This window comes from Dicentrarchus labrax, unplaced genomic scaffold (genome assembly GCF_905237075.1).
Source record: "Dicentrarchus labrax unplaced genomic scaffold, dlabrax2021, whole genome shotgun sequence".
In the NCBI taxonomy this organism is placed as follows: domain Eukaryota; kingdom Metazoa; phylum Chordata; class Actinopteri; family Moronidae; genus Dicentrarchus; species Dicentrarchus labrax.
In genome coordinates, this window is record NW_026136719.1 from 5,803,900 (window position 1) to 5,948,078 (window position 144,179).

The 144,179-nt window shown below is 39.7% G+C and overlaps 4 protein-coding genes and 1 long non-coding RNA gene across 16 annotated transcripts; 3 read left to right on the forward strand and 2 right to left on the reverse strand.

Moving 5' to 3' along the window:
• The first annotated feature begins 11,718 nt into the window (after positions 1–11,718).
• LOC127351488 (C-myc promoter-binding protein) lies at positions 11,719–81,652 on the forward strand. 11 transcript variants are annotated; one of them, XM_051379045.1, is made up of 35 exons: positions 11,719–12,083; positions 27,757–28,087; positions 32,575–32,821; positions 35,631–35,700; positions 38,302–38,471; positions 42,399–42,718; positions 43,989–44,055; positions 44,289–44,347; positions 44,767–44,911; positions 45,278–45,453; positions 45,883–45,983; positions 46,902–47,117; positions 51,280–51,425; positions 51,729–51,767; positions 57,405–57,538; positions 58,714–58,846; positions 59,622–59,828; positions 59,962–60,090; positions 63,561–63,702; positions 65,484–65,612; positions 65,927–66,019; positions 67,208–67,327; positions 67,605–67,754; positions 68,333–69,543; positions 70,236–70,461; positions 70,988–71,091; positions 71,303–71,478; positions 72,083–72,250; positions 73,340–73,520; positions 73,641–73,895; positions 74,448–74,565; positions 75,499–75,525; positions 76,601–76,763; positions 77,603–77,667; positions 78,233–81,652. In XM_051379045.1, the coding sequence occupies exons 2-35, from the start codon at positions 27,777–27,779 to the stop codon at positions 78,367–78,369; spliced, it is 6,135 nt and encodes a 2,044-aa protein (XP_051235005.1). In that variant the 5' UTR covers positions 11,719–12,083; positions 27,757–27,776; the 3' UTR covers positions 78,370–81,652. The 11 variants fall into 11 exon arrangements, with proteins under 11 accessions (XP_051235005.1, XP_051235006.1, XP_051235007.1 ...); XM_051379046.1 differs by having other exon boundaries at positions 11,719–11,894; XM_051379047.1 differs by lacking the exon at positions 75,499–75,525.
• A 1,055-nt stretch (positions 81,653–82,707) lies between these two features.
• LOC127351489 (sodium/potassium/calcium exchanger 1-like) lies at positions 82,708–101,284 on the reverse strand. Of its 2 annotated transcripts, XM_051379056.1 has the most exons (12): positions 101,008–101,284; positions 99,121–100,299; positions 95,495–95,650; positions 94,249–94,357; positions 91,762–91,815; positions 90,825–90,875; positions 90,108–90,185; positions 88,499–88,647; positions 87,183–87,494; positions 86,923–87,012; positions 85,568–85,734; positions 82,708–84,881 (listed from the first exon to the last, which is right to left on the reverse strand). In XM_051379056.1, the coding sequence occupies exons 2-12, from the start codon at positions 100,111–100,113 to the stop codon at positions 84,632–84,634; spliced, it is 2,409 nt and encodes an 802-aa protein (XP_051235016.1). In that variant the 5' UTR covers positions 100,114–100,299; positions 101,008–101,284; the 3' UTR covers positions 82,708–84,631. The 2 variants fall into 2 exon arrangements, with proteins under 2 accessions (XP_051235016.1, XP_051235017.1); XM_051379057.1 differs by lacking the exons at positions 90,108–90,185; positions 90,825–90,875; positions 91,762–91,815.
• A 1,900-nt stretch (positions 101,285–103,184) lies between these two features.
• Positions 103,185–114,075, reverse strand: LOC127351626 (very-long-chain (3R)-3-hydroxyacyl-CoA dehydratase). The gene is made up of 11 exons (XM_051379334.1): positions 113,862–114,075; positions 111,997–112,042; positions 111,772–111,845; positions 110,838–111,002; positions 110,186–110,234; positions 109,956–110,066; positions 108,130–108,257; positions 107,118–107,230; positions 106,939–107,045; positions 106,727–106,858; positions 103,185–106,084 (listed from the first exon to the last, which is right to left on the reverse strand). The coding sequence occupies exons 1-11, from the start codon at positions 113,964–113,966 to the stop codon at positions 106,008–106,010; spliced, it is 1,107 nt and encodes a 368-aa protein (XP_051235294.1). The 5' UTR covers positions 113,967–114,075; the 3' UTR covers positions 103,185–106,007.
• A 2,482-nt stretch (positions 114,076–116,557) lies between these two features.
• Positions 116,558–130,430, forward strand: slc22a18 (solute carrier family 22 member 18). Its single transcript, XM_051379333.1, has 10 exons — positions 116,558–117,225; positions 119,013–119,110; positions 119,231–119,376; positions 121,752–121,884; positions 122,733–122,845; positions 127,854–127,964; positions 128,551–128,651; positions 128,729–128,830; positions 129,050–129,170; positions 129,835–130,430. The coding sequence occupies exons 1-10, from the start codon at positions 117,064–117,066 to the stop codon at positions 130,020–130,022; spliced, it is 1,275 nt and encodes a 424-aa protein (XP_051235293.1). The 5' UTR covers positions 116,558–117,063; the 3' UTR covers positions 130,023–130,430.
• A 5,802-nt stretch (positions 130,431–136,232) lies between these two features.
• LOC127352163 (uncharacterized) lies at positions 136,233–138,122 on the forward strand. The gene is made up of 3 exons (XR_007881052.1): positions 136,233–136,330; positions 137,168–137,312; positions 138,044–138,122. It is a non-coding gene; the product is annotated as an uncharacterized LOC127352163 (long non-coding RNA).
• Positions 138,123–144,179: the final 6,057 nt, after the last annotated feature.

Consider the following 144,179-nt stretch of genomic DNA (forward strand, 5'->3'; position numbering starts at 1 on the left):
ACAGCAGTGCCTCTGAATCAATATTAAGAGGATAAAGAGGATGGAACTCCAACCAGATAACATAATTACTTCTTATTACTGCCGCATGTCGCTGAATCACTACACAAGAAAGCAGAAATCTGGTTACATCTCATTAAGATCACACTCCCTTCATATTAAAAACACAGCCTCGCCTTCAGACTCACACACTTTATTTTATGTGAATAAAATAAACGGTGGTTGGAACAAACTTATTTGTGTTTTTTGACTTCTTAATATAAAGGTTTTTACTGTCAGACACTATCACATATATTGCAGGTTGTTTCAGCTCTTTACTCAAGATTTATAATGTGTACACTGACTGAAATATTCAAATTAAAGGTGTCTTTTATAGCTTTATCATCCTTTAGAAACGCTGGGGTTTTCACTATAACTCTGTGGGTTTGAAAGCAGTTTGACTGTCTAGAATTAGCTTTTCATTCGTAACCTTTGGGCAGTTTTATTTAAGGAGGAAATTCTATATTTTAAAGGAAACTTAATGATAAGGGGTTACAGAGAAAACAGGACAGGTGAAATAGTACAATCTACAAATCTAGATAAGGCCTATACAATTCTGAAAGAGATTAGAAAGAAAATGATCTATCTATCTATCTATCTATCTATCTATCTATCTATCTATCTATCTATCTATCTATCTATCTATCTATCTATCTATCTATCTATCTATCTATCTATCAGAAGGGGGCGAGATGAAGTCACTGTTAGTCATCTGAAAACTGAAGCCCCTGAAACAGAAAATGAACTGCAATAAAAAACCTTCATACCTACACAGCATTAAAGCAAAATATTTCAGCTGACTCACGATCTGACAATTGATGAGATGCTTATATGAGTCATGATGTAATGTAATATCTGTTTGACTCTCTGACATTGATCCCAATACGTTCTGATATCTTCAGTAAAAACACGATCGTATTTCTGTGTGTTGAGCGTGCGGACAGAATAGGACAAGGTCTTCCACCTCCTTCAAAGTAAATCCTTTAATTCAGACTGACAAGTGTAATAATGGGACACTGTATTGATTCTAGAAAGGAAGTTCCTTTTCCTGTTACCCTTCCGGAGGGGGGGTCAGAGGTGAAGGTCAGAAACATAATGTAGCTGATCAGAACTCTCTTTTCTGGGAATAAGAACGGGCTGTGAAGTGTTGAGGAGCCATTGTTTGGTTTGTCTGTTCTGGACTACTGTAAAAATATGGCTTTTCAACATGGTGGACTCTATGGTGAAAGGCAACCCGACTCACGCCAGGTAACCAGGCTTCATTCAACTCACCTCAGCTACATCCACAGTCCACTCTTTGCCCATTTTTGGATGGAAAGCTCAGAAACGTATGTCTGGGTGCTCGGATAGAGCAGCTGGTAGAGCTGGGTCCCCATGTGCAGGGTCCCTTGGTTTGATCCTCAGCTGTCCTATCTAGTAAAGGGAAAAAGCCCCCTAAAAATATATATATATATAAAAAAAAACTTATGGGTGACGTCACAGAGATTACGTCCATTTTTAATTATGCAGTCTATGATTTGTACATACGTGGCAATGAAACTGGATGAACCTTTTAAAACAGTAGATGGACAATTCTGTATCATTTCAATGTTAGTACTCTATGTTAGTGCAAAGTTATGTGTTTTAATGTGTTTTAATGTTTTTCTATTAAATCTAATGTGACCATTTATCTTATTTTGTCTGAAAACTCAATCAAAAATCAAAAGTATTCCTTCAGCAACCTGACTTAGGAACTGGCTAAGGAGACATCACGCTGTATCTGGCACTCTTTTACTCATTACATATCAAAAACATAGTTCCTTCAAGTGAATAACCACAATAACCAGCAAATTTGTGTGACTTAAGCACACTTTACCAATAGAGGTACTCAAAATATCAATGGCCTACATGGAGGAGTGGTGGTCTGACTAGGTCTTCCATAATTATACTGTAGCCAACTACCATTACACTACAAACCAAAGGAGCAGCTCCTGTGTTGTGTTGCAGACCGCAGGCTCAGTATTGATTAACTGTGGATTTAATTGTGTACTTTTGGGAGCTCTTACTTGAAGCTGATGACATCATATCCTACGTGACTTCTGTTGCACCGATTTTAAATTCAGCGCTGCTGAAAAAACCCACGTCCAACAGCGAGATCACAGAGACAGAAGAGACAGAGAAGCTCGGGCAGTTTCTCCCCTGCACGCATTTTAATAGACAATGACAGACTGACCATCAGAGAATCCCCGACAGCCTTTCTGTCTCTCTGCAGCTTATCGTCCGGCTCACATCCTGCCTGTCTCCTGGCCTCTAATGCACGGAGGAGAGAGCAGGGAAGGGGATCATTTGGAAAAGCTTGTATGTCTCTTGCTAGTCGTGTAAACATTTGCAAACCCCACCGAAAATCAATAGCAGAGAGGAGAAATTCCAGTAACTCTGTGTCTGTACACGCAGCTTGTCTTACAGCGGAAGTGTGGGCCCCAGTGACACTAACACACTATAAAGAGCCACAAAACAGGGTCTGGTTGTACCCTGGGGGGTAACTAGTTGTCCTATGTCGGCCTAAATTTAGCTCTCCAAGTTAAATTCATGGTTAGCTTAGCACTTGTAAAGCTCCCCTAATCATTTTTACCCTAAAAAATGTATCAAATGACGACAAATAACAGGGTCTTTGGGTTTCCAGCAGCAACCTGCAGCTGTTTTAAACTCTGTAAATCCCAGAGAGTTGAGGCAATCTGTAGCATCAAAATACCCCAAGTTGATCCAGATAGCTGCTCCGTCACCACTGGTGTGTGAATGGGTGAATGTGAGGCCAAATGTAATGCACTTTGTCTGTTAAGTGCAGTCTATTTACAATCCACCACCCTGACCTCCACACATTTCACTAGTTCCTGCATTGAAATGCACTGTTGCTCATCACCTTGGTGGATTTTACCCAGAGATCAGCAGTTTTGTAAACTCAGAGCGACAATGTTCTCTCCTCGAGATTGTTCTGATCCCGCTCCATGACTTCACAACCAATAATGCAACTACATGTTGAAGCCAGACTTTGGCAACTCCTGGTGGCAGCATTATTTAAGTTTCCTACAAAAGATGCTCTGAATAAATATTCAACATAGCCTATAGGGGTCTTTAAGAAGCCTTCCCCACATTAAAACACTGTTAACATTAGGTTAGACTCTTTTATTTAATGAAAAAGATGCATTCACTTCTGGGTACAGAGAAAACATGACAAAGCAGAGTTCTTGTTGCAGGGCAGGAAAACTATTCATTATCACTGTTTCTAATGGTGACTCACCCTCGGCTCTTAGCAGCTGTTAGCGCAGCTTCACCATCGCTGCCGCTGCAGGAGCGAATGTCTGCTGCAATTTGTTGAGCTTGGAGAGGGATTATTTTAGCTTTTAGCAAACATGAGCAGATGCCAACAAAGCTTGAATTATCCTCTCTGTTTTTTAGGGTCAGGTATCGCTGCCCCATGGTGTGGTGGATCAGCCAGAATCAATCCTTTAATAAACAAATACTACTTCAGGTCATCCATCTATTGCTGTGCTACTACATCAAGATTAAATATATAAATACATTATCGGAACTTGAAGGGACCCTGTTAATGTTTGTCCACCAAACAAAAGAGGAGAACTTAATTGTAAGTGCTGAAATGAAATAATAAACCCTTTATTAAGTGTTAGAAGCCTTTAATAAGAACAGTGTTTGGGTTATTTATTCTTTCTATTATTAGGTAATAATGCAATTATAATACTCTAATAAACACTTATTGGTTTTTCACAGCCATCTAGTGAGGATTAATAAACAGGGTTTTTTTTAAATAATACATGAGGTCCAATGTTTGAAATATGAATTAACTGTAACAGGTTCAAAAATTCATTGTAGACATTTTCCTGAACAAATAAAAGACCAAATAAGTATCATTTTCACAGGAACTGCAGATGTAGCTTCATAAATGGCTTATTAATGATCTATAAGGCAATGAAAAAAAGCTATTCATTACAACTTACAATCGCATTATAAAGGGTGATTTATGAGAAGCAAAAATATAAAAGTTTCCAAAGTAAAGATTCAGCACATCCTAAAGATCATGTACCTTTACATTTAATCATAGTAATGATCATAAATGTCACTATGATATAGTACATTATGATATTTTGGGAATGTGAAACCATTCCTTGAGGATGGATACAGGCTGGTATCTGAAGCCCCTGCTGTGATACACACTGCAGTCATCAGTGTGTTTATGAACAGAGGCCACAAGCTGTTAATCACCACTAAAACCATTAACTACACTGTATTGTAACAGCAGGCTGTCATCTCCCATCTGTTACCTGAAGGCTGGTTGTAATCAGCAGGTTGAAGTTATACAGCTATAGAAGAGCAGAGATAATGATTACTGTCCCCAGGTGGCACGCTTTTACCTTAAAAAAATACTGTCAAGCAGTGGAAAGTAATGGGGGTGATAATTATGATTAACTTTTGGTCAAGCATGTGAGTTATTGAAGGTCCAGCATGCAATGTGGGCATCCCCTCTGGTTCTGCCTTTCTGGGGAGAGATAATCAAAAGAATGGAGGAGTGGTTATACTTGAATCAGTTCAGCTTTGCCTTTTGGGGGAACAGGTCGTGTTTATTCAAGACTTCCAAACCTTTCTCTGCTCTGGAACTAACAGGATTTATATCAGCTGCTACAGAGAGTGCAACCTGCACAACTGTAAACGATCATATTTGCAAGTCTGAACTCAGTTTTTGTTTTTTATTAAAAGAGAAATCATGTTGTTTAGTTAATATTCTGATTATTCAATGTATTAATATACAGGTGTTGTTGTCTTTTGTACCTGTTAATTTGTGTTGTTCCTTGAAAAAACAATGTGAGTTGTTCTGTTTTAATGTCTCAGTGAATTAAATAGTTATTTTCAGGAAACATCTGGTGCAATATTGGAATTTTTGGAATTTTAATAACGTGGAAAACCATTTTAAAGATTCAAAAACAACAGAAAATTTCAAAAAATGGACTGCTGGATCTTCATGTACCTTATAATCAACTTGTCATTTCTCAATATATTTTAAATGTTGTGCACTTGCATGCAGCAATGTGGGTTTAAAGGAACTGTGTTTGGCCGCAGTATGCAGTAGATGGCAGCAGTGAGACATGACTAATGCATTAAAACAGACTGAGAAACAATGATGTCAAATCTTTTTCCTGCTGACACAGTTTAATATGTGATTAACTGTGCACATGTCTCATTTATTTCTTTTGAAGATTGTTGTACAACTGCAGGACCACAAAATGTAACATTATAATAACCACACTACAAATGCGTTGTAACTATAATGTGTAATATTAAATAAAAAAGGAGTAAATTTTGCTTTGCATTCACGAGGGAACACAAACTTTAAATCTTAAATGCACCTTTTTCATATAGGATGACGGTTAAAGGGGCACAGGATAAACTACTTTAATCAATCAAACAATCTGCTCTGACATTATAATTAAGTATTAAATATCCAAATGTAAGGCTCATTAAAGGAACCTGTCCCCAGTCTTGCATGTTAAAATACATTTGAGGCATTAAATTATGAGATTTTCAACATGAATTATTAATAATTCATAAAGATTAAAATAATAAGCAGTTACAGAAAACTGTGACATCAAAAGGGGATAAACTGCGACAAAGACAAAAACAGTAATACAACAATTAAAATGATAATGTCCTTGTACTCTTAGCATATTGACGTCTTGACAGTTACTGAGAAAAAAAAATACACATTTGTGTTCATTTCTGAATAAAAGTACCACATTCGGTCATATACTGTAAATCTGAACACATTTCAATGAAGGAGACGTGCTCGGAGGCAGCGAGTAAAAATAAAAATAATCATTATGCAGCTTCATAATGCAGCTGCTGCTCTGCAATACAAAGCAAACAGCTTTAAATATCAGCTAGTAAGAGTGTAGAAGTATCAGATGTTGTGTAGGCAACCCTCCTCCAAAATACAGCCTCCGACTAAACTTCACACACACTTTCTGGCCACTTTAACTGCTTTACTCTGACTCTACTTGCATTTACAGCCTCTGAAAAACAAGAAAAATGTGTATGTTTTAAAACATTTCTGAGAGCTAATAGTTTGCCAGTTTACCTTTCTCAGTTTAACTGCTGAGAAAAAAAGGTAAAAATGTACATTTAAAGGAGTTGTGAGTCTGCATGACTGTGTGGGAATACTTTTAGCCAGCTTCCACCCCCACTAACACCAAACAAACCTCACACCTACTCACAGCCGAGCTGTTTCAACCAGTTTCATCATATATTCTGCCCTTCAACACAAAGTGAAGTTGAAACTGGATTTATTCATCTTGAAAAATGAGCAAGTAACCTATAAGTGAAGTGTCACTTACGATCAATAAAATAATTCATCACAGATCAGGACTTGGACGCTGTTAGGAGAATGTGTCAGCTTACATCATTCATTCATTAGTTTTTCATTCGTGCACAAGGAGCTGGAGCCGATCCCATCATGCACCGAGGGCAAGGCAGGAAAACCAGTTAATCACAGGGCAAATACATTACATGTCAACATCTTTACAATCTCCAGTCCACCTGCACTGTGAGGGTAAGAAGTGTGACAAGAAACTAAAACAAGGACGACAAACTGCCCACAGAAAGGACCACAGTTAACTCAGTGCTATGTCAAAAAGTGACGGCCGTAATTCATTTAAAAGCCAATAGAGCTCGAAAGCCTGTGTGAAGATTGTTCCGTTTCTAAGGAGAAAAGCATTGATAAAGCACATTTTTAATTTTGGGTCTAGCAGACTTTAAATACTGGTATTTTACATAATATAGTGATTTCCAACTAGGGGGTACTTCTGCAGTTGCCAGGGGGTACGTGAAAGGATTTTGGAGTAACTAAAGTAATTTGGAAAAATGCTGAAATTACAGTTTAATTTAAAATATGTTTAAAAACACTAGATAGTGTGCGAGCAGAGACATTTTAGTTTGAATTAATGGATAAATGGTTGAAAAAGCAACACAAAATGAATAAAGTGTAAAAAAAGTTTGCTAAAAGTGTAAACTTAATGGGAAAAAAATTATCTAAAATTGATCAATAAATGGTCGAAATAGCTAAAAGTGGCAGAAAAATGGCTAAAATACCAAAAAGTAATGGACAAATAATTAAAAAAGTTAGTTAAACATAGATAAATGTGAAACATTCAGCTTGTTCCACAAGTAGTAAGTAGTTGTAAATAAACCAAAACACTGACAATTAACTGTATGAATATATATATATGTATAAATATATATATATAACACATATTTATGATTGGTGGTGATGATTAAGGGGTGTTGAGTTTATCTGACAGGACTGCGGGGCTGAAAAACAAGCTGATAAATTCAACCTGATTCCATAAATAATGTTTAAAGTGTTGCCTCTGCAGTTGTGTTGAAGCTCAGTGTTACAGTCTGCTGGCAAACTACTTTTCAGGTACTGTCGGCCCTCTTTTAGACCTCTCTCCGATATTAAACACATAACTATGTGGGCAGTTCAGGTGCTTTTTGAGACTGTTTGGGTTTTTCCCTTTTCCGTTCATGTCCACAGGCAGCAGGCAGAGGGCACCGAGCACTTATTTCAAATGAGTCACATATTACTTTATTTCAATTATTGTAAAACACTTTGTAACTGAGAAGAGAAGAACTGTAGTTAATGCAAGAGTACATCATATGTTATTAAACGAGGCTCTAAAAAATAAATAGATTTTAAATCTATGGAGACCCAAAGCCTTTCGATATGAAATAAAAAATAATACACCTTGAAAGAAATGATCATATTAATAAATACAGACAAAATACGTCCTATACCACATTAAATTGTGATTAAGAATTCAATATATTCTTAAAACTCAGCTTTATATGAAATGTTTCCAGTTTTCTTTCACAGCAACATTATGGCATGTCACTTTTATTTAATTTTCTTCATGTTTTTTATTTTAATTTCACAGCAGGGTTTTTTTTTTTTTAAGCAGATTATATGAAAATCTAATGGTTATATTAAAGCTATTATTTAATATTGAGCACTTTGGGCCTCCATAGAATCTGCAAAAGCTGCAAAATAGTCCCTTTTTTTTACGCTCTGTCTTCTCTACGTATGGCCACACAATGATGAACCCACAGTGAATTATCACCAACTCTTTTTCAGCCTCTTTTAGTGGGCGAAAACAAAGCTCAGATAAACCCACTGCTGCTGCTGCTCAGCACCAAACAGCAGACACACACAGTCAGCGACTAGCTGGTGGCATTTAGCAGCTTAAGAAATATTTGATTTGGTGAGGACCAAAAACAGAGATAAATAGAAACTAGAATTAATTATTTCCATGCTCTTATATAAACTCTCCTTAAATACAGTCTTTAAACTGATGATAAACGTGCTCAGGCATCTTCGTCCCTCCCTCTCTCCCTCTGAGCACACACACCCACTCCTTCACTTTGTCTATATCATACCCATCAGGATTACTGTAAATTCTATTTCTTTCCTTTCTTGTGATTTATGTATTTCTCTCACTGCTGTTTGTCATTTTGATGTTTTTACTTCTATATTGTATTGAGAGGATTTTTCTAAGCCCCACAAGGTTCTCAACCCGAGATAGGTTTTCATATCCTTGCATTACTTGTTTCCAGTGTTTCTTTGTTTTTATCCTTTGCAAGAATTAGTTTAGCATCCTGAGAATAATAATAAGTCCTATTTTTTATTTATTCTAAAAGTTTTAGCATCATTTTATGTTATACAATTATGTAGAATTTGGTGCATCATTGGCTTTAATTGAAGCCTTTCAATGACTAAAACGTCATTATTTAAGAAGATTAGCACACAACGTCTCATACTTTCACACTGTATCACTAATAAAAACATTATTTTTGTATTTGTACTTTGAAACCCGTGTGAACTGAGCGTTTCAAGTCTCTCTGCCTCATGTCTCTAACACTAACACGCTGTTTCTAATGCTTTCTCTTACACACTCTGCTGATGGAAACGAGATCCGGCAGCTTGTTAAGATATTGTAACACAGGTCTCGTTCTACAGCTGAAACACCAGAGCCAACAAAAGAGGTGCTCAAATACATTTCCCACCATGGCACAAAGCTAGGTTATTTGAGTGGGAGTATTTGGATGCAGTCCTAAACCATACTTTTGCTTCCTGCAATTCACTCTTCACTAATGATCTCTTTGACATTCATTATTGACCTACATTGTCAGGTACAGAAGATATTTCAAACACATTCCCCTCTTTCAGCTTCATTTAATCCATTTTCAGGATAATCTATGCCACGAGGCTTTGGTGCAATGTGTTTCGTGCATCTACATGCTCCAGACTGTTTATCTGTAAAGGAATGTGCACACAAGTCTGAATTATACACACTTGTGCTCTAATTCTGACACATTATTTTTTAACTCTTTGCATAATGAAACAAAATACAGCTGCAGAGTCGTGTGAGGAGCTGACACAAGTTCACGTACAAAGAAACTTGACTGATTACTTGCTGATCCTGAACAGCAGTGAATATTGATGTTAATGCAAAGACGTGAGTGGATGCAAACTTGTCTGTAGTTAAAGCTGCAGATTTTATGTCACTTGGGGGCAGAAAACCCCCACAACAAGCTGGAAAACACAAACCTCTAAAACATTATAACCTTATAATTGTGTATAAAAACAAGCACACCACAGCACAATCTGCACACACGGTTGGTTTGTATGTTTCAGGCTGTGTAGTTATGGACCAAAAACACTTGCAGTTGGTCACACAACTAAAAATGTGCTTTGCAGGCAATCTGAATGCACCTTCAGAGGCATTGCGGCATCGGCGACACACCAGCTGTGCTCCATTTTGACATGCCAGCGTGCTGCTTGTTGGCGGCAAGGGGTGGAAACCAGCTTAAATATAGCACAGGCGGCGTATGAGGCAGCAGGTATAACGCTGAATCTCAATCAGCTGATAATCAAGTAGCAGCAGGTAGTGGTGATGCTTCTTAAGTTAATTTATTTTCACAGATTTTTAAGTGTTTGGCGTAGACAATGAATACAACATATTTTCCCTTTGGATTCAGCCACTACGAGCCTTGTGAAATATGCGTTTGTTATTCGGTATTTCTTTGTGAGGCTGCTGCTGCTCCACATTTTGTTTACTTGTCACTCTGAAGTCGTCAGTTCAAGTTGGCACAAGCTGCGTGAGCTGTTTTTGGTGCAAACCATGACAGGCTGACTGTGCCGGTCAGGATTTGGAGCTCATCCAGTGTGAAACAGTTTGATATAATGTCACTGGAATGAAGTCCACTTGTATTTTATTACTTTTTTTTATTATTATTTTTGACAAAAACAAACAAACAGACAGACAAGATCATCTTAGGTAAGATGAAATGCTCCAGATTGTATAGAAAAGGAAATAAAAAGAGGGTGGATTACGTTGAAGTGTAAAGGTCTGTGGGTCCTTTATTGAAAGCCAAGGTATTTTTATTCATTTATAACTCATTCAAATCCATTCTGTTGGCTTTAGTGGATAAAGAAACAGAACAAAGTTCACCAGACAAAGTAAGGAAATCATTTAAAATTTAACTTTTTTAGTGGCGTGTCTCAGGGAAAAAGTCAGAACTGCAACATTTCATGTTAAATTTGAATCATTAATTTCAGGTTATTAGTAACTAATCTGCAAAATAGTGACATGAAATAAATATCTATTGGTATAGGCCATATTAATTGTATCATTGGTGCACATGATTTATATATCTTCTGTTTTTATTTCATACGATTTTGGCCCTAATGGAACTCCATACAACAACAGAGGAGTTTATTTTAAGGGTAAAATTATGGAATTAAAAGCAAATTATACAAAAACAATAATGGCAATAAAAAGGTGTAATAATCTTGCTTGTTTATAATGTAATGACATAATTAGTCTAACAGTTTCTATTAGTAACTGCAACATAATGAAAATAAAATAAATATGTATTGATAGGCTTTATATATATTGATTGTATTAAACTGGTGCTGTTAATGTGCAGTGAGTCGATTAAGGTGCAAAACCCGGGTCACTTGATTATTATGTCATTCTTTATAACCAAAACTTCTTAAAACTCATTACTATTTATTAATTTCTGTCACCAATATATGTTTAAATTTACATTTACTTTGTATAAATGCTCTTATTATCTTATTATATCTTTTAGGCTCTTATTATATTTCTATTTTTCCATTTTATTTTTACTTTTTATGTATATATACACCTATATATTCATTTCTATTCCATTTATTGTGTTTAGATATTGTATATAAGTACTATTTCTTTAACGTTGTGTGAGTAGAACAATTGTAATGAATAAAGTATTTCTTAAATACATATATGAATACATTTTCTGTTGTTAAGTCATATGATTTTGGCCCTAAAGGGACTCCATACAACAACAAAAGGAGATTAGATCATTCTAAGGGGGAAAAAAAAAAATCTGAATTAAGTTTAATTAATTAAAGTATGAGGCATAAATGAGTATTGAGGTAATATAACCAGCATCAGGTAGATTATGTGAGGAGAGGGAGGGAGAGGCTGGCTGTGATGTGTAACTGCCACCCAGAGAGAGAGAGAGAGAGAGAGAGAGAGAGAGAGAGAGAGAGAGAGAGTGTGTGTGTGTGTGTGTGTGTGTGTGTGTGTGTGTGTGTGTGTGGATTCCCATCACAACCAAGATGGCGGCGGAGCGGACAGCCGGCTCTGCACAGTGACTGACAGACAGAAGAAAAGAGGCTTCGTCTCGGTTGGACAGCGAACGGATCGACTCCGAGAGAGAGGAAACAAATAATTCAAAATAAAAAAAAACAAACAAACAACCCAACTCAGGTCAACCTTTTTTTTTTTTTTTTTTTTTATGTTTATGTTTTTGTTTTTCTCTCCCCGGTTTACCGACAACGAGGCTGCAATGAACCGGTAGACGACACCGGTCGAAGTGTGTGTGTGTGTGTGTGTGCGTGTGTGTGCGTGTGTGCGTGCGTGTGCGTGAGGACTCATCTAACGTCCACAAGCAAGAGGGTAAGTACGATATGATGAACCGTTATAACGGATTTACCGGTAACAGCTGTTGTCATGCGGAGGCTCTTGTCTCACTCTGTTGTTTATGTGTTTACGTTGTTGTTGTTGTTGTTGTTGTTGTTTATGTTGTTTGTCTGTATCATATGTTGCGCCCTGCGTACCGTTCTCTATGTGACCCCTCGCTGGAAGCTAACACATGAGCCACAGGTTGTTTTGCAATCGGGGTTAAAATTGTGGAGGATATTTTTAATAACGTGCTAAAATAAACCCGGGTTATATTAATTGTGTCTGTTTGAGCGAGTATGTTAAGAAACTAAAAATAACCCCTCTCTCTCTCTCTCTCTCTCTCCACGTTGCCCTCTGCTTGTGCACCCTGTTGGTGTATTTGAGGTGGTTCAGTTTGTTACTTATTTAACTTAACCTTGCTGTAAACGGTAAGCAGTGACACTCAGTTCATAATCTTCTTTTATTTTGAAGCATTTGAAGTGAAGATTATAAAACTGTCTCATGATTTGATACAATTTTTGCAAGATTTTTTGAGTTTAAGGACAAATTATGACTGAAAACAAATTAAAGAATCCCCTTTTTATTTATGTGTTAGGATATAAACCATTAACTGTATGTATATATACATATATATATATATTTAAAGGACAGAAGTGTCTTCAACCTGCATTCTCTGTAATGGCCAGCAGGGGGCAGCTCCGACACCATTCATTCTTATGGAGAAGTGAGCCGACTTCTCTCTTGATTTATGAGCTCAGTGAACAATTTTCTAATGAGTTTATGGTCTCAATCTCTAGTTTCAAGTCTTCTTCCATACAGCATGATGTTCATTTAGTAAATTATGGTCCCATTTAGAGTAAAATAGACCATAAAGCGGGGCTAACTTATGTTTGACAGGTCATCAAACTCAGATCAAACTGTCAAACTAGACAGTGCTGATCAGATATGGATCCAGATTCTGTTACTGTGTTGACTATTTCTCTCCTAAAACCGCTTCATATTTATACATATATATAATATGTATAAATATATATTCATAATATATTTTAGTGAACTGTTTAGCTGGACTATGGGATTGTGTGTCACCAGGCGAGCCGCCATTGTTTCCTGCTTGAAACTAACAAACTGTGGTTTGGGGCAAAAGGGACAGCTCCATGTCGTTCTTAAGTTTTGCTATCCATAGTATTTCCACAGATTTTAGTTTTTTTTGTGGGGGATACAATGAGGAAGCTGGGCGTTAGCGAGCTAAACAGCTTTTTCAAGTTAAGCCATGTGAGGATATTCAAGAGTATCTCAATAATGGAAGTTAACGATTAACTTATGAGTGCTTTTATCCTGATACGTGATAATATCAAGTATCGTCCCATCCCTGATTCTTCCGATACCGTGTTATCAACGAGTATGCAATCCGGTACCACGTAATTTATTTACCCCCCATAATGGGACGCTGCTTACTTCCCAGCAGTGTCCTGTTTTTTTTTATTCCCAGGATAACAAAGTCATGACCCGGTTTAACCCGGCTTAGGCTTAGTAGTATACGCATGTTAAAATATAATAATATACAGCATATATATCTAATTTCTAACTCGCATGTATTGGATCGGTACTCATGTCGGCTGATCATCCCACTGATTTGAATCTTCGCATATTTCTATCGCAATTCAACTGTCTCGCAATATATCTTTTACATTCCTAGTCATTGGTTTTTATATGGATTTTGAAGCTGTTAGTTATAGCTATGTGTAAGTGTTTGGGGGAATATGTCAACTGATACTGCATCCCTGCGAATACGTCTGCCAGCGTAAGGCAAGGAAAAGCTGCAGAAGATACTGGGAGTCCAGTCTGAGTGGCCCTTCTCCTCTTATCTGACATCATAAGACATCAGGACAGGAGCGGTCGGACGGCAGGCATCAGGGATTCAAATTCTGAGGGTTTACTTCCCTGAAATTTCCCCTCTGCGTCGTTCAGTGGTGTTGCACATGGACAGGCAAGTCTGGTCAAATCATATATGTGACAGAAATACTCCCAAGCCTGTGATTTAGAAAAACCTCAGCTCCACATACCAGAAAGGTAACCTACACTGTGATCCCATAAATCCTCCGCCTGCGTCGTCCCTTCACGTATTATGGAACCTCACCAGATTACGTTGTTGTGCACATGATGGACGGGATGTTTTCCTTTCCGTCTTATTGCCTTGTCTGTTCATGCTCAGAGGGCAGAAAGGCGCCCTTTTGAAATGCCAGAGAGGAAAAAGGAGATGTACTTCAGATGAAGGCGCTCTCGAGAGCCAAATGGCACTGACCCGGCTGCACGGGTGAGCTTTGAGTAGCGGGGCCGTGTAGTCTTGTGCAGGTCCAAAGAGAAGATTTATGGTAGTGAGTAAAAGATCAAAGGACAGGCGGCTAGACGTGTCTGCTTAGCCTGATTGAAGACTTCAGGTAGACTCTAGTAACCCTGATTCCTCTTACCCTGACTCCAGCTTCAAGGTTAATGCCTGCTGTCCACCTATAATTGACACCAAATGTCCCCCCCCCTTGTAGTAGTGGTGGTTTTAATACCTCAGGCATAGGGTGCATGTTATTTCCCATCTTGCATAGTTCAGTTACCACAAACAGATTCGTCACATAGGAGTCCCACTTCATAGAGCTGTCAGCTAAAGAATGTGACCCCTCTCATGCTTGAGGTGTATTCTTGTGTTTGACTGTAACATTCAATTTAACTCGTCCTGCATAACGGTGCGTGCTAAAATGACTCAACTGGAGATTGTTATCAAGTTTCCTTGGCAGTGAGTGGATATCTGATGTCTGCTGTCGAGGGTTTGATTGTATTGTACCTGTATTTTGTAAATTTTTTAAGTTGTAATATTATTTATATATATATTATATATATATTATATATATATTCCATATATAGGAAACAACGTGGCGTTAGTAAGTAAAAAAATAAGCTTCTGACCATGTGAGAACATGTAAGGACGTGTAGTTAGTGTACTGTAATATATCTCCAAATACAAGTATTCCCTGCCTTTGGGAGTACATTGGGGGTTGAGAGTTGGATTTAATTTTGTGGAACATGAGCCAAAACTAAGATACTTTGCAGACTAAGTGGCGAAGGAACTTGGAGGATGGTTAAACAGCCACTTTCGACTCTGGGGAGATTCACTATAGGGGGAAACAAGGTCTGGTGTGACGGATTGTAAAGCAAAAATACTACCAAGTTCATAGCTACCCTGGAGTTATTTAGTGGTGAAGGTGTAACTGTTTGTACCCCCTTCCAGCGGTGATGCACACAGGTTGATGTGTTTTGATGTGGAAGCTGAAGGCTACAGGAGCTCACAGCCCTATTTTAGCTGTCATAATGATTAGGTCACACTATAGTCAAACTAATGAATGTTGTCACCTAATTTAACTTCTTCTTTCTTCTCCAAGGACGTAGGGCAACAGTTTTTACACCGATGCTTTACATTTTTCCATATTCCCGTTCAATGCCAACGTGTTGTATTCGGCTGTGTTGGAAGGAGTGATAGAGTTGCCGACAGCATAGAAGAGCGACAGAGCAAGAGATGTAGCTACTGAAAATGAGTGATAGTCACGCTTTTGGCATTCTGGTCTTCATCCTGCTTCTTGCGAGTGGTAAAATTGCTCTTTTTTGTTTCTGATGATTTCTTTTTGTCTTTTGAATTCTGTCTGATGCAACATGGTGGGTCTGTTGCTCTTCGGGTTCTGAGGGATGCCTACCATGCATACTGAAACAACAAAAATAGATCATCAGTTTCTTTTTAGGGTGCATATTTCCTTCAAGGATATCAATAATGAATTCATAACGAGGCCGTTGTGTTTCAAGCTTTGGTTGAGATTTGTTCACATAGAAATATTTATACTGAGATGTTAAAGCCCGCTAACAACTTGGATCCAGCTGACAGTATTTCAAAAGATCTTAAGGAAGATCTGGGTATCATTCTTTCTTTTTCTTTCTCCCAATATTGGTGTTATACTTGAATGCCCTTTGTTTCAGTAAAGCAAACAATACCCTTTTTCTGCTCTGATTAATGTAAGTTTTAAACACTATTTCTATAAAAACCATCAATAAGATAAGCCAAACTTCTCAAATGCTTCTGTTTGTTGTTGTTGCAACACTGACAGGTGTCCTGGAAACTATACAGAGGAAGAAGAAGAATTTGGTGCCAAGTGTTTTTGATTTGCTTGCTGCTGGAGACACAATTATGAGTGCCCACAAACAATATTGAGGCTGGAAACCCAGTCCTTTTGGCACTGCAGATTGTGCCACAAACCTAATATTTTAGGAACAAAGACTTGTTGGAAGCAGAACTGATATTTCAGTGATTGAGGATATTGTATCAGCCTGAAGGTCAAAGCACAGCATGGCTGCCGTTTTTATGCAATGTAGCCAAAAGGAGATATCTTACTTGAAAGAAAAAGCGGCTATAGATTTGCATGCAGACTGACTGAGACCAGGATTACATGTTCCCAGGGAATACCATCCACAAACACTAATTAGCTGTAAGCTCAGAGTATTGTCTGCGGGGAGAAAGGCAGGATGTGTCTTCAGTTGGTGGGTGGCATCTGCTGCTAGACAAGAAGAATTTGAGTGCCGGGCACTGATCTCATCATCTAAAGTGAGATTCATAACTCGTAGCAAAGTCATCTGTCAGAACACCGAAACACATTTCCCTCAAATCAACCGTCGCCGTTCTTTTTTTTTTTTGTCTGTGGGAAATTATGCAGCAGTCTGCAATATGTGTGAACTGAGTAAATAAAGTTTGGTTCAGTCGGAGTAGTTTTAATAATTGATTGACCCCTTTGAGAGCTGGACAGACTGGTTACCACTGTTTCTCATTTAGAAGAAAGCATTGACTACTTAATAGAGCTACAACAATTAGTTGACTTGTTGTCAACTATTAAATTAATCAACTATTTTGATAATCCATTAATCGTTTTGAGAAAGACATTCTCTGATTTCAGCTTCTCAAATGGGAATATTTTCTGTTCTCCTTAGTCCCGACTGAATATCTTCTGGGTTGCGGACAAAACAAGATATCTGAGGACTTTAGTTTGGGCTTTTAGAAACAGTCATCAACATTTTCTGACATTTTATGGACCAAACAATTAATAGACCAATCGAGAAAATGATCGACAGATTAATCGATGATGAAAATAATCGTTAGTGGCAGCTCTGGTAGTTAAGCAAGGAAACTGGCAGAAAGAGCAGTGGGGACATACAAGTGCATGACTTACTGAAACACTACAATGACAGTTATGAAGCAATTTACAGAAAATAACCAAGCAAACATCATTGTGAATATTTAATTAGAAAAAGCTGAGTGGGGATTTGGGAGCCTAGAGGTGTTTATTTAGCCAAAAAAATGACTCCTCTTTCGCTCCACTTTTCAAATGCCAAGTTCAGTAAATTCTCTCTTGCTGAATAAGAAAAATATATCTTTAAACCAATAACTAATGCCAGACAATTAAAATATCCTAATAAAACCCACATTGATCAAAATCTCTATCAGTTTTTGATGGAACCACATTCACACGCAGTGAAATAGACACACATTATATCTGGCTAAATTACATTAAAGTCTGATTTTCCGCTCTGTTCCACTTTGAGGAAACTTCTTGTTCAATAAATTTAAGTGAAACTCTCTTGGATGTAGGTTTACCACAGTCAGGGCTCCACTGGTGAAGGCTGTAATTGTCTGATTCTACACATTATTCTGCTGCTGCTGCTGCTGCTGCTGCTGCTGTGGTCTGCTGGGTTCACAAGGGTAAAAGATTATTCCCCAACCATCTTCCCTTTTCTTTTCATCATTCAGACAGAAATAGGCGCTTATCAGGAGAGACTAAAGACGTCACTATATACAAACTGCCAACCTCCAAAGTTAACAAGCTGCAAATAAAAAGAGGTCACACTGGAAATGAAATGTGTATGTTTGTACAAATCACTCTGTCTCTCTTGAAGGCAAAACACCAGCCTTAAGAGCAGTTTTCTGCCAACTAGGGAATTAAAAGATCAGGCTGGGAGAGGAGGCAGGTTGGTGAGATCAGGTTTCCTGGAGACATGGTATTAATTCCCAAAGGCCTCTGCATTAGCACTTCCCTCTGCTAATACTGTGCACATAACCGGGATGGTAACCTCTTGTACAGGGCTGAAGCCTGGGAATTGTGATGCCAGTATTTACCTTTTATATACTGAAATATGACCTTTTCAATGAGTTTTCATGCTGAAATGGTTACTCAAAGTTAGCATTAAGTGTCACTGACATGGAGTGCCTTTTGAGTGAAAGCAGGAGGCTTAACAAACGGCTTCATCTGATATCAAAGCCTCTGTTGCTAAAATCAGACTGCAGAGGAGCATTCAGCAGGTGGATTAGGAATCAACGTCCTACAACAATGCATACGTACAATGCATGCAATGCCTCAAACACAGGGCTCGAAATTAACTTTTCTCCTCAGTGTCCCGCAACTGTCCCAAATTCTACTTTCAGCTGTCCCAGATTTATCAACCACTGTTCCAGATTGAAGTTCTTTTTTCATTTTACATAATGAATATAGTTGTTTCAGTAATCTGTATCACTTATTGAATTACTCTGCTATAGATCGAAAAATCTAAATCACCTAATGTGTTTGGTTGTAATCAGTTTCTATTATTCTTTTAGTTACTGGTTAAGTGTCTTTTTCTTGTTTTAAGAAGAACTGTTTGATCAATAAATGCAAACCTCTTTCTGATTGGAAATTTACATAAACATTATAAACATTTAGCCAAATAATCACAAACTCACTACAGGGATATTGTATATTTGAAGTAAAGAATCTATCAAGGGAGGGAGAAGATCAAACAAATGATTTAATATTCACAAGCTATAGGAACCCTTTAATCCAGAGATTCAGAGAGATACAGAGTGAGAGAGAAGCTCAAACACACCATACTGACTTCCTGTGCACGGCACCGAGGATAGGAATGAGCACCATGCATAGGAATGAATTACAATATAATACATTTAAATTTGCCAATTGCCTTTTCCCTGATCATCTTAAGACGTTGCTGAATTTGTCACTAGCTCCATTAAGAAGTAAAGTCGCTAAGAGGGTCTGACAAGTTGTTAAATCGAGCAACAAAGCTGGCAACTCTCTCTCTATGATTGATTTGTGCTCATGCTGGTGCCACCTCACAGTTTTACAAATGTGCACACCTAACAATCAAAATGACACATATTCCATAATGCATAAACATAATAATAACAATACATTTCCCTTCTGTCCCAAAATTGTCCCAGACACTGTATCTCTGTGTCCCAGGTGCTATTTCATTGTTCCCAGGACAAAGGGACATCCTTCATTTTGAACGCTGCTCAAACCACCAAATACAACTGCACCAAAACCTCAGTGAAGTGGCTGCATGCAGCATAGTGTCGAGTCTTCACACCATCCGTCTGAATCTGTCAGGACCATTTATTTGCTCTTATTCGCTCATTGCAGGTTACTGTTATTGTTTTTACTTCGTTTTACTTCTTCTAGGTGTAATCAGATAGTGATGTTAATGGGATCAGTTGCTGGCAGGTAAAGTCTGTCACTGTTCACGCTGCTGCATCACCATCCATCGCGCTTTGTGCTTAATTATCCGTAAAACAAAAACACCTCGCAGTCTTCCACTCGTACCCAGAGAGGCAGAGCACCCTAGAGTTGAGTCGAAATTTCAAAACATCTTTTGAATTTTAGGTCAAGACCTTGTACAAGTTTTTCAAGGCACTTGGTATGCTCACCGATGCTTTTATACTGAAGCACCTCACAGGAACATTAGCATATTCATGTTCGTTATAAGTTCGTCCCTGCAGGGCACAAATTGCTAACCCTGACATTGTTATTTCCATTTTTTTACCCATTGATCCTCTTCTCTAACAGCAATATGATCTGCTACATTAGTATAATGCTCATTTAAAGGCAAGCAGTAAGTGTTAACGGATAAGACCTCCGTGCCCGACCCTGAGCATCCTCCTCCTGCTTTGACAAGTGCTTAACTTTGAAGATTTAATATGAAGTCAAGGACAGTTGTAACCTTGGTGCTTGTTTGGAAGTATGTTTTGTTTTGTTGTGCATTTTACAAAGCTGAGACACTTCAGAGGGCTTGTGTTACAGTAACAAGCAGAAAGTCCCATTTCCTCGTTTATTCAGGAGGCGTTTTGGTGGAATTAATGAGAGAAAAATACTATTTTAAGCTTCTGTGGTTTAATATACTTACTTCCCAAAGGCATTTTCTCATCTTTATATAGCTGTAAATGTAGTCAGTGTCAACACACATTGAGATGATGATTTGATAATCAGTACTGTCTTCATCTCACAGCATCAGTTCTGCCTTAATTTTCAGTAAAACTTTCACAAACTCTTACCGAAATGTATTTGAGCTGCTGTTATCAGTCCAAAAAAGTTTACAGATCGTAAACCGCTCGTGATTTACAGCTCCTATATCCTGACGCCCGGTGCTTAAAACTTCTTTAATTCCATCAGGTAGATTGTAAATTACAATGTCCAGTTCTGTTAGTGTTGCCAGGTGTACGATAATTATTGAATTTATATGATCATTTACGCCCTTTTTCTCTGTCTCAGCTATTATTATCTATTATTAATGAAAGCTTATGGAACAATCATCAACAATGTGTTGCAGAAAACACACTGTGTGCGCCGCAATCGGGATTTAAATGGACAATTCTTGAGTCTTTGTACAGTTATTTGTTTTTTTAGCACCTGGCTATCAAGCACCAACTAATTCATATGCTGCTTCTTTTTGCCTCGTGTTTGGCATTTTACACACTGCACCTTTGCACTGCTGCCTGGGTTTTGCCGAAATCTAAAATAATGATACACTTGTCAGCCCATTTTTATGTCTGACACTGATCGGCCCAAGGTGGGGCACAAAACAAGGTGGATATTGGTGACTGCGAGGGAGGGGGTTTACATAATTTGTGGGGAACACCGTGTTTGTTTTATTGTTACCTTGTTAGAAAATGGAACGGTGTCTAACTGATGGATGGTTGTAAGATAAGACTGACTTTGTTAGTCCCCGAGGGGATATTTGTTTTGGACCATGAAATAAGCACTTCTGCTTAAGAATGCAAACAAACACACTGACAGCAGCAAATAGTCACATACCTAATTAAAAGTACAATGTCTGTCGGCAAAGGTTAATGCATCCTAACTATCTCCTATGAATACTGTCCCCTTGGTACGCACACATATTCACTCCATCTAAGAGCAATTAAAGTGCACATTTAGTGCTAGTTGTTGTGTAATTAAACTGACAGTGTGTTATCTGCCACAGGGGCTGGTAGTGAACATTAAATATGGGAACTTTTCTCACACAAAGCTGGCAAAGTCTAAATCTTGTTGCCCATTCCTCTAGGGATATTTAGCTTCATTTTATGCCTGTTTTGAATAATTTTAAATATCGGGAGCTGGGAGTGTATAAGATGCAGCTCCATTACATTTCACTCAGGTGTGTCAAAGATGTCTGGGTTCAGGAAGGTGGAACAGCGCTCTCAGCATTTGTTGAATAAGTTAAGTAACACGTCAGGTGTAGAGATTACAGTTTTCCATGTTTCTCACAGAGGTCATCTTTCCTCCACAATGTTACATGACCTGATGCTGCTAAAAGGCACAAGAGCCAAGCGCCCACCCCTCTGGGCTAACTAGAAGCAGATGCTTGGCTAGTGAGGCTTCCTACTGGCTTTTGTTTATGTTCTTGAGCACATTCCTTTTCACCTCCTCCACGTGTCTGCCCTGCTGTGGCTGTCCCCGTGCTGGATGTCTATACAGCTGGAGCCGAGAGCAGCGACGGGACCGTTAGAGACTTGAACGAGAGTCCCATTGGTGAGTTTCATTGGCCCCGGTTCTTGTGAACTCAAGACAGCTGGAAATCGCTCCCCTGTCACGTTGACTCTGGACATCTTATCGAACTCCTCCCTGAGCTCCTGCTGCGGTTATAAGTCAGCGAGTTTGGGCTGGGAAGCTTTGTCTACGGCTCTGGCACCAGGCCCTTCATGTGGGACCGAGTTTAAAGTTTCTGGGCCTGTGGTGCTTTTCCACCAGCTCTGCTTCTCCTGTTTCTCTGGCTCGCACACCGCTCTCTGCGCTGTGTTATTACTGTAAAGAATCTGGCAGAGCCCAGATAATCTGTGCATCCAGCTGTGTCATGTCGTAAAGTACCTTTAATGCAAGTTAACCACATCATTTAAGGTACTCTGCAGTCAAATGCTGATTCCAGCCTTACAAAGACAAATAGTTGGCAAAGTCTTGGGGAAAACCGTGTCTTAAGGCATTTGTCAGCCCATGTCCTAAATGATTCACCAACACATAAATATTATTTGTAGTGCTTCAGGACCACTGCAAAGGACTCCAGTGACCTTTTTAAAGAGGTTTGCCGGCCTGAGCATATCCTCTCTTTAAATGTTCACAGCTTTTTATGCTGCTCTCTGGGCGTTTACCTCAAGACCCAGTCGAGCTTCCAGGTCAGTCTGCCAGGGGAGAAGTAGGACAGCCAGCAAATTAAGATATTTGGATTAGACCACTTAAGCTGTGGAGCAGATTTTTATTCTTATGTGTCAGGAACGTCGTGAGTCACAGCTCTGCGTCTTTTGGACTGGAAGGAATCCAGTGATGATCTGTGCATGAAAATCAATAAACTACAGATGAAATAGATGGGCGTTTTACACTGTTATGCCTCCTCAGCACAATTCAAGGCTGTCTGGGGAAAATGTGTTAATCTGTAAGGTAACTGTTTCTGCACGGACTGAACATCTCACATCATCATGTAAATGCAGCTACGAATGTCTCTCAATGGATCTGTTTTTGTTGTGTAACCCATAAATCCTCGTAGTTACCTTTTAACAAGAAGACTGACTGATGACGGCTTAGTAAAAATAGGAACTGTGAAATCTGGAATTACATTTTTTCATTCTGTCGCCTGCGTCTCTATCCTGAAGTCAGCAATGTTGATTTCTTCTGTTCTTGAAATGTAGGGCAGGCAGAGAGAGCAGGTTGAAGACAATAGAGGCGGTTTGATACTCTTATGCAGTATAATACAGTATATATATGTAATCGTTATGTAACGTGTGCCACAGTGCTTCTGCTTTGGTTTGCATTGTATTTTTAGCAGGCTGACAGCATGGCATGGATGAGTGTCATTCTTTGGCCCGTCATGTGGCCGTGTAGTCTCTCTGATGGGGGAGTGACACTGCTGAGCTCTTCGCTGCCTTGCGTCCATTGGACAGCAATAAATTAGGTCAATATTTTTTGTTACAGTTCTGTACCAAGTGAGGAGTTAACTGTACTTGCAGTGTGCTCCATGAAACAATACCCATGTTTTCCCTCAGGTTGAGTCTCATGCAAAATCCCTCTGGGTCAATAAAGCAGCAGTCATTTGCAAGAAACGAGATAGCCGCTGTACAGGCCGTCACCCTGGGTAATTCCACCCCTCCTTTCATTAATATATCATATGGACTACATATGCTTTGCATAGGTTTTAAATGAAGAACAGAACTAGGATTGGCTTTAAGTTTTAAGCGGTTGTCCTGCACTTGACAAAACCACACATGTTCGCCATGTTATCTCCTGCCTTTCATCGTGCCTGTGAAATACAAGAATGTGACCTCAGGACCTTGTGCTTGCACACACACAGAACTTCATCAATGTCTCACCTCTCTTTCAGACTGTCTGTCAGCCTGTCAGCCTTTTCACACACACGCTGACATGCAGGCTTTTAATGGCAGAGAGTGTTGGGAGCTCGTGAGAAGGTGCAATAGGAATCTGTGTGTTTGTCCCATCACTGCGAGCTTCCCACACATATCTTTTTATATTTTACTTTTGCTGTTGTTTTCCGTGTGCCTCAGCTGTTCTGTCACGCCACCAAAAGAAGGGAAGGGTTATTATAAGCGAATATAAGTGAAGCTATTTACACCGGCTGAGTTTTCACTTGCTGCAGTGGACCTGTTTTTATTTTGAAATTATGAATTTTTTATTGTGTTCAATTCTCAAGTAAACATTTCTGAAAGAGAAGTGAGCACGTGTCCCACATCCTGTCCTCTGGGTGTTGCACCAATGTGGTGTAATGCGAGTGTCCCATGAACATTTATGAGTCTGCACTGTGTGTTGGACAGGAAGCTGAACACACACTGTGGTCCCGGACTCAGGATGCTGTGCAGATGTTCGGCCCTTAGAGCTCCTAGGTCCACCTAACTCACCTCTGTTCCTTCTGCCTTATCAGGGCTGACCAGGAATCAGTTTGCACAGAAAATTAGCTCGCTGTGACTTGTCTTCTCATCAGCTTCACCACAGTGAAGAAGTGATGAGGTGAGATGTATTTGTAATCCGAGTGCAAGAGCCAGAACACAGTGAACCAGCGTTTTCTCACCATCTGTCAATAGCTGGAAGTGATCAGCAAAGACAGAAACATAAATCGCTCTTTATTTGGACATAAGCTTGGCTCATTGACCCTGCAAAGATAATTTAATTATAGCAATAAACAGCTTCAGTTAGATTTATGTAAACAAACCTCTCTCTCTCTCTGCCAAATGTTGTGTCTAAAAGAATCTAGCTGTTGACAGAGTCACAGACTGAAAATAACCTGAACCTGTTAATGAAGAAAATACAGAAACAAATGGGATTCTGTTCCATCTGCTGCTGCAGCCTGGATGACAGGATTCAGCCTGCTTGGTCTTATATCGAAAATGACATGGCTGCTTTTATGTTTGTGCTTCTTGACAGTCTGTGTGGCAACATGTGTGAAAAGGACACATTCACCTAAAATGTTTTCAGCACCGCTGCTGATCAAAGACCGAAACTGATGATGTCCAGATGGAGGAGATTCACTGGTAGAGGTCAGAATAGAGGAAGAGTTTGTCACTTTGATCTCTTCGTGACTTGCGATCGTCTCTGATGGTGAGGGGAATAAAAGGATGAACTAACAGCGGTTTACGCCTCTGCGATGGCAGCTGAGGTCTTGTTAGCATATCATCACACAGACTGGAGTTGGCAGCTTTTTTACCTTTCTTCTGGGCCAACGTACTTGCACTAGCTACACACCCTGCTAATTGAACCTCTTTTTCCCACACCCTCTTACTGCATATGCTTGGAATCACAGACCGTGTCTAGTTGAATTATTCAGAGTAACTTTAATGCTACAAAATCTGCTTGCAATGAAATGGCTCTCTGGATGAGAAATGGTCCCTGATTGTGTGCAGCAACTTGGGAATGTTTTTAAAGAAATCACACAGCTTTCCCATCCTCGGTTTGCCATCTGTACAAAATGATGTTTTATATGAGAGACCTGTTTGAATGGCATCCTGTTTCTTATCTGTGTACTTGCTATGCAGGTACACAGTTCTCATACCTCCTGATTTCAGTTGTCATGAACCCAATGTGTTCCTGTGGATTTGCATGGCTGACCTGGAGAGGAACAAGCGTACCGGCAGGGGTAAAGTTTCATTTGAACCCACGGAGACAAACTTGTGTCCCGGAGGCTCGAGTGTCAAGAGGTTGAGTGATGAATCTGGTCACTGAGGCAGACTAAGACTTTACACCACACCCAGAGAGACGCTGCCAAAGGGAAAAAAAAGTCCACTGTTACACTAAACTAGCTTACAGTATTTTGTTCTTCAGCAATTTAGCCTTCTTTAAGACTATTATGCAGAATGTAGATCTGCGTTGTCAAGCAGAGGTAAGAAGAACATTATGTAACCTCTCTTTATCCACATACTGTCACATCAGAGTGAGGGCTCATGGCAATATTGTCGACTGAAGAATAATTGGGTAAAAGAAATGTCTACAGTGAGAAGGAAAACCATTTCTTATCAAATATACGTATCCTTGTGTGTCACTGCAGGTTGTCTTGATGTATTTTTCATCTTTGTACTCACAGAGTTTGATCAGTAAGAACACACGGCCCGAAACAGCTACAAAAGTCTGGTGTTACTCTATTTCCATGACATACAATAGAGTATTATATGTAGTGTTCAGGAAAAAAACCCACAGTCCACAGTGGAATTATATAAGACCATAGGGACGTTTTATTTCAGTATTCCTATAGGATAAAATGAGCAACCCTTCATGACTAATGGCTACACGTTGTTACATCCAGTGCTTAGTGCCGTTGCATTCAAAACAACAACTAATCAAGTGTCGATCTGAAATTTAAAATGTCAAACCAAAGTTAAAGTTGTGATGCAACTTTGTCTACCAATTAAGGCATGATAAATATATGAAATCAGATTTTGGGTTTCCACCTCTAACTAGAAAAACACCTGTGGGGCTTTTTCCTTAACATACAAAATATAGTTGTTAGTCATTAAGGGGTTAATAAGTATGTGATGCAAATGTGTTTTGTCATTTCCTCCTCCTAAAATCAAATCAAGGAGGCAAAAAGTGCCTTTTAAACGAAGCAAGCAACACAATTTCAACATTTTTGGCAAAGCCTCCAGCAGCTGCTCTTTGTACATATGTCTTAGTCTCTCCTCACACCATTAATTTTCCTCTCAGTTGTGTCTTTGGCCCAAATTGTTTTAGGAGTTTTGTCTCAGACTCTGACCTCAGTGGTCTTAAACTCCTCTTGTTTTCTTGAAATGGCACTGTGATCATGACACTGCAAACAATCAGTGGTCGACTGCAGAGCTGGATCAAAGTAACACAGAACATCAGGAATCACTGGCTGTCCTCAGAGGGTGGTGAAAGTGTTTGTTGAGTCTCCCTGTGTTTCTGAAGCAGAAAGTGCACTCCCGTTGTTAGGAGATTGAACCGTTACTTGACTGAAACGATCACAGCTGTAACTCATGCATTTTCTACAATATATGAACATAATTGTGGTAGTGAAGTTTTGTGATGATGTCCTGGTAGAAAAAACAGTCACAATCATTGGGAAGTGACCTCTCAGGTGTTTGCCGTGGTGCTATCCTGTTTACTCGCCCATGTCGGTGTACCTTTCAGTCTGTGCTTCTTCATAAAGTGTAGATGATGATGTGCAGTCAGGACATGCCCTTCTTAGGATAGATTAAGGAAACTACTGTTTATTGGCGTTTATCAGCCCGCTTAATGGGCTCTGTGATATCACAAGGCTTCTAATCAGCGGGTTTTTATGTGGGACCGGCCTGTAATTGAGGCAGAATGTCAAGTGTGAAGAAACACCTCACTGCTCCCTTTTTAAAATGCACACTCAGGTCTGTGTAGCCAGCCAAGCTTTAATTGTGCTGTTTCAGTTTTTAGAATTAGAGAAATGTTTAAAACCCTCTACACCAACTATGTTCTGTTCTCTCCAGAGCCAAATGTTTTGTCCTTGAGCCAGGACTCTGAACCTTTAGCTGGTCATGTGAACTAAAATCAATCTGGTCAAAGAGCTTTAGCTAATGGCCTTAACTGTGAATGGCTACCTGCTACCTAATTGTAGCCCCTCTCCTCCTCACATTTTTACCCTTTTTTTTTAATTTGCCCTTCTCCTGGCCTCTCCTCAGTAAGATTTATGACTCAGATTTTTTATTTCACTGCCATAGCAAGGACGCAAGAACTGTCTGTACCTGCTACCATGACGAAAATCAATCTCCCCTCTCTCTCTGTCTCCCTCTCTGTGTCTCTATGTCTGTCTAACTCCTTTCCCCTTTGTAACCGTGCAGGCAGTTGGCGGGGATGGGAGATGATGGAGGACAAAGGCCCTCGTGTAGCCGACTACTTTGTGGTGGCCGGTCTGACGGACCCGTCCAAGCCGTTGGACCAGGAGATCCACTTTGATGATGTCTGCCACAAGACGGCCAAGCCCAAGGCGCCCATCACGGATGTGGCGGTGGTGATCCGCTCGATGGGCGAGGAGGTGCCGCCAGGGTTCACATGCATAGAGGAAACACCAAGCGGTCATTCAGCTGATCTTAACAATGGCGGCCTCATGGCGCCCCAGATCTTCCTGTGCTACAGGCGGGGCCGTGACAAGCCGCCTCTCACTGACCTTGGGTAAGTTCCAAAGGAGAGTTGATCTTTGTTTCTGATGTATTTTGCTGTGTTAAAAACAACACAACACAAAACATTGTGGGTATTGAAAGGAGTCTACGGCCATGTGAGGCTGTATTTAGACACAGATGCTGAAGTCAGTATGTTAACAGGCTCCCAATGAGCCTGCTGTATGCTGATGTTGTTCACCATCTTGGTTTAGCATGTTAACGTGCTAACAGTTGCTAATTAAGCACAAATAACAGCTGGGTCCGATGGGAATGTGGTTCGTTTTGAGGGTATTTAGTAAACCATAAACCCAACTTTAATCAACAAATTCAGATTGACCTGCTGTTAATCCAAAAACACAGATGTCAACATCATGGTGGTGCTGAATTAAAAGTCAGGGGAGGTTTCAGTCTGGTGGACTGACAGACTGAAATGTGCCATCCTTGAGCCATGCTGCTAGTAAATATAAATAAATAATTTTAAAGGGACTATAAAAACTTTTATAAAAAAAGATTTTATTTCAAAGTAAAGACTGTTATAGCTCCTATTGCCTCAGCCTAGAGCTATGTAGCCAAATTGTAAAGAATAAATGATATCCAACCAACTGTAAAACCAAATGTAGATGCTTAATAGCATAACAGGTAAAGGATGACACATTGTCTGCCTCTGCATCTCCGCAGTCACGCTTTAAAACCAGCTATGGACAGGCTGCTCTGCAGAAAAGAGTCTGCATTGGTATTGTGACCACCGAGTCTAGACTGTTAGTCCATATATCCTAATAACATCCTTTATCTCTACAGTCAGTCACAGGCTGAGCCAGCTTATTTCACTGATAATGATGATGGTTTCACAATAAAGGCACCTCTACAAAAAGCCGGAGTGGTTGTGTGGTATACTGACACAGAAGGTGTGATGAACCTTGATGTTACAGCTCCTGCTTCTGCTTCAACTGCTGTAGAATATATTATCCAAGGGGCGGTTAATGGAAACGGATTCACCTTTTTTTGCTTTAAAGTTACGAGTGTGAGTTTTCCAGACATCTATAATAATGACTCACTGTAATGAAGTGCACAGTCTGATCTATCCAACTCACACGGCAATGTTCTTTATGTATTGCAGCACTGTATTTATTATTTGTCTCATTCCTGGTAATGATTAGCTGCTACTGTCAGCAAACGTTTGCAGAGGTTGCAGTTATTTCTGTAACTGTCAGCTTTCTAGTTACCATGAAACTCTGCCCCGCTGTTCCTTGCTATTGTGAGTGAGGAGTACAGTCCCTATTTTAAAAAAGTACAGTCCATATCATGTCTGTTCTGAAAAGCTGTGCTCTGACTTTGGAAAGCGCTCTGCCTAAAAACTCCCTCCTGTGCAGCAGTTTTCCATAGCAGCCTCTTTCTGTATGCCTTGCAGCCGTTCCCCCATTGTGATTTTCTCAGCAGCGCGAAGCACCGCAGTTACAGGTGTCCTCCTCAGCAACATCCTTTGAACTGGGGGGAAGTCAATACTGTTTGTTCAGTGCTCTCACACCTCTGGCTGACACAGGCAGGTGGTGACAATGCTAAGGAGGCTCATACTGGCCTCTGACTCTACAGAGTGCAGTGCTTATCAGGCACTGACACAGAGGCTCTGCTCAGACACTATCAGCAGCTTTTGTGTGCTGATAGCTCAGAGGGGCTGCACTTCCCAGACATTGTTGGGACTAATGGGAAGTGTGTGTGTGTGTGTGTGTGTGTGTGTGTGTGCAGGTGTAGCCATTATTTATGTGCAGTTTTATTTATGCAGAGGGAATAATTACTATTATCTGTGACCAGCGGTCATATTAATATCAATTTGGCTTCAATACTGAGGACTAGAAAGGAAATTGATGAGCACTGGCACCTCGAGGGTTAAGCAGAGGCTATTATCAACCCAAACACTGACGCATGTGATCACTTTAGTTTAGTAGCTGACGGCCCAAACAGAAGCCACGATCAATAAATATGTGACATTTTCTGTGTGAAATAGCACCTCTGCTCTTTTCCCCTGAATATTCATGCTTTATTTCAGACATTTCTTAAAGGATCAGTGTGTAGGATTGTGTAGACGCAGATTACATTGTTGCACCGTCCCCTTTCAAGCATGAAGGAGAAACTACAGCCCTACATGGTGGTTCAAAACGGCGGCCTCTATGGAAGGTGACCTGCAGCGCCTGTAGATATAAAAGGATTATTCTAAGGTTGTAAAAACACAAGGATTATTATTTTCAGGTGATTATACACTAATGAAAACATCGTTATGCACATTATATTCCATATCTGCCAATAGATCCTTCTAAATGTTACACACTGGACCTTTAATGGTTTATCTTCTCACAGAGTGGTGGGCCACCTCACCTAAAGTAAAGATCAGCCCCTTTAGAAAAATCCTGCACTAAACTCTGACCTCCTCACACAACTCCAGCTGTTTGGAGAGGCATTCAAGGTCTCATTTGGCAAACACAAAGGCCGGTTTAAAATTCTACAGAATTGGTGGCTCTGTCAATAAAGGACGAATGTCAACTGCACTGGTCTGATGGTGGGAAGGTCTGATGTAACAGCAGAGAAAAATGTGCACACAGGGTAGAGCAGAGCAGAGCAGAATCACCACAGCAATGAATACTGAAATGATAAATAGACGAGAATAAAAAAATCCCACAGCTGACCACTTTCAATTCTGTTCTCTTTTCAGCTTTCAGATAGTGCCTCAAAATGCCTGTTGAGTTCCACTTGAAGCAGTAATGGAGGATAAGTGCATAATGGAAGCACAAAGAGGGATGTTTAAAATTACTGCTACTGTTACGTACCTCTGAGTACTCATCCTCTAAGTGGTTTGTGTGAGTGTCCTCTTGTGCCTAATTGTAAAGCTGTATTGGGTTAATATGCTTTGACTGACGGTGTACAGTACATAAGCCTACATGCGGTACTGTGTTGGGATTGTCAGATACACAAAATCACACTTTAGGTTTGCTTGTTGTCATTAAAAAAACTTAGTTGGTTGTAAACTATTACTTTTAAGACTCTTGCTAAAATAGATAGAAGGCAAAAACTTTATTTTTATATAAAAACTCCACAATAATCTCTCTTGACCCTTCCTAAGCCCCGCCCCTTTTCGCTCTGTGCTCCAATAAGAGTCGAGCAAGCCTCAGTCAACCTTCTCCTTTCCTGTAGTTAGTTAAACTTTGTGTTAAGCTCGTCTATGTTGAAAATACAACCAAATAACGTTAAAATATGATAAGTGACATATATACCTCATATCTTACTAGCTACATCATTTACATCAGTCGTTACTAACTTAAAATATGACAATGTATGAGTCACTTTTATTTTTTATCCTTCCAAATTAATTTGTCTTTTCAACATAGATGAGGCTAACCTGCTCCAGATGGTTTGTTACACAGGACTACCTGGGAAAGCGTTGTTGGAAACTGTTTAGAAACAGGCAACCTGGCAAGATGGATTCTCGCAGGATTTTGTGATCTTGTGAGTCAAGCTGCCTCGCAAGACAAGCCTAGCAGATCACATAGCATATCTAAGTACAGGAAAGGAGAGCAAGGTTCTGACAGAGGCTTGTTCAACTGTTATCAAAAAGGAGTGGGAATTATTCTAAACTATTTTGCACAATAATACCAAACGTACAATATGTAAAATTAGGTCAAAGCATGCTCTAGTTTAAAGCATGGTCCATAGATAAGAAGGGGACAGTAAGTAATGAGTGGATATGCTGCTTCTAAATACAGCCTCATACAGTATGCACCCACCCGACTTTATGATCATCACTTGCTTGCCACAGAAAGCCCACATACAAAAGAAAATGAAGTAATTTTTTACTCCATGATTACTCCTCCACAAGCAGAACTGTTTGTCATTTTGGGTTCGAATGCAGCTGGAGCTCCTTACTCGGCTACATTGTCCTGTGATGTCTGTTTATGTGAGATGTTTTTGTTACCTGACATGGAAAATGGCATTTGCACGACCAAACTGTCAGTCTTTTACCAGCTGCTATCGTTATTATGAGAAACTAAAATGGCAGGAGAATCTGCAGCTTTTTGGAAACAACAACTGAACACAACCTCGATGGCACTCAGCTTTTTTTACCTCATATGTTGAGGTAATGACTCATTTGAGTGTGGCTTTAAAAGTGGCCCTCAGCTTGACGTTGAGGAGACATTTGTACACTAACTGCCACTTTATAAGCCCATAGATCTTCTGCTCGTTTTTTCTTTTTTTATGAATCGCATCAATCCTGCTTTGCTGGTTATGAGGTGCAAAGCAGACATTAAGCTTAATCAACTCCATTCTGTCAGCCACTGAAAACTGGGACAAATGCCCAATGTTAGACTTAAATTGGGAGCTCCACCTAATTGGCCCAATGAGATCACGACGGCATATTGTGTTGATTAATTCTACATGGTAATCACACTAATAACTACACATCGATGTGGAGTTTTGTTTGGCTGACTCCTTGTGCCGTGCCTCCCCTCGCAGCGTGCTGTATGAGTGGAAGGAGAGACTGAAACAGGGCTGCCACCTCATCCAGACCACGCCCTCCGGCCGCCCAGCCAACATCAGCGGCAATTCCTCCCAGCGCATCTACGCCACGTACCGCCGGGCGCCCGAGAGCCAGCCGCACACCGCCCTGGCTGTCACCGACATCTGCATCATCATCCCGAGCAAAGGAGAGGCACCCCCGCACACCTTCTGCAAGGTGGAGAAGAATCTCAACAGCAGCATGGTGAGAGAGACGCTGGTGTACAGAAATCTTGTACTTTTAACATTTTGTTTGGTGAGGAGTTTCTTGGTCAAAAAGCAAGGTTTTCTTTCTGCCACCCTTTTGCAAAATCATTCAACAGTCATGCGGGGAGGAATCTATCGCAGAAGAGTTGAATTGCTCATCCTCCTTCTGGTTTAGTTGTTAATGATAATTCTTGAAAATCAAGATAAAGGGTAACTTGAGGTAGAGGGTGTAGGTTGAGGGTAAGTGGGCACCCCAAAGTTGTATCAAATTCTTCATGAATGTCATAAAAAGATATAATAATATATGAGGGTGGGTGTGTTTTTTTACTGAAGTTACTGCAGGATATTTTGAGTTCAGCAGGCTTTAGTGCTCATCTTGTCAGAGCCTTGTCTGAAATTCAAAATGTCAAGATGTTTTGAGTCTTGAATCCTCAACTCACTTTACTCCAAACCTTCTCCACATGTTTTAAATTGGTGATTTGAGCTCCGGTACTGCACTCAGCAATGCAAGAAGACATTGAGCCTTACTGCAATGACTATGAGTCAGCCTGACAAACACCGACATATTTAGCTCCCATACTCTCCTTCAGGTAGAGTTCAGCAGTTTAATTTGAAATGATTGTGTTGACAAAAAATGTCAGCCTTTGAATTTGTGCTGGAACATTGCTGGCGTTGTGAAGGACAGAAAATGAGAAATAGACTGAATCTTACCTATTTATTCTCTTTTTCAAGTTAATTGCTGTTTTGCAGTAGTTAGGAGAGAGATTTCAGCCCCTAGGTGAGTCACTGGAGCTTGGTAGTGCATCTAATTATGGAAAATTGTGTAAAACACTCCTACATTACCTCAGGAAGTTTATTAATGCTGTGTGTGTTTATACCGATCCAGTCTTGTTTCTTTTCGAAGAGGGATGCAGAGTCCCTCGAGCTTCATGGCCTCTGCTCCTCTGTTTGGTTTCCTCCTCACACAGTATTCGTGCTGTAGACAAATATCTCTCCCTGTCCACTCTCCTGTCATATTGTGCTAATATCTCTCTGCCTCTCTGCCCCTCTCTCTTCCACCCACCCAGCCACACACACACACACACACACACACACACACACACACACACACACACACACACACTGTAGGATACTGTAAAAGTCCTTGCTGTGTCAGCTTGGTCTACATTTGGCATTTCATACTGTAGAACAGGCTACCCCCGCTGAGAAACTATGTGCATGTGTGTGACTGCACGTGTGTCGTAAAAATCTCTTCATGCAGAGTAAGTGTGCCAGGGAGTGTATATAAATCTACAGAGACTTGTGGTGCATGTAGGAGAAATTGAGGCTCCTACAAAAGAATTGGGATTTAGTTACACTCATTTTTCAATCTGACTAATGTAGGAGCTGTGAAGATAATTTTTTTATATTTCCGCACAGCTCCGGGTGCGTACTTCATGTCCAGATTTAAAGATATATTACAATTTTTAGTTGCCATACACCATCTTCCCCTCGCAGTGACTAATTATCCCAAACAAGATGTGTTTATCAGATGAATCTTTGCTCTCTGCTAATGGTTTGGTTATTAGATGCCTGAGTCTAGTTTGTCGCTTCTGGCTGGAGGGGTAATAACGTCTTTGTACTGGACTTTCCAGTTTATTGATAATTAAACACTGTCTGGCTTGATTGGGACATTTTAATTAAGGCCAAATGATGAATGATAATAGAATTCAGTTACAGTGTACTTTTCTGCTTCAGCGGACAAAAAGGCTTTACAATTTACCTCTAATTCACCCATTCACTCCCACACACACTCACACACACACTTTGTAAATGTATGGTTGTTTGCTGGATTTAAAAGGTTTTTTGTGTTCAGCAGCTGACTCTAATCTCGTATGTCGGCGCATCCTTAATGCACCTAAAAAGGAGGGTTTTTAAATGGGGCTGTGCTTGTGTGACTGTGTTACACACTAATAACATCACTGGGACAAAAATAAAAAGTTAACTGTGACAAAGTACCTTCTGTATCTGCAGCAGGTTTCAGGCCTCTAATGGTTTTCTGTAATATAAAGTTTGGGTTGTAGATTGTGATCTAAGCCCTCTGCAATATTATTTTCAGGTGAATAATCATAAAAACTGTGGTTTTTAATGTCTTTGTTCTTCTATTCTTCACATAACTTCATTGACTAGCAGATCCACATTATGTGAACAAACCAACAGAGTGATGTAGCCAACGCAGACTGGACAAATTACTCCTCGTGGCTCTTCCTTGGGTGACATATTGTAATTGAGTTGATGGAGTACTTAAAGTGTGATCTTATGATTATTTTGTCTTTTGGCTTCAAATTAATTGATTTAAACTCAGGTGTTAGTCACCACCTTGAAGCCTGTGTAGTATCTTTAATGTAATATTGTGTTTTAATTGTCCAAATGATGGATCATGATTGAGCTTAAATAGATCGTGATATGACTTTTTTTCCATTCAGATCGCCACCACTAATGTAAAATATTCAGAATTTGTAGCTGAAAAGACTTACTTTACCTCGCTTCTTCTGGTTCAAATTCTTAGTCTGCTGCTCCACATGCATCATTATAGCAGCATTGTGAGAGTCATTGGTGATCACAATGGGCTAAAACATGCAAAACCACTTAAATGGCTCTTTAAAAACATTGAGCTGCCTTTTATATGATTTCATCAAATGAGGTAATAATTTCAACTTTGAGAGGGAGTAACTGGTCTGCAGCTCTAAGCCCTGTATGCATTTAGTTGCCCGTGTCTTTCATAAAGAACAACATGCTAACGTTTCCCATTTTGATCTTGTTTTCAGTGGGGCTCCTCTGTCTACCTGTGTTATAAGAAGTCTGTGGCCAAAACCAACACAATAGCCTACAAAGCAGGTAAGCCTTCCTAATCCCATAACTACTGGAGCACGCAGATCCGAATGCTGATGTGTACCTCCTGTTCCTGGTGATAAAACATATCAAATAACCATGTTGTGAGTAAATACTTTCCCTCCTTCCTCAGTTCTTCCCCCTAATCACCGGCGTCTTGTGTGAGAAAAACAAAACTGGATAATTTGGTGGATAATTTCATACGCTGTGTTGTTTGGAAAGTTGCTTGTAATAATAAATTGGACTTGCACTAAAGATGAAGGAAATTAGGTTAATTTGGAAGTGATAGAACTGTACTGCATTGAACCTGGTGCCTGTTTCTCTATTTGCTCCAGCTGTTTGTTGTTGTAGAGAGGAGGGTCTGCTGCAGAGTAAACCGGCTGCAGGATGACATTATGCTACAGCTGTGCTTGCAAGTTCAGGCTTGTTGAAGCATGTTGATGCCTCCGAATCAGAGTGATAAGATAAGCTTCTGCAAGCCAATATTGTCCTAATATAAAGTTAAAGGGTTTAAATACCATATATTTAATGGTGATACAAGCATAAGGGATAATGTGCCCTTTTCACATTAAAGCCTTCTGACTTTCCAGTGCGGTGACAGAAGATTGTCATTTTCTGATAACACCGTTGGCTCAGTGCTGCTGTGTTTGGCTCAGCCTCAGATTGGCTGGCTGATGTTTTGTTGTTCATGTCTTGAATATGCAGCAGACTGTGAATGGAGCGATCCTATCTGTTTCTCTCTAACGCTTTGGATGAGTCAGCTCACAGAAATGAAGTTTATTTTCAACATTTCAGGCCAGGAGAACTCCAGCACGCAACTAGCTTTAAGTTCTGGAAACGGATGTGTTTTGCAACATCTGACTTTATTTATAGACTAATGCGACAGTTTATCCGAAACTGAGCGTGCTTGGTTTGTTTTGTTGGTGGATACGTGGTTTTTATTTGGAATAAAATATTATAAATGTGCACATTTAGCTGTCAAGCCGTTCATATACAAGACATTATACAATATAGTAGCATGTTTACAGAGAAGAACAGGCAGGAATGTATTGTATTAATTCCTAAAATTGCATTAATAATATATATATTAACATATTGTAAAACCGAATGATTACAGTACATGTGCATCTGCAGGTCTATGGAGCTTATTATTATTTTAGCTCATTGTTTTGCTTTAACAGCACATTTACAGTTTTGGTTCAGTCTCAGTGCTCTCATCAGCTCCATTTCCAGCAACATCCGCTACCTGATTTCAGCCGATAAAGCTGTCTGCTACCTGCCAAACACCTCATGGCAGACAAAGCTAGCAACTAGCTGGTGAAGAAGGTGTAACATCTAGCTGTTAAAGAACCAGATATGAGTTAGATTTGGGCTGTATACTGTAATTCTAAATATTCTGATGCTTACAAACTTGTTTCCAGTCTTTTGGCCAACTAAAGCAGGGAGTCGCCCCCTTTTCTCAATACTATATCTGCTTTCCAAAATAGGTTAAAAAGCAATCAGAGGATATATCTCATTTGTTTTGTCCATACAGAAGCCAGAGTGTTGTGGTTGTACAGGGATTTATATGCCAGATTATTTCTTGGCGAGGTATAAAAATGTTAATTTATGAGCTTTAGATGTGTTCCTAGGCAGATTGTGTTACCTTTGGACAGAGCTGTTGTAAAGAATTCAGTTTTCCTCCGAGCCCGGTCGATATATCAGTCAGCTGTTATTATTGGCTGATATTGGCCGCTGACATATTGATATTTTATAGGTATCGGTGAATATATGTTATCTGATATTCCAGCAGAGTGCACTGCAGTTGTGGCAAACACTACCAATTATTTGACACATTAAACAATATTTAAATGAAATATTCTTTAACGTCGGAACAATTCTTATTACAGTGGGACAAACTATCATAGTTTGAGTTGCTGACCAAGCCTTCATGCCACAGCAGGTTATGTTTATCTATTCCCTCCGTGGGGCTATAATGTAGCTGTGCACTTGCAGGTGTTTTCATGATGAATAATCGTGTCCGATTTTTGAAGTGAAGTGTTTAATGATACCGCATTTTAAGTGCTGTAGTACAGCAGTTTATCATTGGCCCCAAGAATGTAAGTGTGCACTTTTAAAATGTGTGTTTACAATTACAATCTCCAACATTTAAGGAATGAACCTTTGATGAAATCTGGTGTGAAGGTTTTGTTACTTGGTGGGTGTTTTTGTGCACAGTTCGTGTCTGTTGGTAGTTATTGTAGAATATGGTCATTCAGCCAAAGTTAGATGTAGCATAGAGTTAAGAAAGTGCACAAAGTAAAATCAGTTCTTCATTATCTTGTTTGTGTCCACTGACAGTGACTAATGACCCATAGGCCTGATTACCAAGCACTGATTGCTTATTATAAAGCCAGCCGTTTCTAGTGAAACACTGGCCCGGTAAAGTCGTACGTTATCATTGTGATTATAATAAATTTAACTTGTTTGGTTTCATTTTAAGCTTATTGGAAAGGCGGTTTTGCATCTACATTAGCTGTCAATTGGTAATCACAGAGGGTTTAGTCTCTGCTCTCTAAATTGAGTTCTCAGTTTGTTTGTTTTGTGTTTTTCTTTTCCCCCCGTTAGGTCTATTCAGCAGATATCCAGAGGAGGACTATGAGTCATTCCCTCTGCCAGAGTCTGTCCCGCTCTTCTGCCTTCCCATGGGGGCCACAATCGAGTGCTGGCCAGCTAACACCAAATACTCCCTCCCTGTTTTTTCCACCTTTGTCCTCACCGGAGCCTCTGGGGAGAAGGTAAAACGGATGATTGGATAAATTCACTCTTTTCTACTTTTATGTCTTTTTTTTTTTTGTCCCACTCAGACGACTAACAAACATCTCAGAAGCAGCATTAGGTATGAGAGGGTGCCAGTGACTGTTAGACCTCATCGACAGACTGTAACTGCCATCTATACAGCTGACATGACCACAGACTTACGCACTATAATGGGGGCATGACAAAACCACAATGCCATACCAGAAGGGAAAGTGGGCCAGGCATGCATGTTGTCTTTGTCAGGTGAAAACCATGTAACTTCACATCTAGGGTTTCTTTTTTAGGACTGGTTTGTTGGCCTATTTTATTGGTCCCGAAAAGTGAACATTGAGCTATGAGGTTTTTACCTCGTAAAAAACAACTGTCTGTCTCTCTCAATCACTCACTTACTCACCCACATGCACAAAACAAACAACATAGAGTTTACATGAACACTAGTGTCCCTTTAATCTGCCCCTTGTATTCTGGTTTCAGAGGCCTGGATACGCTTTTAGTGTCTTTTAACCAACCCCCACTTATAAGGGACTCATTCTGGCCTAGGTTGGGATTATTCTTTCATAAACAACCTACAACGTGAAATAAAACTAATTTATAGCGTCTTGCACAAGTTTTGCATTGTGTTTTAAATATAGGATCTGGGATAGTTTAGGGTCAGGGTATGGCAGGAGTTTAGATTAGTTTAGGCAGTGGTACATTTACAACTGTTTTGAAGTTAACCCGTTTTCAAGTACCTTTGCACAATGAGTATTGCTTTATTATAATTCTACTCAACTCAATTTCAGAGAAAAATATAGTGCTTACATTTATCTGCCAGGTATAGTTACATGTCAATGTACCAGATGTGGGTGAGCTTCTAAAACTGTGTTGGTGTCAACACCTTTAAACTAGGAATAAGTAAAAATGAGCAAAAGTTGAAGTTATGAATGCAGAAGTGAGTGTTATGATTAAAGTAATCACTGTAGTCAACGGGGGGGGTCCTTATCAGTATAGAAACACAGTGCTGTGTGTGTGTGTGTGTGTGTGTGTGTGTGTACACATGGGTCAACAGGTGAGTCCTCAGTTAAACATGGAGCATACAGATTGCCAGAGTCCTGCTGAGTCTCTGACCTTGGCCAGTAAAACACAAGTCAGCGTACGGACTGTCCTCACCAAATATCTCCCTGCATGTCCTCCAGCAAGCCTTCCCAACTCATGCAAACACACACACACACACACACACACACCTGTACACACACACAAACTTGACTCAGCAGCAGCAGCCTGCAGAGGGTTTGGCACCAGCGATGGCTGCTGACCCCTAACTGGCCTTGTTCAACAGAGCCGCTGCTATCTAAACATCAGAAGGCTTTGTATGTTATTTGTTTTCAATCACGATTGTGTTTCACCACATAATTCACTAATAAGTGTCAACATGAGCCTCATCCCAACCGGACCACTTTCCAAACCCACAGACCAGCACAGTGGGAAGGGGCTTGTGTTTAGATTTGGAAACCAACAATGTGTGTGTGTGTGTGTGTGTGTGTGTGTGTGTGTGTGTGTGTGTATCTGTTTGTGTGTGGCTGTGATGTCTTAAGATGGAAGTATGCTCCTCTGTGCTGCCTTTAAAGACACACCTCCAAGCGAGTAGCCCTGTTGTAATGGTGGTGCATATTCCTACCACGCTGGGCTTGGGCGCCGAGTCAAACCGCGGTGTCATGTTTCAAACTCCAGGAAATGTAAAAGAAATCAATTTCAGTCAGGTGACAGTGAAAACAAACCACTTCATCCATGAAACAAATGGGCGGGCCAATGATGAGATGGTTAACGATATAAATGCCTTGAAGAGGAATTTAGTTTCCTCAGCTAGAAGGAAAAGTTCCCAACAGGATGTTGGATCAACCAATCAGCTTCAATCAATTGCTTGACGCGCAGGTCAACACTACATATTGCTGAGATTTGGCAGTTACCTATAACACCCTTCTCTGCATATGTTTGCAAAGACATTTACCTGTATCTCCGAATACCTCCAGCTTTAGAGGCTCAGTCTATTAAACATGGTGGATAGTGGGTTATAAATGGATATTTGATGGTTCCTGAAGTGTCTGCATTATCATTCATGCTGATTCACACTGTATTGGTGTGTGATATTCAGTCCTGTTGATTGGTTTAGTGTGTTACAACAGAATTAATCTAATGTATATTCAAAGATTGCTCAGTATTGGATTTACCATTAATGGAGGACATGAAAGATAATCAATGTATCCTCTCCATTACAGGTGAAAGACTTACTTTACTTTCACTTGATCATCATTACATTGTTCATATTATTTTCTTTGTTGTAGCTTTTTTTTGTTTTAGTTAAATGTCTTAACCTTGAAAGACCAAACAACAACCACAAAGAAGTTTTGTTTGTAACACACAAGCCTTTTTAAATACGCTGGTCCCATTGCCATTCATCTATATTCATGGAATAGAAATACAGTGCTGTTCAACAAATAAGGCTGGTTTCTGAACACATGCACACACACACGCAGGCGACCTCAGTTCAGTCATCAGCAAACAAAAACGTGGGTCCACCGCGGCCCCTTTCTGGGGAAAATGTTAAAAACTGACCCACACTGGCAGCCAGCAGATAAGCCAGTTAGCTTTGATGTGTGCGCGTATTGAGAAAGTCTCATATATCCAGGAAGCAGAGGGGATTTATTTGGACTAATGCTGCCTCTGGCTCAGCTAACCGCTGTTTGTTTGGCCACAGATGGCACTCATGGTATTAACCGTGTATTGATGTTCAATAAAGGTTAGACAGCGGTGCATTATACTTACTTTTATTTCTATGCTTATTGATGTTTTCATTTATTTAAGAGTGCAGGGATGATTCAGACGACTGCATAGAGGTTTCTAAACTGTCTGACTCCTTTTCATTATTAGCTGGCCCGTTCATCTGTTGGACTTTTTCCCCTTGAAATCATTGTTAAATAATGACAAGAGGTTTAAATAACACTTACAATGGATAAGTTTACCGTTATGTGCTAGCGAATGTATCATGCCAGTAAGACTCCTCATATATGTAGAGGAACATACGTTGATCAGACACGTTATGCAGCCCCATACGCAACAGAACCACAACTGTTTCAGCAGTTTGAGCTACAGTAGCTCGTCTGTTGGACCACACGGGCCAGCCTTCACTCCCCACGTACATCAATGAGCCTTGCCCCCCCCCTTGGAGTACTTTTGATAGGTACTGACCTCTGCAGGCCGGGAACACCCCACGAGAGCTGCAGGTTTGGAGATGCTCCGACCCAGTCGTCTAGCCATCACAATTTGGCCCTTGTAATAGTCGCTCAAATCCTCACGCTGCCCATTTTTCCTGCTTCTCACACATCAACTGTGAGGCCAAATGTTCACCTGCTGCCTGATATATCCCCCCCACTGACAGGAGCCATGATAACCAGATAATCAGTGTTATGCACTGTCAGTGCTCATAATGTTATGGCTGATCGGTGTATGTTTTATGTGTGTGAGAGAGAGACATTTTTGTGGATAATGAAATTGGCTAAATAGAGCTGAAACTGTTTTAGTTTATGTATTAATTGATTTGTAAATCAACAGAAAAGAATTTGCAACTTTTTTGATAATTAAAGCAAAAGTGAAAAACATTTGTTGGTTCCAGCTGCTCAAATGTGAATATTTACTGCTTTTCTTTATCTTGCATCATTGTAAATTTAATATCTTATCTATATGGGTTTTGGAGTTATCTGAATTTAAAGGAGTCAACTCGGCAGATCATTTGATAAGGAAAACAATCGTTGGTAGCAGCCTTAAGGCTAACGAATACAGAGATGTAATAGATGTAGTGAGAGGAACATGTTTTTAGAAAGGACTAGTCAGTGCAGTTACTGTATGTGCTGACGTCTCCCCTGTTTCAGGTGTACGGTGCTGCCATTCAGTTCTACGAGACCTACCCGCCGGAGTGTCTGACTGATCAGCAGCGTTCCCAGCTGGGTCTCCTGAACCCGGATCCACTCAAACCCTCCTCCTCCTCCTCCTCCTCCTCCTCCTCCTCCTCCAACACTACGCCGACGGCCACCAACAGCCCCACTAACAGCACCGCAACCCCACGCTTGGTCTACACCAACAAGTGTATCTGTCTGCTTTCCCACTGGCCCTTCTTTGACGCTTTCCGCAAGTTCCTCACATTCCTCTATCGCTACTCCATCTCCGGCCCTCACGCCCTGCCCATCGAGAAGTGAGCCAACTATTTTTTATCTCTTAATTTCACCAGTTTTAAAAACAAATCTTCCTAATTGTTAATTTCACATCATTCTTTGAGCAAAGTCCCAAAGTGGGAAAAGTCACTGGTTCCCCAGGTGTTTTTCCCAAATTCTCTATTCTCATTTCCATTTTTTCTTTAAACTTACAGGACTTTACCTTTAATTATTCTAAATACTACAATATGTTATATTTCCTCTGTTCTGTTAAAATACTGCCTGATAGTTAGCTAATAATGTTCAAAGATTTCTCTAACGCCTAATTTGGATGAGGTTATCTTTACATGGGTAGGTGGGGAATGAAGTTTTCACTGTGCTCCTCTGTAATTGAAGTCATTGTTTTTCGGACGCGATTTAACCACTGGGGCATTACAGGATATGGTCTGTCATAGACATGGACACTCTGCAGGGAAAACTCAAAAGAGAAAGTCAAAAGCTTCCTTAAGGGGGTGCGGAAGGTAGAGGTGTGTTGTAAAGACGGACTCGTGGCTGCGCTAGGTGACTATGAGTCAAAATGTCGACATCTATTGTGAATAAACCTCCATAAATCTGCATAGAAATCATAGAACAGAGACTCTACAGAACTTCCTTGAGACTCATGACTTTCTTAAGTTTTCCTTAAATAACAAAGTAACGCAGTGATAGTTATCTGTACATCCATGGGTACAATGCAAACAGGAACTACTAATAGCTAATTTGGCGTACCTTTAATGGTGCTACTTACCTGGTAATTGTGTAATTATTACTCTTGACAGGATTAAAATCACTGACCAGTGCAGGTTATGTTAACATCACCACACCTCCCCTACAGAAATAAATCCAGTCAGAAGGGAGCTTAAGACAGATATAGTAGTTTCTCGTTGACAGAAATGCAAATTTACTGTATGGTTTCAACCTAGTAAATCAAAGGCGATATCATCAGTATGCGATGTGCGTCTGTGGGGCTGACAGCAAAAACCTGATGTTTAAAGTCCATGCTGTAGTCAGAATGTTTTCCATCTGTACACCAGAAACATCCTGATGTTTGAGAAGTTATCCCCAACAACAGTGGGTTCAGAAATACAAAATACAGTTCCTTCAGGTTGGATATTTACATTCCCCCAGACAGGTGATTCATGCTTTTCATGTTTTACTGCTGCTCATAACTCTCACCCATCTGAGCGGGGTGCATTGACTGATTAGTCAGCCTCCAACTGCTGTTATTTTTGGCCTCACAACCCCCCTAATTCTTCTTCTTCTTCTTCCCAGGCACATCTCTCATTTTATGCACAAAGTTCCCTTCCCTTCCTCTCAGAGGCCTCGCATCCTGGTGCAGGTAAGTTTAAGTTTAGGTCACAAGAGTATAACAGTCCCCTCTGATGTTTGCTTGCATATGGCACATGGTATAAATGGATAATTATTATTTTGCAGACAGTGGTGTTGTTTTCTGTAGGATTGCCTGTGGGCTGCAGTACTTTAAGTCCTCCATTATGGATGAATATTTGAATGATTCAGTGCAGGCGTTTTTTTGCTCGGTTGGTTTTATCTCACTTTCCAGCTTTTCTACAGCTTTCCCCTCACGACAGTTTGATGCTGAGCCAGCCAGTGTCTTCTCCTTTGCCACTCAGGTAAGAGCAGCTGCTTGCAAGCTTTTCTGGTGACGTCTGACTTTGTGCTAAAACACATTTTGTTGCTGATTGGCCCCAAAGATGCAGTGTATGTATGCGCAGAACGACACGGTTCAGATACCGGATTTCTTTCAACCTAGAGAGCGTCTGATAAGTTGTAAGACTAGTATGTTGACGTTTCTTTGATACATTTTTAATGAGAAAACATCATTCGGTACTGTTTATCATATTTTCTATATTATCCCTTGAAAATAGAAATACAGAGAAAGCCAGATTCAGAATATCAGACTCACATAAAAACAACCCAAAATGTGTTCAATCCCAGAGGAGGTTGAGAGACCAGGTTGTAGTTTCTTCCAGAAGAATTGGCAATATTGTGCATTGTTATTGAATTTTGCCCATTTGTGTGTTTTTCGCAGTGGTGGTCGATTTTCCACGCTGCTCCAGAACCTCGGACCAGAGAACGCCGTCACCTTGCTTGTGTTTGCTGTCACTGAACATAAGATCCTGGTCCACTCGTTACGACCCGCCGTACTCACCAGCGTCACTGAAGCTCTGGTGTCTGTAAGTTGCTGCCTTTAGCTGCACATAGATGATGACTTCAAGCTCTTCATGCTCCTGCCCGCTTTGCTTTTGCAAATATGTTTCTTTTTCTCTTATCACTAATAGTATTTCATGTGAAATATGGTTGTGATGGTTATCATCAGTTGTAGAGACAGAGAGCAAATGTGGAAAGTATAAATTGTGAGAGAATACAGTACAGTATATTTAACCAGTCTCATTTATAGAGGTAGGAGATTTCTTTTTATATTAAGCTCACCTGTACTTGTTTTTACACCTTGGAAACATTTCTAATAAACCTGCAACATATAACGAGGGAACCCTATCTTCCTTCTGATCTGGCTTTATCGTTCTCATCCTCCTCCTCAGATGATTTTCCCGTTCCACTGGCCCTGCCCGTATATTCCTCTGTGCCCCCTGGCGTTGGCTGACGTGTTGAGCGCCCCCTGTCCATTCATTGTAGGAGTGGACTCCCGCTACTTTGATCTTTATGACCCCCCACCAGATGTGAGCTGCGTGGACCTGGACACAAACACCATCTTCCAGTAAGCACAGTACCCAGAAACCTTCCCATTGATCTCTCTTCACATCTCTGTTGCCTTCTCATGATGAATGTTGTACGGCATTGTGTGTAGGATTAACCATAGCGCAGGAAGCCACACGTTAGAGAGCCCAACATTGTTTCCTTTGCTGCATCTGTTTTTCCCAGACCACATAACTGCCAGGTCATGAGTTCTAAGTTTAGAGACCAGGCCATTTTCCTGGAGCCTGGGTGGAAATGGTTATTTTTGTAGTGTCAAACTCATTTTAATATGAAGAGAATGCATTTTTCAGGTAAGGTCGGTAATGGTTCACATCATCTCTGGCCTCATTACCCGTCAGACGGCGTTAGGGTGGTCTGGACCGCTGTCGATGTTGGTTTTGGCCTCTCAGCCTCCCCAGAGCTCAGTGTATGTATGCTTCTGCTTTTCCAGCAATGAAGATAAGCGAGCCCTCACATGGAAGATCCTGCCAAAGAAAGCCTGTAAAAACCTAATGAATGTGCTGAGTAATCTCTACCAGCAGCTGGTTGACGGTGAGTACTGAGCTGATGAATGATCTGGTCGAACAAATTATTGTAAAAATGTGTCAGTTGTTTGATTTGGTTGTATTAATTTCAACCCTGCATGTATCGCAAAGTACACTTTCAGCAAACTTTTCCCTTTGGTGGTTCTTTTCATTTTGTGTTCAGTTGAAAGTTTCTCAGTTTCAAAAATAATATAATTCATTCAAACCCATATAGGGTATTTAATCTTCTTGCACTATGTTAGTACCTTCAGAAATCAAAAATAAAAGAAAATCTGTGGCTAATTAAGGTCCTCACAGAGTGTTTTATGCTCCATTCATCATCTTTAGCTTTGGATTCTGTTGTCTTAAGAACTTGTTCTCCATTCAGTGTATACAGTTCTGCTCTCCATTCAACTAACTGAAAGCCAGCAATAATCCCATTATTGCATAATTTCCTAATTAGCCATCTGTCCTGCTGTGGTTCTCATTGTATTATTGTCAACTTTTCTCTGCTTATCGTGGAGCATGCTCACTGAGAGACCATGAAACCTGCTGCTTATTGAGCTGTAGAAATTGAATTAATGAATTTTCTGATTCAGTGAAGTTGAAAATCTGCCCAGTTTCTGCCAGAATTGCTGAATATTGATACGCCTGCCAGAGGTTTTAGTTGAGACATTTAGGCCTCCCGGACCTTCAGAAATGCTGATATCAACTTGAGTCTATTTTTCCCTAATTATGTAAGCCTAATCCTTATTTGCAATAAGAATACGCGCTTAAAGACTTGAACCAGTACGCTGGCATGAGACCTTTAAAAATATATTCTTTGATCATAACAACTTCATCAGAATACAAACTGTGCAACGTTTTCAAAGTGATGATTCAACCTTGACATGAACATAGAGGTTCTAATACAAGTATTTAGTGACAGTTTTTTGTTTGCCTTCAGGTCAGTTCCGGCCTGATGGGCTGCTGGAGCTAAGCATGAGTGATTCGTCGGAGCTGAGCTGTGGGAAGAGCCTCCACATGCTGGAGCTGGAGATCCAGGAAGCCTTCCTGCGCTTCATGGCAGCTATTTTGAAAGGCTACCGTTCGTTCCTGCGACCCATCACCCAGGCACCCTCTGAGAAAGCCACAGACGCCAGCTCACTTTTTGACTTGCAAGGTATCTGGAATAATCACCCTGACCACTTCAAGCCAAAAGCCTGAAACCATTTATCCATGTGCAGAGTTTTAGAGCCGCCAGGTCACAGAGGAAACAGGGTGAACGGATGAACCCCAGCTGTCCTTCTCCCCGGCAGCCTTCTCAAACTCCTCACACGAAAACACACAAAACAATTACACAGAACTATCGACAGTATCATGAGCCAGTTTTTTTTCTCTCTGAAAGAAATGTATCTGATGGTTCCCACCAAAGTGTTTACTGATCACAGATGGTTTAAGCTTAGTTGTCTTAATTCCAGTAATCTGAAATAAGGTTTCCATAATGCGCAAGACCAGCTAGTCCACCACGAACTCCTAACAAAGATGGAGCAGCTTGTGCGTTTGGTAGAATTATTGCTTTTACTGTGCTTTCTTGTGAGTAAACACTAGAAAGCACATAATTACTGGACTTTTTAGAGGGCAGGCAAGTCACCCACCATGATTTAGAAGCTCATAGACACTTTTGTATATAGTCATTTCAACAGAATATAATCAGAAGGAGTTTTGGCATGTTTTGACAGGTATCCTTTGGATGAGCAGATTGTTATTAATATTATAAAAGCTAGTAAATGAATCTTGAGTTATGATTATTTTGTCAGACTATTATTTCCAAGGTCAAGAATATACTTTCATCTTCAAGGATTGTAAAACGTTGAAGCCAAATGGAATGAGATTTCTTTTTGATTTATTCTTTAAATTGGCCATTTTTTACTCTGATGGAGCAATTTTTCTGGTTATTACTGAGTTTCCAACCCAGCCCGAGAGCTTTGAAAAATACCCTGAAGTCATTGCTTCCAGCCTTTTCTGCAAACATCTGGAAATCACTTAGGGGCGACACTACATGTGCAGTCAGTTCCTTAGACCATGTCTCCGCCAAGGTCCGTGGGACCAGAACCGTGCTGATATTTATTTAAATCATCCAATGAGGGACTGATTTAATCAATAAAACGTTGAGAGAGAGACAGATTGAGTTCTGTGTGACTGAGAACCAAATGAGAACTGCATGTTTGAGCACATTGACCATCAGTTGTAAACTGTTGGTTGGAGCTGTACGGTCGGATCAGAATGTCTGTCATCCAAAAAAGTTGAGTTTGCTCCACCTTTCCATCATTATTCAGCCTTCAGCTAAGAATGTGAAGCCAGTTTGAGTCACAGTTGTACAGTTACAGTGTATGATTAGCGCTAATGAGTCTGTGAATATATAAACTAACACTGCGTCATCTGTAGCACCTTCCTCTATACAGCTGGCCAGCCTCAAAAACAGATGGCGTTGTTTAATACATGAGCTTTCATAAGTGTCCATCTCCACCTCTTGAGTAAATACACACCAAAACTGTTAGGGTGGGGTTTGAGAGGATGCTGGGGTTGAAGGTTCAAGGCTGTTTGCAGGCCGAAGGTCAGTCAGTTAGCAGCACAGCTGCTAAATGGTCCGGAGGCTTGAGTGTGGCCTCTGGATCGGAGCCCATAAAAGCTGGTTCACATCACAGCTGAAATGAGTTAGGGTGAAATCATTGTTGCTCCGCTGTAGCCAAGGTCATGTCCAGTGTGAGTTATATGATATGGCGAATGGGAATGGCTGCAGTACATTACATAATGACTCGAGGAAAGATGTTACAACTCGTGTATCATGTGTATGAACTCCTGAACGTTTTCAGACGTAATATCCATAACAACAAAAAAAATTTTGCATGTATGGACTGTATTTTATGTTACCCTGCTGTCTCCTAAAAATAACAATTTCCGTTATATTTTCATTATTTCATTACAGCGCTTTCAGTCCAACATCTGTGACTTCTACATTATTTCATACAGACTGCATCTGCATTTCCTTTTCCTCAGAATATCAGTTTTGAAGACAGATGATCAAACAAACGTATCTTAATATGTCTGTTGGACAGTTTAAACCTTGCACATGCATTCAGCAATTTACAGACTTATTGTCAATATTGGCTTAAAAGTTGAGTTTCACAGTTCAATCTTGATTTTTTAACGGCTGAGAAAACAATTTCACTTCAAGGTCCATTTAGTAGCTGTTCTGGAGTCATGTGCGCTGGGTAAACTCCCTCTGGTGATTATATCATATGATAAAAAGCTCCAGAACAGCTACTAAATGGACCTTGAGGTGAGATGGTTTTGTCAATTGGTAATAATTTGTACTCGTCAGTGCTCTTGTGTTTTTCTTACATGTTTTACCATCGTACTTTATTCCATATTAATGTCAATTTCTTCTACTTGCTTCATTACAGTCCGTGTAACTGTTTTAAAAAACATGCATCGGGTCCTTTTGGGTTGATGTTCGGAGGTTTTAATGTTTTTTTCTTCTTCATATTTTCATGAAATAGTGTCTGAGGGGTCTATAATCAGAATTTTATGCCTTAAAATGAAATGATTTCAGGTCTTAAAAGTGGATTGGATTACAGCTGAATGAAGTTAAGGTTACTTGTATAAAGTTGCTTTTTTCAGTCTCGCTTATAAATATGTTTTTGGGAAAAAAATGTATTGATCTCAATGTAACAACTACAAAACGAAACATTGAACCGACTTTCCTTCATATCCTTTGTACTTTTTTTTTTTGCCAGTATGGACATAAAATATGTCATAAATTACATTCATAAAGGTCTTAAAAAGGTCTTATAAAGTCTTAAATTTAAACTGTTGAAACCTGCAGAAACCCTGAGTTAGTCACAAAATCTGGTACAAATTGTCGCACATATTGACTGTTTTATATCACTGTAAGATGAATAGACTGTCTCTGATGTAAAGAAAAGCCAACCAACAAATGTAGGAGAAATGTCTTGAATCTTGATGAGTATTTGATTGTTGAATGAGTAATCAGCTAATCATTAATCAGCAGGAGTGTCCAGAGGCCTTTAGATGACTCTACTATACACAGTGAAGCTGCTGAGAGGAGTTCTGGTTCAGAATCAATTGATGGTCCAGGTTGCAAGCAGCCAGTGTTGAGATTAAAATATTTATCATCTGTAGGAAGTGTTTTGCTTCCACCTCTGTGCTGTGAGCCAGTGGCCATCCATCCTGCTGCCAGTCTCACAACAGCAGTGGCTTATTAGTCAGTTAAGCTGCTTTCAGCATCTATTAAGAAAGCTATCCACCACATTGTTGTACAGCCCAAACTGGCCATTACACTAATAACATTGTGTTGGCTTGCATTATCCAAACCAAGACAAATGGAAGATGTGTGTGTGTGTGTGTGTGTGTGTGTACATAGAGAGATGGGATAATGGATTTTTTAACCACAAAGTCACACACCTTTTGGAGGAAGACCGTAAATTGCTCTTGTAAAAACTGATATTTATATAATTTCAGTAGGTTGCAGATGGGTAGTTTACGAGTAACCTGAATATTTTCTGGTTGCGAGTTTTATTTTTGATACAAACTCTGTAAGAATAAAGCGTTATTGGACACATGGATGAAAAAAACGAATTACCTATTCAAACAGCAAACTATAACAAATTACTGATATCAGTTAACTCCCAACTTTCCAATAGTAAACACAACTTGAGTTCTTGCAAATGTATTTATTTGAACACCTTAAAGTCCGTACCTACTTGGGCTGCCACTCTTTTCTCAGTGACTGGAACCAGTTGCAAAAGTCACTTAAACTGCACACCCTTATTCCGTTATCCTCCTTTAATAACTCAGTATGTTACTTTCTCATCACTGCACCTGTTTTTAAACCTACTTCTCTGGCACACAGTACATAGATCTCTGTTGTGTACATAGTGTATTTATATTGTGCTGTTTTAACTCTGTTTAACTGTATTATTGTTTGCATTAGCTGTGTGTATGCGTATCAGCTGGCCTCCTGTTGCTGCCTCATGTTCTCAATTGACTTATCTGGTAAAATAAAAGTAAAATAAACACACGTAAACTCATAAAAACAAAAATGAACAACAATAAATACAATTTTGCACGGCTAGAAATGAATACAATAAAAATAATAAACTGTCACACAGAATTAGATCTCATACCATGTAAACATTGACCAGAACTTTCCAATCGGGATGATTTTAATCATCATTACTCACATTACTCAAGAAAATGAGTCTCAGCAAGTTAAGATTATTATAATTTGTAAAAACTAACTTAAACATTTATGTCCTCAGGGTTCTTGAAGAGCCGCGACCGCTCACACCAGAAGTTCTACTCACTAATGACCAAAACCCAGATGTTCATCCGCTTCATCGAGGAATGCTCCTTTGTCAGCGATAAAGACGCCAGTCTGGCCTTCTTTGACGACTGCGTGGACAAAGTAAGTGTTGTATTTTATCAATATAAAAACATACAGTGTATTAAGGTATGTATTTGATGCAGTGGAATTAAGCCTCTCACAAAAAATCTACATAAAAATCTTCTTTAAATCTTTACACACATCATAGTACAGGAATATATTTCTCTCCAAGGCCTCTTTGTGCTCCACTCATACTAGTATCAGTAGTTTACAGTCTCCTGTATTACTTCACCTGTCTTCAATCATACCTGCGTCTCTCCTTTCCTCTTCTAATTTCTTGAGTTTGTCTTTTATCTTTCCCTTTCTGCCTCTGTGTGCGAGCAGCTCTACAATTCAGAGCGGGGTGCAGACAAAGGAGGCAAGGTAAGTCTAATAGTATTTGGTCTCAATTCCTACTGGTTCTGGGTACATTGTGTTTTCAGATGGGGGATTTGTGCATGGTGCATGGTCCCGGCAAACAACACAGCGAACAATATTTGTCTGCTAGACTCACAGAAGCAAGTAGCTGCAGCTTTAGTTTGAGCTTTCATGTTATTTTCCCGCATGTGTAATTTAAATGACTTCCTTATAATCCAAACTCTGTCACCTTCTTAGAATATTTCCATTATATTAGTGAATATTGGAATATTCAATGTCCACATGTACAGTTTTCTGAAAAGATTTCTACCCTAAATTTTTCATGACTCAAGTGAGTAAGGGCTTTTAGTGCCTCAGTGATTTCTGAAGCACTAACAGAGCTTGAAGGTTTTATTTTTATTTTTTTTACATCCACTGGGCTCATATTCTTCAGTGTGACAATATGAAGAGCGTTGAAGAGGCTGAAAGTGTATCTTCTGAGCTCCACTGGGAGCGTTTTGGAGTAGTCTGACCCGTGTGCCAGCAGTCTTGTTACTCTATCAAACTGTGTTTGTATGTTGAAGGTTAAATTTTGTGTCCAGGCAGTCACTCGCTTCCCCGCTCACGTCTGTGGGTCACTGGTTTTTGTAGGTGATATTTGTAACGGACTCTGAAATAGACTTGTCCTTGGATTTACTTGTATGTGTGTGTTCTGTCGGTAATGGAGACATACTGGAAGTGGATCCAGAGGCCAGCATCCACAGCCTCCCCTCCCTGTGCTCCCAGGCCCACTGCATGGGGCCCAGGTCTCCTCGTCCTTCCTGTGTGTCAGCTCCACGGGCGATTAAATCCTCCGACTGTCTTTCTGCTCTGTGACTGGATTACATTATCTACTCTCTAGGAGAGAAAGCGCACCGCTCCACTCAGACCACACACGTACATTACACTCTACCACACACAAACACACACGCGCAGCAGTCACATACAGAAAGATAAGGTTAAAATGTATTGATCCCTGAGGGAAAGTAGTTCAGTGCAGCAACAAAACTAATTAAATCATGCAGGGGAACAAGACAAAAGACAAACTAATCATACAAATTAGATATAATTACATTTTTACAATTAAAAGCTGCATAAAAACAAACTGTAAAGGGAAAATTGAAACAAATGAAATAGAAACAATTGTGGGAAGTAAATCAAACCCACAGTGTCAAGGGTCAATTGGTAATTTCTTTAACATATAAATTACAGGTATATTTAGCCATATTTTGGGATCCACTAATTGGAAATTGGAGTTAGGGAGTGTACATTAAAGGGAGTCGTAGTTTTCATGAAAATGATACCATTCTCATGTCTCTAGGGTAAATATGTAGCTGCAGCTGGGTAGCTTAGCTTAGCATAAAGACTGGAAACACCTATCCTGGCTCTTTGCAAACGGAACAAAATCTCTTTTGTTTTATCTTCCCCCAAAAACGACACATTCTGGCTGTACATTGGGGGTTATGTGCTGGAATCTTCCTTGGCTGGGAACAACGAAGTCCTGCAGCTATCGAGGTGTTGGTTTGTGGATGGTTGGTCTAACTATTCCCTAAAGGACCAGTGTGTAGGAGTTAGTGGCATCTAGTGGTGGAATTGCAGATTTAAACCATTTGAATACATCATGAAAAACGTGAGATGGCCTATCTACATCCAGTGTTTGGTTTGTCCGCTCTGGGCTGTTGAAACATGGCGGTTCAACGTGGCCGACTCTGTATAAAAGGACCTGCTCTCTCTGTAGATAAAACCAGCTCATCCTAAGGTAACAAAAACCACAATAACTCTTATTTTCAAGTGATTACACACTAATAAAAACCTACTTATGAGCGTTATATTCAATGTATTCCAATAGATGCTCACACCTTCAGTCAGTAGATGTTTTGGCTGGATATATTAGGGAGGAGTGCGGGTAACTTAAAAGTATAGATGAAACACTTGTTTCTGTATTAAACTACCTTTACCAGTTGATCTGCAGTCATTCGAGGCAGACGACCACCCACCTAGAGCCGAGGGGTCTTTTCCTTGCCCCCGTCGCCAAGTGCTTGCTCATGGTGGAACTGTTGGGTCTCTGTAAATAATGTTATAAAGAGTTCGGTCTAGACCTGCTCTATTTGAAAAGTGTCCTGAGATAACTTCTGTTATGAATTGGCGCTATACAAATAAAATTGAATTGAATTCAGCAGATGCTGAAGAGAGAACTCTTGTGCACTCAGCTTCTTGGAAAGCTCCCAGTCTGATCCAGATGAACTGAATGTTCTCTGAGAGACACAGACAAGATGTTCTTGTCTCACCTGTCTGTGTTTTCATTCTGATGTCTGAACTGTAGAAGCAGCTTGTCAGACAGATTGCTTCAGCTGTCTCCAGTCTCTGTGGAGTAGTGTGGGTTGTCTCGCAATAAAAAACAAAAAAACTCCTACACTCAAATATAAACAGGTATAAATTACATTATATGTGTAAGTGTTGGGGGGGGGGTTGCAGAAATCTTAAAATATATTAAAATGGATCCAAATGCTAATCTCTATATTGGAATTGAATTACACACAGCCACAAGACACAATAAAGACTTAATAAGAATAAATAAAGACTTATTTTCATTGTTATCCTTGTATAGATTGCAAATAAATGTTATATTGCAAGTTAGACAGTGTGCTACAGTCTCATAAAATAGATGGGTGGAATCTTTTTTTGTCTGTAGTGAAAAAAAATATAAAAAATCTCGATGATGTGACGTTTGTTGGGATCTGTACCAAACAAACATGTTTTCCTGCATCTGGAGAACAAGATTTGTAGGTCAGGGCATCTCTGAAGATACAAATAACTACAAATCTAACTAAAATCTAAATGTTCAAATAACTTTAGGTTGATATGATTGTAATAACAACATTAATTTAAACATAACTGAGCAGTTTAAGTAATGCGTTGGCAGGTATCTTTCTCTATAATTTATACAGAGGTTACAGATCCTCTGGTCAGATATGGCCATATTATGATTTTAATAATGTTTCAATGCAACCCTACAAAAAAAAACATACCTATAAATACCCACAACATCATTAATAACATCACTTTAACGTAAATTAAATTGTAAAACACCCACACTTTATCAAAGATGGTGAGATTCCAACAGTTTCCTGTGATCAATAATTTAACCTAACTTGACTGAAACATTAGTTTTTAAATCCTGAAAACATAGTTAAGATGTTTTGCAGCATCAAGCCAACATTGTATTAAACATTTATCTGGCCAGATGTCGTTTAGCACTTCCTGCTGGTTTCCTGACTACATTGGGATTTGTAGTCCAGCGGGTGTGTTCTGGTTCTGCCCCGGGGTCTCTTCCCCGGTGGACAGATCCTGCGTATCTGAGGCATCAGCTGGTTCCTTCCAGTGCAAAAGAGCAGTGATTCTACTCTGATCTCTTTTTAGATATCTGAGCTAATGCACTTCTAGTGTTGTGGTTTAAACTGTTCTCAGAGACACATCACAGAACATTATATTAGCTTTTGATGTGCTGTATTAGACACGAGGATTCATGAAAGATTTCTTAGCTTAAAAAGGCTTTAGACTGAACCAAAGAACAAAAGTCTCCCTTACTTTACTGCTTTGGTTATCAAACTTTAACCACTATCAGACTAACTAGACTAAATTATGAACTTAGAGCAAGTGCTTCACTTCCCTCCCGTCCGCCACGAGTAGAATCATTGCTTGTAGTGCTAAAGCCTGTCATTAAGCACTTCTCAATTTATGATGCTTCCCTCTGTGACCCTTCATTTTTTATATCCACCATAAAGCTTCAGATTCACTCTGAAAACTGGAAGTCTTATCTGTCAGTGGCAGTAGTAAAAATATGTGCAGTAACTCGAGATCCAAGTTCTGAAAATGATAGGTGTCGTCCACTGTGCTCACCGCATTTCATTGTGTCACCTAGATGTATTTTTTTGCCACCTTTTTTATTAAAATCGGAGCGCTTTCCCCAGCGTTGAGCAGCCATAGCCTGTTATTATCTGGATAAGGGGTTATGGCTGGAGACATGCTGGTAGACACTCAGCTTTACAGTCATTTAATGCTCTCGCTGAGTTGATTGCAGGCTCTTGCCCGTCGTGTATCAAACACACACAGGACTGACTGCAGAGGACACACAAGAATCTCTGCTACTGCTTTACACTGATATAATGATGTTGTATGACGACTGGCTGACCTTGATTCATTTGATTGGTAATGATTATTATTAACTTTCTAAAATCCACAGAATATATGGAAGTGGTGAATACATCACAGCATGTGACCACAAGATAATGAACCCTCCATATAAAAATGGGTTTAATTGTTCACACAATAGCAGCATATCTGCTCACACTCTGCAGATCTCCAGACAGTCTGACTGGAGAAGTGACCTATTGATCTCTGTTTTGACTCTATAAATCCTCTCTGGGCTGTTTAGATTCTCACAGTTTCTGACACTTCTGTCTAATTTCTGCTCAGTCAAAGCCTGTCATTTTCTCCCACATGTGCAAACATACACTCACAGATCACAGCAGGACCATTAATCCTTAAGGGGCACTGCACCAATTTCACATTTACTTATTTTGTTTGACTAATAATGATGAGGAGGACTGCTACGCCTGTTAAAACAGAATAATTTCTTCTGTGACTCTGGAAGAGTAGTGATATCTTGGGCATCAATTTGGGTTTGTGGGTGTAGAGGTAAAAAGACACAAATGTTTACCACCTGTTGAAGGTCTAATGAAAACCCAGATCCAGTGTCTTAGGACTTTGGCCCATATTAGGGACTAAAAGTGCAATACAGAATCTCTTTTAATGAACTATCTTGAGAAAAGAGAAGAAAAAAGCTTATTTTGTAAGCGACCAGATATCAGAATCAGCTTCGGTGGCCAAGTATGTTTGTGCATACAAAGAATTTCACTCCAGTTTCTAATAGCTCTCCATCTGCTTTCACACAGTTCCAAGAACAAATGTTCAGGAAGATGATTTCTATCATCTATATAAATCTATACTAATATATTTATAAACACCATACAGTGTCTATATGCACATCAAACTGTTTCTGTATCTGCAAACAGGGATAGAAACTGTCATAAATTTTGTATGAGTAATATAATAGACCTAATAGAAAGTAGGTGGTTTATGTGTACACACATCTTTATACAGCACATAATGGTAAACAGCTAAATATTGCACTGTAGGAGGGAAGCGGAGGAATATGGAGTACTGTAGTTTTGAGCTTTGTTTGTGTGCGTGGTGACAGAGGGCGGCTGCCGAGAGGTAGAGTATAAAACAATGAGGAAAAAGAAAGAAATAGGAAAGCATGTTCACCCGGGAAATCTAGGTCACCTGCTGTCATCCTCCCTCAGCTCTCTCCGACACGACAGGGTGGCAGCTACAAAGCTGGTTTGAAATGATGCTTCAGTAAAAGAAAAAAAAACGTCAGGTCAAAACCCTCCTATGCAAACACTGACGGATTTATTACAGGGCTTAAAGTCAAGATCTGGGTTTTTAGTTCTCACCTGTCTAACGGGATACTCCTTATTCCCATCAGCTGTGGTAGATGACGGGTCCCGGTACGACCACCGAAACATCTCTCTGTCCACATTTGTGTGTTCTGTTGTGCAGGTGGACAGTGACAGGCCGGAGGAGACCAGGCTGATAGAGATTGATGAATCCCAGCGGAGTGAGCACACAGTCTTTATCACACCTCCAGAGCTGCCTCCTCTGCCTGAGGGGGAGGAACATCCACTGTGCTACAGGTAAAAACTGAGCTTATGCAGCTGACATTCCCTCTCAAATGGGAGAATAAATACGAATATTTGTAACTTTTCTTGTTTTATTCTTGGCGTGTTTTCATGTTTGGATAACATTTTGCAGTTGAGTTATTGTAACCGAGCTTTCACACCAGAAACTACAAAACCCATTTTAGATTATTATTGGCCAGTAACTAGAGGTGGGAAGTAACGAAATACAAATATTTCATCACTGTTATCAAGTAGTTTTTTCGATGCATCTGCATTTTTACACAAATATATGAACTTTCTGCTCTTTACATTTTCAAAACAGGCTCGTCACTTAAATTTTAAGGCATTTTAGGGGAATTATCAGTTATTATTCTTCTTAGTTCCAACGTCAGATGGTTAATAGACACAACATGTCGGAAATGACGTAACAAGAGGAAACACGAGAGCGGGAGACTCAAACCCTATTGGAGGTTTCAGTTAGCTTTGCACAGAAACGGCCGGTAGAATTGTCCTTCAGAAACCAAGAAATACTGTATGCTCTTATGCTTTTACCTACTAAAGAAGTTGAATCAGTACTTTTCCCTACAGAATCATCTGTGCTTCTGAGTAAAGAATGTGTGTATTTTTTGCTGCCAGTAACATGAATCATGTGCCAAGTGCTTTAATCACTCCACCAGACTGCAAACACATTTCACATGTTATTTGTAAATGGGTAAGGATGTACTACTTTGCTTTCCCTACTTGACATCCTCCACGAGACTAACTGAGGACCAAACAGCAGGAAGAAAAATGGAAAATCTGAATAATAAATTGAGTTTAAAGTTGTTTAATTAATTCCTGGATTAGCTGTTTGAGGACCAGCAGGTGTCCGGCTCCCTTACTGGGACCAAAGACTGAACACTGCTGCTGGACTGTGTGGCTCTGAATATGCGCTATTTGTATTCTGCAGTCATGTTTCGCTCTAAATAATTAATGCCAAGAGATATTTCAGAGGCACTTTTGTTAAGCTCCCCTAATAATCCATAATGACCAACAGACTCCCAGAATTTATCATCAGCTCTCCTCGTAGATAATTACAAGCAAAGTGTTATTTATGATCATTATAACCTTGGAAGGAATCACCTCACGTTAGATATTGCCAAAAGACAGCAGAGTGCTGAGAGAAATAATGTGTTTCTGTTCTTCATCAGGTACGACGGTTTCCCAGTGTTAAGTCTTGACCTGTTCGACCCTGTGGAGGGCCTGCGGACCCCCTCCTCCCGCCTCGCTGCCAGGCACAGCTGTCCCACCAGCCCTGCCCCCATGTTTAGACGCACCAAGCAGGTCAGCATAGCAGTAACTCACTGTTGTCACACAATGATTTATTGATTTATCTGTTTTTAGTGCTGAGCGGATGGTATTTTTCCAGACTTAACCTGAAATGAGAGCAACAGTGAAAGGTTGTTTTTCTAAAATTGTCAAACTTGCAGCCAAAATCTACATCCAACAATTTAAATAATCAGATGATCTTCGAAGAAAAAATGACTCCCTAAATATATGAGAGCCAAGAGGGTCAGTCAGTTTTATAACTGGCAATTCAGCATATCTGCCCAAACTGCCTTAAGCAATAGATAGGCCTACATAAAAGAAAAATGACAAGGAATGAAGGATATTGAAGTTTGGTAACACTTTATATTAAGATACACATATTCACCATTAACTAGTTGCTTATTAGCTACCATTTTAGTAGCATATTGGCTATTTATTAGTATTATAAAGCACATATTTATGTCTATATTCAAAGAGTCTTCCCTTAATAACGTCCTAATTCCTGCTTATTGATAGTAAGTAAGGAAGTTTTTAACTTATATTCTTTGCTCAGTATGAGCCAAAGTGACAAGGCTTTAAACTATTAAACTTGCATTTAACTTTGTATTTATTTTTATTTTTTAATTATTACAGTTTTTTACTAAATTATGAGCAAGATCTCACTTTAGTGGGAATGTATTCTAAAAGATGAGATTTCAGCCTAAAGATTTTGAGTGAAATCACACATCCATGAGCCTGATTTGTGCATTAAAGAATTTCCTTTTCCTCACCCTCACCTCAACTTCCACAGGAGATCAAATCAGCCCAGAAGATAGCCAAGAAGTACTCGTCCATCCCCCAGCTGTGGTCCAAGTGCCTGCTCCGTCACTGCTACGGCCTGTGGTTCATCTGTCTGCCAGCATACGTGAAGGTGTGCCACTCCAAGGTGCGGGCACTTCGCACCGCCTACGACGTCCTCAGGAAGATGCAGGCAAAGAAACTGCAGCCCCCCGACGAGGTACGTTAACCATTCCCAAAAATACCTGTTTGACATTTATTCAACTAGACAACAATGTTTCCAATGTTTGTTGTCTCACACTGAGCTCTATTTTAAGAGTTTCTATCTGAACAATCACACATGTACTATACAGGTCTGCTACCGGGTGCTGATGCAGCTGTGTGGACAGTATGGCCAACCTGTCCTGGCAGTCAGGGTCCTTTTTGAGATGAAGAAGGCCGGAGTCCACCCCAATGCCATCACTTACGGCTACTACAACAAGGTACAAAGCCAAAAATTATTGTATATATATTTTATTTTATTTATTTATTTGATAGGGACAAAGCACGTTCGTGAACAGACGCTGTCAAGCCATTTTTGCTACACAAAATTCAACCCTTTTTGGCAGATAAAAATAAACAGATACAGATAAACAATACATACAGTTGTCATGTATGGTTGATAAAGTGATGTGATCTAAATCTGCCAGTAAAGACGGAGGTTTTTTTATTTATGTCATAAAACATTGCGCTTGGATTCAAATGGGAATAAAGGGTGCAACTCACCAGTACCTACCCTGTGCAGTGTCTTACACAAGTGCTAATAAAAATATATTAGCACTGGGACTCCCTGCCCTGGGTGTGGTGTTCCTGATGTGGGTGTGTTAAGAATATTCTGCTGATTCTGCTGCAAGTTGGACTAATGTGTGAACACGCCCATGACAGCCGAAATGTCAAACTAATCTCTGGGAAGACTTTTCCAGTGGGATAGTCCCCTTTTCCATCAGATGTAATGGATGAAGACACGGACTGAGTCGGAGCAATAAAACACAATTAAAGTCAGGAGAATTGGCTACTGTTCAAATCAAACAGTCGTTATGCTCATATCGAAGGGACGGGCTATATGAGGAAATATTATAAACTCAATTTGATTTTAAGATGCAGAGAAATATCATGACATAAAATAACTACAATGACTTTAAGTAAACATGCTAATAATATGCAGTTTCTGTACAAGTTAAGCCATACTCTGCATAAAAGTTCGTTAGAAAACTGCGATATATTATAAAGCTGACTGATTGCAGCCTAGATGCTGATTGTTTATTCATGATTTACAATAGGCGCATAAATAATTGCATCCAAACTATTACCCCACTGTTGCTCCATCACTTAAATTCATTCCTCTCCGGTTGGTACTCACGAGGCAGAGAGACACTTCATCACAGTAATGCCTCTGCAGACACTCGGCTTGCACATAAAAAGAAACATCGGTGACATTTGCAGTTTCCCGCCAAGGTTGTACGGTGTCGTGTGTGATCACACACAGGTGTCAGGATGAATCGTGGCTCTGTTATTACTGCAACCTGTCCCTGGTCTGGCAACCCAGGGAGTGAAAAAAGTAAATTGGCTGATGTGGGAGTTGGCTGTTGGGAGACAAGGCCACAGTACAGGTTACGTCCGTGTGTTTTTAGGCTTCAGAGGGTCTTGTTTCATCTTAGAAATGGACGGCTTGAAGGGAAAAGGTGGCTGATCCCTCCACTGACACAATTAGTATCTGCTGCAGCTGCTGCGTCCGACAGTTGTTGGTATTTTTTCTCACCTTCATGCTTCTTTAGGTTTTCGAAGTCCAAGGATAGAAAAGAGGTTTTGTTTGTGTAAGAGCTCATTTATTAAGTCTGGCATTTATTCCCCTTTAAATACAGATGCTTTAGCACAGAGTTTTTAAAATGCAGAATATAAAATTAAACTGAACTAAAAACTCACCTGAAGCTAAACTGAAAAGAAAATTCCTCCTTGAAATAGTTGAGAACATAAAACTAACTTCTGAGAGTGGAAGTAGAATAACCTTGATGCTCCCCCGTAAATGGATCTCTGTGCCAAAGTTACCACTGTTTGCTGTTCTCTATCTACAGTGCCCCCCGTCATTTGCAGTTTAAATATACCTGTTCCCTGCAGAACAGCACTCGAGGCAAAGCACCACACGATAGCACAGTTCAATTCAAATTAGGTTCCAACAACTGTACTAAGTTTCTTATTCCTGTACCCTTGAGAAATAACACCAAACCAAATATCTGATTATTATTTGCAGCTCGAGAAATGTTAGAAAAACCAAAACATGGTTTCACATTTCCACCGGTGAGAGTCGTACAATTTTCTGTATCAGAGTTTCGGAAAGGTGTAAATCCATTCTGGGAGAATCGAGGAACTTCAAACACAATTTATCTCACATTTCTTATACCGAGTCTTTTAGAAAAACAACAATAACAACCGGAGAAGTGTCAACATCATTAAGTCAAGACAGACTTTCTGGGTTTTCGCATCACAGCAGGAAACTTTGAACTGTTCTTCTACATTGGGTTTTGGCCTCGGTGGGTTAGACTCTATAACAACAGCGCTGTGGATGACTCACACTTCTCCATCATCAGCATCCCTTTATGCACTTTTTCTGTGTAAATAAAAACACAATTGGAGACTAATGGTGAGACCTGAGTATTGGTTGAGCAAGAAGTCAGGTCGATGACAACCTTTTCTCCTGTAACAGTCAATTAGAAGCTGTGCTGATTTGCTTTCTTGTCGCTAGAAGACCGATACCTTTTTCAGATCTGTTAATTAAATATGACGCTACAGCCTCGAGACAGCCTGGCTCTGTCAAAGAAGCAAAAAAACATGTAGCAATACCTTTAAAACTCACTCATTAACACATAATATGTCATTCTCAGTCTTTCACCATGAGGTTGGCAGTGAGCGATTAGCTTAGCTTAGTGAGGAGAAACAGCTATCTTGGTCCTGTTCAAAGAAATAGTTCCAGCTTCCCGTCAAACCACAGCTTTTTGTTTTGGCACTTGAGCAACTGAGCTGTAGAGGTGTTGGTAGACAATCTTTATGCTAAGCTAAGCTAACCAACAGATATGAGAGTGATATCAATCTTCTTATGTAAATCTCCCAAAAATGCCAAACTATTCCTTTAAAGACATTGATTGATCGGCTCAAGATATCAACCATCAGTCACTTGTCTAAGATTTTATGGATTTCCGCCTTATAAACAATCACAGTATCTCAGATCCTGTTGCTAGGAAGGTCCATTCCCAGGTAGCTCTCTTACAGACGCTTTACAAAGACTACAGAGTTATTTTGGAATATCAGTAAGTGGAACTTTGGCCAGATCGCTGTCGTTAAGTCGTCTTAACATTGCTGACAACATCTGCAGGAGGGCAGCCTCCTGCCACCTCGCCCAGTCCTGAGAGGCTTTGCACAGGAGCAGCCAGCGTAATAAACCCGGTTCTGCTCAGTGGCATACCAATCGTGTTTTTCTCAGGGGGCTTCTGAAGTGTATTTTAGGAGCAGACAGAGACTGTCGAACGTGACTTGGCCACCAACAGCTGCGGTTCCTTTCCTTTCCTTTCCTGATGTCGAGTGTGTCTCTGGATCTAATAACGCTGAAGTTAATGCCTTTGATGAAAAATTCATTCAGGGTGATTTTATATCGAACGGGATTGGGTCAGTTTTAGTTTGCTCTCTTTAAAAAATGTTGAGTTGAAACTGAAGTTGGAGCTCAATATTCTCACAATATTCAGGCTCTTAATGTTCAGTTATTTAGTAGAAGAATATAAGAACATTTCATGGTGGAAGATACTTGAAATAGAAACTGCTTCAAGAAAATGTGATCAGAAACTTTTAAAAGTAACTTCAACGTCATTCATCTTCTCCTTCACATCTCTCTCTCTGGTCTCTCTCCCTCCCCCCCGGCGTCCAGGCGGTGTTGGAGAGCACGTGGCCCTCCAGCACCAGAGGAGGATACTTCCTGTGGATGAAGCTGAGAAATGTCGTTCTGGGCGTGGCGCAGTTCAAACGGGCGCTACGACGCCACGCTCCCCTCACCCAGAGCCCTCTGTCAGGTAAACTGAGATCAACAACCCTCTGCATGCCTCACAAGAGGAATGTTGTTGTTGTCCATGCATTCAAACCAAGAGCAACCATGAACACTACAGACTGGTATCAGAATCAGTTAATAGTATAAAAAAGAGACTGAACTTATCATTTACACTCGCAAAAAAGGAGATTTAGTGTTTAAGTTTGGATTGTTAACGTTCATACTGCCTCAAACACGTAAACAAATCTGTTTAGCTTTAGGGTAATGCTGAATATCAGTCCAGACTGTTGTTTGTTTTCAGTTTATTTGTTTTTTTCTGGTTAAGCCTTAAGGACTACTGGCTGACCAATATCTGTAATTATAGCCATCATTTCTTACAAGTTTGCACTCAGATGTGTTAAAGCTTGTGTACGACATCACCAAAAAAGACTGCATAGAAGAATCCTTATACAAGAAAAGAGTCCTTATACAAGAAGGTAATTTCAGTCATTTTTTGGAAGCGTTACACATGGACAATAAATTAAATAAATCAGGCTAGTAGCTAATGATAATTACTCATTAAATATAATCTAAAAAGATGATGATCAAAGATTTACAGAACAATCTGAAGGATAAAACACTTTATAAACAACACTTGTTCCTACTGCAGTCTCAAACCCATGTATCTGAAGCTCAGAAAGGAAAATCAATCCAACCACCATTTCGAAATTACATTTGTCAGTCGTAATTAACGACCAGCAGAGTTTAAAGGTAAAACTATAAAACACAACTGTGTGATTTAACCCCCCCCCCTGCATGCCAGTGAACACCTGCACACCCAGTACATGCTAATCCCCGGCCTGCTAATCCCTGCTTTTTTAAGATACTCCCTGTTACTGGCGTAAGCATTGTGTTCTTAAACTCTCCTCCTGAGTTCAGTTTGAAAGAGCCAAAGGTTCACACACACACACACACACACACACACACACACACACACACACACACACACACACACACACACACACACTCATCTGTACACACCAGTGAGAGACACAGTTGGATTTCATTTCTCACAATGTTACTGATGATGTAACTTATAATACATCGCTCCACTCCCGTCCTACACTCATATATAATAAACTTTTACTGTGACACAAGAGGTGAAAAACAACTGGCCTAAATGCTTCTTTTTTATGTGTTATTTTCTAATAATTTTCTATGAAGTTTCCTAGAAATAACTTTGTAGTTTGATGCTTATTAGAGGGTGAATAGAGGCATTGCTCTGCAACAGTTACTTGGAGTTTATAAGCATTTGTTGATTTCTAGAGGGATTTCCTTGAAAGAAGTGATGAAATTTGGATCTTTTTAAACTCAATTAAATATTTATTTTTGGAAACTTAATTCTCCATATTCATCATTAAATTATATATTTTTCAAGTCATTTTTTAATTGGAAGTATAACAACTGAGTCAGTCTTTGTTTTCTCTATAATTAGTACAAATTTACATTTAAACATTTACAGCAATCAGCTCTAGTAAACTATGGGACCCATAAATAAATATACTGTTTTATCCTGGTGGCTAAACATTATATATAAAGTATTTTTAAGCTTATGTTATTAATATTCTGGTTCATCTGGATTTCTATTAAATTACAGAAGCAATACACCAGTACCATACTGATTCTTCATAAGCTCTATAGAAGATAGACACTTCCTTTCACCCACTTATCCAACACTTAAAGATATATTAAAAAGAAGAACAGTTGATCCCCTGTGGAGCAGAAATGGCGCCCGGCTTCCTTTAACGCCTTGTTGTCTTTGGGCAGATGGCAGCGACCTGGACGCTGTGAGTCACGGCAGCCTGGATAGCTCTGCAGACACTAACCTGGCCGAGCAGGGCCCCTACGCCACTGACTCCGTCAAAGTAGACCCCACTGATGATAGATCTAGCACAGGTACACTCAACATGGCTGCTGCTTGACTCAATCTTTCACAGGCAGCCATCTTTGTTCTACATCTTTTTCTTCTCTCTCAATGACATATATTTTTTATTTTTTATCCTCCTTCCTCATTTGTCCCGCTCACCGACCGGCCTCTTCCTCGTTCCCCCTCTTCCTCTTACACCTCCTAACCTCTGCTGCCTGTTTTTCCACCTTCCTTTCGTCCCTGTTGTCCATCAATGTCTCTCCCTGGTTTTGCGGCTGTGGTTTCTGCTCTGCTCTAACCCTGCCCTTCACTCTGGCCCTGCCTGTGTTGCCCTTGCATGCAGCCGGCCGTGGGGGCGGCAGCGTGGGCGCCAGGGCCCTGGTGGCCAACTCACACTGGGGGGGCTGTGAGCTCAGAGAAGCCACCCTCCACCCAGGTAAACCTCTCTGTCAGCCTGCCTGTCTGTCTCTCTCTCTGGTTGCATTTTTCTATCATCTTGCAACTGTTTTATTTTCTGACTTACTCAGCCCTTCCATCAACACACTTTTTCGGTTTCTCTTTGTCTCTGTGATCTTTGCCTCATCTCTCTCTCTCTCTCTCTCTCTCTCCGGCACATCCCAGTCTGCTGCTCCTCTCTTTCTCATCTCTCTTTTGCATTTCTCTCTCCTCGCATCACCACAGAGTGATTTGTCATTGTCAATTATGGCGAGTAATTACCCAGAGGCACATTCTTTTTGATTACGGAAATAATTTTAATCATGGAGATGGCAACCTGGCAGGAGACTTCGGCTAGTGCGCACAAAGTCTGGGAGGGAACCGCAGCTCACAGCACAGCAGGAGGGAAGGACCTCGATGTGCAGTTCATTGATTATTACAGTCCTGGAATGAGTTTTGTCACTTGCCATCAGTTGCGAGTCGCTCCATACTGTATTACTGCCGAGCTGTGCAGCCTCATGTTTTATTTAGAGATGCCGACCAGAGAGTTTCACGGGAAAGATGAAAGAGGAGAACAAATCATCAGACAGCTGGTTGCCTGGAGACCCAGGGAAGTTTTAGAGGCAGATGGAAGAGTCAGCCTGGAGTGACAGCAGGGTTTTTTTTTTTTCGTCAAGTCTTAACAGTTAAATTCATTAGCAGCTGTGAAACTGAACTTGGCTTTCACGCAGTCACTGTAGATCTCTGCATGCCCTGAGGAGGATTCTTTTATTCAGCACAGCTTAGCTGCTTTTTTCTCTTCTCTCCCTGCAACAGTGCAGTGCCTCCCAGAACTGAGGAGATGAAAGGGAAGAAATGCCTCACTAAGTTTTTTTTTTTGTTTTTTATGTATGTTTCATAAATCTCTTCTACCACAGTGTAAAGCTGCAAGAGATGCACTTTTTTTTAAACACCAAAAAGCTTTTTAAATGAAGGTAAATAAAGGATTTGGTGGTTTGTTCAGTAATACGAGGGGTGGCACACATACAGTGTTGTTGAAGTATTTCTCTTATACTTGAATCGTTCCTCTGCATAAATTTTCCATGCGTTGTGTTGCATATTTCTGTTGATTTTGTGGTTTAATATCAGAGAGAGTTCAGTACTTCTATTGTCCCTCTTATCTAATTTCATCTTTGTCTCTGTCCTCTAGGAGATCAGTCAGACTTGGGTTATAACTCACTGTCCAAAGAGGAGGTTCGGAGAGGAGACCCCAGTGCCCAGGAAGCCGTCCCCGACAAAGATGACAAGAAGGAGAGCGACTGCAGCTCCTGTCAGTAGTCTGTCTGATCTGATATCACCTGATATTTCTGTCTACTGTACCTTCTAAAAATGATAGCTTGGCAGCTTCGTAGCCACATGGGATTTCCCCTTCCTCTGCCTTGATCTTTCCGTCTGTCTCCTCCAGAGATGATTCATTCATTTTGGTTTCTCAGCATCAAAGCATTTCAGTCATGTGCTGTTCTTTTTTTTAAGAGAAATGCAATTTTTTTCAAGCTGTGCAAATACTAAAAGAGACTGATTTTAAATTGTAATTTCTGTGTTTGTAGTGTCAGAGACTGAGAGTGCTAAGGGAAGTAAAGACTGCCTCCCTCAGCTGGACATGGAGGTCCATTCCTCCTTCAAATCCCGTGGCATTGTTCGCAGCAGTTGTCCGTATGATGATTCATCCTGTAAACCCAAGAGCTCCGCCAGCGCAGGTAGGGAAGAAAACTTAAAAAGATTAAAGTAGTTTTGAATAGTGGGGGGGAAACTGAAATGTTTTTCCTCACTGTATATTTCCATTTCAAAGTTTTCTTTTAATGATATCCTCAATGTTCCTCAACATAGAAACACAGACCCTCAGTTTTAATTATTTCAATACCCATGAGCCTCAGCTGCTGTTGCTATGGCGAGGAAGTCAGAGGAAAGAATGAGAGACGCATTAAAAGACGTTGTTTTCAGAATCTGAAAGTGATATCATTTTCACTGCTGATTGTGTTATCTCCTCAAAGTGTAATCTTCCGCTCATTGTTAGCAGCCCATTCTAGCAGAATTGTAGACTTAGTGATTGCGTGTTTCTTCAGGCTTGTACCGTTTATCAAATCTAATGCTGTTGGTTTATATTAATGATTCAATCAAGTCCAGTCAAGCCTTGTAGTGCAGCATCATCTCACATCATCTATGCAGAAAATGAATGGGATGTCTGGAACCCTGTACGCCCAAAATAACTCGCTTTGTAACTCACTCATGTCACTTCCTAATATAAATGCAAATAATTCCCCTTCCTCTCTCTCAGGTCATGTTGCAGGTCTCCTCTTCACTTCCTCTCTGGATGAGATCGGCGAGGTCCACACCAACAGTTTGCTCAGGAGACATAAGAGCGCTCTGGAGGAGGTGGTGGGCAGCGCCAGCAGCGGCTCGGCCCTCGACTGGCAGGGCGTGAGGAGCCGCCGGCTGAGCGGCGACACGGTGGGCAGCAGCGGCAGCGGCACCACTGTCCTTGGCCTGGGTATGAGCCAGGGTGAAACGGACCCAGATAAGATCGCAGGACAGCTGGGCGCAGATGTCAAAATTCTCTCCGGGGCCAACTTCAGTAAGAATAAAAGGCCTCGCTCACTGGCTCTGGGAGGTCTAGAGGGGACGGCTGCTAAGGCAGGGGCTGCCAGAAGTCACGATCACATGGAGGAGGAAGAGGAGACGGAGGGACAGGACTCCAGTGATGAGGACCGAAGTAATACAGAAGCTATTTTTGATTTGGAGGATCTGGATTTAGACAAGCCTGCCACGAGGGCTGGCATCGGCTCTCATAAAACCAACAAATCTCATAAGAAACTTGTTGAACGCAGCGCCAGCTATGGTGGCATGAGCACTGAGGCGTCCAGAGGGACCGTCAAGCGCACAGGCATTGAGACGGGATACGACCCTCTGTCCCTGCTGGCAGCACAGTCACAGACGGAACAGGAAAATGACGATCAGTACCCAGAGGGGGACGAGGCCAGCACGCCAAGCGCCCGCAGGCACTTGGCCAGGGAGATCGAGCTCTACATGAACCACATGGGCAGCCCGCTGAGAAGCCGTACTCCCAGTCTGGACTTGCAAGACCCGGCCAGCCCCCTCCTCCTCCACCCTTCCTCACTCTCTGCTCCCCGCAGAGCCAGTCTGCCCCACAGCTCCCCCCTCAGGCCTGCTGGAGTGCCGCGCTCCTGCACCTTCCACCCACCCTCGCCTTCCCAAACCATCTCACGCCAACGCCTATGGTCGTCGCCTCCCTGTCGTAGTTCTAGCACCACCCCCAGCCCCAGCCCCAGACCCAGCCCATACAGGGACAGGACGGACAGGATGGGCCAGGCGTCACCTTCACCTTCGTCCTCCTCTTTCGCTCTGGACACTCTGCTCACACCAACGCTTGATGTATTCAAGACCAGTGTGTTCTCTGCTGGGAAGGGTGTGGCAGAGAAGGCCAGCCGCTGGTATTCCCGTCTGGCCACGTACACCACACCTACCAAGGTACTTGTTGTCAAAGTTAACTGATTGTTGTGTGATGATACAGGTGAACATTTGATCAAACACATCTCAGTCTATTAGTGTTCAGTAAAGCAATGCAGATATGATTTGTAGCAAATGGGCAAAATGGATAAATCTGTGGCAGAGAGTATTAAGCTGAGCCTAAAGTTGGATGGCTGCTGCCATCTTGTGGCCTTTGAGGGTCTGACAGCATTCTTGCTGTGGACACAGCATGCATCTTCCATAGTTACAGCTAAAGCAACAGCTTTTATTGAATAAAAGCTGTTGCTTTAGCTGTAATTTCAATAATTCAGTAATTTGCAGCCAAATTACTGAATTATTGAAATCATTGCAACATCTTTGGGGATGTTTTTTTTCTTCATGTAGGCTGATCTTCACTGTAGCTTCTGTTTTCTTCATCAGCAGCAAAGTTTGTGGGTTTGCTGAATGTTAAAAGCTTAAATAGCGAAGTACTGTACCTTTCTAGTGCTTTTATTAAATAATTCTAGATTGATTTGTGAGGTTAAAGTCATAGGGAAGATGCATTTGAGTGGGGGTGTCTTTACAAAATGTCTTATTTGTACCTCATGTGAGCAGTCTTGGTTGTTAGTCAGTGCTGAACTTGATCTACTGTTGCTGTGAGTATTGAAGTCCAGGACGACATTAACCTGCCCGGCTCTCTCCTGCTCATTCAGGACGGTCACAGCGACCGCCTCAGCGTGTCCTCCCTCGGTGGAGATCCAGACGGCTCCTCTCTGCTGGATGAGGAGGACTGTGGGGAGTTGGAGAGCTCCGTGGTTTCTCCACAGAGGAACGGCCCCATGGGGCCCCGCAGAAGCCCCAGACGCAGCCCCCTCCGCAGCAGACTGGACAGCCCCACTGCAGGCTCCAGCCTCGGGAGACCCACATCTCTGCAGCCAGGTAAGAGCAACCCTCGCTCGTGTGACAGTTAAAGCCAGTGGTTCCCAAACGTTTTAATGTCAAGAAACCCCACAATAGATGCACATTAGACCAGTTGACCCCAAGTTTGAGGATTTTGTCTTAAGGATCCCTCTAATCTTTATTTATTTTTAGGTTTTAAGATTATGAAGTCTTCATAGTCAATCAGTGATCAAAATGGGTTCACTATAAATTACAATCAATAAAAACAACCAAACAAAAATCTTCCAGAAATCCAGAGTTTGATTGATTGAATTTGAACGTTCTCTCTCTCTCCATTCAGTATTGATACTTCATTGTTATATTTTCATTCTGCTTAACGACAAACAATGAGACACAGACAGAAAATATCACTGTCTGTTAAAAATTAATTGAGAAAGCAATAAACAAAATGTATAAAACATATCTCCCACTTTTCAATAAAATATATAGAAACAATATTTAGCGGAGAAGTCAGGTCGTATCTTCTCCTATGACATATTCTGATCATCCCTTCGTACTCCTGCAGGATGCGTCCTCTCGCCTCCTGGCTTCCCTCTGCCAGACAAGTCGGACCTCGGCTCTTCGCGCTACACCAGCAACACCAGCATCTTCAACAACTACGCCATGGAGGTAAAAACTACAAGATGGAGAGTAGTGGAGTGTTATTCCGCAGTGAGGAGGTGGTCAGTGTTGTAGATTATAACTGAGAATTAGTGGTTAAGGGTCGATGGTTCTTTAAAATCTTGATCATCTTTGGTCAGTAAGGTAACCTGTGTGTGTGTGTGTGTGTGTGTGTGTGTGTGTGTGTGTGTGTGTGTGTGTTGTGTGTGTGTGTTTCCAGCTGCTGATCTCCAGCTGTTCTCGCTGTAAGACGTGTGACTGCCTGGTGTATGACGAGGAGATCATGGCCGGCTGGACAGCAGACGACTCCAACCTGAACACCACTTGCCCCTTTTGCGGAAACCCCTTCCTGCCCTTCCTCAACGTGGAGATCAGGGACATGCGAGGGCCCGGCAGGTAGACGATAACACCTTAATACTGAACTGCTGAAACAGTGAAAATATAACTGTTAGATAACTTTAGAGGAATTTTGTAGTTGTCTTGTATTTGTTGTTTTTATCGTCAGATTATCACACGATCTGTAGCATTTAGACTCTTCTAGATGGAGCTACTTTTTGGTTTTTACTAATATTAGTTGATTACTGTGATTGCTTATTGATTGAACTATCCACTGTTCAGGCCTGATTTTTATATTTTTAATAAATTTATGACTAAATAGGCAACAAACCAAAGTTAAGAGTTTAACAAAAACCCAAAAAATTTGATCGACATTGGCCTGGAAACATTAGAAAAACCTGCTTCAAACCATTGAGAATACCACAAATGAAAACAGAAATCTCTGAAGTAAAATACCCAGATCTGTTTTAACTTTGGCAGACATTAGTGTGTTCATGTTCCTCATAGTAAGACATTTTCAGTGCCAAAAAACAAATCAACAAAATGATATATTGTGAACAGGATGAAATGCTACAGGGATTTTATAACCACTAATTAATCAGAAAAGAAACCTGACTCGACTTTCCTGAATGTCCTCTCTTTGTGCGCCCTCTCCTCTTCACAGGCTTTTCCTGAAGGGAAGCCCATCGGTGGATGAGGCAATGACCTCATCATACTCGGCCTCCACAGGTTTCGACACAGGGACGTCCACCTTGTCCACTCCCTGTCCTACAACAGCTGTCTTCCCTCCCTCCCCTGTGATTGCTGTCCAGGAGTGCTTGGGCAGTGGAAGGTAAACCACATTCTCCAGTTATCTACACACTGATCCTACATTGATAAAACATGTGAATTTCCGACCAGTCATTAGCGGTTTGGTTGCATTATGGGTAATGTAGGCGCCAGATTTTGATGTATGGAGTAAAAAAGATGATATCTGTTATATGAGAGTAATGTAGAGTAACTAAATGTCTTTTTATCCACCAAATACCTACTTTGTTCTCAGAAAAATGTTTTAATTCATGCCACATATAACGGCATGCACACACTGTAGTTTAGAGCAATGTATTTTGTGGTGCTCACTTTATCAAATTCTTACTGGTGACTGTTTTTCAAAAAAAAGGGACCTGCATCTCATTTAATTCATCCACGTGTATAACAATATACCGCATGTAGAAATCTGAGTTTGGAGCCACAAAGTCTGAATATTACATCCTTTACATATAGAATTAAATATCTGTCTTCTACATGTTCTCCTGTAAAGGACCTTCAAGACAAATGAAAACATCCTTCATAATCACATTGTAGTGTCAAGCAAGTGACTGATTGATACTGATGTTACTAGTTTTGTTTGATGGGAGGACGGCCGGGAGGATTAAATACAACCAGAAAGCAGCTGACATGAGGCCTGAAACACTTTTTTTTTGTCCTTGTGGTTCATTCTCAGATGTGCTGTATGATTTTGTTTTTTACAGCTCATCTTCATTCAGCTTCCAGTTTGTCTGATTAAACAATGCTTTTGAAGTAGGAACCTACAGTAGCTTCATCCACATGCCCCATCTGCATTGTAAAAGAGCGATATGAGATGATCTGCAGCACCTGGTCCAAACAAAGCTTTCTGTGTCTGTGTGTGTAACACAGAGACCACGTGCTTGTGAAACCCTCATGAGGTTATTAAATGTGTGAGCAACAGGGACGAACAGCGCCTGATACCCTGGTGCCGAGATATCAGGAGGCTGAAATGTGATTTTTAGTGTTTTTGCTGATTTAAATCTGGATTCTGTTTTGTTTGTGTGACTTAAGACACTTAACAACAATCATCTTGTTAAATGTTGTGAGTTGAGATGTGTGTTATGAGCTGATCCTCCTTGCTGTGTCTTCACAGGACTCGATCAACCAGGGTTCAAGGTATCAATATCCCCTCAGACCGCCGGAAGGGGGCGTCCTCCCCCGGAGCTCCCATGGCCCGCAGTGTCAGTGCCTTCGGTCCTCTGGACGAAGGATCTCGACTCAACCGCTGTGTGCCGACATCGGGTAGCCTTCCCAGCCGCCTCAATGAAGCCACGGTGTGTCTCAACACAAATCACTGATGTTTTTAAATCAATCAGCATTTGTTAAAAAGGGCTGCACATACTTTACTCATGGCAGTTACAAATGTTACCTCCTGTCATTCTTGTCCCGCCCAGGACCCGCTGAGTATGGAGTGGCGGCTGCACAACCCCGAGCCGGTGACGGTTCCCTACCTGAGCCCGCTGGTGCTGTGGAAGGAGCTGGAGAGTCTGCTGGAGAACGAGGGCGACGCGGTGATCACGGAGGCCGACATGGTGGACCATCATCCCATCATCTACTGGAACCTGGTCTGGTACTTCAGACGGCTGGACCTGCCCAGCAACCTGCCCGGTCTCATCCTCACCTCTGAGCACTGCAACAGAGACTCCCAGGTCTCTCTCACACACTAAACATACAACACTTAATGATAATTATAATAAGGGTTTCCGTAGCAGTTTTCTAAACAAAGTTAGAAAGTTCTGTTATACGTATGTGTCTACCTGCAGCACGCATTAAGAATAGCTATAAAGAAATAGCAAATCTTCTTGCTCATGGTTTTGTTTGTTTATGTAGGTCATATAGATCATCAGTACAAGGCAATACATTTCAAACTGGAAACCAAACTCAAACCTATACTGTATGTACATGTACCTGTAATTGTTTTCCAGATTTCCATGAAAAACACAGATTTGTTTAAACCATTTTATCTGTTTTTTGTGTCCCTGTGCAAAAAGCAACTCAATCACCAGTTTACAGAAAAAAGAAAGTGGAGCAAATGAGATAATGATTATGTCAAATAACTGTTAAAATACAGTCTTGTAGTGCAAATAGTATTTTAAAAATCAGATTTTGACCTGTATTTGTATTGTGTTATTGTTGAAATCAAATTGAATCCGTTTTTGTAACGACTGTCGGACTGTCTCTCTCTTCACCTTGTCCCTCAGGTCCCTCGTCACTGGATGTCGGAGGACAGTAAACACGTGCTGATCCAGATCCTGTGGGACAACCTGAAGCTGCACCAGGACCCCATCCAACCTCTCTACATCCTCTGGAACACATACAGTGAGTCACCTCGCTCTCTCTGCGGACCAGAACAGACCAGTTTAAAGTCCAGTTTAAAGTCCATCAGGCAGGGGATGTGTGGATACAGAAGAAGTGAACAGTCAGAAAATAATAAATGTGTGGTTTTGTTGTCCTTTATTGTGAGTGATTGAGAATAGACTCATATTCTTTTACTTAATTTTATTTTAGTTTATGTGTCACTATGTGACTTCAACATTATGTATGTTGTGTATGAGTAATTATAAAATTGGTTGTATACATATGTGTGTGTGTTGTTTTAGAGAGGTCAGGGGACGATGTGACAAAACCCTTTCTATGAACGGGTTATGAAACAGGCTTAGTGGATAAATCATGACGTACGTGAGGCAAGTTCTGTTATAGAGTAATCACACGCGACTGGAGGATTAGCTCCACCTGCTGTTTATCCTGATGTGCACAACTCCTAATATTAAAATAACAGTAGTGGATGGAAACAAGCAGTAATTGTCATTTTCTTTCTGTAGATATTTGGAAATTTGTTTAAAATTTGCACTTAATTTGGATTGAAACTTGACTAATGAAGACAAATATGCAGGAATTCCACCATTATTATGGTATCATTGAGTGTTTACATCAAGTGTAAACCTTTTGTCACCCATTGGTGCGTGGAGTAACACTTTGAAGACTCAAGTCTGCATTATCGCTGTCACCATGTTGGTTTTTTGCAGCCAGCGGCGGTGACGTACTGCGCAGCTTCGATTCGTCCGTAGCAGGAAACAATGATAAAAACATCCAATCTGCGTGGAGCCACGAGGAGAATAAAACATTCCTCAAAACAAATACATGTAACATTGTTCTCCACTGTTAGAGCTCTTTGAATGATGTCTGAAGGAGGCGGGGAGGCAGCCAGCTAATCCTTGTCCTAACAGGCTCTGTCTGCTCTCTGTCTTCCAGGGCTTAATTGTACTCTGTTGTTAGAGAGTGAGTGTTCGTCTCTGCTGCAGACTCCCACAGATGAGTCCTGTTGTTTGTGTCCCGTGACTGTCTGAGGCCCGCTGTCTTCCCTCTGTTGTGTTTTACTTTGCTTGATGCATTGCAGTGTCGTCTGTGGAAAGTCAGCCTTCAACTCTTCATGGTTTCAGTGTCTCTGTGCGGTTTTCACACTGTTAACATGGAACGTGTTTGTTTCAAATACAGCCCCGCTCTGTATTTGAATGTTTCTCCACTCGCTGACTGTTTCTTTTGTTTTTTTTTAAATTCAGCAACTTTATAAGATGGACGTTGTTGTCGTACTTAAAGGGCTGGGTACTGAACAGCAGCCACATCCTGCTGGTGCTCCTGAATACCTTAACTATCCATCACCTTTCAGTCACCAGGATTAATCATATAAATACAATGTGGAACTATTAATATGAATACAACTCACAATATCTCATTAACCTACTGAGCTCGTAGATCCAAGTTTATGTGTAAAAGTTCTTATTAATTCATACTAACTATTGCTATTTACTAAACCAGGTTGCACCATTAAACTTAAGAAATGTTTTATTGTGTAGATTTCTTAAAGAACATCTGTATCAAAAACATTTGTTGATATAGTGTGAAAATGTGTTTCAGTGTATGCATTAAAATGAGTGGGAAATATCTTATAACTAACGTATTGGTATATTTTAGATGCATTTTGTGAATTGTAATTATTAAATAGTCGGATAATTATTTTTTTATTCTAAACTTTAATAAAAACAAACTTATTTTATTTCATTTAAAAAAATTCCTATCCTAAAATAATAAAATTGTCCACAACGTAATGTTAAAACCTGTATAAAGTGATTAAACAATGTTATTTATACCTCACACTGAACTTCTAATTAGTGTATTTTACCAGTACTGGTTCTTTATTCTCCAGTATAGATACCCAGCCCCCCCAAGTACTTTTCATCTGAGTGGAAACCTGTTTGATGATTAAACCATCCTCATTTGCCGTTACTGTTTTATGTCTTAAGCACTAATATAACGACTCCAGAGCTGAACTGTGTGTGTGTGTGTCTTTTGGTAGACGTCGGTTACCCTCTGTCCCGGCCGGTCTCGGAGGAGGAGAAGCCGTTCAGCGAGGACTTACTGCAGAGCGTGGTGAAGAGCATCCAGAGGAACGACGTCAGCCGGCCGATGGCTCAGCTGCTGCAGCTGCTGGGCCAGACGCTCGGGGTCAAGAGGCAAAGGTCAGCACTGACATGTCGTATCAGGATTATTTCCTTTATTCAGCTCCAGAGTGGTCGCCGTTATGCAGAGGTTCTTCCATGTGTGTCGGCTCACATCAGTCAGCGTGTGTTTACTTAACCCAAAAACCCAGCGGGCTTTATCTGCTGCTTTAAACGTCACCGAGAGCTCTTCAGAAGCAGAGCGCCTTCAGAGCGTGTTGCCATCCCAACGTTGTTTACTCGTAGATCCTTAAAAAGGATAAAACAATGTGTTTCTCCCTTTTAAAATCTCCTCTAACCTGCCTCTCAGTGATTACTTCTGGCCTTGGTGTCATAATGTTGATCTAATGTGAAATTTGATTTGGAGTCTGCACACTGTATTTTATTTTGAAAATTGACCAGATTCTCTCTGTTTCTGTGACTGACTTCCTGCCACTGTGATCTGCTCTGTCGCGTCTTTATTCAGAAAATTACTTTAAAGTACCTTTACTTTACTTTTTACCCCACTACACTTATTTGATATATTTAGTTAGATACTTTACAGATTCTTACAAACATAACAAATCAATTATATTATAGATTCAGCTACAAAACAGTATATAAAGTAATTAAAATGATACATCAGTGATTATCAACCAATAATATACATTATTCTGAAATGAGCCATTCTGCATAATGAGTATAAATAAATAAATATAAATATAATAATAATAATAATAATGTTCTAACAGATTTAACTAATGTTGTTATTTGGTTGTATTGAAAGAGTAAAAACATAAATTGAATTTCTGTTCAGAGAGGAATGATGATGATGAAAATGTTTGAATTTGTTTCGACCTCCACTCTCTCTTCCTCCTCAGGAGTTTGTACAGGGACATCCTCTTCCTCTCCCTGGTGGCTCTGGGAAAAGATAACATTGACATTGGTGAGTCACACTTTTATGGTTTGAATTAATTCATTGATCACGTTTATGTATGTTTTTATAATTTTACATCAGCTCAGGGGTTTCACTTTTGTTGAGCTCTGAGATGTAAATATTTCCAAGTTGCTCTGAGTAAATTTAAGAATTTAATTTAAAACCTGCATTCACTGATTTCTATAAGAATATAAGAACGTTGACATACAGTTTATTTACACATCCAGCGGTTATGAAGCATTTGTGAGAAAGTCCAATATTCACGCTACTTTTAGCTGTTTTTAAACTTCTGAAGTGAAATATCTGCCACTTTAGCTCCTAAATGCTCCACTATGTACGTCGTCTACGATTTGGTTGCTGAGAAGAAAATGTACTGTGGACTTTTTTGGAGCTTCTGGGCAGAAACAGCTGCCTGTTGCGACAGGAAAGACCAAAACAATGAGCGAAAAGACACTAAAACGCTCCGAAGAGCTGAGGGGGAATTGCAGTATTTGTCATTTGGTCTATTGACGATAGAAAAACATTTATTAGAAATCTGTAAAAACTGAGAAAAAGTCCTCTCTTCTTCCCTCAGACGCCTTCGATCGCGAGTACAAGCTGGCGTACGACCGCCTCGTGCCGAGCCTGGTGAAGCTGACCCATAACTGTGACCGTCCTCCCAGCACGGGGGTGATGGAGTGCCGCAGGACGTTTGGAGAGCCTTACCTGTAAAACACTCACCTTCACACACCTGGAGTAACTCTTCATCACACACGTCATATTGCTTTAAGACGAGCTCAGGAAACCTGTTGGAAGACTGTGAATGTGCACTACAGTAACGTTTGGAGGTGAAAAAAAAGAAGAAAAAAAAAAGTTGACGGCGGTCAGCGATATTGTAGCCCAAAACAACAACAACAACAAAGTTTTACAGACTTTATCTCAGCTAAGTGAAGATGGAAACACACTCACATCACTCATAAACACAACTTCATCCAGTGTTGTTGAGTGACGCTCACCTGGTTTCTCTGGAAACCCTGTGAACAATTATACAAATATTCTGTAAACACACCGCAAGTAGAGGATTTTTTTTAAAATGCAACATTTATTTTGTATAGTCATACAGCATATGAAGACTAATACTAGCAATATTTTAACTTGAACTCTATTTATACAAAGTAAGCTTTATTTATTGTAGTGTCTTGTCCCGTGTTCGCTGTTGTCTCGCAGTTTAAACCAGTGCGTCCTGAACACTCGTTGCTCGTTTCCAGCAGACTGGAAGAGATGTTGCAGTACGGATTTAGTGTCTGTTGTAAGTGATGACTAAGTGTTTCTGTGCTGTATGAGTTGGGGCATCCAAAAAAAAAAAAAAACATATTTAAATTAGAGCTGCAAGGATCAGTCGATACTTGTTATTCAACTGGCTCCAGCTTCTCAAATGTGAGGATTTGCTGTTTTCTGTCAGTATGATTGAATAATTAAATATATTCAGATTTTGGACTTGTTTTGTCTGACAAAAAACAAGTAGATTTTCTCATTAACATTTCACAGATGAAACATTTAAAACAGAACCAGTGTGAAGGATTTAGTCCAGTAATCCAGTGGCGAAGTTGCAGATTGCAGCTAACTGAACACCCCTCGTGTCTGTGTTTGACCACCTGGGAATGAGATAAACTGTGAAATGTGTAGGAGAAAACGTGAAAGGCTTCCTTTCTACAGCCTAATCACCTGAATATGAGAGTTGCTGTGTTTTTTTGTTAACTTAGAATGAGACGTTTATTTCTACATCATGTTTTTACAGTAGCCCAGAACGGACAAACCAAACACTAATAAAAACACATCTATGAATATCATATTTCATTTCTGTCAATAGATCCTCTTAAATGTTCCACACTGGACCTTTTCATTAATCAATAAGGAAAATAATGTTCAATTGCAGCCCTAATTTAAATGTTTAAAAACCACTGTTTAAGCTGCCTTTAATGTTAGTCCACTATCTGAACATAAGTGTCCGCTGTGCTGCCACAACCAGTTACAATAGCGCTTTACATTTCATTTTAAGTTAGTTTACCAAACATTTTTTTGCTATTTAAATATTTCATCCATCATATGTTTAAGTTCTCTGCACCAGTTCATTAATGAAGCAAACGTCAGTGTTACTGTTGATCGTCGACTGCTGGGATGAAGGGAGGCCGGCTGACAAACACACACACTTGTGATTATAAATATGTAGTTTACGTGGATTTCTTTGGTTTTATGAGTTGAAAGATGAACTTAAGGTCGGGAGAAAACTCACTTCAATACGAGCGGTTTGTCCTAAATATACAAAAGCTGTTCTGAAATAAATACAAAATAAGATTCCAGTACTTTTCTGATAAATACTGTCAGGTAATGTAACACGTTTTGGCAGCCATGTTGGTTTAATTCACAAAAACTGTAAAAGGAAAATGTATGTTTGTAGTTTTTACCATAATTTATGTCAGTATATCATTGTACTCACCAAAAAGAAATAGCTGACACCGCTACGATGAAGTCCGACGGGTCAGACGATGAATGTGTTTATCCAGATTATCTAAAATAAAACCTTTATTTGGAGGTAAATCATGATTTATTGGTAATAATCATCCATCACAGAGGAAAACTGTAGGAAAATGAAAGCTTTACCCAGGCTGTCACTAATTATTCAGATAAACATGTAAATGTCTGTTTTTGCTTTTGTTTTAACATCTGTGGTACAAAGAGTTAAATCTGCCTCTGTGACTGTAATGAATGACTTCAATCTCAGATCAAATGAAGGGTACAAACTCTTAATTATTTTTAGGTGGCTTCTGTAATTTCTCTGAGGGGCATTACTGAGATTTTATGATTGTTGTTGTGTTGTTTTTACTATCAGATATTGGTGGATACACATTTGGATGTTCTGTAAAAAGCCCAGAGGGCAGCAGAGGAGGAGAAAATGCTTTAAATCTCCTCCGAGGTAACATCCGGTGTATGAAAGTCATACACCGGTTTTATCTCTGCCATTTAAATTAAAACCAAAAAGGGATTTCAGTGCCCACGGGAAATACTAATGATGCAGTAACAGACGGAGGATTGTGTATTTTATAGTTTACTGTTTCAGCACTTTTCAACAAGTTAGATCAACTACAGAACGTCTCCTGTAGAGTTACCTCCAGTTATTCTACATTTAAATGCACCATGAATGCAGAAAAGTGAAATTAGAATCAAATCAGTGTTCACAAGCAGTTTCTTGTCTGTAAAACAATGAAAAAGATTATGGAGTCGCTGAAAAGTAGAAGAGAATTCATATTCTGTATTAAAATGTTAAAATAGGGGATGGACATCTGTTCTGAAGTCATATATAAACATATTTCAAATGCACTAGTGTTTGTAAAAGTACAGAAAGTAAATCAGAACTTTAACTTTTTGTAAATGTTCATATTTACATGTACAAAATCTGTCTATTTCTGCATTTTTAAAGCTAAAGTTCTGATTTTATTTACATATATTTGTCACAGGGTTATTCAACGTTGAGACGACCGTATGAGATTCTGACCAAATAGATTCTGGATCCAACTGGATATGAACTGTAATTACTCATTGTTTTCGTTTGTGTGTGTTAAATCGGCCAACACCATGGTTGAAGGAGGACCCTAAACTCATGAAGGTCTCATGAACGTCAACCATGGGTGCGATTCGTGGTCAGTAAGTTGCACTTTGCTCCTAAAAAATTATAATCGAGCCGGCGAAGAAGAGGACGCATCGACTACGACGTCAGCGGCTGGAGGAAGCTGCCATTCATCTGTGGATTTCTGTTGTGTTAAAAAGTTGTACAAATGAATGATTTTGCAGAATCTGGGGGCCATGTACATTTTAACTCGCCCTTTGTAGAAATCACATTTTATAACAGTTTATTCACACGTGTGCAAAAAGGTCCTTTTTAGATGTGGTGAAGGTTCTGTACAGCGACCAGATCTACAGGGCTGTTTAACTGTAAATAAAAATCACTTACACTCTCGTCGCTGGCGTTTTTTATTCTCTTTAGAAAAGTACTAACTAATGCTACATCTGGCTACGTCTCTGTTGCTCTGTGCTTTAATAACATTTGAGCAAGTCTTCGTCAGAACAGAACTTCTGTCGACTTCCTCCTTTCCTGTATGTATTTTTTTTCTCCCAGGATGGCGAAGGCTTGACCCTAACCAGTCTTAACTCCTCATACCTAAACCCAACCAGCCAAACCAGTGAAGGCAAAAAGAACAAGCCAGTCAGAGACTGAGTAGGATAGAGTAGACTTCGCCATACTGGGAAAACAAAAAAGGAATTGGCATCCTGTTCTTAGATATGCTACGTGCTAGCCTTGTCTATGCTGAAAAAACAAACAAATTTCGATGTAGCATATCTAAGTACAGTAAAGGAGAAAGTTGATTGAAGCTTGGTCAACTGTCATTGGAGCACAGAGTAAAAAGGGGCGGGGTTTAGGAAGGGTCAAATCTTACCCCGTGGAGTTGTAAACTACGGTGTTGGATTACTAGCTATATTACTTTTCTGCTACTCCCCAAAATCAAAGCAATGTGAATATTTCCAGTTTGTTTCCATTCTCCAACTAGTTTCCTCAACGATTATATGTGGATTGTTGAATTTTAAATTAGTAGGGGGAGGAACAACAGGCATTTTCGTAGCTACTTTCATATTAACAATGATCAATCGTAGCATTAACATTCCAGGAAACGTACCAACACACCCACAAAAAGCAGTGAAAAAAGAAGAATGCAAGATAGAAAACATGGTTGTAAACACTGCAAGATTTTACATATTTTTTTAAAGTATCAACTTAGCAAATGTTTTGCGGAATTTTTTTTTTAGATGGTTTTAAATGGAGGAGGCCAAGTTATGCTTCTGTAGATTAGCCAGTGTCACACTACTTGTGAAGAACACGTCAGTAGGTCGCTCAAATGGACTCCATAATAATTATCTGACTATCCAATGGACCAATAAAGCCTTTTTAAAGAAACCTGTTTTCTGATGTGAGCACTAAAGTCTCTCTTCCCAATAACACGGCACACAGAGCTCTAGTTCACTGTTAAAAAAATAATTTATTGCAGCATGGAATTTTAATTTGAAATATTGATAGTTTTCCTATCAATAATACATGTTTGCATCCACTTCAATCCAACAAGAGCATTTAACAAGACGGTAACATCTGACAACGGGACACCTCTCAGGTTTTTTTCTCACAGCTAATAACACAGTCTGATACACATTTACCTGACACACAAACAACCACTGTTTCTCTCCACCACAGTTATGTTGACAAAATGAAATATTTTGTTCACAAAAAAAAAAAAAAAACCAGAAGAACATTCTAACAAACACTAGTTTGGTTGAATACAGAACAGAGTTTTAGGAATACAGTTGAGAAAATAGTGAACATATAAAACTGAAGTTGCATCCAGTGGTTTTGCTGCACAGTGAAATCTGAACCTCCACTGCTGTAATGGACATAAAGTATTTAATAATTTACCTATTAAAGTCACCTCAGGTTTCAGAAGCATTACGCTCACAGTGTTAAAAAGGAAAACTCCACCCCAAAACACTTACACGCTCAACTAAAACAGTCAGTGGTGATTAGAGCTGCAACAATTGGCCTATTCAATGATTAATCTATCTTTGCACATTGCAAACATACGTCACACTGCTAACTTGCAGATTCCTGTACAGCTCTTCACTCATTTATTTAAGCATTCGGCCATATTGCACATATTGTCTCTCTTTTTCTATTTGTATATATATCGTCTCTATTTGTATGTTTCTATGTTTAACTGTTGTGCACCAACTTACCAAGGCAAATTCCTTGTATGTGTAAACCTACTTTGCAATAAACCAGATTCTGATTAGTTTAACTATTAAATATATCACTAACTACTTTGATAATTAGTTAATAAAAAGAAAATGTCCAAATTCTGATTTCAGCATTAAAATGTGAATATTTTTTGTTTATTTTTTCCTCTATGACAGCAAACTGAATATCTTTTGGTTAAAGACAAATTAAGACATTTGAAGACGTCACATTCGGTGACAGTGATCAACATTTTCTGGACAAACAAATAATCGATTAATTGAGGAAATTAGACAGTAAGTTGCAGACCTGGTGGTGATGTAGTGTTTGTACTGTTTTTGATAATAGATAACTAAGCAGTCACAGGTCACAGGTCACATTATCATTAACAATGTAGTCTCTGTGACGTCAGTTGTTGTGAAGCTCTTTGTTGGCTCTGGTCGTCGCCATCTTGGCAGCCCTGACTGCCGGCTTCCGTTAAATTTAAAAAATTTGCAAATAAGCAGAGGGTGGAGCTGAGGTGGGCTGAATGAAGCCTGGTTACTGAAAACAGACCCCTGTGACGGCACCCACCTCATTTAAAGTGTCCAATCACTTATGCATAATTTGAAATTATAAAATAAATAATGTAGCCCCGGCTAAAGCATACCCTGCTTTATTGTCTATTTTACTCTAAATTAGACCATAATTTACTATATGAACATCATGCTGTATGGATGTTCAGTGGTTGTAACTAACTTTTTTTTGGGGGGGTGACTAATATTCTTACTAAAATGTATTACTAATTCATAACGCTACTACTAGTTACTGGTGAAAGTAATATTATTACTAGTTATTCCTTACTGCCCAACACTGCAATTGAAACATACAAAATGGTGGAAGGTAAGTACAGTGCACTATGTAGTAAATGTGGAGTGATTTTGGACACAGATTAAATTCAGTTACCGGACAGTTTTCACAAAGTAGCTGCTGGAAAATGTTCAGACTCTTGAGGGTGGATTTTTCCTTTAACATCACTGCTAGTTTAGTTTGGTGTTTCTATCCTGTTTCTACTGTGCGTCAGGTCAGCCTTTTGACATCAGGCTTGGTTCCTCTACTAACATATCCTACGTACAGTATGTGCAGCAGTGGTGTTTGCTCTCTGCCTCGGGCCCGTACAGCTCAGATGGAAACAGGACAGGTGAGGATGCGATCCTCCAGCATGACGCTGAGGACGAGGAACACAAAGTACAGTGCGAACATGGTGAGGCCCAACATTCGGCTCATCTTCCAGCGACAGGCGGCAATGGAGATGATAACGAAGAGCAGCATGAGGAAGAGCAGCACGATGGCGCAGAACAGGCCGTTGGAGCTGACGGCTACCGGCTCGCCATTGTGTAACAGAGTGTAAATGAGCCACGGGACCGGGAGACTAAAACCAGAGAGGACAGATGTGTTTCTGTCAGGTTTACATAGTTTATCTCACATCTTAGGAATGGGAATATTAGGGGTGCAACAGATCACAAAACTCAAGGTTCGGATCGTATCAAGGTTTGGGTCATATCATGGTTTTTGGTTTAATGGTTTATCAACACTTTTACTCAGTGGAGGTGAAAGTGATGGCTTTTAAATCAATCACTCTTCCTTAACCCAATCATTGCACTTCAGAGTAAGGCACAGCACACATCTATCATTTAACTGCAACTCCGCATTGAGATTTATGGAATTATTACGTTAAAAAGTAACAGCGGCAGTAAAAGTGTAAAGTTGAATTGGGTCTGCTGTTCACATATGTGATGAACCGTGCATAATATGGATCACTGCCATTTAGACAGCAGTGGATGTTCCTCAGGGTTTGATTTTAGGTCCTATACCTTTTTACTTTGTACATGCTTTGGGATAGTTACAGAATAACGTAAAAATATATTTTGTTAAATTTCTATGCAGATGATACTCAACTGTATCTGGTAGTTAAACCAAATGTTGGTGCTTCGCCTCTTAATGCCATATTTGGCTCAAAGTACAAATAATGTGGTTCAGTAATGTTTTCTTCAACTAAGAAATGACCAAAAATTGTAAAATGATCTTTAAGTTAAAAAAATGATTTTGGTCACTCACCCGATGGTGATGTCGAAGATGTTACTGCCTACTGAGCTGGACACGGCCATGTCCCCCAGACCTTTCCGGGCCACAATCACACTGGTGATCAGGTCAGGGATGGACGTTCCGGCAGCCAGGATGGTCAGGCCCATGATTTCCTCTGAGATGCCCACAGTCTCACCCACCTGTACACAAGAAAAGAAAGAAAACAGTTAAACTGAGGAAGTTTTGTTGTTCCCACTACAACATAGCATGTACACTATTAGCCTGTATATAGGTATGTACATGTGTCTCCATTTTCTTTGTACAAAAAATAATCCTGGGGCTTATTGGTATTTATTTTGAATATTCATACATGAGATAAAATCAGATAGTCCATAGATCATCTTGTTGTTACTGTGAGTTTGCCAGACAACTATCAGAGACTCCAGAAAGTCCTCCATAAACTACAATGGATTGTTACATGTTGTTACATGTTTACATTTAAACATGTAATTGCAGATTGCAAGATATAACTTAATCCATGACATTTAGAGGTGCTGGTAGGCAGACTATGTTACTCTTGGACAAAGCCAGACTAGCGGTTTCCCCCTGTAACCATACCTTATGCTAAGCTAAGCGGCTGCAGCTTCATATTTACCGCTCATACATGAGTGGTATCGATTTTGTTATCTCACATTTGGCAAGAAAGCAAATAAGTGAATATCCCAAAATGTTGAACTTTTCCATTAAGTGCTGGAGTTGCAATCACAATAATTAATGTAAATTCAACCAATACTTGTGAAATCTGCACAACCTTGCAATTTCATCTGATCACCACAACTGTTGGCCCCAACTGGCAAAACGGGACACCTACTGGTAATTTTATTTCAGCTGGAACAAGTTGCCTTAATTAAACAAGGAAAAACATTTTTTCCAATCTAGTTTTTACAATTTTCACTCTTGAAAATTACCTAAAAACATCACAATTTCTTTGAAAAGCTGCTGAATTTTAGGCCTCAACAATCCCCAATAAATCTGCAAAATCTTGGTGCAACTTCTATGTGATGTGATTGGTAAAACACACCTACAACAATACAAACAAACACTGTTGTAGTGCGTCAATTACTCACATCACTTTTGACAACACATATCTATTGAGAGAAAATATGTTTTCCTAGTTCCCTTATCAGAACTGTCTACAAGTTACTGTCTACGAGTAATTGTTTAAAGCACCAGCGTGTAGGATTTAGTGGCATCTTTTGAAGACCTGGAAATTCCATTTTTGCCAATAGATCCTTACACACTGGACCTTTAAACTATTAGATATGAACCTATCTTTGTCACACACTAGTGTCACAATGGATGTAAACTTTTGTGAAGTTCCAACCAACCTGATGAGCCCACCACACCATCAGGTAGGAGAAGACTCCGATCCACAGGATGGAGCCGATAAACGTCATGACAAAATACTTCCTGGAAGCCTGCAAAATACAAAAACACATTTCAGGTCTGGTGTTCAGAGAAACAGCTGCAGCAACATTATGACGACTTGTAAACATCTGGAATTTGAATCCAGATGAATCTAAATTTTTCCTATAGATCTTTGATAAATAGATCTTCACAGAACTGTCTGCGCTCTTAAAATCCTCACCAGGTTGCGGACGTCAGGCAGCGTAAGCCACAGCGGGAACACGATGGGCAGCAGCAACAGATATGTGGCCTGCTTGCGTCTGGTTTCAGGCCACCCTAAAGACAGCGGCTCATTCTCCTCCTCTTCTTCTTCTTCCCCCTTTTCCTCTTCCTCCTTGTTTTCGTCATTGTCATCGCCGTCGTCGTCGTCGTCGTCATCATCATCGTCGTCGTCATCATCATCATCTTCACCCTCACCGGAGTCGCTACTCCCCTCATCACCGTTCTCATCCTTGGCGCCGCCCTCTGCGCCCTCTGATCCCCCCGCTGCCGCCTGCAGGAGCAGAAAGAGACAGCGAGAGTTTGTTCTGACACAGTGGTACTTTTTCTGTCATACAACAGTAAAATCCCCCCAAAAAAGACATTACTGTATGAGTAATAATTATCAAAAGATATAACATCTAGTAGCACAATCATCACAGGGGAGATTTTTCTGCATTGAGTACTTTTAATACTTTAGTTACATATTACAGTGTGTAACATTTAGGATGTATTGGTATAAATGGAATATAATATTCTTATAGGGATGTTTTTATTTACCTTAGAAACCTCTTCCATTGACTTTTACCACCATGTTTCTACAGTAGCCCAGAATGGATAATCACTGGCACAAGTGTAGGACCTTTTGTGTAGTTTCTCCTACACACTTGGAATGGGACGGTGAGGCAAGGGGGTTGTAATCTGCAACTACATCATTAGTACTTTTACTTAAAAGGCCCAGTGTGTAGGTTTTAGAGGCATTTTGCAGTGTAGTTGCTGATTGCAGCACCCTTGCCACACCCTCCTGTTCCAAGTGTGTAGGAGGAACTGAAAAGGCCCTTCCTAGAGCCAGCGTTTGGTTTGTCTGTTCTGGGCCACTATAGAAACATGGCAGTAGTAGTCAATGGTGACCAGCAGATAAAAAACGTCTCATTCTAGGATAACAGAAACACAATAATTCCTATATTCAGGTGATTATACACAAATGAAAACATACTTCAATTTCTGCCAGCAAATCCTCTTAAATGTTACACACTGGACCTTTAAAGGATAGGTTTGCACTTTTTCAGGTCTTTCAGTCGCCTATAATGGCCATTAAGAGATCCCTTCCTAATGTGATTCTAATATAAAAGAGATGATCGACAAAATCCACTAAAAAGTTTATCTAAAGCTAAAATGAGGCTTCAAGTATTAAAAGTACCCAATGCAGTTATTTATTAGATTACTAAAATAACTGAGAAAATAACAACTGAAACAGATCTTTGTGAGTAATTTCCTCCAATATTAATGTCTGTGTACCTTCGACTCGTCTGGCTGTTCGGCCGCCTTCTCGCTCGTCTCTTCCGTCTTTGGAGGCTGTGAGGTGGACGGCTCGGCTTCAGCGCCCCCTGGTGCACCGGGAGCGGCAGAAGCACCGGCCTGCTCAGTGTTTGGCGTCAGATCGCCATCTGGAGAAAGAAGAATTCACAGAATAACCCATGAAGATTATATATGTCTTAACTTCAAAAACAATCTCAAGTTGTTTGTATTTCGTAAAATTTCAAAACAGGAAGTTTATTTCACACTTTGAGACAATACAAAATCATATTCTTAAGGTTAAGCTGACAAAATGATCATGCTGTGTGGGCCAGTAAGAAGTGCCAGTGGGAGTGATTGTAGTGTTTGGAGATAAACATGGTCTACTAATGGAGGCAGAGGGATTCACACACACAGAGTCCCATCTGCATGTTAATCCTCGGGCTGATTGATTCGGGCTTGTTGAGGCCTCTCCAGACTCCCTGCCGCCCCACTTTACTCTGCACCTCAGACTCTGAAGCACCTCATTACTCCACACTGTGACGCACAAACACACTGACTGAGAGGCTCCGCTGATTGTGGAGAACAAAGTCCTTCAACCCCAAAACCGTCTCTGATGATCGATACACAACCAACCGCCAGCACAGAAACCTCTAAATGAAAAAAACTTTACAATTTAATCGCAAGAAAATACCAAACAAACAATCAAAATATTAATATTAAAAGGTGGTACAGAACTGTAGTCTCTTACAGACCCCCCAGACATTTATAACATAACATACACACTCCAACATGCAGCGGGAGGAGCTGGGGATCGAACCTACAACCTTCCAGTGGACGGCCTGCTCTACCTCCTGAGTCACAGCCGCCCCTATTTAGATTTTTCAAGCAAAAATGTCGAACATTTGCTGGTTCCAGCTTCTTAAATGTGACGTTTCTTTGTCATTTTTATCATCCTAGACAAAGACTCTTTGGCTTTTGGACAGTTTGTTGGACAAAAGAAAGCAAGTAAGTAAAACAATTAAGCTAAAACAACTTCTAAAAATGCATCTGTTCAATAAACAAAGACATTTTAAAGTAGACATTGTGGTTTTAGAGGCAGTTACATGGTTGTAATCCATATAATGCTAATATTAGCATGTTGACTTGAAAACTAAAAAACCTACATTAACATAAATAGCCTCTAGCTTAGGCTGCTTAAGTCCCAACAAATGAGATGTTATAAAGAGCGATTTAACACAAAGACACATTTTATATGAAGAATTCTATCAATAGTATAAATGATAAAATGCTATTTTGGGGAGTTAAAACTGGAGTTTGACCTGCTGCTTAAAAGAAAATGGCTTCCAAAGACAAGAAACCGTTTTTATGAAGGTGAATCTTTTCCTCTGCTGACACACAGACATAACTTCAGATATTTTGTCCCTTGAATGGTAAGTTATTTTGTGTGGTATAATGAGATCTATTTAATTTTGACAGAGCTAGGCTAGCAGTTTCCACCCACTTCCAGTCTTTGTGCTAAGCTAGGCTAATATCTCTGAGGTATCGGTGTTCTCATCTCACAGTGGGCTTTTATCAGAACATCAGATCCTACCTTAAACGCACAACTCACCTTCAGAGCGCCGGTGACGAGACTTGCTCTGTAATTTGCCCGACACCGGGACGTTCAGAGGCTTTATTTTGTTCTTTGCTGAAAATTAAGAGAATAAAAATCGCTCAAACAACACGAGTCCTCTTCATATCCACTGAGAAAGAATTCGTCAGCATGCCTTTGACCTTATATTCACACACTGGACATTTTGTAAAAAGACTGGTAGAGCATAACAAACCTCCATAAAACCTCTTTGAGGACGCTTGAACTGAGCACAGAACCTCCAGGAAGTTGTGATCGCAACAATTAAAAGCAAACTACGTCCAATCACTGCAATGTTTCTGCAAATTTGACCAATCATTGTAGTTTCCTGCCACATGGCACCAAAGTCACTTCCTTGTTTCTAGTTGTGATGATGCAGGCGTAACTGTTTCCAAGTAAAATGTTCATATGTTGCCTTTATTCTGTCTATATTTCAGATTTTTAAGAAACAAAAACACATTCATATTGAGAAGGTTGCAAACAGCAACAAAGAGCCAGTGTGTGAAAACGGTCAGCGGTCCTCACAACAACACAGAAACAACTGGATGCAACATGCAAACATCCAACACAAACAACCATCCAATAACAAACATAACGACCATTTAAAACCAGATCAGAATCACTGCTGGGACAGAAGCACACCAGGCCAACAACAACAACAACAACAACAACAGACACAAATGTCTCAGGTCTTACCTTTCCTCTGTACTGACCCCTCCCCTCTGACATCGCCATTAAAGGATGTCTCTGATTGGCAGAAATAAACAGACTAAATACCAAACTTCATCAGCCTCCTCTGAGACATGTGACACTTCAATTTCATGCAGATACAATATGAGAAAAATATATGAAACAGGGCCGTTGTCCCTCTGATGTCCTCCGGCTGCCCCGCCTTAACTCTCTGATGGTTCGCTTAGCCCGTACGGCCCCGGGGCCAGGTGCTCAGAGCACCGGGGGAGTGTTACATTACTAGCTCAGGAGCTTTGAGCTACCGGAGGAGAAGTTTTCAGGCCTGGGACAAGGAGGATCGGTGTGAGCGAACAATGTAACCGGGCTCACCTACTCCTGTGGCTAACGACAGAGGCGACGACACCAGTCACTGTCGAGAGCTTTGTGAAATAAAACGCTGCAGACAGACGGCGAGCAGGCCGCCTTCTTGTTGGACGAGCAAGTAATATTAACTGGTGTGCTGTTTCATATATAAAATCTTCCATAATGTTGCTTTAAAAAGGTGAATTTCTGCCAACTTCTACTGTATGCTGGAATGTGAAGTGCAAAGTGGACACAGAAAAAAAATAATTCATGGCATTCATTTTAAATATCGATATATCAATATATTGAGACACCCTTATTATGAAATAAGAACTTCCTTCTTTAATGCTGTTCAAGGTCAGACGATGAAGCTGGAAAATCCTGTAGTTTTAATTATTTTTAATCAAAGTGGTGCAACAGTCTCAACGATAACTGCTGGGAAACTTTGTCAACGGATGTGTTTTTGGCTTTGAGTTACTAACATGTGACATTACATGTGAATGCAAGAAAGAACACGACAACTACAATCACCACAACACAACACGACACGACACAACACAACACAACACGACAGGAAACAACAGCTTGTTGTCGCTCTTACCTCGTCTGGCTTTCCTCAGACGGGGGGTTTTAACGGCCCCTCTAAGTGTCGCCTCTAGGATGGAAACCCACAGCAACAATTTTAACTTCTTATGGTCCATCATCCTGCACCTTGTGACCACTCAAACTGACAGAAATATCAGCAACTGGAGCCACTTCCCTTCAACCTTTGTCTTATTTCTACTTTCTACTTTAACAGACCAACTTCAAAACCTGATATTTACTTGAAACTAATGTCTTTTCTCATCTTTAATTATCTTAAAGAACTACTGTCTCACCCCCAACATGTAAATTTAAGCACGTTTATGTGGAGTGTAGGTATCTATGATCCATGTTTAATGCGTGCATGATGGCTCCAAGACAAATTTCTCTGCAGGAAGATAAAGGATATCTTATAAGTTCGAGCTGATTTATAAAGCATTATTAAATTATCTTTTAAGCATTAATACATTCATTAAATTACAATCCTGTATTAGTAAGTGGTGCCAGTTGTTTTCATGATATCAGTCAATAAAAACACTAAACTCTGCTCTTACTCTTAACGGTGTCAGACCTCTATTTATTCTCTAATTGTCACCATATCTTTGTTGTTACTTTTTGACGTCACCTTATTTTTGCTGTTTTTTGAGATGTGAACCTTGTGTGCCTTTATTTCTCCCCAGGGATCAATAACGTTCTCCCTGCCAGCCACAGGAACTGATTGTAGAGGCTTTAAGTACAACTTTGACTTTCTACTCAGCTACAGTTCAGTTTGTACTTTTTTACTTCACTACATTCATCTGACAGCTTTACTTTACAAATGAAGATCATGATATTTATATGTTATACAGTTTATACAGATACAGCTGAAACCATCAGTTGATTAATCAATTTGTAGATTGACAGAATTTTAACTATTTTCATTATTTTTAATCATGTAGAAACATTTTATGGGGCTTTTTCCTTTGAATTATTCTGAATAATTGAGGATGGGGCTGTCGGTTGGCAATTGTGACGACATTTCTCACTAGTTTCACAATTCTTACAAAGCAAACAATCAGTCGATTAATGGAGAAAATAATCAGCAGATTAATCCACAAAGAAAACTGAGCTCAACATCAACCATCAACAGTAAAATCCTGCTTTTACATTAATGCATGACTCCTAATAATCTAATAACATCATATACAACAGTAGAGCAACCACAGGGGACATTTTTCCTCCATCAATACTTTTACTTTTAATGCTTGAAGTACTTTAGAGTATTTTTCCTTCAATAAAAAAAAGGTCTGAATGCTTCTACCACCGTCCGTTGCTCCACAGATGAATTTTGGTAACTGATCAGAAACCTGATTTAGTTATCAGGAAGTTAAATCTCCTCAGGTTCAGGTTTCAGATGCTGACAGTTTACCACTGTAATGAGATACAATCCAGCTGCACAGAGCCGCTCTGGGCTCCGGTCCCTCTGCTCTGCACTCGTTCCACAGAGATAAAGAGCTTGGTCTGCTAGCACGCTGGCTCTTATCCAGCTTTTATTAGCCTGTATTGAAAAGCTGATTAAGGATCAGCGGTGGCCAAGTGCTGCGAGAGCGAGGAACAGCGGCCCGGTGAGTTCGAGGACGGGCTGAAGGTCGACGCGGTTCATCGCGCAACCCTGACGTGCAGGAAGTAGACAGAACGGACGGAGCTGAGTCACCGGAACATTTAATTGATTAGTTGGTCGACAGAAAATTAATCGAGTGATTGTTTCAGTGATTTTTCAATTAAAAACACCAAAAATGAACTCCGGTTGGGAAGATTTGATGCTTTTTCCTCATATGATGATAATAATAATAACATTGAGTTCCATTAATTTGTAGAAAGCAGAATACTTGATAATGAAAGTGATGATTGGTTGCAGCCTTATTGCATCCAACAGCACAGTGTTATATAGATAGTATGATGATGTGGTACAGAAATAACTGTATTACGTTAGATTTTATAAAATTAGAGTAGAAATTAAAATTATTTTCCCATTTTTGTGACCAAATATCATCTGAAGTCTCAAAATTTCCTCTAAAAAGTGAAGAGTTGTGTTTATTTGGAGGAAAATATAAAAGGGATTATACATTTTCTCTTAAAAAGGGCTTTTTTTGCCTTCATATTCTTAATTTTAGGAGCAGACAGTATTTGTTTTATAAAAGTGGCCTTGAGACACAAAACACAATATTTCAGAAAATATCAAACCCTCTTCTTAAACAACATTTTTCTTTTGTTCATTTGTTTTCTGAAATACGTCTTATTTGATTTATTTATGAAAACTCCCTCACACCACAGCTGCCTCCTTCAAATCCCAACAATAGTCCCGGGGTGGGGGCAGCTTTACCTTTTATGTGTGACTCACAACCTGATGTAAAAACCTCTTTAGGGGTAAATTTAGTAGTTTGTCTCCTTTTATATTTCTGCAGCCTGCACTTCGAGAACCCGTCTGCAGATCCGAACCTCCGTTGGTTCTGATTCTGGTTCTTACCTTCTCCCAGAGGGTCCAGCGTGTGGATCATCAGCTGGAAGATGGTGCTCCTCAGCGAGGTGTTGTGGAGGGAGGCCGAGCTGCCGCCCCGCTGCAGGACGGGACGCACCTACAGACAAAGCAGACAGAAATCAGTGGAAAACTGTGAGGGACTAAAGCAGGAAGAGCGAGTAAACTGCAGCCAATTAAATGATCTGTGTTCATATCTGCTCTCAGAGTGGGCGGGATTGAGCAGAAGTTGCTCATTTAAGCCTGAAAGTGATCTGGACTGATCAGAAATTGCTGTATTTATTAGAAAACTATTTACAGCTTCAGAGCAGAACTATTTACTTACTTACTTATTTTTAAATAAAGTTACACAGTTTAATCTGATGATGATGATTATCTGTACCAGATACTCATTTCATATCTTGGGTTAAAAAAAAACAGCATTTAAACCATTTGCAATCTACAATTTTAATTATAAAGACCCACTTAAATATAAAATGACCAACTTCAACACTAAAAAAAATTAGAAAAGAAAACTAATGTTTGCAGAAACCTTCCCTAAAAAGTGACTGTTAAGTGACCTGTTAGCTTTAGCTTATAAAGGCATTAAGTGCATATTTAAGACCACTTTTACAGGGTTTTCATTTTAATACATGTCAGATGGAAACAGGGTTGGAAAATAACTTAAAAATCAAACATCTGCCAACCACTCAATAGTAAATTTGTATTTTAAACATTAAAAAAAGTCAGCTGGAGAGAACTGAGGAAAGTAACGTTGGCTTAATTGCCTAGCTAGCTAGAGCTAATAAAATCTTCTAGTGACTGTGTGAAATCTACAGTCGCTGGCTAGAAACAAGAAAACAACTTTTGTCTGAATTACTCAGAACTGTGAGGGCAAATCGGCCACCGTTATTTTAACGTATGTGCCGTGTGAGAAGAGAAAGCAAACTAGCACAGCAACAATAATTAAAGAGGGGCGGGGCTCAACAGTCACGATAACAGGCTGTACACCTGGTTTTAAGACTTCTAAGTGTGAATTTAAGACTTAAAATGCTGCAATAAACTGTAAACAAGAACTTTTAGAGCCTTGAAGGTAGAATAACTTACATAATGCAGAAGTTATTTTTCATTAGAGTCCAAAGGTGAAAGAATGTCTGTGATAAAATATCTGCCTTTATGTGAGGAATTCATTTTCTAACATAACAACTAAATAGAAAATAACTTGTTATTGATTCACCGTCAATGTAACTTTTCATACCCGGAGTCTCGTCCGGTCCTCTTGTGAATCCGATGGCGGTTTGTTGCACTGAGGGCTGCTCGGAGGTGCAGGTTCTTGTTTGGATTTATCTTCAGCTTTTGGTGCAGGAGGAGCAGCGGCAGGAGGAGGTGGAGGAGCTGCTGGAGCTTCACTCTCCTGTAAAGTCAGTCACAACTTGAATCAGTTAGTCACATGCAGTTTTATTTCATTGCGAAAGAGTGAACAGTTTCACACAGTCAGTGACAGATTGCAGACGTATTTACTCTATTTTTACCTCCAAAAATCAAACATTGATTTATCTGCTCTGGAGCTCCGCCTCAACCAAGATGCTGACTGTGGAGGATGTAATCGCTGGGGGTTGATGGGTGGACGAAAGGCTATACAGTAATCCAATCTACTTGCTATGGAATTAACACTGGTATGGAGTTTCTCTCCATCAGCAAAAGAGCATGTCACGACCCTTAAGCTTTAAAGTAGATCTTGCTTTATTACCTCATCCTGACACCTTCATTATTTCTGCGCTCACTGTATATGGTGCATATTGCTTAACTAATATGTTTCACATTAACACAAATAGGGACCTGAGTAGGAAGGAAGATCTGTGTCTCACTCAGTCGCATTTAAAACCTGATCTGTTGTTGATTAGCCACTTTATTGTAAAAACAGACACGCTTACGTGCACACCTACCAGAATATTTTCGCTTTTTTTTTCTCCTTATGAGACTTGTTGGTACGAGTCTCCCAAGTGAGATACAACCAAACTCTCCTAGCGGCACAAACCTGATGAACATCACCACATCATGACACATTTCTTGCACAAAATGCTACATAAGGCAACCCGGTCTGCTCAAATTAAATGCCTAAAAAGAAAACCTTTATGTTGTATTAACAAGGATCAGTGTGTAGGATTAATAGTTCATCTATCGGTGAAACTACGGTGGCCACAAAACACAAAAGGCCCTAAAACCAAGTGTTCTGGGCTACTGTAGCGACATGGCGGACTCCACAGAAGGACTCGCTCCCTCTGTAGATAAAAACAGCTCTTTTTCAGGTGATTATACACTAAAGAAAACATAAATGTGAATATTATATCCCATTTCTGCCAATAGATCCTCCTGAATGTTACACACTGGAGCTTTAAGGGACGTCAGATTGAACAGGAAAATATGACTACAGCTGTCATAGCAGGTGATGTTAGGAATTTATCAGGTGTTACTATGATAGATAAATGTTCCCTCTAGATATCGACTTATATAAAAAAGGACCCCGAGGAAGTTGCTGCACTGATAAAATTGTCAAGTCAAATCAAATCTTTATTGTTCTCAGTAAACTGGCAGGATGTGATCAGAACATTAATTTGACATTAAACGTACAAGTAGATTTTAAACTGGTTGTTCCTATATAATTATTGTTAACGCCTACTACCGGGTCGGATTTTTTTTGTCCACAAGGGACGCCAGAAGCCGCCACTCTGCATCCTCACCACGTTCTACACGTAACGTGACATGTGACGAATTAATGCTCTAGCATCTAAAAGAAAGAATGGCCACCTGCGGTATTTTCCACCTGTGGAGAAAGGTGGGAGGGCCGACCGCGAGGGAATTTTGTTCTTAAGAGAAACTTGCTCACAATTCTCTAAAATGAACAGATTTGTTCATACGAGGGAGTTAATTGTCTCTGCAACATGATCCTTAAAGCCCTGTGTGTATTCCTGTAGATTCAACAGGTTATATTCTCTAACACATTCAGGAGACTAAACACTCAAAAAGTATTGCATTTATGGAAAACTGATGATTAAAAACTGATGATTGGAATTCCTGGAGGAGGGATTTTTGAATTTCAGTGATTCATTAATGTGGCAGCATGCTCAGGGTTGTGACTGAAGGGGCGCACACTGACTGCAGACGTGCTTCAGGCTAATTGCAGAATGTGCTGGTGATACTTGAAATACTGAAACACGGCTCTGCATGTTAATTACAGGCTCAGACATTTCCTGCTCTGTCAGCTGCAGAAGGCCGTTTAGTCTGCAGGCGTTCTGCAGAAAATAAGCAGTTTTAAAAACACATAATTTGCTTCTTTTAAATGAAATGACGGCTCTAGACACACACTGGTATTTCAGGGCCGTGACAAGAAACTGAGTGACATTTGAATCACTTCATCACTGTGACGCGCCATCTGTGACACCTGGAGTCCCTTTCTGTTCAGCACCATCAAAGGATTTTACACAAATACAGGCTGTCACCTGCTCAGACCCACAAATCACTGTCCCTCTTTCACTGTATCTGAGCAGGCAACAGTCCCAACTGTGAGGAGATGAAAGCATAGAAAATAAATCGCGTATAGATAGAAGTCGGCGTGGGAACAACTGCTCTGCACAGACATCGGTTTTTGCTTGTATCCAGCTTTTGTTGTGTCTGATTGCTTTGTTTTTTTTCCCTTTCTGCACAGTGAAATTGTCTAAAATCAACACCTGTTGGAGTTAAAGCAACACTTTCGGTCATTTAGTGCGTCTCTGAATACGTCCCTTCCAAGCTCAGAGACGTAAATCTTTAAAATAGGCTCTCACATACAGTTTCATTTATCAAAAAAGGCTAATTTCCTAAAACAAGGTGCTCACTGTAGTTTTAAGCAAACGTTACTCAAACAGGAGTAAATCGTGCATTTGTTGAGGACAATTTTCTACGGCAGATTAATCCACATTTGATGCTCTAGGGATGGTGTTCTCAACCTTTTAGAGTCGGGTGTCCACAACCCCCCCCTCCCCCTCCCCTGATTGCAGAACAACTACTTAAGATTTAGGCTATTTTCACTGCTGCTGAGAGCTGCTTTCTTGTCTCCGATTCCACACTGCCACAATATGTCACTTTATTCTCCATTTGATGGATTTATTGTTAAAACTCTGTCTAAACTGCAGTTTTAAGCCAAGAAGAAGATTATTATTATTATTATTATTATTATTATTATTATTATTATTATTAATAGTTAGAATAACTTGCACTGAATATCAAATAAACAATTAGATTCCTGCCCATTACTTTCTAAAATAAAATCGATCGGTTGGTTTTAAAATTAAGAGTTCCCGGAGCACAAGTTCACATATTAAACTGTGTTGTTTTATCCAACCAAAAACCCAAAAGATATTCAGTTTACTGTCACAGACAAAGAAAAACAGGAAATATTCACATTTAAAACCCTGTTTTAATGTACGATTAATGTATTATCAACTACTCGACGAACTATCTGTTGATTGACTAATGGTTTAATCAACTAATTGTTGTCTCTCTACAGTAATCGACAATAAAGACGCCACAGAGGCAAACAGACAAACTCACTGTGAAATCAACACTATCATCACACAGTAGCATGAGTTTGATTTGATGTTGCAAATCAGTGAAGGAGCCAAATTGTGGCTGTAATCAGTTATCTGGAGTTTCCAATGTTGAATGGAGAGCTGATTGTTGAATAATAGAGCTGATTTGACCCTGAGGCAGCAGTTTGCATCTATTAAATCAACTGTGATGGACACATATGATAGAAACACTGGTAGAGGGTTGTTTTCTTACTAGGCATCTTAAAAAAGCTACTCCCCCCACCCAGATGGGTATCCAGACGTGACACCGACTGACCTTCTCCGGCTCCTCTGCGGTCCACACCTTGACGATACTCATGTGCTTGTTGAGCTGGCTCTTGACCGCCTGCTCGATCTGACTGTTGAACTTCATGAAGCTCACGTAGCTGATGTAGCCCAGCACCAGCAGCATGCTCTCCCACCACAGGATCGTGTTGTCCAGGAAGAAGACGATGAGCATCATGAGGTCCAGGATGTAGAAGCTCACATCCCTGAAGAGCGGCCACCAGGTCAGGTGCAGCATCTCGCGGGAGAAGATGGCGCACATGCCGATCACGAACAGGATGTTGAAGACGGCCGAGCCCACGATGGTGCCGATGCCCACGTTGCTGTGGGAGATGAAGACGCCGATCAGGGAGGTGAAGAGCTCGGGGGCAGAGCCTCCGGCCGCCATGAAGGTGGCCCCGGCCACGTCGTCAGAGATCTGCAGCTTGTTGGTGATGACCTCCAGCCCAGGAACGAAGAACTCATCGCAGACGATGGCAAGGGCCACAAACATGTAGATCATGCCTATGACGTGGAGGACCACCCAACCCTGCTGTCGCTGCTCCACTGAGAAGAGGTCCTCTGGATAGTCACCCTTCCTGCGAGGGGGCTGGTGTGGGGGACGAGGGGTAGGTGTGGTGGTCGGCGGTGGTGTCGGTGGTGGAGATGGAGTTGGAGGAGGTTTGGGAGGTTTAGGATCTACATAGATACACTGTTCGATATCTGTCCTGTTGACGATTATCACCGGAGGAGGTGTGGTGCTCTCAGGTGAGACGACCTCTTCCTCCGTCTCATTGGACGCCATCACCTCCCGAATGTTGACCTCCACAACATCATCGCCACCCGCCTCTGCTCGGAGAGCGTCATCCGTCTGGGCGGAGGCTCGCGGCTGTGACAGCCTGGCCTTCAGAGTCAGCGTGTAGATGAAACACAGCAGCACACCTGAGATCAAGAAGAGGACGCGGCTGTGCCTGAGTCTCTTCCTCGGAGGCGAGTGCACGTTCATTGCCCTCGTGGTCTCGACTCCCAAAGAAAAAACAACAACCAGAAGTTATGTCAGATGCATTGCGATTCCTTGGTAGTTCCAGCACCGATGCGTGGCGAGAAGACGCCGCTGACAGGGAAGAGACACACACACGTACACACAGTGTGTTTCATCTTTTACAGCCGGCAGCTTCAACCTGTGGAAGGACTGGAAGAAAGAAAAAGATTAAAATCATCATGAACATGTTTGTATTTTTATGTCCTCTCTGCTTGCATAGTTGCAGAGGCAGATCTACTGAAGGGAAGAGTCTGTGTGTGTGTGTGTGTGTGTGTGTGTGTGTGTGTGTGTGTGTGTGTGTGTGTGTGTGTGTGTGTGTGTTTGGGGGGGGGTGATGGGGATGCAGACAGCCACCTGTTACTATGGCTACATAATCACACGGGCTTTGGCTTCTCACAGAAGAGGAGTCCATTAAAAAAAAAAAAAAAAAAGACACGTTAAACATGTTTAAACGTTCAGGAAACCGGGGAGGACTCGCCTCAACATAAATCAATTAATTCTCAAATTGCCTCTGATTATAATTAGCTTTAGCGACGTGAGCGCGCGCACGGAAAGAACGTGATTTAAAAAAAATAATAATTAAAAAAATGCGCGCGTGCAGTAAACGATCATTAATGAGACATTAATCAACCCGGGAGGAACATTAAGATCTCCACGTTAATAAAAGCGAGCAGATCTTTGACTGAAAAGGGCGTGTTGAGGTTTAAATTGTGGAGTAATTGAGGCCAGCGCGGATTATATCGCGCAAGGTCGACGCAAAACCTTTTAAATATTCATTCAGCATCTAAAAATAATGAAGAAAGAGACATTAAAATGTGTTTAAAAGCTGTGTGCAGTGAGTGGTGCTGCGGGTCCTACCTGTACCGCCGGCTGCTCGACCCCTCGCCGCTGCGGACCGTCCCTCCAGCTGTGCGTAACGGACGCAGAGATGCTGACTCCGGCTTTTGGGGAGCTACAAGGGCGCACCGCATGTCAGGGCTTGAACGAGGCTCAGCATAATGCTGTTAAGAGGATTAGGAGCCAAACACCTCTCACCTTCCCTTTCACACATAACGCTGTATCAATACACCAACATTCAACCTGTTGTGCTGGTCGCAGCCGCCGGTTTGAGGGGAAACCTCGGAGGCGGCTCTGAGCGCGGAGCCCGTTGGATGGGGAATAATTAGACGTTCAGAGGCTGACAGGAGGAGTTTGGTCGGTATTTTGGGTGTGGTCAGGTGTAACCTCGTATCAGGAGTGAGGAGAATTGACTTTATTTCCCCAAATGAAGAGCAAAACATGCAATGCAAAGTGAAAAATAAGTGTTTTTTGGGGTTTAACAGAGAGATATTTGATTGAATCACGGTGTAAATGTAAATGTGTATGTTCACATGTGAACAAAATGAGTCCAAAAGTTAACGTGTATGATTATTGAGTGTTAAAAACTTTTATTTTTTAATTACAGGAGGAATTTTAATGTCCAGTTTTGTCACGTGGTTCAGAGTTTGGACTGTAATTAGAGTAAAGATGGATCGATGGTTAAATGAACGGTAGAAAGTACAAATCAAGTTAAATGTGACCAGATTATTCTTAATTGATTAAATTTATAAGATATCTAAAAGTAAGCAATAAGAAAATAAATGACATTATCAGAGCTGCTTCCAAAACTTCAACAAAAAGGTCATAAAAATGTAAATATTAAACCTTTTACCTTCAGTCTGAGTCGCTGCTCAGCTGATTGATTGGAGCTCTGCTGAGGTTGAAGTTGGGCTGAGAAATTACACGAAATGTCCAAATAAGGGAGGATAAAGACAGAAGTTGTCCCGCCCGAACAGATACTACAGAACCAGTGATGGAGAGAGAGAGAGAGAGGGAAAGAGGAGGGAGGAGGGACAATCAATCAATCAATCAAACTGTGCAACCACACAGGAGAGGGCCAATCAGGTGAAGTGAAAACACCTGTGTGAGTCAGAGAGTCCCTTATTATCACATCAGCATCACCTGGTGGCTTTAAACTGATACATACATTAATATAACTGTTAGATTCACTTAAAGAATACACAACTAAACAGCTAGAAACAGTCCAGTTGCTTTATCCTTCACTTTGTTTGTAATAGAGCAACAATCCAATGTTGAAATCTGGAAACAGTGTTCACTTATTTTAAAGATATCCACTTGATTTGATTAACTCAGACTCCTGAAGCCTCGTGTTAGTGTCAGATTCATTTAGAAACTTTTGGACTGTGGATTTTGTTTGTTCCCATCTCTCACAACAAGAAGTAGAAACTGGCTTATTGGCCAGTTTGAAGGTAATTAAACTGTTGTTTTAAGACAGACCTAATTAGACGTTCCATATTATTTAATTTTCATCCAAACTGTTTCTCAGGGATAGAAAGATGTTCCTAATGATGTTTTAAAACAAAACTTAAGCTAGTTAAGGTTTGGTTTAGTGTTTCACCCTCCTTTCTTTGACGTTAGGTATGTTTCTTCCTCTACTCACACCACAAACTAAACTTTTAGCTACCGATTCAGTTAAGGTCTCCACGACAGCGTATATTCTTATAAAAGGAACTGAAGCAACCTGCAGGTCTAGAGGTTAAGATGCATATCAAATAACTGTAAACCAACAAGTTTTATCCCTTCTTCTACCCACATACATCCTGTCTGTATCTCCTCTGTAAAATATCTAATGAGCACACAAAAACCCTCTTTAAACATGTTTTTTGACTTCACAACAGGAACTGGGGGGAAAAAAACACTCCAACCTCCAAAATAGGAACTCTGATGTTTATTTTTTGTCAGGAAACCATAATTGGGACTTTCAATCAAACATTAGAATGAATTTAGCTTCCTAACGACTTTCTGAAATGCAATAAATTGTCTGAATTAAAGCCATATGTCCTATGCACATCCTTCCTATAATGGACACCCTTACACAAATAAATCTGACACAAACCAATCAGAAGCAACAACAGTCAGTAAACAATTATAAAAACCAATAAAGAAAAAGGCTCAAAAGGTGAACAGATTGGTAAAGAAAGCAAAGAACAGGAGGCTCATCGGGACATTTCCTTTTATTCCACTGATGAATCTTTAAAGAAATGACTTCCTTTATTTCACTGTGTCAGAACTGTGGACACGAGATTGTGAATGTTCTCTGGAGACATCGCGGCTCCAAATTACACAAAACCATCACATCAAGTATTCATAAAACTCATAAAAGTTCAGAAAAGTTACAAATTAAAAACAGAAATGGTCAGAGTCAAAAATATTAGACAAATAAAACATTTAGGTTTAAAGCTGCAGTAAGTTTAAACAAATTAAAGCACAAACAATACTGAATATTTGATGCTTATATCGATAATTGAGAGTAAGAAACATAAATATGTAACATAAGCAATAATTTTTGATAAGTATCCCTCAAATTTGGTTCAATAAAAAGAATTGTGTCTAAGATATTTACTGAACAGGATGTTTTATAACTGAAAATGTGTTTAAAGTTCATTAAGGGACCAGTGGTGGAAGAAGTACTCAGATATTATACTGCAGAAATACTGTTTTGTGTATTTTAAATTTTACTTGAGTAAAAGTACAAAAGGATTAGCATCACAATATACTTAAAGTACCAAAGTTTAAGTACTAATTTTCCAAAACAATCTATATTATATTATATTATATTATATTATATAGTATATTATATTACTGTGTACATCACTTTAATATTGCAGCTGGTAAATGTGGGTCTATTTATTTATATATATTTGACATATATATTTATATTCTGCAGTACTTGAGTAAATGTACTTAGTTACTTAGTTTCCATGCCCTTTCCACATCAAGAACTGTGATAAAAGCCATAAAAACTGCCAAAAACAGTTTGGATCCATGAGCTGTATTTTTCAATCCCAACCACCAGAGGCGCCAAAGTTTAGCCTTTCGTTTTTATTGTGTTTTATACACAAACACACTTTAAAGCAACAAGCAAGAGAACTGAACTTTAGAGGTTCAAGCTGTCCAGTATGAGCAGAAAATGAACAAAAATTACAGAATTAATGAGCTAAAAACATTACACAAAGTTAAAAATATCCATTCCTGTCCTCACATGTTCTCCTACTCTGCTGTTTGCAGTTACACAACCACAGACCGGTGGCTGTTTATTGTTATTATCAGCACAGATTTAATGTTTCTAGTTGTTGGATGTTGATTTATGTTAAGATTTAAGGGAACTATTGTATTTTGTGTCTTTTTGGTTGTTTAGTGCTCAAGGTGCACCCAGGGATCAATAAAGTATATCTGTCTGTCTATCTATCCCCAATGAACGTCGTACAGACTGAAACTTCACGGGTCAAACATGTAGAAAAATACATCTCTGCCCTTCTTCAGAGACAAGAACGGGCTGCGAAGTTTGATATTAACCAACTTGAAATCTTTCCTGTCCTCTGTTTCATGTCTTTTAAAACAAGAATTCAGGGTCATAAACTTCATTAGGTTTTCACTCACAGTTTACGGCTCATCGTTTTGAGGCGTGTCATGTGTTTCACGGGACAAGAGTCGTGAGGTAAAAGCACAAACGTGTGTGTGTGTCGGTAGGATTGCGTGTTGTGTCAGAAGAGCGGTTATAAATATCTCCTTTTATAGTACTTTGCATGACTTTGTTAATATTCAAAGCAGTGAATGAGGCTTCTTCTGAAGGCTTCACCCAAGGCTCAGTGTTAGAAAAAAAAAACAGCTCTAAATTTAAAACCGACAGTTAAGAGCCGCAGTGTTTTCATGCAATGGCATTTAAAATATTTCCTCTATTGATTCAAGAAACCATAAAAAGTGGCATTTTAGCTTATAAACTTCCACTAGTGTAAAGTTTTTACATCACAACCGACTGAAGAATCTACAAGTTCAAAATCAACTTGCAGAGACTTGACACTGACGTGAGATTGCTGTGTTTTCTCCCAGTTGCAAAGCAGGAACAATTTAAGATCTCTCATGGTGTGTTTAAGTGCATTCAGATGTTTGAGAATTAAATCTTCTTTCAGACAATAAAACCCAGAAGAAAACAAGCAAACACATGAATTTTCGTGTCTCTCGTATCTAAAATAACGCAGAAAATTCTAAATTCTCACACAGTGAAGCATCCTTGAACACACCACAACAGAGAGAGTATCAAAAATGTATTGGCTTTAAATTGCATCAACACGTAACAACAATATAACGGTTAATAAACGTCGATTGTGATAAATCTGCGATTTGTAATTAGTGGATTAAAAGACCATAAACATGAACACGTGTTTTGAGATGAAGGTATTATTTCTGAACCAACACGGACCTTAATTTAATAAATAATGTGAAATATATAAAATGGTGGCTCTATTGCAGTGAGTTTCTACACAGAAATCGTTTACTGTGTTCATGAAGTAAACACTTCTCTCATGTCCCCAAACACGGAAATCAACAGAAAAATAAGCAAAAATATTTCAGAAATGATGAGAAATAACAAAACGTTTAAACAGTGACGGCACACACAGACAGAAATCATGATAAATATGGACACATTATTAGAGAATAAACATGGTTAGCAACTCAAACTCACAGTAGTAAAGCACTGGGTCGACCTGTACAGAGGGTTCAGGTGACGTCTGTTCAACAGTGAGTCGATGAGCTGGTACAGTAGCATTTACAGGATTTGGTCTGGAGAAGGTTAAAAGTTCACCCAGTGGAGGAATAAGGTGACCAGTACTCCAACAGGTGTGTGAGAGAGAGAGAGAGAGAGACAGAGTGAGTGTGTGTGTGTATGAGAAAAAGGCAATTAAAGGACAATAAAACAGCTGCATTATCTTTAAGTGGACGGGAGTTCAGGGGGTGTGCAAGATAAAGGCGCTGATCAGTTAGTGGACTTTCCTTTTCTTCAAGCGGTACCGTCTCCTCCTCTGCTTGTACAGGTGTCGGAAATTGATGAAGAGTCCTGCGGAGGAGAGCGAAGATCAGTCAGTATTAACGAGGCTCTGCTTTTAAAACCAACCAGGCATCAGCTTTTGGTTTGCAGAAACTTAGGTACAACTATTAAGTTATTACTATTACATAACTACTAAGTTAAGTAACTTAAAAATGCTTTATATTTTGAGAAATTAGGATACTATGTAGTTAGCTTTATCATATAAATTTTAAAATGTGTAGGAAATAATGTAAAAAAAAAAACACACTATAATGGTCTTTTAATGAAAATAATGACAAAAATATTCCTAAAAATACCTTTTTCCTTGATAAAAACCATCGTAAACAACCTACAAACACTTTTATTTAATGAAGAAAATTACTTTTTTAATATAAAACATTTCTTGTTGAACTTATTAAACTGTTGCACTAATAATTAGCTTTCATTAATACCAGTAACTGTTAACTGTTAATCTTAATGTTATCAAATGCAGCTGGTTTTTTAGTTGATAAATAAAGTGAGGCAGCAACAAACCAGCTGGGACAAACCATGAAAACAGGCCTGCCAGCTGTCAGAGTCATAAAAAACCATTAGCTGACTTCAAGGCCTGTGGGTGTGATGTTAGTAGAGGGTGAGACAGAGAGGATGGCGGTGTGTTCGTGGATGTCTCACCCAAGAACATGAGGACCAGGTAGAGCTGCAGAGTGAAGGAGAAGCTTAAAGAGTGTCCGAGCACGGCAGGGAGGGGGAGGCTGAACAGACGCGTCTCATCAAAGATCGGCAGGGACTGGATCACCGCCACCGCTGGAAAACGAAAACACAAGAGTCAGCAGTCAACACTCGACACGACCGCCAGCGAACATGTTCTCAGTTAGTGAGCTCACCTTCAGCCACAACCCCCAGCGGGTAGAGAGGGATCCACAGGCTGTATCTGAGCCACGTCAACAGCTTCCACTCTGTGCTGATGCAGGCCAGCATGTAGAAGGGATACCTGCAGAGGAGGGAGAGCTGGTGTAAGAACATGGTCACAGGAGAGGGGGGGGAGGGGGAATGTGAGCCTTACCTGAAGATCTCGATGGTGCTCCACAGGTAGAACACGAAGAAGACGACGGGTTTGTTCTGCATGTCCTCCAGGCTGCCGAAGATAACGAACAGAATGACGTTCCTGCCAGCCACCTGAAACATCACAGAGCAAAACTCAGATTATCCACGGCCGCTTGGAGGAAGATTTTATTCCTCCTATTTATTCTACTTTTACACAGAACTATTTCTATAATCGAGGCAATCTCCCCTGCACCAGCTGGGGTACCTCCTCCCTGATTGACTGAGGACTAAATATGGAGTCAGTAAAGCTGAATTTATACTATACTAATACATAAACAGGGTTCCCACTCTCTTTTTTCACAATGCTGGTCAGCGTTTATGGGACTCCTGGCTGCCCTCACCACTGCTGAGTTTCTGGGTGTGGCCTCAGCGGAGCATAAATGACAGTTCAAAGATGAACTGTTATTTATGCTCCGCTTAAAATAAAGTATTTTAAGTGTTAACAATTATTAACCACAACAACAAAAGTACATTTGATCATTAATTATTAACTGGACGCATATAGATGTGACCGTCTGCAGCATTTCCAAAATATAATTGATGCCTAAAGTTCGCTGCAAGCGGTGTGAACAGCTATTGACTGGTGTGGGAGCAGAAATAATAAATTCATTCCGCTTTGCATCTGGTGAACCCGCTTTGAATCGTCACACAGAGCAGTTTATCCTCCTGACAGTCGAGTTTCAAACACACCCAGGTTTATGTAATCTGAGAGGCTACAAAACTATTAAAAACATAGATAATTTCCAGGTTGTTTTGTCATTTAAATACATTTCCACGTGCTTCCATGACCGGAAAACGAGTTTCCAAGTGTGGGAATCCTGATTAACCTACATCATCCCTGTAGCTCTGCTGTAGGAGCTGACGAAAACCTCAAAAACATAACCACATATCGACACTACAGAGGCCACAGAGTGTTTTCATATTGTTGATATCACAATAAAATGAGTAGTGACTGTCTCCCTCTGTATTACCTGTATCATAGCAGGTAAAAATCCAGTCTTAACCAGACCCAACAAGGGATTAATGACCTCCAGCACGGCCATCATCTGGCAGAAATACATCATATCGGCCGTGGTGTGGAAGGTATCGTAGAACGAATCTGTGGTAGGGGCGAGAGAGAGAGAGAGAGAGAAAACAAACAGACATAATTAAAGAGCACGCTGCATGAGCCACTATCCATAATCCTCGTCATTTGCAAAACAAATCCCAGCTGTGTGGTCGTGTTCCTGTTTCTATTCAAATGAGCTCATCTGTGAAAAGCTCCTCACAAACAAAAACACAGACCTCCCTCGCTGCGTTCTCTGGACCTCCCGTTTGTTTTATTTCACTGCCCAGTGGTGCTAATTGAGTTGGTCTCTTTTCTGTTTTTGTGTTGCATAAACACTCACTCAAAAATTAATTATTTAGTCCATAAAATTCAAAAGCTATTAAGGAGTACAATTGTTTTAGTTTGATACCTGTTTTTTTATTATCTTTATTTAGTCCATCCCTCTACGGGCTGCCAATTCTGCTTTTTACTCAACTGTTTCACGTTGAGTGTCTTTGTTTTCACTTTTATCTACATTTGTGTGATGTACTGAATAAAGCACAAGAACAATGTAACTGACATTAAGGTGACTATAAATATAAACTCTGATAAATAGCCTATCTGCAAGCAGATTTTTATGTCATACTGCCTGAAAATCTGTCCTAAAACATGAAGTTTAAACACTTTGTAGGCTAAAGACTAAAACACACTTATGCTCCTTTTAAAGAAAAAGCTCAAAATGAAAACCATTGTGGACCTTATATAATATCTGCGAACATGGAGACATCCATAAAAAGTCACACAGGGAAAGAAAACATGAGCGCTCAGACGTTCAGACAGGTTGTTAACAAACCTGCAGGTCAGCCAGACTTATTTGGAAAAGCAAACAAATGTGAACAGTAAAATTATTACCGCTGTAAACATCCGTAAACGCCACCGTTCGCACGCAGACTTCCTGCTTCCACTTTAACCTGCCATATGTGAGTAGTTGTCTTCACGTTTAAACTGCTCATAAAGGGGTTTATATCAGAGCTGCAACGCTAGTCGATTCATTGATTAGTTGTCAAACATCACATTAATAGTTTGGAGTCATTTTTTTGATTCTGAAATGTGAATATTTTCAGGGTTTTTTTGTCCTCTATGACACTAAACTGACTGTCTTTGGGTTGTGGACAGAACAAGACATTTGAGGACGTCACTGTGGGAAACAGTGACCAAACAGTTTTCACCATTTTCTGAAACCAAACAACTAATCGATTAATTGAGAAAATGATCCACAGTTTAACTGACAATGAAGCCCTAGTTTAGTTAATCTGGCTAAATTGTCTGTTTATTTACAATCTGACTGTCTGGCCGTCATGTTTCTTTCCCTTTCGGACTTCATTGCGGCAGATTTCAGCTCTTAACTTAGTGAGTAAAATGCTACTATGGCTGATAGAAATGACCAAAATTATGAAAATAAAAAAAAAGCTGTAAAATTTCTACGGTTTGTGCAGCGAGACTGATCATAAACAGGTAAACAACTGACTGCACTCTGGGTCTAATGGTCCAAGCTTTACCTACAGGTTTACTTCAGTGATGACACTTTTTGGCAGTCGGAAAAATGCAGGTACTGTTTATTCAGAGCAAAGGAACTAGCTGTTAAACTGGTTGCACAAACTTTAATAAACCCTCCATTAATGCTGCAGATTGGAATATTTACTTCAGCCAGTCATAATTATTCTTTACACTCATCAGCTTCACTTCATCATCTGACAGTTTCCTACAAACCTTGACCGAGGATGAAGAGTCGGACAGTCATGTTGACGAAGATCCAGGAGAATCCCAGAAACTGCACCAGGTTGTACATGAACAAGTATCCTTTCTTCAGCCCGAGGTAGGCTGAGGAAACAGGAGAATTAAAATGAACGGTGAACGGGACGGTAAATGTCTAAGACAACGTTAATGACATCCAATTAGAAACGTTTCTGTTTGCAGGTGAAGAGCTCAGCTCGACTCACGGTCTTTACGAACTCTCGACTCCACACTTATCCTGTTTATCTTCTCCTCCTGAAAGAAATCATCTCATATGGTGAATATGAATGTATCATTAGATCCTAATTTCTTTTATTAAATAAATCAGAAAACAAACACAAACAAAAACAAGAATCTAAACTTATAACAGTGTTTTAACAAGCTTATATTTACTCAGTGAAAACAACTACACACAGAAAAGCAATGACAAACTTTATTGATCCCATGCAAGTATTCTTCTGGTTTCTAATCAGTAAAACCTAAGGTTGAGGAGGTTAATCAGATTTTATTGGATCATTTAGGAAAACTTCTAGCATTCCCATAACTGTTGCTATATTCTAGCGCAGTGGGAGGTGACTTTGTGAAGCCACAACATCCCAGTGAAGATGAGAACTGTCAAGCAGCTTAATTAAAATTACACCCAGACCACAACGAGCGATGCAAAGCTCTGTGGTCTCGGCCGACTCAACCTGGGGCTAATAACAAAGCTTCACACAGGCCCCGACAGCTGCACTACAACAACCAACCTGTTCGCACCCCACAAAGACTATGTGTAATGTAATCATCTGCCTTCACAACATATCAGACTAACAGCAGGTTGCAGTTAGAGGTCTTCACAGCGGGTTTATTTAGTATTACCTTAGCCTGAAGCTCCATCTCGGCGTCGGACTCGTCCAGCCAGCGGTCAAAGTCAGGAGCCAAAAACAGAGGCTTCTTCTCCTGCAGGGTCAGCCGGCCCCACCAGCGCTCCTCCTGCTTCTTGATCTTGATGTCCACCTGACGCTGGGTGGACTTATGGCTGATCTGCAAAACACAGCATTAGAATATGAAACTTAACTGAGACACACATAAGGCAATGACATAATGTGAGTAGCCTTCACACAAGATCATGTAAGAGCATGTTGATGGTCAGTAACATCACAAGTCTGCCAGTTCAAGCCTCCATGTTTTTTAATCACGTGTTGCACTCGTTCAATCAACGACTTAACACTTTATCATGCAGTCGTTTATGGATTCCAGCTGTGATATAAAACTGTGGATTTTTTTTAGGCAAGACAAAATAATATGAAATGTAAATGTTGTGTAAAAAGTTTAAAGCTATAATATGGAACATTTCTGCCTGAAAATGTCTTAAAAAACCCCAGAACTGATGAGTTGTAGTCTTACATTATCCCAAATGTTTCCAACAATGTTCAAACTCAGAGAATTCTGTCATTTTATTCTGCCAGAAGCTGTCATACACTGACTTTTTATCCAGTTATGAGCCACATTTTTACCATACGCTGGTCAGTTGTAACTATATTTTAACTGGATGAAGGATTTTAGTCATCGGGAGTCTGGACCTTAAGTTATGTTTAAGATTGTTTTGTCAGAATATGTTAACAACTACACAAACAATCCGGTTGGTCTTAAAATCTCTGGACGATAACAAGTGCGTCTAATAGTTAATACCAGACACTCAATCACAATCAATAACTGCATATTACAGTGAATGACACTGAAGCAAAACAGTTCATTTCCAGATAACCATCAATGTCAATAATTAGTCATTAATATATGGAAAGATCAATACCTCGGGTCTAACAGGTTCCAGGAACTCCAAACTGAACCTGTATTCATTATCTCCTTTAGCTCCGTGGCCCTGTGCTGTGGAACAATATTAAGATTAGATTTTCACATTAATATAAAGCTTTACTTTGTGTTTCATGTACTACTTGAGAACCATAACAGACACACATCACTTTGCACTGTAGCTGCTGTATAACATTATCTTTATGCACCAATGTAAAATACCAACCTCTGAACAGCAGTGTGTTGTTGTCTTGCAGGCTGATGTCGAGATTCTGAAAACAAAAAAAAACACAAATGCAGCCGTCACAACGGACAAAACTCTGAGGTAAGTATGTAAGTAAAGCTTTATTTAGAAATAAAATTAGGAATCTGGTCATATCCTATTTTTTCTTATAGTAAAACAAATTCCATGAAAAGACCAAAAGCAACTATACGTCTCTCAATGCTTCCTACTCTGCCTGTGTTCCTCCTGAAGACGTAAACCTTTACAAACATACATAAATATAAAGTCGGACACTGTAGCTTTTAGAAAATGTTACTCAAATAAGAGTAAATAGCACGTTTGATGGGGACTACTTTCAGTGGCGGATTAATACACATTTTGCTGCTCTAGCGTCAAATGGGGGTACTTACTGCCCCTAGGGGTACTTTGGAGTACTGCAGGGGCTTCATTATATTGTTTAAAAATGTTAATCTAAAGAATATCAATCATGCATAATTAGTAAAATAAAAGTTTGAACAGTCACATTCAGGATGATGTGGCCAGTTTATTAGGTACAGCTAGCTAACAGTAATGGAGTCTAATGAAGCCCTACAATAAGCTTTGGTTGAAGCTGTTTTGCAGAGTTTACTCAACTTCACAGGGACTTCCAGAGGCTGTAATGTGGTACTAATGAATCCTATTTGCATTACACGATTCAGTCTGCGCTCATTGATTTGAATTGGCCCAACATGACAGGTGTTTCCCCCGTCGGTTACCACGAAGCAATTCTCCTAAGAGGCTAAACAAGATCCAGAACAACCATTAAAAGTCATGCATATTTTATCAGGCATTTGTCTAACAGATGCAGGATGACGATGAAGGGAACCTGGAAATGTGAAGGAGGAGGAGGAGGAGGAGAAGCTGTATTTCATGTCACTAATGCAAACAAGCAGCCTGCTCGGTGAAGAGCTGAAGACAAATACTCTGAATACAAGTTCTGCTCGGCTGCTTGGACACTTTCCTGTGATAACTATATTTGTTTTAAGTGCGTAAAATCACAAGTGCTGGAGTTGATAAGAGTGCAGCGACAAAACAAAGAGGAAGTCCAACTGGAAGCTGTCATTTTCAGCTGCTGTTCTCCACTCATACAGATCATCAGTGGGGCAGTTAGTGTTGTTTTTCTAGGTTTAATAAACAATAAAAGGTCATCAATTCCTGTTAAATAATAATAATAATTTACCTTAATTTATACAGAACTTTTCAAAATAAAGTTACATAGAGCCTTACATGGCCGGAACCTGGATTTAAAGGCAGAAATAAGGTCTTAGAATTAAAATGATATAGAAGTTAATAAATAAAAGACCCCCCTCATAGTAAAACATATTGCAAAATTTAATTAATTACATTATGCTAAATAAAGCCAATAATAATAAAAGAAAATACATAAATTTAATAACATAATTTAAAACAATTACATTATGCTAAATAAAGCCAATAATAATAAAAGAAAATACACAATGGGGAATTAAATTGCTAGAATAAATAAAAGGGTTTTTAAAGAAAGATAAATAAATATATATATATACACAAATAGTGTTATTTAGGCAGCAAAAACACACAAAAATATACTTTCCACTCATGTGTTTCTCTTTCGGCCATTACAAATAATGGTTAGAGGTCAGTTCAACCAGTTTATACCAGAAATAAAACCCAGAGCAGCTCTCCAGCGTTACACCCTCCGCATTAAGAGGAATAAACACTCCGAGGCCCCTTTAATAATAAAACCACACACACACACACACATCATTATCTGTGTGTGGAAGCTGAAGGCTGAGGAAGCAACCCGGGTCGGATGTTGCTGTGGATCTGGACTCTGGACTCGAACCTACCTTGGCATCGCTCAGCTCCACCCGGAGGTAGATGTCTCGGTGCCGCTGAGCCCAGTAAACATGAGGAGTGAGGATCTGCATCGTCTCTGTGGGGCTGTCTGACATCGACCTGCCATACAAAGATATTACTCCCCCAACACACACACACACACACACACACACACACACACACGCACACACACAGTGGGTATCACACCAGACACTTCCGGGAGGAGGTCGCTCACACCGGACTTCACAATAAGATCCCTTGTTTCAAAGTAAAAGTCGTCAAAGTAGTTTGTTTTAAAGGGGCCAGTGTGAAAGGCAGGTTTTCATTAGTGTGTACTTACCTGAATATGCAGGAATTATTGTGTTTTTGTTACCTTAAATTGAGCCTTTTTCTATCCTTATCTTTATTTATTTATATTTTAAAATAGTACTTTATTTTTGTGGGATTTTTATGCACCAAGACAAATTCCTTTTAGATGTAAAAACCTATTTGGCAATAAACCCAATTCTGATTCTTTCTCCGGAGTCCGCCACGTTGAATCGCCATGCTACCAAACGTTTTGAGCAAGTTCACGACCCGTTCTCATTCCCAGGGCGTCAAATATAGACGCAAGTGGTGTTCAGTTAGTTGCAATCTGCAGCTTCACTGCTAGATGCCCACTAAATCCTTCAAACTGGCCCTTTAAGACATACAAATATTATATATAATATAATAATTATTTGTTTTTTTATGTGTGTTTTTTCTCTGCTGCAAAGTGTGAAATATTCAGAATGAATAAAAGTGTAACACTAGATAACAAACGTCCATTCTCAGGGTATAGTGCAGGGTTTAAGTTACCACATCACACTAGTATAAGTTGCATACGTTGGACTGTGGTTGATTTCCAGAATTATAGTTATAATGTCATAAAATCCAGGCCAGGAGCTACATGTCTCAGATATATAATATATTTAATAGATATAAGATGAACACAGAGAAACACTCTCATTCCCACAAATTAAGCAACATTAAAATGAAGGACAATAAACTATTAACTATTTCCTTTCCTTTTTTTTTTCAAACATTTCCTTAAGTATATCAAATATATCAACCTTTAAAATGTCTAACTCTAAAGTAAACAACCTCACATCTAATGTTCCTCCGAGGCCCCGCAGGTTTGGGTTGCTGTGTTCATCAATAGGGAACGGCTATTTTCCACTTCAACGTAATTACTTAAAATTGTCTCCAGTTTCATCTCCCTCCTCCTCCTCCTCCTCCTCCTCCTCCTCCTCCTCTTCATGCTAATCCTCCACCCAGCTCTAAGTTCCCACAGCAAGCCTTCACTAATGAGGTCCAATTCTCCAGAGCAGAATAAGACAGTGTGGATCCTTATTTCTGTTTATGGATTTCACTGATAATACTGACTTTGCTTTGGGTGAAATAATAAAATAAAGTAATTTTTTTGCCTAAATCATCTCCTCATGTACATCCTCAGTTGAACGTCTATGTCAAGAGTCTGATATTTGGTTCAGTGTTTTCTGAAAAACCTGAATGACATAGGCCATTATTTTAAGAGGGTGTCGATACAAAGAACATCATCTATATGTGTGTGTTACCTCCTAGATTCAGCCACAAGAGGGGAGTAAGAGACCGCCTTACAGCAGCTACACCCTGCGATCATTCCCTTTGTCATCCTGTAACTACACAGTGCCACTGTTTGATTAAAGGAAGCCATTTAAATCATCCTCATCCAGGTTAATGGAGATATTCAGTTAGTCTTTTGCACATTGTCACTTAACGTCTGGGAGTACGGATCGTTAACATCAGTAACAGAAACAGACTAAAGGGTCAGACAGCTACATAATTATGCATTTATTCCATCCACTCATGAAAACTGTGCCATCCTAGGAAATAAAATCAGACAAATCAGCTTGCAGAACACTTCTGAATGATGCACAGTGGAGGGATTTTAGTGGTAATAAGTGGGTTCACTCCGTATACCTGCACTATACTACAGGGCAGTTCAACTACTGGTATAATAATAATAATAATAATAATAACAAACATTTTTAAAGCCCTTCTCATACAGGGAATACAGCTCAAAGTGCAACACAGAAATTACATACACCAAGTGCTTCACGTGAAAAAGACAGAGAATGGATATGTAAAGGATAAAATGCTCTAATTAATGTAAAATAATAATAATAATAATAGTAAAAATAAGATGAGATTTAGTTTTGAGCGACGTCTCAGAAACAGTGACTTCATAAAAGCTGCACAGCCTGGTGTCTGCTGGGGAAAGCTTCAGGTTTTTGGGAGTCCAACACAGACGCCATCGTGAAGAAGACCGAGCAGATACTTCGTGCTCAGGAAGCTCAACGTGCCTCAGGAACCACTGATCCAGTTGTACACCTCCATCATTGAGTCTGTTCTCTGTTCATCCATCACAGTCTGACCACCAACAGGAACCGACTACAACCGACAGTCAGGACTACAGAGAGGATCATTAGCACCAACCTGGACCCCCCCTGCTCCAGAGTCAGGAAACAGGCATAAATTAAACATAAATACAATTGTACACATGCTGTGCAGAGTCAGAAATACTTTATTGATCCCCGGGGGGAAATTTGTTTGATACTGATAGATTGTACTATTAATATATATATTTATATATTTTTGTATATGTTGTCATATCCACCTACCTCATGTACACAGAGAAACCTGCATGTATTTCATATTATAATATTATATTAATGTTTATATGTGTATTTAGTTTCGTTGTGATTCTGATTCCTGAAAGTACGACATTAGCAGGAGTCCCTGAATGCACCACTGTTCAAAAACTTCCCGGTGAGCTTTTCTATAATAGACGTTCAAGTCGGCTCGTAAATACGGAAACCGTACAGACCAGGGTCCAGCTTTTTAAGCCACTGTGGCTTTCAGTTTCTCACAACTGGCTAACATGTAACCGACCTGTCTCCCTCCCTCCCTCCCTCCCTCACCCTCGGTAGCGCCTCCTCGCCGCCTCTGCACCCGGTTCCAAAGTACAAGTAACGTTAACGTCAGGTTGGTTATGTTCATGTGAGAGTTCACCATGTCAAAGGGCATTTCCCCGGTCGACTAGCACCTGGAGTCGCTTCTCAGTTTGGATCCCCTCCGACTGTCAACCCCCAAACGCTGCTGTAACGTTAAAGGTTGTTGTGTTTTTATACAGGAAGCCCAAAAAAAAAAAAAATGAGTCGAACCGGAGAAACAACCGGGGAAACCTCCAAAGCTTCAGCTTCCTCACAGACTAACGCCGCAGACCAACGACGGAGGACGAACATTATTTACATCGTGTACCTCATCGCTGCTCTGGATATCACATGGATGTTTCTGCAGTTCTCCGTCACCCCTGTAAGTAGTTTCTGTTCCTTTTCCCCGAGCAGGAAGCTGAGATTTCCGTGCTGGCCGTGAACGTGGAAAACTGTTGTTTGTTGTTGTTTGTTGTTGTTCTTGATCTAGCGTTTATTATGAGTGTGAAAGAGTGATAATAATGTAGTAATAGTTCATTTACAGCAGCGATATCAACATTATTGTGTCATTATACTTTATTATTAGTGAAAAACATCCATTTAAAATGTACTTCAATGAAATTAAGACACATTTTGCTTATTTAAAAGTTAATAGCACAGTCTAACAATACTCCACTACAAGTCAAACTCCTGTATTTATAATATTAAAGTACTCAATGCAGGAAAATGTCCTATTACATGTTATATCATTAGATTATTATTATGGATTTAAAGTCTTCTGTTACCTTTGGTTTTGGCCGTAGAGCTGAAAGAATTAAAATTACTTGTAGATGAACACATAATTAATCAGCAACTCTTAATAATCAATGATTGTTTTCACTTTTCAAGCAAAAATGCTTTTGAACTTTTTCTGGGTTTTTGCTTCTCTAACATAAGTATTTTACTGCTTTTCTGTTTTATATTCTGAACATGTTTAAGTTTTGGACTGGTTTGCGTAATATTCTTTACTGTGAGCAACTTCTTCATTCTTAAGTAAAACCCTGGAGTCACACATTATGAAATAAAGAACGCTGCCACCACTCCCATCACCGCCTTCCACAAATATGGCTGAGAGTAACATTCATCAAGGACAAACTGATTAAACTTTAATCGTGGCAGCTATTGTAATTCTTTTTTACTAAAGTAACAATAATTACAAAGTACATTTTTGTCTGTAAAGAGCAACACATTCTGTTTTTTCCAAACTAGTTTATTAGATTATCAACAACATACATGTGAAAGAGTATGAGCAAGTGTAACAAACATAAAGGAAAACATAAAAAACAGTAGAAATTTACATATATTAGAAGGAAATAAATAGAATAAAGGCAAATACAGAGAGCTCACACAATAAACCATAGGTACAATTAAGTAATTAAAGAAAACACACTATTAGAGCTGTTAAAGAAGGTCCCATTATCCTCCAACCCTCAACAGTATACCTCATTTTCTCCACTCCAACGAGGTCAAATATGCCCTTGATCCACGAGGAGTGAGAGAACAACGCGCAACAAAAAACAGTAAATACACAATATATCCAGTTAAAACGACAAATAAAGTCACAGTTTGGATGCCAGTTGAGTGTCACATGTACAGATTCAAACTGAGGCCGTACTAAACCTGCATCAGTGGTTCCCAACCTTTTTCCTTAAGGGACAACATTTTTCTATTGTGTATTAAACTGACTCAGTTACATATTTTATGGATATTTCATGTTATATTCAAAACTGTACAATGAACCCAAACCGTGAACTCAAGAAGTTTGTGTAAATTAAGGGATTTAGATGAATTTTGAGCAGATTATTTTCTATTTAGGGAACTTTTAATACAATTCTCTGTCTATATTATGTGATTTTTAATAATTTTAAACAATCATACAGACTTTATGGGCTTATTTTTAGACAAATTAAGTGTTTTCTTGTCCCTGATGTTTGGGCCTTGTTCTACTAGACAATTTACTCCTCACAGAACAATGAAATGCTGAGATACAAACCTACTGTGTGTGTATTTTAATACGTTTTCTAGCACGCCTTAAACTCAACAAGCCCCACTAGATCAATACCTGCTGTGAGAACATTAACATGCTCCATACGATTACGTGAATGTATTCTTCATCATGTCTCTCTACAGTATTTGGCAAAGAAACTCGGCTTCGACACCTTGTGGTTTGGTTATTTACAAACCACGGTGGGTGTGATCCAGCTGTTGGGAGGTCCAATGTTTGGGAGGTAAAGTACTGTAAAGTTTTACAGTTTTTTGTTGCATGTTTTTCTTCATATATGATAGAAGCTGCTGCTGTTTAGCCCCGTATTAGTGGCACTGTTTTGGGGTTTTGTTGTCGCTGGCAGGTTCGCGGATCTCTTCGGAGCACGAGTAGCCTTGTCTCTGGCGTGTGCTTCAACCGTAGTTTTCTTTCTGCTGCTGGCCATAGCAGACCATCCTGCCATGCTCTTCATCCACAAACTGCCCACAGTCTTCATGCATGTCCTACCTGGTAAGCAGCACTCAGCCACAGTCCTCCTCACTCAGATTAATATTTTACATTTCAAACTTTAAACCTGTATTATTATTATTTATTGTACAGATCAGTCATACATTTGTTATTTATGAGTCACATCCCCCTTTCTTAGGGCCATCTGTATGTAAAAACATCTGAGACTTGAGATTCAAGTCATTTTTGACAAGTTTGACATGTAATTTTTCCCCACAATACTCCCTTGTTTACAATACACATGCAAATCAAGAATTTACTGTGTTTAGTGGAACTGTATGGATGCTAGGAAATAAATTCCAACTTTTATTGGAATATTAAATGTAAGAGTGTATGTAGGGAACAGTGTTGGGTTTTTTAAGCCATATATCACACATTACCATACTTGCATTACTTTACTTAATTACTCCCTGTATGTACAAAGCTGTTTGTTACACTACTCATTTCATTACTGCTGCGTTACTCGACAGCAGCGTCTGAAATCACACAATATGAACAACACTTAACGAGCAAACTCACTCGAGTTGCTCACTCACCAGACTATTGCTATATATATATATATTAAACTAGTCCAGCTTATCTGATGTGAAGATCTTCGTCTCAAACTACATTCATTGACTTCAGCATCTGAGCTGAAGGAAGCTGCCCCCTCCTCGTCGAAAGCAAGGAAGTCACTTGCACATGAAATATAACTGAAGAACTTATGTAACCCAAGTAACATAATTGTTTGATCAGTAACTGTAATGTGATTACTGATTTAGGAACATTAATGTGTTACGTTACAGAGTGAAATGTGATTATAGTAACCAACACTAGTAGGGAAATATCAATTAGGATAATGTTTTGTGGTAATGATGTGGTTAAATATGGTTAAACACTTAAATTTAGGCATTTAAGACATTCTCTGCTTCGGAGGCATGTTCAATAGCTACCTATCTTGATCACTTCAGAAAAGTAAGTGGCATTTTAACTGCATACCGCTGATAAGAGTGCAGTATTTGTCTGTATTTGAACTGTTAACTTACAGCAATATGGCCAAAAACAAGCATTAACAGTTGGGCTGCAACTAACAACTAATTTGATAATCGATTAATCTGTCGATTATTACTTCGATTAATCGATTATTAATCGGATAAAAAGACAAAAACTAAATTTCTACCCTTTCCAGTATTTTATTCAAAAAACGGCGTACTGGTCTTCTTGTAACATGTTCTTTCAAACAACTTGCCAAATAAAACAAAGCAAATGTTACAAACATTGTTTTTATAAAATGTATTTACATTTTCCTCAACACAAAACCTTTTCAAGTCTTCCATTTAAAAGGAGCCAAATGAATTTAACAAACATAAAATAAATAATGATAATAAAAAATTTATAAAGTGCACTTGAGTTTGTAGCTGAACGGTTTTTATTTAAACTGTTCTTCAGATAAATCCCCTCCCTTTTTTAAACTGAAGACTTGAACAGGTTTTGTTTTGAAACAAATGGAAAGGCCTGCTATGTGAAATTTGTCAAAACCTATATATATGTGTTTTTGTTGATAACTGTTAAAAACCGTTCAGCTACAAACTGAAGTGCACTTTATACATTATATTATTATTATTATTCATTTTATGTTTGTTTGTTAAATTCATTCACCAAAAATAAAACGGAAATGTAACTAATGAGATCAGAACTGGATCAGATATTGTTCAAGTTTCTGTTGTGAAGTAATATGGATTCACTTTAGACTGCCTCTGAATAATAGCAAGATATAATCCAGCAACTCCATAACGTTAGTTATACTGAAGTGTCTCTCCAACCTAAATAGATTTAAATAGCTTTATTGGTGGCCCGGCTACATTGATCCATTATGAAACGAACCGGATATATTTCTGTCCGTTCAATTATTTCGAAATTGGTAACCGTGCATTTTCTCCATCAAAACAGAGTCAAATCTGCCAACAAAAGCTGGCGCGCTGAACTCGTGAATGCCTATTGCGACCCAAAACAACACAACAAATTAAGTCGTCGCACTCTTTCAAATGTTTACTCCAAGCAAGATAGACGGCGTCGTCACGTGAGCTGCACACGGCACGGCATTGGCTGGCTCACTGCCACCACCTGAGACGTTGCCGCCGCATGCGCTGCATAACATAGATCCAACGAATTGATGAGTAAATTAATCGCCAGCTATTTTTATAATCGATTAGTTGTTGCAGCCCTAGTTAACAGCATATTGCCTCTAAATATTTATGGTAGTTAAAAGTCTGATCCCTGTGCACGGCTCTACTGTATGACCTAAACTCAATGATCAAACACCATCTCATCCCAGTGGCACTGTTAAAATCAGTGCAGTTTCACCTGATGTTATTTTTTCCTCCCTCTCCCGTCTGCAGCATCTCAGATGGTCGTTGCAGACCTCTCAGAACCTGAAAAAAGGGCAGATGCTTTATCCAAACTTGGTCTGTGTTTCGGCGTCGGTATGATAGCTGGCTCCACGCTGGGCGGCCATCTTAACACACGCTATGGGTGAGTGTCCCTGTATGTGAGAGTGGAGGGTTGGACGGTAGCTTAGCAATGTACTACCGCGGATGGAGGCAGCAACAGAATATATTTTAGAAAAGAAAAAAACACCTAAAGAAATCACTATCAGTTGGCTATATTTAGAATATTTTTACTAGACAACTTGCTGTCACATTGTCCTTTCCAGAGTTTATATTGCTCTCTCCAAACTCATTTTTAACTCGCAGCACACAGGAGTTGCCTTTTTACTGCTGCATTAATCCACAGCAATTAATGTAAGTTGGAAAACTAATGTGTTAAAACACTTGAGTCACACAAAAACCGGTGTTCTGTGCGGTAAAATGGGATTTTCATTTGTCAAAAGGAGGATGGTTACTTTGAAGAGATTGATATATATTGATATAAACGCTTCAGTGTCTTGTCAGAAAGGACTGTCTGATGGCAAGGTGAAGGGATTAAAATTCTCTAAATATAGCGTACACTTTAACACACGTTGATTTTTTTCGGTGGGCCTTTTTGCTAGGTAGCTAAAATACATTTTGTTGCTGTTCCCGTCCACAGCAGTACATTGCCTATCTTCCATGCTAGTCCTCAAGGTTGCTACTCACTGTCATAGATAAACCATGTCTAAATCCTGCGTGACAGTAAGTAATAAAGCAGTTGATCAGGCTAACTGAAACATTCACAGGTTGAAAATTAAAATGTTCTTTTAAAAAACATAGTCATGTTAAATGTCAGCTGGTTCCCAGGTCAACATGGAAGTGCAAAGATGATCATAGACTATGAAATATTTTTAAATTTATACTACTTATACTTTAGTAAACCTAACACTGCTTCTACTTTGTATTTCCCAGGGAGACCTTCACTGCCTGTGTTGGTGCCGTGGGGAGTGCCTTCAGCTTACTGTTGGTTTTAAAGTTTATTCCAAAAACTACCAAGGTTCAAGCTCCAAAAACCAACACAGACAGTAAGACACACTTCCATCTTCTTCTGAATGCTGATGTTCAGCCTTACGGCACACAGGCATTAAGAAGTAGGAGTGAGCAGGTTAAAGTCCAGCTGAAATCACAGTCATTCATCCCTTTCTGCAGTCAATATAATGTCATTGTTTTTATTTTAAATTGTTTCATATTCTTAGAATGAAGAAGAAAGGAGTATTCGGGAAAATATTAGGAATACTCTTTAAATATCAAGAGTTTGATTGACAGCAGCTGGTAGGCTAAGCACCATCAACACGGAGGGCATTCGTGTTACTTCGCATAGAAAAGCAGCTGGCTATTTATATAATCATAACATTTTAATTATTTCAACTTTAATTCTGGGAAAGAATAATAATAAGACGTGCAAATCTGAGCATAAATTCAAACATTTTATTGTTGAATTTGTGAGCAAAAGGAGTGTGCAGATCGTGTTGTCGGTCCTTTACGGTGCGTTCCATTTACCTCAGGCGTCCGAAGTCGGAACTGGGAATGACGTCACACCCGAGTTGACCACGTTCCAGTACAACAATTCGGAGAACCAAGCTCTAGCCAGGTTAACCGTTAGCCATTGTTAGCAATTCCGGTTGGATAACAACGCACTATGCTGTATTCTGCTCACACAACATGTCCACAGACAGATGTCGGACATTACTGCGTGTACGACTGATTTAATGAGACAGAAAAGACAGAAGTGCTAATGAAACAGTATGTTAATATACTATATTATATATAGTACAGTTTTCACTCACTTGATGTGCAGAGAAGCCATCTTGGATTTTGAGGTCGGGGTAAAAAAAGAAATCTAAATATTAAACACACTTTTATGTTTGTGTGTGTGTGTGTGTGTGTGTGTGAGAATAGAATGTTCGGCTCAGCTGTAGAATGTGTTTTCCTTTATTGCATTACATCCTGTTGGAATGTTGTGATGTCACAAAGGCATTCTGTAGAATGTGTTTTCCTTTATTGCATTACATCCTGTTGGAATGTTGTGATGTCACAAAGGCACTCTGTAGAATGTGGCCTTTGTTGCATCACATCCTGTTGGAATGTTGTTTTGTCATAGAGTGATTATTCTTACACGATAGACAACCTTGAAGAGAAGGTCAGATATTAATCTTTACTTTTCAAATCTCATCAAGACCCGGTGTTAAACACAGTGTAAAGAGACCGAACAGGAAAGATGGAGTTCTTTCAGAAAATTAAATCTAACTCTGATAACAAGAAATCGCGTAAGGCAGGCAAGGTGTCAGCTTATCACCATTATGTCTTGGCAACGATCCTTCCCGATGCAGAGCGTGAATATCTCGCCATTCAAAAGACCAACAAAGGCCTCATGAAGGAAAATGAGATCCTCAAGAGGAAAGTTGAGTCTTTCAAAAGTGATGCTGAAAAGTTCAAGGCAGAGTGGCATAAACTGGTCACGATCAACAAAGACAAAGACAACCAGATGACCAAGCTGATGCACTGCAAAAGTGAAGCGTCAGTGTTGGGTAAGAGGTTTGGGACCCAGGAAAGAATCCTGAAGAGGGTGAACAAAGAGAATGAGGCCCTCAAGGATGAACTGGAGGCAACAAAGATTGAGCTGAAGTTGGTGAAGCAAAGTGCTGTCAGCCAGAGGGCCGAGCAGCAAAACCTGAAGGAACAGCTGGACCAGGTGAAAAAAGACAGAGACGGTCTGAATGACAAGTGGCAACGCTTCGAAAATGAATGCTCTCAGCTGCGTGACAAAATCACCAACCAGCAATTAATCCTGAACAGCAAGAACCATCAGTCCAAACAGCAGATGACCCACATCCAAGTCCTCAAGGAGAAGAACCAGCAACTTGAGAAGGAGATGGCATGTAAAGAAAACGATGCAGAGTACCAGAGGCGCGAACTCCAAAAGTGTGAGAAAGACCTCAACAGAGAGAAGGAGAAGCTCAGGGAGAGCAAAATCTATCAAGCTGTTGGAGATAAAATGGACAGAAAAATTGTAGTAGTCCAACAGAGCAAACCTCGCCCACCACCACCACCCAGCCAGCAGGTGCCATTCCACAAAATGGAGTCCTTAACGAAAGACCTGCTCGCCCAGACTGAAGAGCTGACAAAGACAAAAAAGCTGTGTGAGGAGCTGAAGGAAAGGCTGACGCAGGTGGCTGAGCAGTTGATCCTGTGCCAGGTGACAGTCAGAGACCAGAAAGACAAGCTCAAGGCAGTAACAGCAGAGAGGAACATCTACAAAAGTGACAGTGAAAAACTGGGGATCGAACTGGCAGACATCAAAAAGGACCAACGGTGTGAAGAACTGCAGAAGAAGACGGCCATGAGGCGAAACAAAGTCTAGGTGTGACAAACCAAGACAGATTTCCCTCACATCTGAAATAAATTAAATTAGATTAAATTAAATTAAATTAAACAATAATAAATGACCTTTTGTTTGTAAGAATATTAAGTAATAAGACAATAAAGTATGTTATTAACGTTTTTTTAATTTAAAATGTTATCACAGTGTGTGTTTATCAAAACTATAAATTCTTGTTTTTTGAGGTTACACTGATGTGTGACATTGGTCTTAAAGGGAACCTATTATGCTCATTTTCAGCTCTATATTGTCAGTCTGACAATCCACTAGAACTTTTTTCCTTAAGGGATCCTTTTCTATCATTAAAAAAACTGTTGACCCCTGACTGTGACATACAGTTAGGTCCATATATATTTGGACAAGTTCTTTTATTTTAGCTGTTTACCAAAACATATTCAAAACAGTTATATAATCAATATGGGCTTAAAGTGCAGACTCTCAGCTTTAATTTGACAGTATTCACATCCAGATTGGAGGAAGGGTTTACAGCTCTTTAATATGTACCAAAGATAATTGGACAATTAACTCAAAAGCTATTTCATGGGCTGCATGTACTAGTCCCCGTTAACCCATCATCAGTTAAGCAGGTAAAAGGTCTGGAGTTGATTCCAGGTGTGGCATTTGCATTTGGAAGCTGTTGCTTCGAACCCACAACATGCGGTCAAAGGAGCTCTCAATGGAAGTGAAACCGACCATCCTTAGGCTGCAAAAAAAGAGAAATCCATCAGAGGGATAGCGGAAATGTTACCAGATCTCAACCCGATCGAGCATGCATTTCATTTGCTTAAGACAAAACTTGAAGCAGAAAGACCCACAAACAAGCAACAACTGAAGACAGCTGCAATAAAGGCCTGGCACAGCATCACAAAGGAGGAAACCCAGTGTTTGGTGATACCCATTGGTTCCAGACAAATTCAAACAATTCTTCTGAGTCCGAGGAGGGGGGATCTCTCTTTGAATCTGATCCCATTATCCTAACGAACTAAGGATTTTGGGAGGTTTTCCTCGTCTTCTTTAGAGACCTTGGGCCGGTCACGGTTTTAAATGTTGTTTTTTTTTTTTATCAATAAATGATGATTATTTATATTAATAACTTATATCCCCAATGTAAGATAATATATGTAAGACAATAAAATATGTCAAAAGTTCCTTTTTAGGATTTTAATTTTAAATCCTATCACACTGAATTTAATCTACAGTGTGTTTATCAAACTTATAAATTCTGGGGGTTTGTGTTACACTGATATCTACATGAATTAGTAGATCAGTAGTTTTTTACTTTCTGAATCAGTGAAACTATTCAGATCAAATCTCTTATTTAGATTTTATTATCTGCTTTTAGTCATTGAAGTCCACATGAAACAGAAATCAGAGTGCTGTTTGCTTCTGCATATTTACGCATTTCCTGTAAAAACAGTGCTATGATTTTCGTTTCACCTGGACATTAAGAGTGCGTCCAATCCAATCATTTTGTCTTCCCATAAAACAAAATGTGTTTTTATTTGTGATTTTGGTTAAACTGGATCATTTTATGGAGAAGATATTGTCTAGTTTTCCCTCCGATGTCCTTCAGTTGCTCTGCCGTACCGAGGTGCGGATCAGAGTTTCCAGGTGGACTTGTTGCTAAAAGTAGCTAGTCCACCTGGAAACTCTGAACAGTTATGTTAGATGCCGTTAGCTAGTTAGCTCATGCGGCTAACGTTAGCTGACTTAGCACTAGGGTGGCAGGAGCCAAATCTGGCAGAAAAATACCGTCGTACTTTATTCCCTTTAGTTAAAAACTGTCATTCAGTCCCGGTCAGTCCGCTCACAGACCTCTTCAGCAATACTTAATCGTTAGTTTAGTAGGCAGTATGCAGTATATATGTAGTAGGCAGTAAGTTAGTGTGTGACTTCAAATACAGCCACACTATCAATGATAGCACTATCAATACAAAGTGCAGAAGAACCAAATCCATCTCCTCAAGCAAGAAGATCCAGAAAATTGAGGAGGTGGGCATGAAGAAAAATAGAGGACCAGAAGTGGGAACTCTAAATGTGATGAAGAACTCGACAGACAGATGGAGAAGCTCAAAGAGAGCAAGATCTATCAGGCTGTTGGGGATCAAATGGGCATCAAAGAAAAAGAAACCCAGCCATCAGGTGCCTCTCCAACATTGAGTCTTTACAAAAAGAGCTGCTCAGCCAGACTGAAGAGCTCATGTGACTATTTGATATTTTGATCAAATCATTCATATATAATGTAATATTTACGTAAGACAAAATCATTTATTAACAGATACCTTTTAATTTGAATTTAAAATGCAGTTTATCTACAGTGTGTGTGTTTATTAAAAGTATACCAGCACCTCTACAGTTCATTAATATGCTGGAATATTTATTTAGCTTCATATTGAATGGACAGACATTAGAGTGGTATTAATTTACTGCTTCAAACAAGAAAAGGAAATCATATTTACCAAAATGTTTACTATTTCTTCAATCTGAATTCTCAGTTTCAGTGAAATAATTTATTTTAGATAATCAGTGATTTTGGACAAGCTACACTTGCCTGTGTGCCTTTTTCTTTTACTGTGTGTTTGTTTGAGTTTGTAAGAGATTATGTAATCTGGCAGCGATTTCAGTTGTATTCTTTCTGCTTTAATTTGCTACAGGTGAGACCAAAGGCAAGTCAGTATTCAGCGTGGGAGAGATCACACGACTGATGAAGTTTCCAGGTGTGGCACGGACTTTTGTTGTGAAGGTTGTCGCCGGTTTGCCATCAGGTGAGAGTTCATGTGAGAAGAGGTTCTGTTAAAGACATTGTTTATAGATGTTATACAGTATATTCAGCACTTTCAATCCCAAATCGTTTCTACAAACAAGAGTCCTGATGTTTCTGATTAGAGCCTGAGTGATATATCGACTGATATTGGCCTGTTGCAGACATACTGGTATCAGTGTATGTATATTATTATATATAACTACAATTTGTTGATAATGTATATGTTAAATTATTATTAACAACATTTAAATGTACTACAAGAAGCAGCCACTGGGTCAGATTTGGTCGGATTTCCTTTGAAATCAATTAAACGAGGTAGTAGAAACACTCGATTTTAACTTTAATATTGTAATAAAGTTACTTGTTTAAGAAAGCAGCCTTCTTTGCAAAAATTGGGATCAGTATTGGTCTCAAAATATCAATCGGGCTCTATTTCTGATGTAGGATTTACTGGAGCAACTTGTATAGTAACATACATAATGATGGTCTGTTCATTCTGGGTTCAGTAGAATTACATTTAAAGAACTTTGGACATTTTATGTAAGCACCAAAACTGAAACAAAACAATTGCTCTTCTCCATTCAAAGGCATTTTCCAGGTGATGTTTTCCATCATTGCATTGGAGTTCTTCAAGCTGCAACCTGAGCAGAACGGCTATCTCATGGCTTATTTTGGCATCGTCCAGATGGTGAGTGTTCATTATGATTCCACTGCAGCTCAAGGTGATATCAGAGGAGGATCACTAAACTCTGGATGTTTGTTCAGGTTATTCAGGGAGCTGTGATCGGTCGGCTCACAGCGAGGTACTCCGAGAACTCGCTGCTGCTTCTGTCCATTGGAGTTTCTTCTTTGGTTGGATTGGGTCAGGTACACCAAACACAACACACACACACACACACACACTGGGGGAGGATTTAAATATAGAGGGAAAATATATATATCAAGGTCAAATTTACTACATCCAGCCCTCAAAATGCTATTGCATGTGGTACAAATACAGTGCACTTGCTTCAAGTATTACGCGAGTCTTTCTTTGTATCGTAGGACGTATGTGATATTTTAATTTTTCTGTCTTTCTTCTTGCAGGCTTACATGCAGAATGTGTTCCAGTTCTGTCTCACCGTGGTCCCGATGATGTTTTCTCTCAGTGTGTTTAATGTCATCACGGATAGCATGCTCACCAAGAGCGTACCGTCCTCTGACACAGGTGATGTCATCCTGCTTTTCAGCTTGCACAGCACACAAACTGACAGTTAGGATTCCTTCAGTGTTCATCGTTCAGGAGGTTTCTACCACGAGCCAAATTATCTGCAGATAAATGTTAAAAATAAGTAACGCTGTTCAGCAGACAGAGGACGACCCAGACTGCTAACGTTAGCTCAGCTTGTTTTAATGATAATTTAGGATTCAGACGTTCTGGAGGTTTTCACCGGGAGCTGAATTATCCACAGAGGTCTCTTCCTCTCCAAAACAAACGAGTGACTAAAAGTAGAAAAAACTCTGAATAAAGGAGTTTCAGTGTTTCGGCTATTCGGCAGACAAAAGACATCCTGCTGCTGACGTTTGCTCAGCTAGGGTCATCCGATAACTAAAATCCTTCATCTAGTTCACGTATCCAGTTAAAAACAACCAAGATCTAAAAAGCTAATCATAAAAATGTGGCTTAAGACTGGATAAAAAGCCCATTTATGACAGTTTCTGGCAGACAACCACAAGCATACACAAAGGGGGTCTGACGCAATTGATGAAACACCTGAAGATTGAACATTGTTGCAAACATTTGAAATAATGTTACATACAGAACAAAGGTCTAGTGTTTGTAGACGTTTTAATTCAGTTGTTTACTGAACCCGCTTTGCTCTCGTACACAGGCACAATGCTGGGACTGTGTGCGTCCGTCCAATCTCTGCTTCGCACAGTCGGGCCGACTGCTGGAGGCTTCCTGTACGTGAACTACGGCATTTCCTCTATAGGTCTTATCCAGTTCGTTGTGAATATAGCTGTGTTTGTGCACCTGCTGCAGCGTCGCCTCAAGAAGACAACAGAGCAAAAGGAATGAGGTTGTTAGAAAAAAGCTTCTCCATAAAATGAACAAAGGAGGATGGAAATCAGTGTTTGATTTTATGCACAATCATTTGTACAGTTACTTATATTTAAAAGTACTTTGTTGCAGTTTACATGATGAGATAAGGTCAAGTCTTTCTAGTTCATTATTCAGATTTATTTTTGCTCTGCTGTTTAAGCTGTGATTGAGGTTCAGGACCAAACCACTAGATGGAAGCAAATCCTCTATTTTACCTGACTTTTATTTTCCAGGGTTCATCATACTGAGATTTCATTAAACCTCATCAAATATTATTAAATATTGGACCAATCCATATTACTCCTAATTGAGGATAGTTATATCAGAAGAATTTTTAATATGTAATGAAAACATTTATTTAATTAAACTTTTTTTTTTTTTAAATCTCCTTTTGTACTTTGATTTATTTAAAGGTAGTAACAAGAGCTGCTCTTGGATTCACTTTTATTTTACTGTGATGGTCTAAATGCTTGTTCCACCTTAAGAATAAATCTGTGTCAGAGATTATATAAATATAATGAATATTGTTAGAATATTTGATAGTGGAGTTCCTTTAAAAGCTAATGAGCATCTTTATTTATTTATTAAAACTACGGCATTGGACTGGAGTTATGCAGTTAAGAGATTTATATCATGTTTTTTTATTTGCTGCTTGCAACCAGCTGTTAGCATCCTATTATTAGTCTGACTGGGAGCTCAAAGGACAGGCCCTATCTGGATCCAGGGTTTGGATTGTCCGTTTTGGTCTAATGTAGAATTGTGGTGGTTGAACATGGCGGACTCCGTAGTAGAGGATCTAATGTAGATTAAAAACAGCTTGTTCTAACGTAACAAAAACACAATAATTCTTATTTTTAGGTGATTAAACACTAATGAAAACATGATAATGATTATATTCCAGTTCTGCCAATAGATCCTCCTAAATGTTTCACACTGGACCTTTAAATCATTTCTTTGAGTCCAAAAGAGGTAAAAATGATCCAGTATTTCACAAAAGCAATTTATCTTGAGCCTTTCGAGGGCATAACAAGTGTTTTAGGCTTTTAAATGCAGGACTGGAGTAAATTCAGATTGTTTACTTAAATTAAGGATCTGAATACTTTGTCAACAACAACAAACGTATTAACAAATATGACACTATTGCAGAAAAACAAAGGACGTAGCGTGTGGACAAACAAATCCTTTAGTGTTAATCAAATTCTCATATTTATTTACAGTTCTCAGCTTCCTCCGTTGCCAAGCTGCATTATGTTGAAGTGATGTCACAAAATCTGCAGCAGGTGTTTTCATTGTTTCTGCAAAATACACTGATTTAGAAATATTACATCCAACAATCCCCGATAAATATTATCTTACTTTAACAGTAGGGGGTCAGTGGCCTTACAGAGTTATGATTATGGACCAGGCTACACCTTCAACAGATGTCCCTGGTCTGATTTCTTTGCCAGTTTTCTGGGCCAAATGTGTGATAAAAATCAGCCACACAAACAGATCTGTGATATTCAGATTACATTTTTAAAACGTCGACAAATAAAGGGTAATTTTATTTTTTTTTATGTTTATTTAAAAATAAAATTAAAAAAATAAAATGTAGGCTATAAAGGCAGAGACATTATTGTGCAATATGATTTTATTTAGATGTTTTAAATTAAACTCAGTAAATAAAACCATAAGAAATTAAAGCAGCGATGAACGGGGGGCCTGTGTCGGGGTGTTCTGCTGCCGCGTCATGAGCCAGCCTATCGTGTGCAGACTACGACATGAAAAATTGAATGTAAATCAGATCAGAAACGCCACACAAGGCTTGCCAGTAGGTGGCGCTATCACTGTGATTGAATATTTTTACGTAGATGTGCTCAGGACGAGACTCTTATCAAACGTTAATTATCAAATTTAGATGTCACGCCACAAAATAACCACAAAACTCAAAATGGCTGACCTCCTGTTGAGTTTAGGGTATGGGTCCAAGAGGCTTTTTTGCTTGTCTGATCATGATACACATGCCTACCAATTTTTGTACATGGCGGTCGTACGTGTCTTGGGGGCTGACTCGGAGGGGGGCATGGCTAAGCCATTTTTCAAGCATGTTAAGGCCTCAAAAAATGCAATTCATTTGGTATTAAAATTATAATAAACCAAGCAGCTACAATATGGCCTGAATGAGTCACAGTAGCTAAAGCAGCATTTCATTTATTTTTTTAAATCGTCACGTTAATTTTATTCAAAAACTAACAGCATATTGGAAGGATATATTTAGTAACTCTTTAGCTGGCAGGGTGCGACAGCCTGTTTAGGCAGACTGCACCTTTAATGTGATCAGCCGTCTCAGTGGCAATCCCATCATCTGAGCCTGATCCACATTCGCTCGTTTCCCGCTGTAGTTTGAGTCGTCAGATTCGTCTGCGTCGCTGAAGCTTCTCTGACTTTTTCTGCTCAGCTTGTAAAAATAAACAAATAAAAATAAGCCACTTGGCTCTTGAATCTTCTCTTGTCTTTCTGTCTGACTCACAGAGACTCAAAAGGAGCTGTAGATGGATTTGAAGGGTGTCACTGTATCTGTGGACCCAGGGGGGGCGGCCCTGACCACTGGAGGCGGTGCCTTGTTACACTTGGCCCTTTGAGTCAGGGGGGAGCCGGGACAATGCTGCTGTTAACACTCCTGACGGGGACCTTTGGGTTCTCTGAAAGTTTAATGTGACTCTGCAAGCGACCTGCGCTCGCTGAGGTCAGAGATGAGCGCGTCCCGGCGGCGGTCCAAGGTTGCCCTGTGTTGGTGCATTGGAAACTAAACGCCAGCGGGGGGGCCCCCATCGGGTCCTGGGCTTGTTTTGTCCCCTGTGGCATGGATAATGAGGCATCTGTCTCCACCTGCCCGCATGGAGAGATGAGGCTCACTGTCTCACTTAAAAAGAGCACAGGTTACCTATCTGATTTGTCCAAGGCGGGACAAGGGACATGATCTGAAGCAGAGGAGCCTCCAGCCTAAATGTTTTATACCGCGGCTTTCTTATTTCTCTTTGTGCTGCACCACACGAAGCTCCTCGTCAGGAACACTCGGTGTCTTGTTGTTAGGTGCATCTTGAAAATTACAACCTGAAATCAATCAAACATGAGGCAGTAGCAGCAAAATGTAATCGCTCTTCTCCAGGAAAGTCGGACTTGTTGTATTAAAAGTATGAACATTACTTCAGTGATAAACAATTTTTAACGACATTCCCAGATATAATAAGAACGTGACGTGTGTGTGACAGCAGCTCAGCATGGTCACACAACCTCACCCCCCCCCCAATCGTCATCCTCTCCAGCGGACCTCGTGGAGCTCGTGGAGTTGGCCACAGGAACGAAAGGTGATCTTAGGGGGGTTTTGTCTTGGTGTAATCAGACAGCGACATCATCAATCATGAGAGGGTGAATTACAGCGGGTTACAATGGGAGATAAGATAATGAGTGGGGCCACAGCGACCTGCTGAGGGACAGCTCGAGTTCCCGTCCTGATTACATGGCAGCGGCCTGACTGACTGCAGAACCTGCTGAGGGCTGCACAAATCCAAGATGAAGAAAACACATTTGGTCCAGCTGTATCATATTGAAAGTCACATTTCTGCATTAAAATGTCTATAAAGACTTTTGTTGAGTTGTGTATTATTCCAAATGTTTCCAACAATGTTCAAAGTCAAGAGAAATCTGTCATTTTATACAGGTAACAACTGCCTGAAGCTGTCATAAATTTACTTTTTTTAAACCACATTTTTACAATACACTTTTAATATCATGGTCCTTCTTAACTCTATATTACAACCAGATGAAAGCTTTAAGTCATTGAACGTCTGGATCTTAAGTTATCAGAGAAACAAGCTGAGCCAACGTTAGCAGCAGCTCAGCGTGCAGCCCCTCTCCAGGACATATTAAAAGTTTGAAACTGCTTTATTCTGTGTTTTTAATGGTCTTAATCACCGGGTTTGTTTGTTTTGGAGTGGAGGAATCCTTGGCTCCGATGCTTTTGTCATTGTTTTGATGAGAGACATTTAACTCAAGAAAGGTTGGATGTAATACAATATATATACACCTAATGCACAATGCAAGAGATGCCATCACATACATGGTAATGAAACTGGTGTGGAAATCAACTGCAGGCACCAGTGATAGATTCAAACTACAGAACCAGTAGATGGAGCCTAAATTATCAGTGCTAGTGCAGTTTAAAAGACCTTATATGAACATACCCAACATCAGAGAGATCAGGGTTCAGTCCACAGCATTGAGACGGTGTCTTGGCCCATAAAACACAACTAACACCTCCTGCAATATAACAACTTCCCTCCCACAGGTGTTTCCACTCTACTTCTTCTTCCACTTCTACCTGATTAGACCTCCTCTCCTCCACTCAGGATTTTGTGGGTGTCCTCTGATTGTGCTCCTTCACTGTTTGATTGCACCTGTTAAAAATCCCCATCATAGGACCGCCCAGCTTTCTCCTGAGCAGAGGCATTGTCAGCGAAGGTATGTAAAAACACCAGTGCATGTTCAGAGCCTTCAGGAGCATTAATTTGATTCAAGTAGAAATTTAGGGTTCCCTGGAAAAGCTAGAATTTAGAGACTAGTTTTCTGGTCATTGAAACACCTGGAAATTTATTAAAATAACCAAATATCTGGGAAATATTCTACGTTGTCCATTAAAATGTTTAATTAACTTCACTCAGACCTCCGATCAGCTAAGTATTTTGTTTGAGACTTGAATGTTGGTAGGATAACCTGCGCACTACAAAGTGGAATGAACTTACAGCAATCATTTAAGCCCGGATAATTAAAAACAGAGAGGAATAAAACTTAAATGTGTGAACAAATGATGTCCTGTATTGTCAAGAAAACCTCCTGGAAAATGATTTCTTAAAATGAGTTGGAGCCCTGAATTTATTATAATGTGTTTCCTTGAGAGGAGACCATCAAGGTCCTTCAAGTTTTTTGCCTTATTAGATAGTAGCCAGTAGAGAGATTACAGGATACGTCCGACGCAGGAGTTCGGACATGTCGTGTAGACAGGCCTCGAGGAGAACAACTGTAGTTACTTGCATAAAACAAGAAAACTAAGGAAAAACCTTCTGCGGAGACACAGTGATAGATTTTTAGGCAACCAGTTGTGGTAGAGGTCACAGAGACACCATTCCCTTGGCAACGAGAGATGGTAAGAGTCATCAGTTCGTATTTGTGCACATTCAAGATGCGATTGCACCGATTTAAAAAGTGTGCTGAATGGCTAGAATTCTTAAATCTCATATAAAAATATAGCCACTAAAAGACTTAAATGAATACATAAGTTGTGTAAGAGGTCGTACCCTTAAAATAAGGAAAATAATCTTGGGATATTATGATAACCTTTCTTGTAACTTGTTACTGGTTAAATTTAGCTCAATATTACCTGTAATATCAGGTCTAAGACAAAGTTAAGATATATTTTTTAATAAAAAACATGCTTAACAAGATTATTTAGACAAAAATAAGACTCATTTCCCAGAAACAAGGCTTTTTTACTTTCTACTTTTGATAAAACTGGGAGGTTTCTTTTGCTATTATTATATAGAAATGTGACCTCTTTAAACTGTTTCCTCAAGCTGGTTAAGAAGATCCAAAGAAATAAAATCAAACTATTCCATATTGAATTGCGTAGCATCATCTTTTGCATCGTTTGTGTTCAATCAGTGTTTAATTGCAACATATCACATTGGTTGTTGCTTCGTATGTATCTCTAATGTGTCGGATTGTTGTCGGTGCATCAGGATGCGTATCTCAGCGGCCTCAGAGATTCAGTACAATCATCAATACTCTTTCAGGTGAGTATCACGTGTGGATAAACTCCAAGGTGTGTGATGTGTATCATCAGACACCTTAAGACCCAACCCGCGTCCTCCTCTAGTCTGTGCTGCGATGAAGCGTGCTCAGCCGTGTGTCAGCAGCTCTGAGCCCCATGACGCCAGGTCTGTCCAGCACGCTCTAGTCCACACTCTCACTCCCTGACATGTGCCACCAGCTCGCTAATCCTCCACTGACGCCTCTCTGCAGCATCACACTCGACAACAGAACAATAAATGACCACTGCGCTGACCTCAGAGGGCAACCGGCTCCCGCTGCATCAGACAGGATCTTCCCACATTGGTTTTATGTGCAGTTCAGTTTAGGCGCTGAACGTGAGGGGAAGTGTCTTCGTAATGTGCATGCTGTTCCACGGAAACTCATTGTTTTCTTCAGGATTAAAGCAGTTGGAGATTTGATTGTTTGAAGATAATATGGTATAAAAGAGAGGATGTGGATATCATTTTAATTATGGCTGAGCCGATTAGATAACAATATGATGCATTAGTAAAAGGCGGGAAAACGTGTGCCAGGCAAAGGGAGGGGGGGCATCTGCTTGAATTAGCGGCTGTAATCTGTGCATGTTATTTGCATGACTCATATGGAGCAGCATCTGCGTTCTTCAAAGATAAATCTGACCATTATTGGTCATATTGGTCAGCTTAGAGGCTACCACGTATGACGCAACCAAGGTTTCATCTGGACCAGTGGTTGTCAATACAGTCAATTAAAAACGGTAGAGTTGGATTATCTACCTTTGATGCGGCAAAACTGGGATCTACGTACAAAAATAATCTTTTTTAACCTAAAAAAAATGAGTTTGTGTTGCTTTTTTTTAGTTAAATTAACTGGTTTGATAGTGTAGAATCCTTGATTACTTAATTAATCCATAGCTGCAGCCCTCACTTTAACTCAAAGATGTAGTAACACAGGCGGTTTAGAAATGCCAGTGACTTGCAGATACACCTCCACAGACCATAGACAATGATTAGAAACCTAGATAATACATAAAACATGAACATTTGATCATTCAGGGATATAGAACTTCGTTACTGATCATATTTGGGACATATGGGTTTTTTACATGCTATTGAATAACCCAAAAGATAGGATAAGAGTGATTATATGTGATTATACTGACAACGTGCTCAGTCAGCAAGTGAAACGGCCTTAAAATTAGCCTATAGTTTAATTTACTGCATTAAATGAGCTTACATACCTGATATTTACTCAGGCAATTGATTTCCTCACTCTGATTATCATTTGGATGGCAGATGGTGGGTCGTGCGGTAATCCCAGCTGCCCATTGGCCTGACCCCTTGCACTTACACCCACCTCCTCCCAAACCAACACCACCCCCCCAACCCGAAATCTTAACGAACCCGCTGAGCTGCACGACCAAAGAGCTGCTTTAAACTGGTGAGTAATGGCTGTGTCAGCAGTCAGTAGATGAGCCAGAGCGTGAGGGGGAGGTTGCACGGGTGAGGGGATGAGTTGGGGTATTAGAGGCCCCATTAAGTGGGTACCAGTGTTGAATGAATGAATGTATTGTAAACACTGTTACTGAACTACGCCGAGATTCAGAAAGGTTTCCAATTTATTTGTTTTTGTCATGCTAAGAAACAATATTTTAAATGTTGTTATTTCGCTGTGTGTACATGGAAGATTTTAGTAGTTTGTTGTAGAAAATATTAACTTAGAACAACAAGTAGTTACGTTTAAAACTAGACTCGTTTATTGGAGTTACTTTTTATACTTTTTAGATCAGTTGATTGATGTTTGAGTCCAAAAAATTGCAGATACATTTCCAGAACCAAATCTGTTGCCCTAAAACGTGGTTATTTTGGCAACCTTTTTAATTAACAGCGACATTACGGAAATAATTGCATTTTTATGGGGATTTTGTGAAGTCCAAACAGGAAATATACAAAAAAATAGTCCATGAGACGCAGGAGAAAACTGCTTTTCAGGATAATTTCAATTCCGTACATTATAAAACGACATTTAGAAAGTAAAACTTAAAGAACATCCCTACAACCATCTGCTAAAACAAAGCGGTGACTCTGTACTGTAGTTTACAGAAATGTAACAATGGTCATTTCAGTTACCTCATTTGCTATAATCTTCTTGCTTCCTCTGTGTTTCCACAGGGGCCCTAATCTAATCTAAAGTCATCTGAGCTAATCCGCAGCAGCAGCGGTGGCGGTGGCGGTGGCCGCGGCGGTCGAGGTAAATTAGGTCTTTGACTGAAAGCTGCCAGACGTTTTGTCTAATTAGTTTGTTTTACTTAACTAACGCAAAAAATGAAATTAAAGACAGGTGAGAAGTGGATTTTCGGAGTTTGGAGTGTTGTTCCCCAAAGAGAAATCACTGTTATCTGCTTCCTGCTGCCGTCCAAGCTTCGTAAAACTACAATAATCACTTATTGAATCATCATTAAGTTAGAAAATTAAATGATCTAAAGCTAACAACTATTGTGTCACTCTAAAAACAAATGTTTTGGCTCAATAAAAACAATTAACACAACAGTTTGCATCAATTTTTGAGTTATTGCAACTTCATGATATGTTTAACAAAATTCTACAATTAGCTTTTTCTCTACAATCAAAGGTGTTTTTAATTACCATTTAACTTACAATTTGTAGCATAAACACAAGTTTTTAAGTGGATTAGGCTACTCTTAAAAATTAACTTGTTCCAACTTGTTTTTCCGCTTTATTTATGTCAGCACGACTTTTAAAAATAATGTTTTGACTCAATAAAAAAAATTAACACAACAGTTTGCATCAATCTTTTTGAGTTATTGCAACTTCATGAAATTATGTTCAACAAATGTACTACATTGAGTTATATACTTGAGTTATATAATAATATATAACTTTTTTTTCTGCTTTATTTATGTCAACACAACTTAAAATAATGTTAACAACCTGAAAGGTTTATCTAAATCAATAAATTAGAACTTTCATCTTGCAACCGTACATTTATTTAAGTGTTTTTGCAGGTTGAAAGCTGAACAATCCTAAACCATTAAAGTTTCTGTTAAGAGAGGTGAATTGGACCAAATTTCCATTTTTTTTTTTTAACTGGATTTTCCTAATAGATTAAATAATACCCTTTTAAAAACACAATTAGTTTTAATTAGTAAGTAACTAATACCTGGTTAATAACAGAATACCTGGAATTCTTAATCCTACTCTTTGACAACAGTTGACATTCAAAGGGATTATTCAAATCTTCTTAAGTTGATTCACCGTTGAACTGTACTGTGGATTTAATGTCCACGTAGTCAAATACATAATCATAAATTATACCTCATAATAAACTCACTGAGTCAAGTTTATCTTTATCTTTATCACATACTGTGTTGATTTATGAGGGTCAAGACAAAACCTTGAAATATTCTGGTGTACAGGTGATCAAAAATTGGAATTATGTTTTTATAACCTGGACAGAGGACGTCATTACCTTAAAAAGCACAACTTTATCTGTTATTTGGGAGAAACTGGATCATATTTAGAGTGAATATCCCTTCTGACGTCCTCCAGCTGCTCTGCCTCAACCAATGTAGCTGCCGTTGGCTCACTGCTAATGTAGAGATACTGGGTTGATTAACAAAGTTTCCAGATGGACTGGTTGCTAAAAAAAAGTTACCTGTCGTCATCAGAAATGTTAGATGTCGTTATCTTGTGCAGCTAATTTTAGCCAGTGTGTCCCTCTGCAATAAAAACCCCTCAGTACTTTATTCCCTGACGTCATTACCACCTGTTATTACCGTAAATACTTAACCATAACATAACTATTTACAGAACAGGTTTTCTAAAGTTGTATAAAAGTCGCTATATTTATGGTTTATTTGAAAACCGGAGCAGATTTCACTTTCAGTATTTGCAGTTTTTCTGCTGGTGTTGTCCCTCAGTCAACACATTTGATGCTCACTGAAGCAACTATAGGCAGCATGAAGGTGTTTATGTCTTTATTTAACAGCCCTGAATGCAACCAGTGTTAATTAAAACAACAAAACACCAGCAGCAGCAGCGGCAGCGTTTGGCTGCTAAGTGTCTGTGGATCTCTTAAACAAACCGCGGGGCCTCTGAGCTGCATCAAGAGGCTCAGCCGAGGTCCAATCTGACATTTATCTCTCCGGGCCGTTCTGCTGATGGCAGCACGACGTCGCTTTAGGAAGCAGCTGTTTACTGTCAGAGATCTAGGTCAGGACAGAGAGAGCTGGACACACAGCCAGCCAGACTCCTGCCAACAGTTTACACACAGACTGCATGGCCTCCAGTACAGTACGGGCCCCTGATTCAACACTTTAACCACCTGAGGACAGCGTATGACCACTGGTGACATAAAACAGAGTGATTAAAAATATTATTATATTAATTATCATAGCTAAACAACTATAACTTTATTCGTAAAACATCTAAATAAATATATATAATTAAAACCAGCATTGCTAGGAGTGCTATCAAAACCATAAAACAGCCACAATGTGTACAATTGTGTTCTTACTGTCACAGCTTTTGGTTGTATTATGTGATCTTCATCAGCAATCTACCACTTGTTAGCCCTTAAAGGCAGTAGTTTTCCTTCAGGTACCACTTTTCTATCACTTAGTAAACTGACAAATTCAAAACTGTACAATGAACCCAAACAGTAAACTCAGTGACTGCAAGAAGTTTGTGTATGTGTAAGTGATTTGGATGAATTCTGAGCAGATTTTTAACTGTTTTTATACAATTCTCTGTCTGTATTATGGATTTTTAAAATCATTTTTAACAACCATAAATAATTAATAGGCTTCTTTTTTAACATATTCAGTTATTTCTTGTACCTGATGTTTGAAAAACGTTGACAAATTACATTAACATTTGGCTAACATTGGTTAATTAGCATTAAATACAGCTATGCGAGTCTCTATAAACAGATATCTGGATATAAATGCAGAATCGGTCGGCAAGGGACCAAGATTTTGGCATCTTGTAGTCCGAGTAGTATTGACCGATCAATGTGAAGAGCAAAAGGTGCTACATGTAAAATTAAGGTTCCACTAAAGTTGTTACAGTTCATCCTGAATATGTGAACCAAATTGCAAGACAATCCATCCAATAGTCGTTGAAACATTTCACTCAAAACCACAAATCTCGACCTGCTGCTGGTGCTAGAGGAAAAGTCAGGGGATCACCAAAGACAGTAGGATTCATCTTCTAAGGACCAGGAATGTCTGTATAAAGCTTCATGTCAATCCATCCACCAACTGTTTAAATATTCCAGTCTGGACGGACGTTGTGGACCAACAAACTGACTGAAAAAGGCTGAAAATAGGTGCCAACAGGCCTAAAGAGAGATTAGAAAACATGCCAGTAATTGGGACCCTGAATGGATTCGATTCATTTGAATTCTTCAGAATGATGGATATAAAATATATGTTTAATTTATGTATCAAAACGCAACAAGCAGCCGAACAGGAAACAGTGACTATCCCCGCGTCGACAGACCACCGCGAGTTCATCTCATTTTCCACAGAGATTGATGTGGAAGATGAAGATCTGCTGCCAGAGCTTTCCACCTGACAGCCATGACACACAGGTAAGAGGCTCAGCGGCCACAGTCAGATCCCAAAGGCAGCTTTATCACACTGTTATGTAACACACACACACACACACTGATGCGAGGCTGATGTGAGGACGCAGCCACACTGCCGTCGTCAGCACTGGCCAGATCAGATTTAACAGCCCCCCTCTCACCTCATCTCCACCCTCCTCCTTGAGTTTCCTTCGTGATCCATGGTAACACTCCCCCCCCCCGTGTGTGTGTGTATTATTTCATATGTGCGGCCCGCTCAGGCTGGTGAGGTTACTTAGGAAGTGTTGGGCGGTGATGTAATCAGGTGTGTCGTACAGTAATGTGCGAATAAGACGTGATAAAACAGGGTTTTACACAAAAATAGGCAACATTTTTAGATTAAATCACTTTTTTTAATGGTTGCTCGGTCGCCATTTATTAAATTGGTAAATCAACTGACATATCAATACTCCTATTAATAATAAGTAGGATAATAATCATATTTTCTACAACAAAAACGTTTTATTTATCCCATGCTGGGAATATTCACTTGTTACTGTAATTCAAGCTACAACACAACACAATACAAAATTATGTATTTATGTGTATTTATATGAGCTTTATGTGCACTATATACACCTTTTTATATGTACTTACTGAATACACGTGTGTATTATTACTATCTGTACATATATAGATATAATATTGACTTGAGGGATGGATGAGATTGCACAGAGATTACAGCAGGAGGTAGCTGCACAGTGCAAAAACAAACATAAATGCACAGTTATACAGCATAAACATAAATGCACAGTTATACAGCATAAGTGTAATTTAAAAGAAAAACAGAAACTAATATGGCTATAATTGCACAGTGAAGGTATAATATAGTCCTAAAAATCTATTATAAGAAAATTATACTTGTCAGTGTTTCAGTAGTTAGTAAAGAGAGTTTTATTATTACTTTTATATCACAGAAATCATCCTAGATCAGTCTGTAAAAGTAGAGTTATTGTCGATGTGTTGATTGTCTAAATGCTATTTCAGAAGCTTTTAATTGAAGATTTAATTGAATAAAAAGTTAGACATTTAAGGAAATATGCTGATACCACTCTTCATGTCGGTAAATATGAAGCCACAGCCCGTTAGCTTAGCATAAAGAAACAGGAGGAAAAATCCATTATGACCGACGTTAAACAACAGCGGTGTATAACGACACTATTCAGACAGGTTTATTCCTAATTAGAAGATTATTTATTGTTGAATCTTGAATAGAACCTCCTGGTCCAAACTTAATTTAACTTATTAACTTACTATGAAATACATGTCAGCAACCTCATAGTTTAAGTTCTTTAATGTGATATTTTAATAGTATTATTTGTTTTTAAATACATATTTTTAGCTTTTTAAAAGTATTTCAGACATCCACACATCACTAGAGGCAGCTCGCGTACCTCCAGTGGTAACACGTACCATAGATTGAGAACCAGTGATCTAAGTTATTGTCATAAAGCTGGAAACAGGGCTGATTCTCTAATGAAAAGTTGAGCTGGTTTGGAGATATGTGGTCTTCATATGACGGCCATGTTATAATGTGATCAAGATAAAAACTGATCAATCATGAAATGTATAGATAAATAGATTAAAACATGAAAAAATATCATAAAATAAGTGTTTTTCAACTTATATAATAATGGTTTTTAACTCTTTTTTTAACTAACTTAAGGGCTACAAATATAGAAATGTTTTCACTATCCATCATTCATAATTAATCCATCAACACTTGTGATTAATTGATTAGTTTAAAAAAAATTACTAACGAAAAGCTAAATATAATATAATACAAAGCAAATATTAATGTTTCTGAAGCTGTAATCAGCAAAAGTTTTACTAAAACAATTAATCAGTTTATCAAGCTTGAACAAAATAAACTACTTTACGGCTCATCTGTGCAGTTTGTTGGCCACATTAATTAAAAATAAAGGAATAATTTAAAAAAAAGGACATTTTGGGAATAGATCAGTTCAATCAAATGATCAGTTCAGCAGATTTTGGTGTTATTGGTTGTTTTATATCAATACTATTATAAATTACTAACATTCTGTGTACTGTACAGCGTATTAATGGTAAAAAAATAAGTCATTTTGAAGTCAGAAAATCAAACTTTAAAAAAAGAGGCAGCAGCTTTATCAGATGCGGAGCTGTTGACGGAGGTTCGTGCCGTCTCGTTAGACTCATGTGAAGCATAGCAGAGACTCGTTTATTACATAACCCGGCTCCTCTAATCATTCTTTGAATCCTAATATAAGGCTGCTCCCATGCTAATTTGTGTTGGCATAATCTATGGCCTGCTCGTGTAAGCAAGTCTTCACCTAAAACTTGATGGTGTCACAGTGTACCGCGGCTTATCATTATTATGTAAAGTGTCATAATGCTGCGATTGGCCCGGGCCAGCAGGCTGCAGCCAGACTCATCTTCTAAACATAGAGAGCAGATCTGATCTGCAGCTCAACATGGTCACACTCCTACAGCAGGTGTCACTTTAATACAAGACTGGCCTTATTAAGTTTGTTTGTCGCTCTGGAAGAATCTCCATCAGTTTATTCAGTCTTTTATTCGTCTCTCTTGAAGAGTAAAAGACGTATTTTCAGCCCAATTTGTTTGATCTTTCCTTGTTAGTAAGTGAGTAAGATATTACTGGAAACTGTGCACAGATAT

What these genes read in the sequence shown, in the direction of transcription:
- LOC127351488 (XM_051379045.1), top strand. Translation starts at nt 27,777, where the DNA reads ATGATGGAGGACAAAGGCCCTCGTGTAGCCGACTACTTTGTGGTGGCC. An exon ending in GGCCTCGCATCCTGGTGCAG is followed by an intron (nt 44,056 to 44,288) that starts GTAAGTTTAAGT and finishes GCTTTTCTACAG; the next exon opens with CTTTCCCCTCACGACAGTTT. An exon ending in GAACATCCACTGTGCTACAG is followed by an intron (nt 57,539 to 58,713) that starts GTAAAAACTGAG and finishes GTTCTTCATCAG; the next exon opens with GTACGACGGTTTCCCAGTGT.
- LOC127351489 (XM_051379056.1), bottom strand. Translation starts at nt 100,113, where the DNA reads ATGAACGTGCACTCGCCTCCGAGGAAGAGACTCAGGCACAGCCGCGTC. An exon ending in AACAGCCAGACGAGTCGAAG is followed by an intron (nt 87,495 to 88,498) that starts GTACACAGACAT and finishes CTGCTCCTGCAG; the next exon opens with GCGGCAGCGGGGGGATCAGA. An exon ending in TGGTGTGGTGGGCTCATCAG is followed by an intron (nt 85,735 to 86,922) that starts GTTGGTTGGAAC and finishes TCTTGTGTACAG; the next exon opens with GTGGGTGAGACTGTGGGCAT.
- LOC127351626 (XM_051379334.1), bottom strand. Translation starts at nt 113,966, where the DNA reads ATGTCAGACAGCCCCACAGAGACGATGCAGATCCTCACTCCTCATGTT. An exon ending in AGATGGAGCTTCAGGCTAAG is followed by an intron (nt 110,235 to 110,837) that starts GTAATACTAAAT and finishes GATTTCTTTCAG; the next exon opens with GAGGAGAAGATAAACAGGAT. An exon ending in CCTGGTCCTCATGTTCTTGG is followed by an intron (nt 106,085 to 106,726) that starts GTGAGACATCCA and finishes TCTCCTCCGCAG; the next exon opens with GACTCTTCATCAATTTCCGA.
- slc22a18 (XM_051379333.1), top strand. Translation starts at nt 117,064, where the DNA reads ATGAGTCGAACCGGAGAAACAACCGGGGAAACCTCCAAAGCTTCAGCT. An exon ending in GGAGGTCCAATGTTTGGGAG is followed by an intron (nt 119,111 to 119,230) that starts GTAAAGTACTGT and finishes TGTCGCTGGCAG; the next exon opens with GTTCGCGGATCTCTTCGGAG. An exon ending in TCCAAAAACCAACACAGACA is followed by an intron (nt 122,846 to 127,853) that starts GTAAGACACACT and finishes AATTTGCTACAG; the next exon opens with GTGAGACCAAAGGCAAGTCA.